Genomic DNA, 144,179 nt, shown 5'->3' with positions numbered 1-144,179 from the left:
GTCAAATTGTGATCTCCAACATTGAAGGAGGGGCTTGGTGGGAGGTTATCAAGCCATAGGGATGGACTTCCTCCTTGCTGTTTGTCTGATAGTGAGTGAAATCTCATGAGATCTGGTTGTTTAAAAGTGTGTAACCCCTCCCTTTTTCTGTCTCTTTCTCTTTTTCCAGCCATGTAAGATGTGCCTGCCTCCCCCTCGCCTTCTGGCATGGCTGTGAGTTTTCTGAAGCCTCCCAGCCATGTGTCCTGTAAAGCCTGTGGAACTGTGAGTTAATTAATTTTCTTTATAAATTACTGAGTCTCAGGTAGTTATTTATAGCAATGTGAGAATGGGCTAATACAGAAAATTGGTACTGGGAGTGGGGCATTACTAAAAAGATACCTGAAAATATGGAAGTGACTTCAGAACTGGTTAATGGGCAGAGGTTGGAATAGTGTAGAGGGCTCAGAAAAAGACAGAAAGATGAGGGAAAGTTTGGAATTTCCTAGAGAGTTGTTAAACTGTTGTGATGAAAATGCTGATAGTGATATGGACAATGGATTCCAGGCTTAGGATGTTTCAGATGGAGATGACAAACTTATTGAGAACTGGAGCTAAGGTCACTTTTGTTATGCATGAGCAAAGAGATGATCTGAAAGCGGAACTTATATACAATAGGGAAGCAGAGCATAAAAGTTTGGAAAATTTGCAGCCCAGCCGTGTGGTAGAAAAGAAAAACCCATTTTCTGGGGAGCAAAGTAGTTTAGGTAGTTTTCTATGGCAATGCGAGAATGGACTAATACAGAGATTAAGTGAATCATCCCAAGTCACAGAGCTGATAAATGGCAGAATGTGGCCATACACGTAAATGTCATCAAAGCAGTTTTTTTTTTCTGTTTTCTTTAAGACCTTCCATTTCTACTTTTATTTAGATATTATACTTATCAGTATAAATATGTCACATTATAGACTAGATAGAATCAACAGATAAGTGAAACTCACATCTTATTACAGTAAATCATTTTATTCCATTGAATTCCAAGATGAAATTGAAAGTACCTTACCATGGCAAAACCAATCGGCATTATCCTGAGTTTCCAACTCTTGCTAAAGATGCCTAGCTGTAATTTATAAGACACAGAACTCCTACTAAGGCTGTACATGCAGGAAGGGCTTTTGAAAGTTTTTAGGATTTTAAAAAACGTTGCTCATTCTCCTTTTCTCAAATGGCTTTGTGCCATTGTATATTTCCACCAAGACAGCAGAGGCAGACAAAACAAGAAAATAGGTAAGAGTCTTCCAGAATCAGGTTCCACAGATGGAAATCCAGCCTTTCCACTTCCTTAGATGTGACTTTTAGCAAGTTATTTATTGCTAAGTGCCTCCTATTTTCTTCTGCAAATGATAATATTAATATTATTTACCTCACAGCTTGCTGTGAAGATTAATTAGTGGAAACTCATTTATATAGGTTAAAAGCTGTGTGTAAAATGCACATTTCGAGCATTACAACAACTCTGAGATGTAGGTGTCTCTATCTTTGTTTTGGAGATGAGGGAGGTGATTGAGTCGTAGAATGTTAACTAACTTGTCCAGTATCAAACTGATGTGTGTGGCAGTGCAGGAAATAAAACACAAGCATGATTATGAAGCCTCTATTTTAACCACTTTGATAATATATTAACCTAGAACTAGGTGGTGTGTGAAATGTCATATTCCCTAAAGTGGTACATTTTTAATGAGTTCAGTAAATGTAAAATTATGTGACTTTGCTTTTCATAAAACTAGACACTCCACTGATTTCTTAAAAAATATTTCTAAAGGATACCTTAGAATTCAAGGCCAGGTCGTTTACCAAAGATAACACTTTACTGACAAAAGTTGCCCTCACCAAATAATATTAGTTAGCATTTATTGAGCAACTACTATATTTTAGCCTCTTTCATACATTATATTCAGATCTCATAAAAACAATGTAACATAGAGACCTATATGTGCAGATGAGCACACTGAGACTTTTAAAATTTGGGGACATTCACTTAAAGATATCTAAGTATAAAGCTGTAGACCTGTGAAATGAAACCAAGTTGGCTTAGCTCCCAGGTCTATAACTTTTCTACTCTGCAAAAGTGGCACTTACTATAATCTCCTCTGATGGCAAAACATTATATTTACTATGTAAGCACCTACCTAAAGATAATATCTTTATTCATATGAGATAATGTACCTGACATGCTTCCACATTCTTTTTGCTTTATTGTGAACTCAAGAATATTTATGTTAATTCCTCGATTTAAGTTGTCATCCATCCAGCTGCCCATTCAACCATGCATCCCTCCATATATGCAACCCTATTCACTCTTTATTTCATATACGCATTGAACTAATAGGTAGTGAATATTTCCTCTGTGCTAGAACTCTGCTTGGTGTTGAGAAAGAAGTGCTATTTTATTTGTGTGTGTGTGTGTGTGTATATAAAACAAGTCTAATTTATAAGGGGAAAATAACACTTTCTTGAGAAGTCATGATTAGCTAGAAGCCTAAAATGAGTTAGCTACTCAAAGGTGAGAGGTGGTTGAATTTAAAGTCTTATTCTTCCAAGTTTTCTTGGACCATCCAATCTTCTCTGAAGAGCACATCAGTGTGCTCTATTTTTTTCTCTCTGGTACTCCACTAGTCACTTATTTCCATTAAGGATGGGCAATGATAAAGGGGTTTGGGGAATGTTTAAGTCATTTGAGAAAGCCATATTGACTTCTTGTCCTATTGCTTGTGGTAATAAACGTGCAAATCATGGCCTAAAGGCAAAAGCAAACAAACAAACAACAAGCAAAAAATACTTTGTACTCTGTCATAAATAAAAATCCTCAGAATTACACTAGTCTTCAAAATTAATGGAATCTTGGGCATTTTCCATACACTACTCATTCCATAATTATTTTATCTATTAACTCAGTTGACATCTGAAGAAATGAAACAAGCTTTGTATATATGATAACCATGTGAGAGAGTTGCAGTCATTACAAAATAGACGGATTAACCCTAAACTCAGTAAATTAGCAATTTTGTATATATGTGTATATATACACATTTAAATACCTGTTGTGTGTTTTGCATGTGGTGTTTTAAAAAAATCCGATTAGCTAGTTTTTCTCAAATCTGGACTCTCTTGAACATATTTTGAGGGAGTAATTCTGTTCTCTTCTGAGTTCTTTTGTTTCTGAGTCTTTTACACATGAAATGTTGCAAACATACATTCTGCCATATAATTTATTCACTTTTTATTATTTAAAGAGCTATCCATCGAGCTCCTATCATCATCTGTTAGAAATTCATTAGACTCTTAGATACATAAGGAAACAAATTAGCATCCCATGCCTCATCAAATTTATATTACGAGTAGCAAAGACAAACAATAAACCAGCAACTACATGTTCAGTGTGTCAGGTGGGGCTAAGGAGATAATTAAGGTTAGGCAAAGAATGTGTACCTCGTGTAAATTATATGGTTAGAAAAAACTTTTCTAATTGAACTGGTACTTGAAAACAGACATACAGATATCTGGCAAAAGCCTTTAAGGCAGATGAAGAGCAAGTGCAAAGGCTCTGAGACAGGAACTTGCTTAGTATATTCAGGATTGTGTTCATTTTGACTGGAACAAGAAGGGAGATAAAGTGGTAGATACTGAGGCTAGAAGAAAGGTAGAGATACTGAGGATACATGCCTAATCGTTCAGGGCATTGCAAGCTGTTTGAAGAACTTTGAGGTTTTTTATTTTTATAGATTTAGGGGATACAAGTGCAGTTTTGTTCCATGGGTATATTGCATAGTAATAAAGTCTGGGCTTTTCTTACACTGATCACCAGAATATCATACTTTGTACCCAACAGGTAATTTTTTAGCCCTAAACTCCCTCCCACCCTCTGACCTGTGGAGTCTCCAGTGTCTGTTATTCCACTTTGTATGTCATCATGTACCCATTGTTTAGCTCCCACTTATGAATGAGAACATGAGGTATTTGACATTGATTGCTTTACTTGGATAATGGCCTCCAGTTCCATTCATATTGCTGCAAAATACATGATTTTCTTTTTTTTATGGATTACTAGTATTCCTTTATATATTTGTAAAATATGACTGGATAAAGAAAATGTGGTATATAAGTAATATACACACACACCATATTTTCTTTATCCAGTCTTCTGTTAATGGACACAGGTTGATTCCATGACTTTGCTATTGTGAATAGTGCTACAATAAACATACAAGTGCAGATTTATTTTTAACACAATGATTTCTTTCCCCTGGGTGGATACCCATTAGTGGCATTGCTGGATTGAATGCTAGTTTTATTTTTATCTCTTTGAGAAATATCCATACAGTTTCCCATGGAGTTTATAACTGATTTCCATTCCCACCAACAGTGTGTAAGCACCCCTTTCTCCACAATCTAACCAACATCTGTTGATTTTTTACTTTCTGAAAATAGGCATTCAGACTGGTGTAAGATGACACATCATTGTGGTTGCAATTTACATGTCTCTGATTAAGATTAGAGAAATGTTAGTGGTGTTGAGCATTTTTTCATATGTTTGTTGACTGCTTTTATGCCTTCTTTTGAAAAATGTGTGTTCATGTACTTTGCTCATTTTTAAATTTTTTTTCTTCTTGAGTTGTTTGAGTTCTTTGAAGATTCCGAATACGAGGCATTTGTCAGCTGCATAGTTTTCAAATATTTTCTTCCATTCTGTAGGTTGTCTGTTTACTCTGTTGATTATATATTTTGCTGTATGAAAGATTTTCAGTTCAATTAAGTCTCATTTGTTTATTTTTCATTTTGTTGCATTTGCTTTTGAGATCCAGTCATAAGTATTTTGCCCAAGCCAGTGTACAAAAGAGTTTTTCACTAGGTTTCCTCCTACAACTTTTTTTTTTTAATAGTGTGAGGTCTTACATTTAAGTCTTCTTAAATTAATCGAGTTAATTTTGGTAGATAATGAGGGATATGGGTCCAGTTTTATTCTTCTGCATATGGCTATCCAATTTTCCCAGCTCCATTTATTAAATGGTGTCCTGTTGACTTTGTCAAAGACCAATTCGTTGTAGATATGTGAATTTATTTCTCTGCTCTTTATTGTCTACCATTGATCTATGTTTCTATTTCTGTATCAGTATCATGTTGTTTTGATTACTATAGCCTTGCAGTATAATTTGAATTAAGGTAATGTGATGCCTTTCGCATTACTCCTTTTGCTTAGGATCGCTTTGGCTATTCTGGCTCTTTTTTGATTCTACATAAATGTTTAGTTTTTTTCCTAATTCTACATTAAATGATGTTGATAAAATATGATAAGAATTGCATTGAATCTGTAAATGCTTTGGGCATTACGGACATTTTAACTATACTGATTTTTCCAGTTCGTAAGCATGGGATGTTTTTTCATTTGTTGTGTCATCTGTGATTTCTTTCATTAGTGTTTTGTAGTTCCCCTTGTAAAGTGTTCCCTCTCCTTGGTTAAATGTATTCCTAGGTATTTTTATTTTTAGCTACTGTAAATGGAATTTAGTTCTTGATTTTGTTTTTAGCTTGATCATTATTGGTATATAGAAATGCTATTGATTGTTAATTAAAACAAACTGAGAAGGTACTAGAGTGATTTTGCCAAGGGAAATGAGCTGATTAGACTTGCATTTAAAAAATATCACTTTACTGTTTGTTTTGAGAATTAACTGCCTAGCAGAGAGTATTGTTAGTTGAGAGATTACAGTGCCTTGGTCTAGGGTACTTGTAACATACAGGGAAAAACACAGAACAAGTAGGACAAACATGCTTTCTATGTGAATTAGAGGTGACATATGTGATAAAGAGAGGAGACCATAGTAGTTGCAGGATTGAACTAAGTGAGTGGAAGGATGCAGCTGCTATTTACTAAGATGAGAAAGACAAAGGAGGTTTTAATGGGTAAAATCAGGAAAACTGCAAGCCAACATCACTAATATATGCCAACACTTTTTATGCATTACTCCATTAGCCTTTACATAAAAACTTACAAATGAGTTATTATCATCTCCTTTGTATAACAGAAGAAATAAAGAATAAGTGACAGTAAAAAATTATATAAATCTCTACAGATAAGACAGGACATCAGAATTTCAACTCATGTCTGTATTATAATGTCGTCATTGTCTGCACGATACCTGTCTTTTGCATTCTACTTGGCATTACATAAATGTTTACAAGGCTCTTTTCTGACTCCTTGATCCATCTGTAATCACCTAAGTGTATACATACCGTATGTTTTTCTGAAATTCCCATGAGTGTTTTATTTAGAGCAGACATACGGTGAGAGAGTATGGGACAGAATTGCCTCAGTATTGTTACCATACCTGACGAAACAAAAACAAACAAACAAAAACTCTTATGACTGCAAGGAAGATAGCCAATATTGCCTTTATGTGACATAACGTGATATTTAAATGTTTCATTTCATCACCTAGGTCAGTTGTTAGTGAATAATGGAAAATTGAAGCTGTAAAATTACAAGCCAGCTGTCGTGTACACACACACACATACACACACACACACACATAGCACTTAGAATTGTTGAAGAATATTAGTGCTGGAAAGGAACACAGAAGTACCATGTTACTATAGAAATAACAAAATAGGACCCAGTGTGATTACTTGTCAACATCACAAAACTAAAAAATCTGGCTTCAGAGTTTCTTCACTTGTTTGCAGATATACACCTTTCCTTTGTGTTGTGCTATATTCATAATATTTAATAATATCAATAAAAGTGAGGCTAAGGTTTAAAATGATACAATTTAGAAGCATTCATGGTCCATAGGAATCATTAGTACTGGTTAATATCATAAAAAAAAAAGTAGGTTAGAAGTTTCAGAAAGTTTTTTTTACAAGGTTTTCATGTCTTAGAGTTGTAAATTTGAGGAAGTTTGCTGCAAAGATTGTCTAAATAGTGTTACTATTTGAATAGGGCGTGTCTACTTTGCTTAGGGAGTTGTTATTAGTTTCAGTATTGACTGGAAGTGAAAATATCAGGTGCTGTTCTGTGAAGGTCTGTCTTGGGAATGAGTAGTCCACTAGAATCTATCAGTTGTTAAAAAATTGTTTGCTGATCCTGTGCCACTTGGAAGCTTTATAAAATCTTTCAGTTCCCTTGAGACCAAATAAGCAATAACTATTTCAATGAATGAAGTGATACCACTAGGTCTTGAAAAACGATACAAAATAATGCCTCTAAGGAAGACCTAATATGAGGAGAGGTTTTTGGTTTTCTTTTAATTGAAAAATTTTAAAAACGTATATATTTATGGTGTACACTATCTTGTTTCAAAATATGTATACATTGTGGTATGGCTAAATCAAGCTATGCCTTATCTTACATACTTCTCTTTTGAGAAAAACAAAATCTACTCTCTTCATCTCAACTCAACACACTCTCTATTTCACTGTACATGTTTCCAGACATAAAACATATAAACAAACCTCTAATTTCAGTATCATATTGTTTTTGCACAAAGGAAAAATAATATATTTAATAAGTGAGAATCACCCATTTTACTGGCATTCTATATACAAAATTCCCTCATTTCTTAAAGTATTGTTGAGGCGATTGTGTGTATGTTTGTGTGTTGAGTAAGACTCAAGGTTAAGTGGTTATGAATTACTTATTAAAGGAAAACTCATACAGCATTAATAGCTTTAATTAAAACTGAAGCATTCTTTAAAATAATGGAAACTTTGGATTGTTTCACCACTTTTTGGCAAGAATTCATGTCTAGAATGGAGGAGGAGAAATGTCTGAGAATATAGTGATGTAACGTCCTTGCTTGCAAAACACATTAGGTAAATTAAGAAAGAAGCCGTAGGCTTCACATAATAATTCTTGTATGTCTAGACTCGAGTTGTCTAGAATAGATGCTGAATATATTTGAACCTTTTTATTTTGTCCTTCCATTTTTCAAGTTACCATATTTAGGTACAGAATGCCTTCATTATTACAAGCTATATGGCAAATGTTGACCCTTAAAATCGCAGTTACATAAATGAAGTCAGTCCGAATTAACAAATGCATGTCTTTTCTGTAGAGCAAATAAGCCATTTATGTTAAATTATTCACAAAGGACATTTAGAAAATCATAAAAAATTAATCATCATGGTTATACTTGTGTATGTATGTGTGTGTTTGTCTACTTGTGTATATGTGTATGATTAAGCCTTCATTTCTTAAACAGACGAATGTTCTGAAGGTTGAAAGTTAAAATACCATTTGTGTTTTTATATTAATGTGAAAGCAGATTATTAGGGATACTGAACTATATGAAGCACAAACACTGCTGATTTTATTCTATATGTGTTTCACTTATTGGACTGCTTGGGTTTGAATCTTGATGCCAGTACTTGCTAAGTAGGTAATTTTCTTACTCATAAATTGCTTCATCCTCCTGAAATGTTAAATGAAGGCAACAATAGTAACATGTCATAGGTTTGTTGCCATTATCGACATAATTATTAGGTTGTTGCAAAAATAATTGCTGTTTCAGACTGTGAATTTTGAATCATTATAACTAGGTTCAAACACATCTTTATTAATCAAAATAGGAACCATTACAATCAACACATTTTTGCCAACAAGAAATAAGTTTGTTTATTCCTGTAGCATAAAAAATCTGTGCTTTGGCATTCAAAAAACTCTTGGGAAGCATTTTCTGCATCCTGCTGATTGTGGGAGCGTTTTCTCTGCAAAAAGTTGTCGAGATGTTTGAAGAAGTGATAGTCGGTTGGCAAGAGGTCAGGTGGATGAGAATATGGCAGATGAGACAAATCTTTGTAGCCCAATTGGTTCAGCTTTTGAAGCGTTGGTTGTGCGACATGTGGTCAGGCATTGTTGTGGAGACTTGGGCCATTTCTGTCGACCAATGCTGACTGCAGGCCTTGCACTTTTCAATGCATCTCATCACTTTGCTGATGCAATGTTTTTCACTGGGATTCAGAAAGCTATAGTGGATCAGACCAGCAGCAAACCACCAAACAGTGAATATGACCATTTTTTGGTGCAAGTTTGGCTTTTGGAAGTGCTTTGGAGCTTCTTCTTGGTCCAACCACTGAGTTGGTTATTGCTAGCTCTTGTATAAAATCCAATTTTTATTGCACATCACAATCCAATCAAGAAATGGTTTGTTGTTGCTGTGTAGAATAAGAGAAGATGATACTTCAAAATGATTTTTTAAATTTTCACTCAGCTCATGAGGCACCCACTTATTGAGCTTTTTCATCTTTCCAGTTGGCTTCAAATGCAAAACAATCATAGAATGGTCAACGTTGAGTTCTTTGGTAACTTCTCATGTAGTTATCAGAGGATCCACTTTGATGATTGCTCTCAGTTGGTCCTTGTCAGCTTCCGATGGCCGGCCACTATGCTCCTCATCTTCAAGGCTCTCTTCTCCTTTGCAAAACTTCTTGATCCACCACTGCACACTGTACATTCATTAGCAGTTTCTGGGCCAAATGTGTTGTGGATGCTACAAGTTGTCTCTGATGCTTTACGATCCATTTTGAACTTGAATAAGAAAATCGGCTGAATTTGCTTTTTGTCTAACATCATTTCCTTAGTCTAAAATAAACATAAAATAAATAGCAAATAATGTCATTAGCCCAAAAAAAAAACAAACAAAAAACAAAACGTAAAATGAGAAATGCCCATTAAAATGATGTATAACATAATCATATTTAAGAATGTATTTCAATATCAAATGGCAAATTCCAACAATGCAAAACCATAATTACGTTTGCAGTCACCTATAATACACGTAGATATCTTAGAACATTTCTATGTATAATACATGTACAGATAATGCTAATAACTATCAATAATATTTTTCATTTTTACTGATATTTGACATTATTTTCCTGAACTTTACTAAAATTTACCTAATTTGACATGCTGGATGACCTTTTATATTTTTGGTAACTCTTTTATTTAATGTCTAAAATGTTTTTTGTATTTATAAAATCATATTTATTGTGAAAGTTTTGGATATAAATTTTTCAGTGAGCAATTTAAAAGCAAAATTTCATTAACTAAAGATTATCACTATTCATGTTTGAAGATTTGGTGAGTTTCTTTTCAGTCATAGCTTTTATGAATATTTTATGTAGTCTAATTCATTGTGTATGAAATTTTATATTATTTAATTAGCACTTTAAAACATTTTTCTGTATGATTACAATATTTTAAAAAAACATTTTAATGGGTGCATAATATTCCATCTGGTGAATTAACCATGATTTAATTACAAAGCCATATATAGCTGATAATCTTAGTGCTTGCTCAGCATGAAACCACCACTTTTCTGATTTCAAATGAATTCTGCCCTCAAGAATGATCATAACAGCTAAGAATCTTATTAATCACAAATAAATAAAATGTTTGAGTAAGTCTATTTGCTCACGAGGAGAGGGAAATAAAAAAGAAGAGAAAAGGAAATAAAAAATAGCATTTTTTGTGTGACAGGTATTATAAGTGCTGATTTCATTTTGTCATAAGTTTAGAATTTAGAGAATGTATCTTCTAAGATTTTAGATCTAATAAATATGAGATACAAGCCTAAAATGCATGCAATCTGATTGCGGGACCCTACACTCCGACTTGGGAGGATACATTGACTTGTTTGTATTTATCATTGATAAATATACTATTTTCACTAGCCTTTCAAAAAAAAGCTTAAAAAACTCACATTACAAATTATCTTATAGGAGAATCATTGCTAGAAACTAGTAAATAAAAGAACTGACACTCAAATCCTCATTTCTCACTAAAATAATGGTTGTCTTAAGATAATATCTATATTCTTTATAAAAGTTTTTTTGCTTTTGTTTTTATTTTAGTTTTTTATGTGAATAATCCTACTGTTTGGCAAGTACATAAGTGAACAAGATCTATGTCATAAAATCTTCTTCCTACTACAGTACTTAGAGAGAAATAAGATAATAAGAAATCAAACCTCTGCAATTTATAAAATTGGAGATCTATACTGTTTAAAACATAAGTAGTTTAAGAAATCGGTAATATTGCAGCTCTTTTTTTTTCTTTTTGGCCTTTAATGTTTTGCCCAAGAGGTCTTCTATTCCCACAGAAAAGCAATAGATATAAGTAAAATCATTTCAATTATAACAAGACAAAGAATTAATTAGATGTCTGTTTTTAACTGTGATTTTATTACCTTTAGATGCAATATTAGTGTTTGCTTTATGGCAATTTTTAAAACTATTTTTGTAGAAAGCTAACGGGCTTTGATGCTAAAATGTGCTCAGTATTATCTTATTGGTGACTGTGAACCATTTTGTTCAATTAAACTTTAGCTCCAGGGTTTATGTAATATTCATTTATTTTATAAATCATTAAATAATCATATACTGGATTATGTCTTAGATACTGTATTTAAACAATGGGGGTACAGTGACAGGTAAGAAATTAAAAATGAAATCTGTTATTTGTAGTCCTTATTGTTTAGTAGAGTAGGCAGAAACCTACACAAACTATTAGCAGATTATGTGATGAATTCTATAGTAGAATTTGATACAGGGTATTAATGAAACATTCAAATGAGGGAAGCTGATGTTGCTTGGTGTTTGAAATGAGTTGAATAGCAACCCCCTCCAAATTCCTGTCTATCTGGAACCTCAGAATATGACATTTTTTCAGAAACACAGTGTTTGTGAATGTAATTAGTTAAGATGAGGTAATACTGGATTAGGGTAAGCTCTAAATCCAGCTTACTGGATTGACATGTTAGATGACCTTTTATGTTGTATGTTAACTCTTCTATTTAATGTCAAAAATGTTTTCTGTATTTATAAAATTATATTTACCGTGAAAGTTTTGGAAATAAATTTTTCAATAAGCAATTTAAAAACATCAAATTTCATTAACCAAAGATTATAACTATCTGTGGTGGCTGATTTGGTGGGTTTCTTTTCAGTTATAGCTTTCATGAATATTTTACATAGTCTAATTCATTGTGTGTATGAACTTTTGTAATTGCCTAATTAGCACTTTAAAATGTGTTTCTGTGTGTCTTTATTTATGAAAGAAAAAATTGGATGCAGAGATACAGAAAAACGCATGGAGAAATGTTCTTGTGAAGATAGAGACTGGAGAAATAAGTTATTCTGTTCTAAGCCAGGGAATGCTTGGGGTCACCAGAAACTAGAAGAGGCAAGAAAGGGTTCTTCCCTAGAGACTTTAATGGGAGCATGGCCTTGCTGGCAACTTGATTCCAGATGTCTAGCCTGTGTAACTATGAGAGAATTAATTTCTATTGTTTTAAGTCACCTGGTTTATTGTAATTTTTATGGTGGACCTTGGAATCTAGTAGAGATTTTAATACCAAAAGAGAGATATTTCTGCAGCAAATACTTAAAGAAGTGGAAGTGGATTCGAAATTGGGTAAAGATTTGAGAGCTAAAACAATTTTGAGGTGCATTGTCAGAAAAGCTCACATTACCTTTAGGAGACTGTTGATGGGAATATGGATGTTAAAGGCGATTCTAGTGAGGGATCAGAAGGAAGTAAGGAATATGTTAGATAGCTCTTATTTTGTTTTAGATAATTGCTTACATCATCAACAGAATGTTGGTGTAAATATCAATGTTAAAGGTGCTTCTGGTATAGTCTCAGAAAAATAAAAGGAACATGTTACTGGACACTGGCTGAAAGATAACCCTTGCTATAAAGTGGTAGAAAACTTGGCTGAATTGAGTTGTAGTACTGAGTTGGAAAGTAGAATTTGTAAGCTCTGAACTTGAATATTTAGCTGAGGAGATTTCTAGGCAAGTTGTAAATTATGTGGCTTGGTTTCTCCTTGAGCCAATAACAACAACAAAAAAAGATAAAAGACATAAATAGACACTGGAACTTTTAAGTAAAAGTGAACCAGCACTGGATAATTTGGAAAATTCTCAACATATCCAGATATTATGTTATAGGAATACATCCAAGGGTATGGCTGAGAACAAACTTTTGCTGAAGAGATGGTGTGTAACATGTGAATCCAATCTCCCATCTCAGCAGAAACCAGGAATAGAAATGGGTTATCCAAGAAGAATCTGTAGAGAACCTTCTTGTGCAATGTCATAGGTCTCCTTCATATATGTGGGAGACTAACAAAGTCTTTAAGAATATTATATTAGCAGAAACACTGCCAACATGGACTGAAGGGTAGATACATAGGATGAAATGAAGGACAGCCGTTTAATTTCCGGGATACAAGCAGGAAATGGACTGATAGTACTACTCAAGTACTTACGTTTGCATATCCATCAACAAAAAGGAAAAATTAGGAGAGAGAAAAGAGGCAGACGGAAAATGCCAGCCAGACAGTTACATGGCAGGGACTCATGGGGCTTCTGCAGGCCCAGAATATGAGCTAATGGGGCCTCCTTGAGCCCAGGGGTTGACTGAGCCACAGGGAAATATTCTCAGGCCTTGCATCCTAGTGGAATTTACCCTAGTAGATTCCAAATTTGCTTTAGACCAGTGACCCTTTACCCTTTACCCTTCCCATTTTCTCCCTTTCAGAATGAAAATATTTATCCTATATCTGTCATATGTACATTAGAATCAGATAATTTGTTTTCTACTTTCACAGGCCCACAGACAGAGGGAAATTTTGCCCCATAATGGATAATACCCAGAGTCTTATTCATAATTATATGATGATTTAGATAATGAAATTTGAAATGTTTATAGTTGACTTTATATGAGATTTTAAATTTAGGGGTTATGCTCAAATGAATTAAAACTTTTTGGATGTTGAAATGTGGTAAATGTAGTTTTCATTGGGATAGACATAAATTTTGGTGGCAAGAGGGTGGGCTGTATGAGGCTGAATAGTATCTGCTCCCCGACAGCCCCAACAACAACAACAACAAAATTCATGTCCATCCAGAACCTGAGAATGTGACCTTATTTGGAAATAGAGTCCTTAAATATTTAATTAGTTAAATTAATATTAGGTCATACTGGTGCTTTTGTAAAAAGAGGAAAATTTGAACACAGAGACACAGGAAGAAGATATCTTGTGAAGGTAGAGGCAGAGGCTATAGTTATGCTTCCTCAAGCTAAGGCATGGCTGAGACCATTAGAAGCTGTAAGAGGCAAGGGGAAAGTCTTCTTTAGAGCCTTTAGAGTGGGCATGACCCTCCCAACACTTTGCCCTCAGACTTCTAGTTTCCAGGCAATGAGAGAATAAATTTCTATTGTATTAAGGTACCAATTTTGTAGTAATTTGTAATGACAACCATAGAAAATGGGTACTGTGAAGAATAGATAAGGCAGAGCTTCACAAAGGAAAAAATATTTGAGTTGGCTTTTAAAGAATAAATATGTTTTATAGGCCTAAGAGAGTAAGATATATAAAAAAAAGTCCAAGTTCTAAAAAATAGAGAAGTTCGATTTCTGAAATAAAAGATGACTTCACACAAAAATATTCTGTCATAAGAGTAACACATAATAACTGTCTGATACTTGACACTGAATACCATTGGGCCAAATTTGTCATGCAACCCCTCTCCATATGGCTTTTGCCCATATGTCCAAAGTTTTCTATGGTCATGACTATTATTATTGAACCTAATTTTTTAAATGTTCACAGTTTTCTGGAATTATAATTGAAATAATATATGAAAGGATTTGAAGTATAGAATGTGATGATTTTTTAAAAAATGTAGATATCTGTAAAACCATCACCACAATCAAGATAATACACATTTCTATCGTGCTTAAATGCTTCCTCATGCCTCTGCAATATTTTCTTTACTCACTCCCATGTCCCAATCCCAGGTTATCATAGATTTGCTTTCTACTACTGTAGATTAGTTTGCATTGTCTATTTTTTTTCAGAAAAACATACAGTGAGTACTCTTTTTGACTTGATTTATTTCATGTAGCATAATCATTTGCAATGTATCTATGTTTTTCTGCATTAGAAATATTTCTGGCCGGGTGCGGTGGCTCATGCCTGTAATCCCAGCACTTTGGGAGGCTGAGGCGGGCAGATCACGAGGTCAGGAGATCAAGACCATCCTGGCTAACATGGTGAAACCCCATCTCTACTAAAAATACAAAAAGTTAGCTGGGCGTGGTAGCAGGCTCCTGTAGTCTCAGCTACTCAGGAAGCTGAGGCAGGAGAATGGTGTGAACCCAGGAGGCGGAGCTGGCAGTGAGTCAAGATAGCACCACTGCACTCAAGCCGGGGTGACAGAGCGAGATTCCGTCTCAAAAAAAAAAAAAAAAAAATACTTCTTAGTTAACATTTTTAATTTTATTTCCATCACTTCAAGGACTTATCCTTTCTTTGCACTGCAAACAATCCAATTGTACTCTTTTAGTTACTTTGCAATGTACAATTACTCTCAAATACTAGATTTTATTCATTTTATCTAACTATATTTTTGTGCCTATTAACCATGCCCCTTTCCCCCAAGCCCCATTACCTTTCCCAGTCTCTGGTAATCATCATTCTATTCTCTTATCTCCATTAGTTCAATCGTTTTAATTTTTAGCTTCCACAAATAAGTGAGAACATGCAAAGTTGTTCTTTCTGTGCCTGGCTTATTTCACTTATGTCCTTTGGTTTCATCCATGTTGTTGCAAATGACAAGATATCATTGATTTTATTGCTGCATAGTAGTGCATTATAAGGATATGACACAATTTGTTTATATATTTTCCGTTTGTTGGGCATTTGAGTTGTTCCACTTTGTGGGTATTACAAATGAAATTGCTACATACATTTGTGGACAGATGTTTGCGTGACTGTTATGGGCTGAAATGAGTATCAACAAAGTTCATATATAAAGTCCTAATCTCCAGCATCTCAGAATGAAACTGTATTTGGTGACAGAGTCTTTAAAGAGGCAATTAAAATAACATCATTTAGGTGGGCCCTATGCCAATATGACTGGTATTCTTAAAAAAAGAGGAAATTTGGACACTTGCTAAGGGACGACCATGTGAAGACACAGGAGGAAGATGGCCATCTGCAAGCAAAGAAAAGAGGATTTAGAAGAAACCAGTCCTGCTGACACCATAATCTCAGACTTCTGGCTTCCAGAATTGTGAGACAATAGAATTCTGTGGTTTAGAACACCCAGTCTGTGGTATCTTGCTATAGCAGCCTAGCAAGCTAATAGAGTAGGCATATGCCTCGATTTTCTTTTTATGTGTTATCTGGGACTATAAATGTTTGGTTTGTATTCTAGGTTTACTTTTTTAAAAAAAATAAACTAACAAACTGTTTCCAAAGTCATACTATTATTTTAAATTCCTACCCACAGCAAATGAGGGTTCTAATTTCTCTGTGCCCTGGCCAATTCATGTTATGATCAATCTTCTAAATTTTAGCTATGCTAGTGGAGGGATGGGGGTGGAATAATATCTAATTGTGGCATTAATTTTATTTTCTTAATGACTAATATGTTGAATGTCTTTTTGTATGTGATATTTGAAAACACAATAAAATGAATTAAGTTCAAAAATAATACTTCTACCTCATTATAAGTAAGGGGAGAAAATAAATCTTCATATTTATCAAGCCCAGCTGTTTATCTTTTACAAACTAATGGACATTTTTCATTGAATACCTCCGCCTTTGATCTAAACTTCCTTAGAGTTCAAGAAAATAAGTGAAGAGTGGATACTTTAATATTAAAAATTGCTCTAATGGAAAACTACTAGAGGATTCTATACTTAAATTTTCAGTTCGGAGTCCTTTCTGTTATATTATATTTTGAATTATATCTAGGTTATATGCTAGATTTTGGATTATCTTTAAAAAATTGGAAATTATTCTGAAGTATTTTGGTGTAAATCTTTCCGGATTAAGCAATGCTACAGTCCCTCTGCCATTTTGTACTAATAATATTGTGGTTTTCCAGTATGCATTTGAATGAAACTGCTTGGTAATAATTATCTTGGCTTTTAAAAATCCCATCTAGTCAATCCTATGTAACTTTGACTTACTAATGTACAAGGGACCTACGTGCCATTGTTTTTGGTAAAGTAGGGAAATGCTTTTCATGATTTTCTAGTTTCAAATATTATCCTGCCACTTACTGAGTGTGTGATTTTGGCCAAACTGCAAAACCCCTCTATGTCTCAGTGACTTCATTTATAAAATGTAGATTAAAATGGTATCTTTTTCCTGGATAATTAAACATCTTAAATGAATAATATGTGGCCAGGTGCGGTGGCTCACGCTTGTAATCCCAGCACTTTGGGAGGCCGAGGCGGGCGGATCACGAGGTCAGGAGATCAAGACCACGATGAAACCCCGTCTCTACTAAAAATACAAAAAATTAGCCGGGCGTGGTGGCGGGCGCCTGTAGTCCCAGCTACTCGGAGAGGCTGAGGGAGGAGAATGGCGTGAACCCCAGAGGCGGAGCTTGCAGTGAGCCGAGATTGCGCCACTGCACTCCAGCCTGGGTGACAGAGCAAGACTCCGTCTCAAAAAAAAAAAAAAAAAATGAATAATATGTGTAAGTCACTTAGAATTTTTTATACTCTATGTAGTAAGCACATGATAGTAAGAGGCTCTGTTATATAAAATATAGTTCATAATTTCAACTTCTGGATACTTTTATAGGATTTGATAAAATAATATATGTAAAGGTGCCTGATATATAGGGTTTCCAGTTCCAAGGGGGTCTGAAATTATGTTTTTGTGGCTGCTATTGACAATCTTATTGATATAAAGAAATATCTATGTAAAAGAATTTATCTATTGTTTTCTATTATAAAAGTAATTCAAATTAGAATAAGGAAAACTTTGATGGATTCTTATTTTCTTAACATGATTTTAGTTCAGCCGTGAGGGGCTAAATGCCAACTCCAAGGTATTTCCTGATATGTTAGATCAATCAAAATGCTTGATCAATCAAAATGCCTTTCCATCTAACTTTTTACTTCAATATATATAGATACTACAGACAAAATAAATGAAAGAAAAATATCAATCAAATGTTTGATTACTGAAGGAGTAGTAGCTTTACATTTCTTGATTTATGTACAATTTTAAAAGTCAACCATGGCACTGTGTATGAAAGAATGAGTACAAACACTAAAATGAATGGTGATTAATTAAAAGTAAATTGGATGGGAAATTAGAATTTTCACTTAATTTTGCTGTTTGGAAAGTTCTCATCTCTTAACAAGTGGTTCAGACAAATGCTTATTGATGCTAGTTAATGAAGGTATTAAAAGAGGAGTGAACTTTATTTGGGGAAACATTTCAGATGGAAATATCTTATATTGTTTTCCCACAGATAGTTTTTACTTTCCAAGAGCTTAGTAGAAGTGTATTTTGCCAATTTTAATTATCTGACCATTAAGAGGAATGGAGAATTTTCTTGCAAGCAGCTAAGAGAATTTTCAGTGCTTTAATGTGTTTAGAGAACCCAAAGTGAGTTATTATTCTATTTTTAATTCAAACTTGGCTTAGATTTGGTCCTCTAGGAGATAAACTGGAAGACATTGGTTTTGAAAGAATAATAACAATAACAATATTAAGAGTTTATGTTATTTACTAATTGTTTTTTATTCATTCCCAAATGGCTGAAAATGCCTCTTGGTAAATTTTCCAAGTGTTTGCAGGTGCCGAGTATGTCAAAATTGCACCTGCGGATTTCTATGAATGTGATTTCAGTAAGCTTCGTGCTGCACAGTATATGGTAAATGCAATAAAAACAGATGGACCTAGGGACAGCTGGAGTCTGAGAAGAAACAATGAAAATAACAACAAGAGCAACAGAAACAATAATCTGGCAGTTGTTATCAATGTAGTTCTCATCTTTCATTGGATTAGGGAGCATAGCAGGGCTTTTCAGCATCAAATAACTGGCAGTTGAATTACAAATAGGAGATAAATTGCACAGACTTCTCAAATTAGTAACCCAACTAAAATAACAAGGAGTAATAATATATAATCCCAGGTATCTCTGTAATAAACAAGACCCAAGTCTTCCAGGGCCAGCTGCCAAATTTCCTCAATAGTCTTACCTTCTCTGAATTCACTTTCTGTTGTAGTCTTCCATTAAATTCTATAGATCCTTTCTGGAACTTGATTCTCTAATTACAGAATTTTCCCATTTCCATGGCTAAAAATTAGCTTACTCATTATTTCAAACAAGAGTTATTACAAAGATGCCCTGTTACTAGTAAGATGAGATGGCATAGTGGAGATTATGCATGCAATTTTAACTGATTTTTAACTTCATCACTTGCCAGTTTCACCCTTCCAAAACTTAACTACCTGATATAAAAATACTGGGTATCACAATTCAACATGATTCGGGTGGGGACAAATACACAAACTATATCTACAGTTCTGATTTGGCTCATGTAGTGTTTATTAGGTTTCTCCACTGTAATGTTACTCATTTTTCTTCTCTTTTAATGCTGTACTCTTTAGAAGGAAGTCACTGTGAGTACCCCTCACTTAAGGAGATGAGAATTGTCCCTGACCTCATTGACAAAAAATTAATTGCACAAATTTTTGGTATTTTTCTGCACAGAACATGTGTTTCATAACAAACCCCATTTTGTTACTTATGCATTTAATCATTTATTTCTGTCAGTATAAATAATATGGTTTGGCTCTGTATCCCCACCCACATCTCATCTCATAGCTCCCATAATTCCCACATGTTGTGGGAGGAACCAGGTGGAAGATAACTGAATTATGGGGACAGGTCTTTCCTATGCTGTTCTCATGATAGTGAATAAGTTTCATGAGATCTGATGGTTTTAAAAATGGGAGTTTCCCTGCTCAAGCTATTTTTGCCTCCTACCATCCAAGTAAGACATGACTTGCTCCTCTTTGCCTTCTGCCATGATTTTGAGGCCTCCCCAGCCATGTGGAACTGTAAGTCCATTAAACCTCTTTTTCTTCCCAGTCTCAGTTATGTCTTCATCAGCAGCAGGAAAATGGACTAATACAGTAAATTGGTACCAAGAGTGGGGTGCTGCAGTCGATAACTGAAAATGTGGAAGCAACTTTCGAACTGGGTAACAGGCAGGGGTTGGAACAGTTTGGAGGATTCAGAAGAAGACAGGAAAATGTGGGAATATTGGAAACTTTCTAGAGAATTGTTGAATGGCTTTGCTCAAAATGCTGATAGCCACATGGACAATAAAGTCCAGGCTGAGGTGGTCTCAGATGGAGATGAGGAACTTGTTGGGAACTGGAGCATAAGTGACTCTTGTTATACTTTAACAAAGAGACTGGCAGCATTTTGCCCATGCCCTAGAGATTTGTGGAACTTTGAACTTGAGGGAGATGATTTAGGGTATCTGGCAGAAGAAATTTCTAAGCAGGAAAGCATTCAAGAGGTGACTTGGGTGGTGTTAAAGGCATTCAGTTTTATAAGGGAAGTAGAACACAAAAGTTCAGAAAATTTGCAGCCTGACAGTGCAATAGAAAAGAAAATCCCATTTTCTGAGGAGAAATCCAAGCAGTTTGCAGAAATTTGCATAAGTAATAAGAAGCTGAATGTTAATCCCCAAGACAATGGGGAAAATGTCTCCAGCGCATGTCAGAAGTCTTCAGAGCAGCCCCTCCCATCACAGGCCCTGAGGTCTGGGGGACAAGATGGTTTTGTGGGCCAGGTCTAAGGTCCCCATGCTGTGTGAAGCCTAGGGATTTGGTACCCTGTGTCCCAGCTGCTCCAGCCATGGCTGAAAGGGACCAATGTAGAGCGTGGGTCATGACTTCAGAGGGTGCAATCCACAAGTCTTGGCAGCTTCCATGTGGTGTTGAGTCTGTGGGTAGACAGTAGTCAAGAATTGAGGTTTGGGAACCTCTGCCTATATTTCAGAGGCTATAGGGAAATGCCTGGATGCCCAGACCAATGTTTGCTGCAGGGGCAGGGTTCTAATGGAGAATCTCTGCTTGGGCAGTGCAGAAGGGAAATGTGGGGTCAGAGCCCCCAGACAGAGTCCCTACTGGGGCATTGCATAGTGGAGCTGTGAGAAGAGCTCCAGACCCAGAATGGTAGATCCACCGACATCTTGCACCATGCTCCTGGAAAAGCTGCAGACACTCAATGCCAGCCTGTGAAAGCAGCCATAAGGGAGGCTATATCCCACAAAGCCACAGTGATGGAGCAGCCCAAGACCATGGGAACCCACCTTTTGCATCAGTGTGACCCAGATGTGAGACAGGAGTCAAAGAAGATAATTTTGGATCTTTAAGATTTCACTGCCCTGTTGTATTTCAGACTTGCATTGGGTCTGTAGCTCCTCTTTTTCGCCAATTTCTCCAATTCGGAATGGCTATATTTACCTAATTCCTGTACCTCCATTGTATCTGGGAAGTAACTAACTTGCTTTTGGCTTTACAAGCTCATAGATGGAAGGGACTTGCCTTGTCTCAGATGAGACTGGACTGTGGACTTTAGAGTTAATGCTGAAATGAGTTAAGACTTTAGGGAACTGTTGGGAAGGCATGATTGGTTTTTTTGAAATGTGAAGGAAGACATGAGATTTGGAAGCAGCCAGGGGTGGAATGATATGGCTTGGCTATGTGTTCCTACCCAAAATCGCATCTTGTTGCTCCTATAATTCCCACTTGGTGTGGGAGGGACCCAGTGGGAGATAAATGAATCATGGGAGTGGGTCTTTTGCATGCTTTTCTCGTGATAGTGAATAAGTCTCTTGAGATCTGTTGGTTTTAAAAATGGGAGTTTCCCTGCACAAGCTCTCTCTTTTTGCCTGCTACCATCCATTTAAGACATGACTTGCTTCTCCTTGCCTTCCGCCTTGACCGTGAGGCCATCCCAGCCATGTGGAACTGTAAGTCCATTAAACCTCTTTTTCTTCCCAGTTGCAGGTATGTCTCTATCAGCAGTGTGAAAACGGACTAATACAATGGACTTGTGGATATTAATTTTAAACTTGTTATTTATTTTGTTGTTCAAATTGTCTCAGGTTTGGCGATTAGGAGTTCCTTCATTTAGCTCCTGTGACCTTTTGACATACCCATAGTTAGGTATCTTTGTTTGCTCGTTTCTGTTTTTTAAGTATTTTCTTACTTTCTGGCACTAAAAGATGCCCAGGCTTGTTTTATGTATTCTCTATTCCAGCCCTACAATCAGCTATTTCTCCAAGGAACCATGTTTTCTTTTACTGGAAACCAAGGTTTGGCACTTATTGTCATCATTACTACTGGGATGCTGTTGCTTCTGTGCCCTTTCAGCTGAAAAAGCAAGAAATATCTGTATCTTATGCCTTTTAATTACCAGAAATTTGAAATTTTAATATTTAAAATTCAGAAACTTAAATACATTTTAAATAAATAAATACTTTGGAAAGAATTTTTTTCTTTTAAATTCAGAAATTTGAAATTTAATACATTTTTAATTTTTTAAACCCAAGGATATTTACACTATTATTATTTTTTTAAAAACCATATTTTTAAATTTTCTACACTTATTTGTATTGTGATCTACCTACTTGATATTATTTGTATAGTTCATGATTTATGGGTAAAACTTGATTTTTTCACTGGTGATATCTAATTGACCTAAAGCAATTTTCTAAAAAGATTATCATTTTTTTCATAAATAACTAGCATTGGGCTTGTATCCAGAATGTAAAAAGAAAATATTGCAAAACAGTTGAAAAATGACAATAATTAAAAAAAAAAAGTGATGGAGCAAGTAGAATGGTAGTTCACAAATAAGAATACTAAGTTATTAAGTAAATACATGAAAAATTGTTCTGTTTCATTATCCGTCAAATGAAAATTTAAGTTGCAATAAGATACGATTGTATAACTATGAGAACGTTTAATGTTTAAAGGACTAAAAATGTTATGTGTTGATTACGACATGGAGCAACAGAAATTTTCATTCGCTGCTGTGAATAGGCTTATTGGTACAACTCCTTTTGAAAAACCATTAGCATTATTGACTAAATTTGAACATACTCAGGTATATTCTAGAAGAAATGAATACACCTGTGAACAAAAGACATGCATAGCCATGGCCATAGCCCCTGTTGAACGCAATTTAAAGATATATGTAAGTGTAGCATGATGAAATTGATCACATATTCATACGAGGTAATACTAAACAACAATAAAAATAATAATCAAAATATTTGGGTTTCTTTAAAAAGAACATACCTTATAATTTAATTTACATAAGCAAAGCTAGTATATTGTGATAGAAATCAGGAGTGTGTTTTATTTGGGGTAAAAACACAGTAGTGTTTAGGATTTTTTGTCTTCTGTGGTGTTGGCAGTGGTTTATTTCTTGGCTTACGTGGCATTTACAAGAGTGTCTTCAGGTCTGTGGTAATTTATATCTATGGACTTAAATTTGTGAACTTTTCTGTGTGCATGTAATGCTTCGATTTTAAAAAATTAAAAATGCAATACATTAAAACAGCAAAAAACAGATGAAAACATGTATAAGCACAGTGTTGTGCCTTGCTGTCATTTGATATCATGGGATCTGACTCCTTTGCAAATCCAAAGAAGTCACCCTTGGAATAAAGATGAAATTTAAGGCTTTGTGAGACGAAGAACAGAAGCACAATCTTTTAGAGGTAACTTAGTTTGCAGAGAAAAGTGGCATGAATTAAAATAAACAACTTGTCCTCTGATATAGTGTGCCTGTTTTACGATCTGGAAACAGTGTTACATTCCGCTTTGAAAAATCACACCTAAATGAACAGAACAGCAATAAAGGCAATCATTGCAAAATTTTTTTTCTTTGTAAATATTTCATGTATATTAATAATAATTTAATTCAGAAGGATTAATGACATTTTGATGAACACCAAAGCAACTAATGATTAATCTAGTTATTATAGAGTGCTTCTGCTTGAGATAACATTTTGCAATCCTGGCATTAGCACAATCCATCTGGCTCTTAAATATATGCATATTTAGATGAAATCATAAAATGTTGCAGTCTGAACACTAATAATATATTTAACCAATTCATAATTGCCAAATAAAATATTTTTATTCACTTGTTAAAAATATAGCTCTTAGTATATATGTTCTTTTTTTAGTGTTTCCTGAACTTAGATGAGTTTGAGTTCGTTTTCACTATTTAGAAATTGTAGTAGCCTTATTTCTCTGGTAATATGACATGAATTTTCTTTTATAATTTTTTGCCCTTGTGCTCTAAGCATGAAGACCATGTAGTTAAACTGTCAACTGAAAATTATTCAAATTAAAATAATAATTCCTCACCTTAAAAATTCCAAAGTGTGTATGGTTGATGGTACCACAGTGCAGCCACTAATTTTGTCTTATTTACCTTTTAAAAAAATTTAATATGAATAGCACCTACAAACATCCTGGTTCTTCTAATCACTTACCATCAATAGCTTCTGTAAAATGGATAGAGAACTATGAAATAAGAATCATTAGCAGTGTGGAAGTTTCCTCAAAAAACCAAAAATAGAATTACACTATAATCCAGCAATCCCACCTCTGAGTATCAAAAATAATTAAAACAAGATCTCAAAATTATTGTTTTACCCTCATGTTTATTGCAGCATTATTCACAGTAGCCTAGATGAGAAAACAATTTAGATGTCCATCAATAGATGAATATGTAAGGGATATGAGATATAGGCATACAATGGAATATTATTCAATCACAAAAAAGGAAGTCCCACCATATGCAATACATGGATGAACCTTAAAAACATTATGCTAATGATTCTTCTTTCTGTGGGGTATCTAAAATTGGCAAACTCATATAAGCAGAAAGTAGAATGGAGGTTATCAGGGGCTGAGGGCAGGGGAAATGAGAAGTAACTGTTCAATAGAAAAAAAGTTTCAGTCGTGCCAAATGAGTAAGTTTGGAGATCCGCTCTACAAGCTGTGCTGTGCTTATAGTTAACAATATTGTACTATACACTTGACAATTTGTGAAAAGGGTAGATACCATGTTATGTGTTCTTACCACAATAAAAATGATATATCAGAAACAAAATATAAAAATTCCTAACTCCAATATCAAAGGACTAATGAGAACATATGTGAAGTGCAATGTTGATTACATTTGTAGAAAATGTTTTTAGCATTCTTTCAATTGTTGTCTCTAAATACAGCACTGTCCCCTCTGATGGAACAATATACCTAATTATTGGGACAGCCATATTAAGAGACTTCCTTTTTATATCAACATTTTTGTTTGGGTTACAGATGGTTGATGTTGCAGAAATGGATCTTGTAATTAATGTACTCACATTTTCTAAAACTAGGTCTAAGTAAATTAGACACTAAAAATTAAGATTTCATAACTTTTATCTAATTGCTCAATTATTTGGATTGAAATGATTTGCTGTTTCTGTGACATACTGATTTAACTTCAAAATCTACAAAATAGAGTAGGTTTTAACTCTGTAATGAACCTTATGTTTCATGATTTTACATAAATTATCACGTTAGATTCTGTATTTGTTTTATTTAATGGGGTTTATATTTATATTTTCCAGGTGATAAAAGACTGTCTCAAAGTTTTAACAACTTGCCTAAAATCTCATAACTAATAAATAGAGAAATAGTTAATCATCCCAGGACCGTCTTACTGAAGACAATGTCCTTTCTACTATTTCATTCTATTCAAAAGTTTATTTCACCTGTCCCTTGTATCATTGGATTCTTCGTCAAAGAAAAGGAGCTCTGTAATCAAATATATTTAGGAAATGATGCATACAGTCTCATTCTCTTGGAAATGTACACTGCACCACTGCACATGAGCATGATTAAGATCCTGAGGCCGGTCACGGTGGCTCACACCTGTAATCCCAGCACTTTGGGAGGCCGAGGCCGAGGCGGGCGGATCACGAGGTCAGGAGTACGAGACCAGCCTGACCAACATGGTGAAACCCCGTCTCTACTAAAAATACAAAAATTAGCTAGGCATGATGGCGCACGCCTGTGGTCCCAGCTACTCAGGAGGCTGAGGCAGGAGAATCGCTTGAACCTGGGAGGCAGAGGTTGCAGTGAGCCGAGATCGTGCCACTGCTCTCCAGCCTGGGTGACAGAGCGAGATTCAGTGTCAAAAAAAAAAAAATCCTGAGAAGTTCTCCAGTGACAACCAGAGCATTGTTTTAACCATGGGATTTCCTAACTTTGGGTGAAAAGACCCCAAACCCTTCTCACTAAGATCCATGTAGAAGAAGCTTTCTGAGGAAAACAATTTAAAAATTGATTTTTCCACCATAGTTGCTTGATCCTTCTTCACATAGGTTTTATTATAAACTTAAAATGAACTTAAACATATTCTGTTAAGATAGACACAAAAAGCCACATATATTATTATTCTATTTATATGAAATGTTCAGAATACGCAAATCCATAGAGAAAAAAAAAGAAACCAGATTAATGGCTATCAGATGCTGGAAAGAAAGAAAAAATGAGAAGTGGCTGCTAATTAGTATGGAGTTCTTTTTGGGGTTATGAAAATGTTTTACAATTAGATAATGGGTAGGGTTGTATAACTGAGACTATACTAAAAATCATGAAAAGGGTGAATTTATTGGAAATAAATTATATATTAATAATGCTATTATTAAAAATTAAATAGATTCAAGAGGAATGTCACGAAATAAATGCAAATTCAAGTTGATTGTCAAGAATTAGTGAATTTAAAAGCTGAATACATTCACTTTTCACCTAGCTAGATTGGCCTTAGGAGCCAGAGAGATAAATGTATGAATTTAACTTTTATATTTACCAACTATAGGATGCTGGACAAGCAATTTTGTGTTGTTGCTGATGATTGGTTTGCTGTAAAATGAGAATAATTACATTCACCCCATTGAGTTGCTGTGAGTGCTAGAGGAGAAAACATATTTAAACATCTGATATTGGGTGCGCCACAGAGTTTTTAGTTGCCAGCAATAGTGTCTAAAACTTTTTACTTGCCTTGGCCATGGCTGGCCTATAAGCCAAGGGACAAGGAGTGGGGGAAAAGGAAGGTGGAGAGATGTTGGGGCTCACCACAAATATTGAAGAGTCATTTTCTGTATTATAGTTATTCATGGAGTGTGAAACTAGAGGTGTGGGGTGGATAGGAAACACTTTGTATTGTGTAATCCTATGTACCACTTTTGTACTATGTACATATTTCTATCTTGCCATATTTTTGTGTAATTTTCATAATAAAAAAGATAATCTGCCATTTTACTTAGATTATCACCATTAAAAAACGAATACTCTCAAAATTGAAAAGGGATCAAGGAGAAGCCACTCCTAAGATATAATTTCATTAACTTATCTGGAAAATGATTTGAGGACCTCAATGTATTTAAATCAATTGTTCCAGTAACTCTTCCAGAAATCTCTGATAATAGAAAAATTTAAAAATACAAACAAATTTTGATAAGCACTAATGCCATTTCTAGGGTTACTCATATGACAATAAAATTGGAAACAGAATAAATGATAATTTAGTAAATTGCATTTTTCTGATAATAGCTTGATGATGAGAAATAATAAAATGTATCAATAGTGGTAAAAAATTAGGATGGTAAAACCTTCAAATCTTTAATTTTTCAATCTTAGTTGTTGAAGACTGCAGAAAGAGGCATATGTACTGGTGACAACTCTGTCAAATAGAAAAATTAATTAGGGTGAAGTGTGATCTGATGATTATATAATAAAATAATAGTATAGTTATCTATTGATAAAAGCAAATACAAAAAATACAGTTTAAATTACTTGATTAATTCAGGCAAGTTATTTTTTCACAGTTTGAGGGTTTGTTTCTCAATTTGCCGTTTTTACTTATATTACTGTAGAACACACTGTATTTTCTTGGAAATATGCTTTTAAGTAGAGGGAGCCTTTGTGAGATTTGTGAGAAAATTAAATAAAATTTAGTTCTTCCTTTCTCTGAGTCTTTGCAAACTTTTTTTTTTTTCCAAAGAAAAACACTTTTTCGAAAGGGTGAAAGAAAGCAGTCTGAAAGCTACATAATGCAGCTGTTCTGTTATGGATTTCTGAAGACTTCCTATGGCTTCCAAGTGAGAAGAACTACTGGAGATGAAATAGAAAGAATTTATTTCCTATACTGAAGGAGGATGCAGTTCTCTAGTCAGTTTCACTGGACCAAATCTTTTTGCTTTATTTGTAGAGCAAATGAAATGGCAGAATGCACAGAAAACTTTTTATTTTTTTACCATAATAACAAAACAAAAAATAACTAGTGTTTCCAAGTTAGCATTGATTCAGTGTCCTGGAAAACATTTTGACTAGGAAGTTTTTCTTCTATTACTAGCCAACACTTTTTTTTTAAAAAGTAGGTATGTGGAAGCAATTACTGTAGTAATTTTGTTGATATAATTGCATGTTAGATCCTTGTATTTGAGCATTAACTTATAATTACCTTCTTGGCACATTTGAACACACTTTCATTAAAGATTATAAGTGGTAACTCTCAGCTCCCTCATGGTGTGTCTCAAGAAAAAAATTAGGCTTTTAGTCTAGACCACTTTTTAAAGAAGAGAACACTAGCATGTTTTTAAAAGTTGTCACTTTTTAATTTATGTTACAATATAGATTGTATAGAAATCTCTTCCAACTGTTTAAAATTACATACAGGCTGCTGGAATAACTAGTTCAAATTTTTTAAATATATTTTATTCTGGCAATTAGAGAAAAAACAAGTGGCCCTCAGAGGAAAAATATGTACATATTTTTAGTTATATATACACATTTACAACTGATATACCCTACAGAGCCAAATAGAGAAAATATCTTTAGAAATCTATTCAAATTTCTAGTGAACATCCCTAATTTGAGGGGTAAGATCCTTAGATAAAACAAAAATTCATAGGAACAAGTAAAAATTTTTCATACTATAAATGTTAGTATTGAGTATAGCTGTGATTTGTTGTCATTGTAAATATATTGTGGTCTTGAAAAGTAGCACAGTAGTTTGAAGAGAATCAAACTAAAAATGCCCTAAGAATGAGAGAAGAAGGGGATGCTTTTGCAATTTAGAAGGTAAAACATGCTTTTTGTTGTTTAGGTTGTTAGGTTTAGACTCTCTCTTTGAATAACAGCCTTATATACGTGCCCCAAGCCTCTTTATGAAACTCGATGCCAAATCGAAGCAGAGTTTTCAATTACTAACAAGCGTTTCTGTTTAGCTGTTATTTTACGTACTCTTTTAAAATTATATTTTTAAAAGTGCTGGGTGCCTTTGTTTTTTAATTGACTGCAAAGTTCCAACCCCCCAGGTTTTCGTTTTTGATGAGCTATGAAGAAGGTTTTTTAATGAGTTGGTAAGTGACATTGATTACCATTAAATCACATCAAGGGGAGGAAACAATGCTATTAGCTTATAGTTTTCTGGATTCCACAATAGGTTATGGAAGAGCAGTCTTCATGTTCAGCAGCCCCCAGGCCACAGAGGACCTGATAACTTACTCTAAGAGTGTAGAATAGAAAAAAAAAGTCATGGCTATAATTTACTGATATTCTCAAACTTGATTATAATCTAGTCAACCTTTAGACAGAATTACACTGTTGGTATTGTAATAATAAAAATTATATTATCTTGCACTTCATTAGTATAGGTAATTTTACCAAATTTAGCACGTATTAGATTTTCTACACCCCAGATAATGTTGGATCTAATTTGCTGTAACTTTTATAGACAATTCATTCCATTTTATTTTCTCTCCAATTTTTTGTATTTAAGCTAGTAATAGTTGCTTTCATGACAACATTCTAACGAGTTGCCCTAATTTTGACCTCCCCATACTTTTTAATCCATGAGGCATACTTTGCAGCATGGATTAAAATTTTCCTAAAGCACAGTTTGGGTAGAGTGATTTCTCTGTTTTATCATCTTTTTCATTGTTTAATGAAAATAATTTAATTTTCTTAGTGGGATATTTAAGAATATTTACAGTCTGATCCTTTGTATTGCCATCTAAACTTCCACACTCAACTTATTTATGCTTTAGGTTAACTTCAGTCACTCAGCTTCTTACTGATTTTAGATGAACTGGCCTTCTCTGAAGTATTACGTCTAGCATACTCTTTCTTCATCAGTAAACAACAAAATTTTCACAGATATATTGTCAAATTTTGACCCATTTAAAAAATCTATTTTTATGTAACTATAAATACTTGGTATTATAATGAGGCCTATCAGACAAACTGTTTCATGAAGAAGGTCATTCAGTGAGCAGGATGTGATTTGCTACAAGGCAGAGATAGAAATTTAATACGAAACTGCCACCAAACATAATACCTTGCTTAGTGAGATCAGTAATAACTGCCTGGTGAGTATATAAGGAAGCTAGGTCAGGGCAGTACATGATTCAATCTAAACAACAATATGATCCTGAAGGAGCACCAATTCAACACAGGGATGATCACGGATGCCTTTATAGACAACGTGGAACATTGTTTTAGTGTGATGGTGATTGTGTTATTATTGCCTCATACAATGTTTTTGTTTTAAAAGATGCTGCAAATGTGGTATGTTGGAACATTGCTTAACCAATCCATGTTTCCTTGAAGGTCGTACCTCTACTCTGCCCCCAGACTCCTAACCTGACCCTTAACATCTCATCCTTCAAAGTGTTCTATGCCAAAATCACTTTATTAATTACTCATTATCTAAATTCCTGTAATAATGTGGCAGAACCTCTAATGTGGGCATTTCCATTATTTTTTTCTAGCTTTATATTACAATTCTAATTTTTTCTTTGCTTCCTCACTCCCTTTATATGGTTGACGATTCTTACGGGCATGGTTCCTACCGTAATTATTTATATTTCTGTAGTCTCAGTATTTTTACAGTGATTTTGGGAGGCCGAGGCCGGTGGATCCCCTGAGGTCAGGAGTTTGAGACCAGCCTGGCCAGCAGGGTGAAACCCCATCTCTAATGAAATACAAAAATGAGCTGGGTGTGGTGGCACATGCCTGTAAACAAAGCTACTCAGGAGGCTGGGCCAGGAGAATTGCTTGAACCCAGGAGGCAGAGGTTGCAGTGAGCCAAGATTGCACCACTGCACTCCAGAATGGGTGACAGAACGAGACTCCCTCTCAAAAAAAAAAAAAAAAAAGTAATAATAATTGAGGATATTTAAGCTGAATTTTGAACAACAGTAAGAATACAGACATAAACTTATATTAAATGGCTCTCCAGGCATAGGAAAGTTAAATGTATAAGCTGTAAGGTATGAATAAATTTCATGTTTCCTGAGAGTTAAAATGATAATCAAGAAATCTTGTGTGAATGTAACATAATAAACAAGTATGGAATTATAGGTTTATATAGACTAAGGGCTTTGAGTTTCACATTGAGCATAATTACAAGTATTTAAGATATTTTAATGAAAAGCAATTGTGGACTGACTAACATAAAGAATTGAGAAATGAAAGGGCAGAATTTAGGTGTTGGAAAGAATCAAGAAAACCTTAATGAGCTGAAAATAAGGAAAGTACAGTGATCTACAATATAACAATGGCTTATCATTAGTTTTCATACCTAACTCTAGTAGGGAATAGGCTTGGTTAGTCTCCAAACTTTAGTTTTTTATCTAATGATATGATAAGTGTTTTCTTTGCACATCCAGCCCAAATGTAAGAGTACATTTTCATTTTCATAGTATTAGGACCATGTCTTTAGACTGATTTAATTATACAGGATATCTCAGGATACAGTAAGGAGTGGGCCAAGGCTCAGTAGCTATCCTGATGCTATGTTTCTAAGCATGTTAAACATCAATTTTGTCTTAGTTCCACATGGGCTGCAATAAGAAAATACCATAAGCTGAGTTGTTTATATGCAAAAGAAATTAATTTCTCATAGTTCCGGAGGCTGAAAAGTCAGCCGCCAAGGCACCAGCAGATTTGATGTCTAGTAAGGGTGCTCTTTCTTGTAGGTGATTCCTTCTCACGGTGTCCTCACATATAAGGGTCAAGGCAGCTCTCTGGGGCTTCTTTTATAAGGGCCCTAATATCATTCAAGACAGCTTGACCCTCATGACCTAATCACCTCCCAAACCCTACATCTTAATCCTATCACATTAAGAATTAGTTTCCGGCCTGGCACAGTGGCTCACGCCTGTAATCCCAACACTTTGGGAAGCCAAGGCGGCGGATCATGAGGTCAGGAGATTGAGACATTCCTGGCTAACACGGTGAAACCTCATCTCTACTAAAAATACAAAAAATTATCCGGGCATGATGGCAGGCCTGATGCAACCTGTAGTCCCAGCTACTCGGGAGGCTGAGGCAGGAGAATGGTGTGAACCCGAGAGGTGGAGTTTGCAGTGAGCCGAGATCGTGCCATCTCACTCCAGCCTGAGTGACAAAGCGAGACTCCATCTCAAAAAAAAAAAAAAAAAAAAAAAAAAGAGTTTCCAACATATGAACTTGGGGGAACACACAATTAGCAAATATATAAGTTATGATCTATTGAATTTATTTTATGAGGTTCAGCAATAAAGGAAGTGACTTATTGTCATTAAGAAACTTGTAAAATATGTCAGGATATATGATGCATAGAAAACAATGGAAAGAGTAAAAATAAAAAAATCTGATACCAATCTTTGCTATGCCTATGATGAGCCAACTGATCTGTAAATCATTTACTGTCTGATCCCATTTTAAAGTTATATAATAGCTGCTTCCTTAATGTATACCCTCAAGGTTTGTATAAGTATGCATACATTCATCTTAGGATATGTTACTTAATCTAGCAAGAAAAAAAATATCTTGGTATCAAATATTTCTACCTTGAAGGGCCTTAAAAGATAATGTTATATGACTACCTGATTTTAAATATTGGATACTGAGTGTTCAGTGAATACTAAATATACTATTATCAGAGATACTACTGAGGCTAGGTCTTTTAATATTTCAGACAAGATTTTGTGTCTAAGGTCTTAAGAAATAAAGTAGGAAGATATACAATGCTACAGAAGCAAAAAAAAAGAATTTCTTCTTGCATAACACATGATTAAGTTGATGAGGTGCAAGTCTACAAAGAAGTGCAAGATTCAACATGGAGACCCTACCTAAATGGATAATCGCTAACAAGACAGATATCTGGAACAAATATCCTCCTGAGTTCATCTGTCTTGTGATTTTTATTGTTACATTTTATTATTTTATGCTTATAAAATATTTTTACCTCCAATAGTGATAACTTTTGACCATTAGTCACAAATTTTGCTATGATAAAGAGTTCAGATTTGATACATCCCTGCCTGTGATATGTAAGGAGGAAAATTGGGAAATATTTCTTCATATTCTATTTGGCAGGTTCAAATCTTTTGAAACAATGTAGCAAGTAGGCATTTAGAAAAGATATGTAGAGTTAGAGATATAATGAGGAAGCCCCCAAAGAATAACTGTCAACCCTTGATGACCCCAATTTCAGAAGCTTCAATAATATTGCAACTACAAGCAAAGAAAGCTCATTTTTTTACTAGCTTCCCTGAAGACAGTATCTCCAGTCAAAATTGATTACTTTTTCATGCTATGTATCATGCAGAATTGCTAACAGGAAATCTACTCTTCACTCATTTCCTTGGCCTACTTCTTGGCAACTCCATTACACTGTACTTAATTTTTGAGTAAATAACATATTAATAATTAATCAAAGGAAAGAGTAATTTGGAATTTAGAGGTGAAATAAAAGTAAAATGATACAGCCTAAGTTATCAGAGACTCTGCCTTCGTAGAGACTTAAATTTTAGGCCCTGGAGGGAGGGAAGAATAAAAAAAGTTCTTCTTCAGGCATTTAAAAATTCAAAATAAATGGCCCATCAGTTGAAATTCTGGGGTTCAAAGCAGTATTTCCTTAGCGGACTGAAGAGAATCTTTTCCAACAGTTCTGCCCCTAACATTCATAGAATGGTATGGAACAAATGTATAGATAGATAGATAGATATATGTATAGATAGATAGATAGATAGATAGATAGATAGATATAGATATATAGATATATACACACACACATATATATACCTAATATATATTATATAAGTAAAATATGTCCTTGTATCAACTTTACAGATACATATTCAAAATAACTCAACATCTAAGTTTATAAATAAAATTCTCAAAGCCTTCTGTAAGTCACACAAAGATAGCTTGGACTTAGCCCCCGGCTTTACTGCTGCTTCTCTTTTTCTTCACGTGCTGCAGTCAGCACTGCAACAGGCTGCAGATGGGTTTGTATGGGTACCACAGCCCATTAATCAAAGTTTTCATGCTCCACAAATAGCTGCCTCCTGTTTGGCATAGTGATGTGTTTGGTAACTTTCTTTGGGGAAGTGGGCTGTGGATTCCTTGGGCAGGGAATAGGGGTCCTGTAAAAATCTAGAAGCAGAGGTTATGAGAAAGTATCCATGGTCCTTTGACCATATGAACTCATTACCTCATGGGACAGCTACAATCACAGGAAGTCCAGGGAGGAATTCTCTATATTAGGACTCAGAGAGGAACAAAGGTGGAGGCATCACATTGCCTGAATTCAAGCTATGCTATAAGGCTATAGTAACCAAAACAGCATGATAGTGGTATAAAAACAGACACACAGAACAATGAAACAGAATAGAAAACTCAGACACAAAACCACAAACCTAAAACCGTCTGATCTTTGACAAGGCTGATGAGAGCAAGCAATGAGGAAAAGACACCTTATTCAATAAATGGTACTGGCTAGCCATATGCAGAAGAATGAAGGTGGACCTTTACCTTTCACCATATACAAAAATTAACTCGAGATGGATTAAAGATTTAAATATAAGACCTCAAACTATAAAAATCCTAGAAGAAAACCTAGGATATATTTTTCTTCACATTAGCCTTGGCAAAGAATTTTTGTCCCCAAAAAGTCCCAAAAAGCAATAACAACAAAACCAAAAATTGACAAGTGGCTCATAATTAAAGAGCTTCTGTGCATCAAAAAAAAAAAAAAAAAAAAAAACCCTCAACAGAGCAAATAGACAACATAAAGGATGGAAGAAAATATTCTCTAAGTATGCATTTGACGATGATCTAATATCCAGAATCTAGAAGGAACTGAAACAAATCAACAAGCGAAAAACAAATAACCCCATTAAAAAATGGGCAAAGGACATGGACAGACATTTTGCAAAATAAGACATAAAAGTGTCCAACAAACATGAATAAATGCTTAACATCACTAACCATCAGAGAAATGCAAATCATAACCACAATTATATAACATCTTATCCCAGTCAGTATAGCTATTATTAAAAAGTCAAAAAACAACAGATGCTGGTGAGGCTTCTAAGAAAAGGGACTGCTTATATACCGTGGGAATGTAAATTAATTCAGCCACTGTGAAAAACAGTTCGGAGATTTCTCTGGGAACTTAAAGCAAAGCTGCCATTCAACCTAGCAGTTCCATTACTGGTTGTATACCCAAAGGAAAATAGACTATTATACAAAAAGACAAATCCACTCATATGTTCATAGTGGTGCTATTGGCAATAGCAAAGACATTTGTAATGGTTAATATTGAGTGTCAACTTGATTGGATGGAAGGGTGCAAAGTATTGTTCCTGGGTGTGTCTGTGAGGATACTGCCAAAGGAGATTAAATTTGAGTCAGTGGACTGGGAGAGGCAGACCCACTCTTAGTCTAGGTGGGCACCATCTAATCAGCTGCCAGTGTGACTAGGATAAAAGCAGGCAGGGGAACGTGAAAGGACTAGACTGGCTAAGTCTTCTGGAGTCCATATATATGTCTGTCATGCTGGATGCCTCCTGCCTTTGAACATCGGGCTCCAAGTTCTTTGGCTTTTGGACTCTTGGGACTTACACCAGTGATTTGCCAGGGGATCTTGAGCTTCAGCCACAGACTGAAGGTTGTGTTATCGGCTTCCCTACTTTGAGGTTTTGGAACTCAGACTGGCTTCCTGGTTCCTCAGCTTGCAGACGGCCTATTGTGGGACTTCACCTTGTGACTGTGTGAGTGAATTCTCCTAAAAATCTCGCCTTCATATAGGTATCTATTCTATTAGTTCTGTCCCTCTAAGAGAACACTGACTAATACAACACTCTTTCTTAAAAAAGAGAGAAATGTTTGTCAGTGACATGTTCTCTGAACAACAGTCTTTCCCAGGTGAAAATTATGAGCCAACTCTATGGCATAGAATACTGTCGAAGGTAGTATGATTTCACCCCAAACTCTTCATAACCATTGTCTCCCAGATGGCTGTTCTCTGCTGGGGCCTGGATGCACATGTAATGATTTGAGAGCCCTCACAAAGAAACCTCTACCTCAAATATATTGGAGGTAACTCTAGTTACTGACTTTTCTCCACAATCCTATTTTAAAACGCACAGCTTCTTGAGGAGGAATTCGTCTTACCACGAAAGCCTTTCCAACATTGAGTTTATCAACCTGTATTTTCCCATTGTCATCTGCTCTTTCCCATGGCACTTCATAATTTCTTTACGGGGAGCATTGCATAACACTGGAAGGAGCACTACATTTGGAGTCCAGCAAATGTATTTGAAATGTTGGCTTAGTCATTTTCAAATCTTTCTATCCTGGAAAAAATTAAATAACTTCTCTAAGCTTCAGTTCCTTATATATAAAGCATTCACAAACAATCACATGGACTTGATGCGTGAATTTAAAGTGATAATGCTTGAAATATCCATGTGCAATGTCTGTCACAGAGAAACTGCTCAGTAAATTGCCATTCTCATGCATATCTCAGAGATTGCATTTAATACAGTTTCTAAACCACAAGAATCTAAGCTTCTTAAAGTCAAAAGACATCTTTTAATATTTTCTGTATCCTCAGTAGCCAGCACAACGTCTAAAATATAATATAGCATTAAAATCAGGGTATAGGCAGCAAAGGAGCACAGGACAAACTCTTCTCTCTTCTTGTAGCTGGGCCTTATCTCTAGTCTGATAATTGCTTCTCTACTTGGTATAACCTGCAAGTAAAGAGGATCTGGCATGCATTCATTAGCCTGATTGTTTATCTTCAGTCAGTCAATTCAATTAAGCCAAATTTATTGGGGGCTTACCCTGTGTCAGGCACAGGGAAAACAAAGATAAATAAGACATTTTGTGCTCATAGTCTGGTGGGGAAGAGAAATAATGAAACCAAGGATTGAAGTTCAATTTAAGAGTTATTCCTTAAGATTTATGCTACTCTTCCAGCTTACCTGAGTTTACCTTTCTCCTTTGGTACCCTCTATTCATTCATTATCAATGTTTTTGATGAATACTCTGTATTTCATTTACCTCTGGCTAGGTATATTGTATTCCCAAACTCTCAATGCCAATCCCAGTATAATTATGTTTTTGTACTGTTAAAAATCTCAAAACACACTTTCAGAATCTTTATCTCATTTGAATAACTCCAAAATGTGAAAAAGCATAACTATATTTTTATGTTAAAGGTGATGAAACTGGAGACTTGTAGAGTTTATGTGAACTGCTCAAAGTCACAAAACTGAAGAGATAATAGATTTGACTCTCAAGCTTAAATCTTTGTAAATAGAAGATTTTCTTGTTATTATAATTTTTTTGAATTCTGCCATTAATTTTTTGTTGCATTGCATTTTTACTTTTCACATTCTAACAGAATGATATTTAACAAAAGATACAAGGAGAGACTTTGAGAGGGCCAAATAAATACCCACTTGTGTGCTCAAGTTCTGAGCCAACTGAAAACTAACAGTGATATTGAAAAATGTGACTTGGACCTAGATCCAATTTGACTTACTTGCATTGAAGAAAATAATTAATAAGGCAATGACTTATTCACTACTAAAATACTCTTACAATGAGTAGCTTTCTAATAAACCTCTCAGCTGGTAGCAGCAGAGGTCTTGATTCCTACAGGCAGGTCTGTTCCCAAAATAAGAAGGGGAGAAAATGGTATAGACTGATATGCAAAGTATCTATTTCCAAACATAACAGTCAGCTAAGTTACTTACCTTCTCAGATATTATGGTTAGAAGATTGGTTTAAAAAGTGCAGCCATGTTACATAAGTAAAAGTCCCTTCACATAGAAGAAGCAACAGGAATTGGGAGGAAATATTCTTCAATAATATTATTAAGGTTTTGTTCTTTTAATCCAGCATTGGTAGACTTAAGCCAACTGCCAACCAGATGAATGGTTATCCCCTTTGTCGGAGGAGATAAGCTGCCTATTTTGATAGCACTGCTGAGTTTAACTTCTTAATATTAACTATTTAAATTATTTTCATTGAGGTTCTGTTGGTAGATACAGATTCTTGCACTGAAAACCTCCAAAATATGTCATAAGAGTATACTTATAAAATGAATTTAAAGGTTGTTCTATATCCAGAGCTGACAAGTTTACTCTGATATTTATTGTTGGTTTATTTTGACACATTGTAATTGTATATATCTATACAATTTGATGTTTTGATACATACCTATGTTAGATAATAATCCAACCAGGGTAGTTAGTATAACAACCACCTCAGGCATTTGTCACTTATTTACGGTGAAAACATTTTAAATCCTCTCTTCTAACAATTTTGAAAAATACAATATTTTATTGTTAACTATATTCAGTCTGTTGTGCAATAGAACATCAGAATATTTTCTATTATTAAATTGTAACTTGAACCCATTGAACAACCTCTCTCAATCCTCCTCTTCTCACTTCAGTCCTCAGTTTCTGCTTTGATAATATCAACTTAAAAAAATTAGATTCCACATATGGGTGTGATCATGTGGTATTTATCTTATTGTGTCTGCCTTAATTCGTTTAACATAATGCCCTTCAGTTTAATCCATGCTGGCACAAATGACAATAATTCATTCTTTTTATGGCTGAATGGTATTCCATTGTGTGTATATATCTGAGTCATTGTTTGATACTTAGGTTAATTCCATATCTTGGCTATTGTATATAGTTCTGCAATAAACATGGAGGTTGATATATGTTTTTGACAAATTATTTTATTTTCTGTGGATGTATACCCAGGAATGGGATTGCTGGTTCATATGGTAGTTCTATATTTAATTTTTTGAGGAGATTTTATACCATTTTCCATAATGGCTATACTTGTTTAGACTCCTACCAACAGCTCACCAACACTTGTTTTCTTTTGTCTTTTTGATAATAGCCATTTTAACTAGAATAAAGTGATATATCATTGTGGTTTTGATTTGCATTTCCCTGATGATTAGTGATGCTGAGCATTTTTTATATACCTGGTGGCCATTTGTGTATCTTCTTTTCAGAAATATCTATTGAAGTTTTTGTTTATTTTTAAATCTGCTTTTTGTTTGTTGTTGTTTTGCTATTAAGTCTTCTGATTTTCTATATATTTTAGATATTAACCCCTTGTCAGATGTATGGTTGCAAATATTTTCTCCCATTTTTAGGTTGTCTCTTCATTCTGTTAATAGTTTAGTTTGCTGTGCAAAAGCTTTTTAATCTGATGTAATCCCATTTGTTGATTTTTACTTTTGTTTCCTGTGCTTTTACGTTCTTAAAAAAATGCTTGTCTAGGGCCAGGTGCAGTGGCTCACTCCTGTAATCCCAGCACTTTGGGAGGCCGAGGCGGGCAGACCACGAGGTCAGGAGATCGAGACCATCCTGGCTAACACGGCGAAACCCTGTCTCTACTAAAAATACAAAAAAATTAGCTGGGCATGGTGGCAGGTGCCTGTAGCTGAGATCGCATCACTGCACGCCAGCCTGGCCGACAAAGCGAGACTCCATCTCAAAAAAAAAAAGATACTTGTCCAGTCAAATGTCCTGAAGCATTTCCCCTATGTTTTCTTCTAATAATTTCATAGTTTCAAGTTTTACATGTACATCTTTAATCCATTTTGTATTGATTTTTGTGTATGGTAAAAGACAGTGGTCCTGTGTCCGTAATTGGTGGGTTCTTGGTCTCGCTGACTTCAAGAATGAAGGCGCAGACCCTCACGGTGAGTGTCAGTTCTTAATGGTGGTGTGTCCCGAGTTTGTTCCTGCAGATGTTCAGATGTGTCCAGAGTTTATTCCTTCTTGGTGGGTTTGTGGTCTCGCTGGCTTCAGGAGTGAAGCTGCAGACCTTCGTGGTGAGTGTTACAGCTCATAAAGGCCTCACGGACCCAAAGAGTAAGCGGCAGCAAGATTTATTGTGAAGAGCAAAGAACAAAGCTTCCACAGCGTGAAAGGGGACCCGAGCAGGCTGCTTATCTTTTCAACAAACAAACTCTTCATTACATTGATCTTTTGAATTGCATTATTTTAGTGTGTATTTTGTTTATTTCAGCTCTGAGCTTTATTATTTTCTTTCTTCTACAAATTTTGGGTTTAGTTAATTTTAGTCAATTTTTGTTCTTCTAGTTTCTTGAGTTACATCATTAGGTTGTTTATTAGAAATCTTTCTTCTTTTTTGATGTAGGCATTTATTGCTATAAACGTCTCTCTTAGACTGCTTTTGCTTTGTCCCATACGTTTTGGTATGATATAGCTTCATTCTCATTTGTCTCAAGGAAATTTATAATTTCCTTTACGTTTCTTCATTGACCCATTAGTTGTTTAGAATCATGCTGTTTAATTTCCATTTATTTGTAAAATTTCTGAAGTTTTTCTTGTCATTGATATTGTTTTATACCATTGTGGTCAGAAAATGCACTTAATATAATGCCTGACTTACAATTTTCAGACTTCTTTTGTGGACTACCATGTATTCTATCCTGCAGAATGATCCATATGCAGTTGAATAAGATGTGTATTCTGCAACTGTCGGATGAAATGTTCTGCAAGTGTCTGTTAGGTTTATCTGATCTTTACTGAAGTTTAAGTGTAGTGTTAGTTTGCTGATATTTTGTCTGCATGATCTGTCCACTCTTTAAAGTGGGCTGTTGGCTGAGTGTGATTGCTCACACCCATAATCTTAGCACTTTGGGAGGCCAAGGCAGGTGGATCTCTTGAGCTCAGGCATTTGGGACTAGCATGAGCAACATGGTGAAACCCTGTCTCTCCAAAAAATATAAAACAAACAAACAAAAAAGCCAGGAATGGTGTTGTGTGCCTATAGTCCCAGCTACTTGTGGACTGAGGCAGGCGGATTGCTTGAACCCGGGAGGTGGAGGCTGCAGTGAGCCAAGACTGCACCACTGCACTCCAGCCTGAGTGACAAAGTGAAACCCTGTCCCAATAAGAATAAACAAATAAATAAAATAAAATAAAAACTTAATTTAAGAAAAAGTTAAAAAAATAAAGTGGGCTGCTGATTTTCCCTACTGTTATTGTATTACAGTTTATCTCCCATTATGTCTAATAATATTTGCTTTATATATCTAAGTGCTCTAAATTTGCCTACAGATGTATTAACAATTTTATACTCCCTTTTTAAATTTATCTTTATATGATGAACTTCTTAGTCTCTTTTTACAGTTTTTGACTTAAAATCTATTTTATTTGATGTAAGTTGGCTGTTTACAACTGCTTTTGATTTTCTTTCCATGAAATATTTTTTCCCATCCTTTTACTTTCAGTGTATGCTTGTCTTTAACACTGAGGTAAACTCTTGTGAGTAGCATATAGTCTGGTCTTAATTTTTATCCATTCAGCTGTTCTATATATTTTAATTGGAGAATGTACTCCATTATGAAGGCCAAAACGTTTCATGATAAGCTGTCTAGAAGTTAGAGACACTGGGATGCTGGTAGGATGGCTCCATCCAAGTCTTAAACCCTCAAGAACCAGGGAAGCTAATGATATAACTCTCAGTTTAAGGATAACACCTTGAGGATTGAGAGATCTGCTGGTGTATTTCCTGGACTCCAGAGGCCAGAAAACCTGTCATTCTGATATCCAAATGCAAAAAAAAAAGTTTCCCAGCTCCAGGAGAGAATGCGAGAGAGAGAGAGGAGGAGAACGAGAGAGAGGCAGAGAGAGAGAGATTTTCCATTACTCTACTTTTTTTCCATTTATGTACCCAGCATGTTGGATGATGCCCACCCACACTGAGAGTGGATCTTCCTCACTCAGTCCACTGACTCACATGACAGTCTCCTCTGGAAACGCCCTCACAGACACACCCAGAAATAATAATTTGCCTGTTCTTTAGGTAGTCTTTAATCCAGTGCAGTTCACGTTTAAAATTAAACATTATAAGGATAGGGTGGTGTAAATGTATGTTGCTTGTAACTCTTTTCTTTTACTACGTAATTTAAAACACAGCTACATGCAGCAACAAATATAAAAATGTGTTAATCAAAAGATGCAATTTGTTTTGACAATAATAACACAAAAATGAGGGGCAAGGCTACAATGCAAGAAAATTGTGTATACTATTAAAATTAAATTTGTGTTAAACTGAACTAAATTGAATTATTTAAAAGCTAACTGAGACTTCAGGAAACCAAAAAGAAAATACTTTTTAAAATATAGTGAAATAAACAAGAAGATAATCAAAATGATATATCCCCAAAAAGTATATCTTTAATAGGAAAATAATCAAGAATTCTGAAACAGAAACAAAAAGGACATAAGACATATAGGAAACAAATCTAAAATATGGCAGGTGTAAATTATAGCTTATTAGTTATATGACATGAAAATAGTTTAAACACATTCTAATGGAAAGACAGAGGCTGACAGAATAGATTTAAAATGACTCAACTATATGCTCTCTACAAGTGACACACTTTATATTAAAAGACATAGATAGGTTGAAAATAACAAGAAAAGATTTACAGCGCAGACAGTAAGCCAAAGACAGAGAGTCACTACATTAACAAAAGCCAAGATAGAATTTAAGGCAAAAAGTGTTATTAGAAACAAAGAAGGAACTTTTACAATAATAAATAATTGATCCAGCACAAAGACATAGCAATTATAATTATTTATGTGTATAACAAGAGAGCTCCAAAATATATAGCATAAGCGAACAGAACTGAAAAGAGAAATAAGCAATTTAAAAATATAGTTGGACACATCATTACCCTATGTTTAATAAATAAAACAACTAAGAATATCAACAAGAATATAAAATACAACAGTATAAACCACCTAGACCTAACAAACTTCTATAGAAGGTACCACTCAATGAAAGCAAAATGTACTTCCTTCTCAAATGTTCATGGACATTTTCTTTTTTTTTAATTTTTATTTTCCGTAAGTTATTGGAGTACAGATGGTCTTTGTTTACATGAGTAAGTTCTTTAGTGGTGATTTGTGAGATTTTGGTGCACCCATCACACGAGCAGTATACACTGCACCATATTTATAGGATTTTATCCCTTGTCTCCCCTTCCACTCTTCCTCCCAAGTCCCCAAAGTCCATTGTATCATTCTTATGCCTTTGTGTCCTCATAGCTTAGCTCCCACATATCAGTGAGCACATATGATGGTTGGTTTTCCATTCCTGAGTTACTTCACTTAAAGTAATAGTCTCCAGTCTCGTCCAGGTCACTTCAAATGCTGTTAATTCATTCCTTTTTATGGCTGCATACTATTCCATTGTGTGTATGTATGTATATATATATATATATATACCACAGTTTCTGTATCCACTTGTTGATTGATGGGGATTTGGGTTGGTTACACGATTTGGCAATTGTGAATTGTGCTGCTATAAACATGCGTTTGCAAGTGTCTTTTTTGAATAGTGACTTCTTTTCCTCTGGGTAGATACCCAGTAGTGGGATTGCTGGATCAAATGGCAGTTTTACTTTTAGTTCTTTAAGGAATCTCTACACTGTTTTCCATAGTGCCTATACTAGTTTGCATTTCCACCAGCAAGGTAGAAGTGTTCCTTGTTCACCACATCCACGCCAACATCTACTGTTTTTTGACTTTTTGATTATGGCCATTCTTGCAGGCATAAGGTAGTATCATATTGTGGTTTTGATTTGCATTTCCCTGATTATTAGTGATGTTGAGCACTTTTTTCACGTTTGTTGGCCATTTGTGTATCTTCTTTAGAGAATTGTCTATTCATGTCCTTAGCCCACTTTTTGATGGGATTGTCTGTTTTTTTCTTACTGATTTGAGTTCATTGTAGATTCTGGATATTAGTCCTTTGACAGATGTATAGATTTTGAACACTTTCTCCCACTCTGTGGGTTGTCTGTTTACTTTGCCAACTTCTCCTTTTGCCGTGCAAGAGCTCCTTAGTTTAATTAGATCCCAGCTATTTATTTATTTTTATTTTTATTTTATTTATTTATTTTTTTAGACGGAGCCTCGCTCTGTCACCCAGGCTGGAGTGCAGTGGCGCGATCTCAGCTCACTGCAAGCTCCACCTCCTGGGTTAATGCCTTTCTCCTGCCTCAGCCTCCTGAGTAGCTGGGACTACAGGCACCCGCCACCACGCCTGGCTATTTGTTTTTGTTTGTTTGTTTGTTTTTTTAGTAGAGACGGAATTTCACCCTGTTAGCCAGGATGGTCTTGATCTCCTGACCTTGTGATCTGCCCGCCTTAGCCTCACAAAGTGCTGGGATTACAGGCGTGAGCCACTGCACCTGGCCTTATCTTTGTTTTTATTGCATTTGCTTTTGTGTTCTTGGTCATGAAATCCTTGCACAAGCCAGTGTCTAGAAGGGTTTTTCCAATGTTATCTTCTAGAATTTTCATAGTTTCAGGTTTTAGATTTAAGCACTTAATCCATCTTGAGTTGATTTTTATATAAGGTGAAAGATAAGGATCCAGTTTCATTCTCCTACATGTGGCTAGCCAATTATCCCAGCATCATTTGTTGAAAAGGGTGTCCTTTCTTCACTTTATGTTTTTGTTTGCTTTGTCGAAGATCAGTTGGCTGTAAGTATTTGGGTTTATTTCTGGGTTCTCTATTCTGTTCCATTGGTTTATGTGCCTATTTTTACACCAGTACCATACTGTTTTGGTGACCATGGCCTTATAGTGTAGTTTGAAATCAGATAGTGTGACACCTCCAGATTTGTTCTTTTTGCTTAGTCTTGCATTGGCTATGCAGGCAATTTTTTTTTTTTGGGTCCATATGAATTTAAAAATTTTTTTTCTCGTACTGTGAAGAATGATGGTGGTATTTCGATGGGGATTGCATTGAATTTGTACATTGATTTTGGCAGTATAGTCATTTTCACAATATTGATGCTATGCATCCATGAGCATGGAATGTGTTTCCATTTGTATGTGTTGTCTACGATTTCTTTCATTAGTGTTTTGTAGTTTTCCTTGTAGAGGTCTTTCACCTCCTTGGTTAGGTATAGTCCTAAGTATTTTAATTTTTTTTGCAGCTATTGTAAAAGGGGATGAGTCCTTGATTTGATTCTCTGCTTGGTCGCTGTTGGTGTATAGAAGAGCTACTGATTTGTGTAATTAATATTGTATCTGGAAATTTTGCTGACTTCTTTTATCAGTTCTACAAGCTTTCTGGAGTCCTTAGGGTTTTCAAGTTAAATGATCATATCATCAGCAGACAGTGACAGTTTGGCTTTCTCTTTACTGATTTAGATGCCCTTTATTTCTTTCTCTTGTCTGATTGCTCTGGCTAGGACTTCCAGTACTGTGTTGAAGAGGAGTGGTGAGAGTGGGCATCCATGCATCCATGTCTTATTCCAGTTCTCAGAGGTAATGCTTCCAACTTTTCCCCATTCAGTATTATGTTGGCTGTGGTTTTGTCTTGGACATTTTCAAGATGGACTATATGTTAGACCATAAAGTAAGCCTCCGTACATTTAATAACTATTGAAGTACTTGTGATGGTTAATACTGAGTGTCAACTTGATTGGATTGAAGGATGCAAGGTATTGTTTCTGGGTTTGTCTGTGAGGGTGTTGCCAAAGGAGATTAACATTTGAGTCAGTGGACTCAAATGACTGGGAAGGGCAGAGGCATCCTTAATCTGGGTGGGCACAATCTAATCAGCTGCCATCATGGCCAGAATAAAAAGCAGGCAGAAGAACATGAAGAGACTAGACTGGCTTAGCCTCCCAGCCTACATCTTTCTCCTGTGCTGGATGTTTCCTACCCTCAAACATCAGACTGCAAGTTCTTCAGCTTTGGGACTCAAACTGGCTTCCTTGCTCCTCAGCTTGCACATGACCTATTGTGGGACCTTGTGGATCATGTGAGTTAATGCTCCTTAATAAACTCCCTTTTATATATACATCTATCCTATAAATTCTGTCCCTCTAGAGAACCCTAATACAATATTTAAAGATTTTAATAATGTGTTCCGTGACCATAGTGGAATTAAATTTAGAAATGTATAGAAATAGGAGAGTGATATCTAGGAAATTCACAAGTATGTAAAAATAAATAACACTTAATATTTAATAATGCTTTAGTTGTTGCAACTTTTTAACAACTAATTCATCAAGAAGAAAATCACAAAGAAAATTAAAAGTTACTTTGAGATGAATCCAAATTATAATATAATATACAAAACATAATATGCAGCTAAAATTGTGTCAAGAAATAAATATACTGCGAGAAATATCTATATTAGAAGAGTAGGGACATTTCAAATCAATAACCTAAACTTCTGTATTAAGAAACTGAAGATAAAAGAGAATACTAACCATAGAACAAGTAAAACTAAGAAAAAAAGAAAGAGTAAAAGTAAATAAAAAGGATAAGAGAAAAAAATAAAATAATCAATGAAACCAAATATTGGTTATTCAAAAATATTAACAAAATCAGCAAACCTTATGCTACATGTACCAAGAAAAGAGAGATAACTAAAATTACTAAAACCGAGAATGGAAAGGGGCATATCAGTATAGGCCATAGAGAAGAAAAAATTATTTAAAAAGACTTTTATACCAAAAAATTAGATAATGTAGATGAAACAGAAAAGTTCTTAGAAAGAAACAAGCACCATAAACTGACTGAACGAGAAATATAAATCTAAATAAACTTAGGAAAGTATAAAAGTTAAATAAGTAAGCTAAATACTTCCCACAAATCAAATTCTGTGTCTTCACTTTTTAATTTTACCTAATGTTTTAAAAAGAACTATAACAGTCTCTCAAAAACTCTTGCAAATACTAGAACATTTTAAAATTCATTGTATAAGGCCAGTATTAACTTGATATTAAAACCAGACAAAGACATCACAAGAAAAATAAACTTTAGACTAAAATCTCTTATGAACATGGACAAAAATTTCCTCAGTGCTAACTAAACAAATTCACAATATGTAAAAATGATTATATGTCAACCAGGAAAGTTATCCTTTGTTCCTGACAATGTAACATGATTTGTCCCTGAAATCCAAAATTGATTTAAATTATAAAAACCAATCAATGTAAGAAATCATCATGTTAATGGAAAAAGGACAAAAACTAGACGATCATCTCAATAGTTGCAGAAAAAGCATTTGACAAAATCAAACACCCTTTCATAATTAAAAACAAAAACTCAACCAGCTATGATAAGTCCACATCTAATATCTCATTTCATGGTCAAAGACTAAATGCTTTTTTCTCGTTTCAGCTTGTATTGTAAATCTCTTTAGTTCTACTGTTCTTGCACCATTATTGAGTTGTGTGGGGGCTTTACTAAATCTGTGTATCCATATTTTCAAGAGAAGAGAGGTGAGAAGGTGTGTTCCATCCTTATGTCCCTGGGAGTGTTTCTATTGCTTCCTGCTATGAAATTCTTTAGGCCTAAGAAACTTGCATCATAAAGATGATTTTTTCCTCATATCAGTTAAAAAATGTAGAGCTGTCTTAACCCCAAAATGAAATTAAACTATAGAAAACTCCATGTGTAACCCTAATGCAGAATTAAATTTGGGTTATCTGAGCTAGTTCTACCTCTCTTGGACAACCATTAAAGTTTAAACCTGTAGTTCTGCAAAAACTCTGTATCTTTTGTAGAGCACTCTGGACTCAGCTGCCTTGCTTGTTAACGGTGGGAAGACTTACTTTAGTATTTATGTCTTAAAGTCCTCTTTCCATAAAGATAATTTTCATGATGCTCAAAATTATTTTCTTTCAGTCATATCTGCTTATAAAAACCTTAACATCTGCTGTTCAAAGCCTAGCAGATTCAACTTGGAATTGTATTAAAAACAAAAACAAAAGGATACCTTTGTTCTAACTTGCAGTATACGGTTAAGCCTGGCAGATCCCTTGCAGCTAGCGTATTTTGAGGCCTCACATCATAGGTGAATTTACTGAACCCTGCAGTTTATACCTTTTCTGGCCCTCACTTTTGATGAGGGCCTCAGCCTCTGAATTTGCTGTCATCCACATGCCTTTGTTAAAGTTCTGCAGTTTTGCTGAGAACTGTATACCACTTGTGTAAGGCTTAGTGCTTTTACAACTACGCTTTATAGAAATGGTCACTTGACATTTGACAAAGCTGTTGTATGCTACAATGACTGACAAAGACAAAAATCCTTCTGGCTTACACCTAAATCCTGAAGCTGTCCACCCAGGTTTCAACAGTTACAAGCCAGGTGTGGCTAATTGTATTTTCTGAACATGGTTTTAAGAATATCTTTCACCTCACATACTCTTCTACATTCTGATTTTGCCTTTTTTTTTTTCATGTAGAAGTAGAGACTAATTCCCTCCACTTTGAATCTGGGCAGTCTCAGTGACTTGCTTAACACTTAAAATATGGCAGTGGTAGGATCTTGGATTTCTGAAGCTGTATTATGAGAAGTCTTGCAGCATCCACCTGGATCTCTTAAAATAATCTTTTTGGAAGCCAGCCATCAACTAAAAAGTATAGCTAATTTGAGACCATCGTATTGTGTTATGTTCAAGCCACACGGAGAAGACCTGGAATATCAGACACTATGTCTGAGAGAGAAAGGCAAAGAAGCATGGAGGTACCAGGAATGTGTGTGAGGATACCATCTTGGAGGTTAAAATTCCAGACCCCACTGCTCCAGGTGATGCCACAAAGACACACTGTCTAAAATTTTTGGATAGTTTCTGTTTGTAGTAATAGATAACCAGAGTATGGGTGTACAGATATAAAAACTGCCATCAATCTTCAAGTATTATTGATCTCTCCGACTGGGGTTTACCTGTTGAGGTTTCTACATACGTTGCTCAATACACCAGATGTTGTTGTTCTGAGTTCAACTTTTGCCCTTCCTGCTATACTAGGCTTCCTCCCCAAAGGAAAATGCCTGGTACGCTGAAACTTACAGCATGGTGGAGGGCACACATTCTCTGCCATACAGTATTTAATCAAAAGAAGTATAGGCATTGATTACAAATAAATGTTAGTTTCTTGTTCCAGATTTATCATTCAGACAAGTTACTCTTCTTATTTTATTCACTTAGAGACAGGATCTTTCTCTGTCCCCCAGCCTGGAGTGCCATGACATGATCCTAGCTCACTGAGTCCTTGAACTCCTGGGCTCAAGCGATCCTCCTGCTTCAGCCTCCCAAGTAGTTAGGATAACGGGCATGAGTCATGGTGTACCATTTAGACAAGTCACTCTTTATCATGGACAAAAATGAGTAAAGGTGGAGGAAGGAGGTATATGAAAAATTTCTGAACCTTCAGCTCAATTTTACTGTGAGTCTAAAACTGCTCTGAAAAATAAAGTCTGTTTTTTTTAAAAGCCTACCAACAAATAAAAATACAGAGAGGGAGAGATCAAGAGTGTTAAATACTACAGAAATAGACGGTCCACAAAAAATAAGAAAGGGATGCAGCCATTTACCCACCTCCACCTCTCCCCAACAATCAGAATGAATAAGTCAAATAACTTTCTGGCCAATGTAGTCTGAGAAAGGAAAAGATAATGACACCTAAATAACATATAAAGTTCCGTCTTCATTCCGTTACAATCAGTATGTTAATTAACACTAATTTGGCTGCAATTTATTGAGAGCCACTTAAGCTAGCTCAAGAATTGGTTATGAGGATCAAAGCAGGAATACAGCTGGGCCTCAGGACATAGCTTATGGTCTTATCTCTGTCCCTCCATGTATGTTATCTTATTTCTCATTTTTCAAGCAGATCTACTTTTTCTCTTTCACAAACTTTATGGCAGAGAAAAAATTCCTTTTTTTTTTCCAGTTCCAAATTCCTGGTGATTGAGGCAGCTGTGGAAACACAGAGCCCAGTGCTTCTTTCTGGACTGGAGTATGGGGTGGGAATATGGCCACATGAATGAGTACTAGGAAATGACTACCTTAAAATCGAGCAACATTTCCAAGATAGTACCTTAGAAATCTTAATAAGTAATCAAGCATGCATGTATTACAATCATCAAAGGTTTTGTGACAGCATGCTCTGTATTGAAAGCTCGCTTAGGAATCCAGGACGACTCATGTGTCAAATAGAAGAGACCACAGTGAAAACTGTAGAAAATTAGTAGAGGCATTTGGAGAAAAATATGGATTTACAAGAGTATTTTGCCTACTTCCAAGATGCTATCTGAGGACAAGAAATAGGGAACACATTTTCTGGAAGATGTGGCCAGCATAACCTGCCAGATGTTAAAATGTATATACAATTTGTGTACTCTGTCTTCCTTGGGCAGCAGGGAAATAGTTTGAATTACCAAGCCAAATCACCTTGAAATCTTGATTAGGTGTCTATGGAAACATTCAAACAATATGATTGATATAACTGCAATAGGTGTCTTCAGCTAACTGAATTGGAAATTGTACAGCCTGTTCAATATATCAGATAGTGCTCAGATTGCAGTATGCCTTATGAAATATGTCAGGAAACCAACTAACTAGGAAAATTGACCAAAAAATAATTACTTAGTGTGTTTCAAATGTTTCATGTATGACTCTAATGATATCTCTGAAGAAAATGTCCCATGGCATATATGTACTTCTTCATAGTAGATAAAGTAAGTCGGAGTCCTTAATATGGGTAGAATAAATACTCCCATTGATTGAAACCTAAGAAATGATCAACAGCTATAAACACTCTTGGCAGAATTTAAAGCCCTACATTCCTTAGAATGATAGGAAACATATGCATTGTTAAGATACTTAACATATAGAATCAACAGAATCTGGAAATATTAACACAGTATTAGACGTTGTTTTAGTTTCTTAGGGTTGCCATAACAAAGTATCATAAACTGAGTGGCTAAAACGATAGAGGTTCATTCTCTCACAGTTCTAGAGGGTAGAAGCTCAGTATCAAGATGTTCGCAGGGCCTTGCTCCCTTTGAAGTCTCTAGGGAAGAATCTTTCCTTGTTTCTTCTACCTCCAAATATTTTTTGGCATGTGGCAGTATAACTTTAATCTCTGCTTCCATTTTCACACATCCATCTTTCCTGTATGTCTCTGTGTCTCCATGTCTCATCTTCATATGGCACTTACCTCACCGTGTCTTTGTTTTCTCTTCTTATAAAAACAGCAGTTCTTATACTGGATTAGAGCCCAGTCTAGTCTAATATGAACTCATCTTAATGTGATTACATCTACAAAGTACATGTTTTCAAATAAGGTCACACTCATAGATAATGGCCATTACAACTCCATGTGTCTAAAAAGGGGACACAATTCAGTGCACAATAGATGTTTCCTTTATTGGTTAAATTGCCAACTGATACACTGCTAAATTCTTAAATTGATAATATTCAGGAAATCCAGCATTTGATCTTGCTTGCTGCTTTTGAACAGGGGATCAGGTATAGACACAGATTTCACGTTCTTTTCAAAGGAACTAGACCAAAAGTCCTTTTTGCTTTAGTGAAAAACAGATATACTTAATTTAATGTTTTTAAATCCAAGAATTAACACTATTTATGTAGGTAACTATAAAAGATAAAAGCAATTGAATAATAACCCCTCACTATAATGAAAGCCAGAGCAAGTATCACTATTTTGGTATACTCAAAACATACTGATTCAAAAGAATACTGCATTAAGAAAGATTTAATGGGCCATGAGAACATAAAAGTAATGTATTGTTTTATAATCCATTTGAGCATTCTTAGAGGAAAAGCTCTTCGTGCTTGGTGAGTAGTTTATGCGTCTTAGAGGCCCCTGTAAATGTTTGTGTTGATTTCTGTACTTTTGGAGGTAGCTACTTTCATTAGAAAAGGATCTTGGTTTTTGGGAGACAGATACTGTGACATAAAATCAGTTTTTCTTCCCATTTAAAAATGTACTTCATATTGCAGCCAAACTTTTAAAAGAAATATTGCCATATAAAAACACTGCATTGCTACATGCGTTTATTCATTCAATAAGTATTTATAGACTCCCTAAATGTGCCAAAACTTTTGCTAAAAATTAAGTGTGGTAATATATTTTAAAGTGCTGCAGTAAAATGAATATTTAACTATGTCTTAAAAACCTTGCTTCAAACACAGTGTTACGCTTGGGAACTTGAGATTTGGAGGAACAGGGACCTAGATATGAGTTCTTGCTCTACAATTTGCTGGTTATCTGAAATTATGTAACTTCTGTAAATTTCGGTTTGATCAATTGAAAAATGAAAATAACTTCATCCTTATTTAATAGAGTTGTCTTTAAATAACATTCACATGTAACAGCATTTTGCAAAATAACCAGGTGCATTGCATATTTGTTAACTACTGTTATTTACTTTTATTATATTAATAATTATAAAAAAGTAATGTTCAAAGAATGTACAGATGGTTAAGCCTAATATATACATATGTGTGTATGTATGTATATATATATCTATAATTTCCTAGGAATACCTAATAATGATGAGAAATGACAAACTTGAAAGACTTAAAATAACAGAAAATATATTCTCACAATTCCAAGGAATAGAAGTTTCTGCCATTGCTAAGGTGTGCAGAATGTCTTGAATAGGCAGAATACCAAATGTTCTCAGGCTCAGCAAACATCTGACCTGGTACACTGAAAAGAAAATAAAAGATTCAATAAAAGATGTGGAATTAAAGACAGATCAAATCTTTCCCTCACTTGGCAAAACTCAACTTATTATATCTGTAATTACAATATTAAAAGATGTAGATTAAGGCTGTGATAGTATTCTGTTTAAAATGCAAAAAGTAGAATATAATGATTTTGAGTAGTGGTTTCCAATGTCTGTATTTGAGAGGAAAATATTTTAAAGCTTACAGGAAATTTATACTCATTTAATTATTGATTTGTGATTTCATGGTTTCTATTAGTACAGTAGGACATATATATATAAAAGTTTTATGTAATAGATACGTATATGGTATGGGAGCTAATTTTTTGACAAAATTGTGTAAATATGTTGTATACGACAGGTGGTTTTGAAATATAAATACTTAGATCTAAAATTTTATTGATAGAAGTATGTAGTGTGTTAATTATATGGAAACTACTGGCTTAGAACATAGCTTTACATTTCTATTTTTATATGCTTATATAATTATATAATTATATATGCATCTATCAACTATTTACTGAATGGATCTATTTGACAGACCGTATCAAAATATAGTAGAACTTTTTTTAGTTGTCGAAATACAGTATGAACTTTTTCCTTTTTAAAGGCTTTAAGTACATCAGCTTGTGTCATTTTTGATTGCTTTTCTAATTCTGAAAAACTAATATGTGATTTTTATTTCATTTTTTCTAAAAGCTAATTGATGTGTGTTTAATGCTGATATGGATATTGACAACTGCTTATGAGACAAGCAACCATCAGTCAAAATAATAAACCAATAACCCAGAAATGAAAATGTCAATAGAAGCACCAAAAAAAAAAAAAAAAGAAATATAGTATGAACAGAACAATGTACCTGCTTTCATGGAGTTTACATGCTAATGAGGGAGAAAGCCAAGAGACAAATTTCTGTCTGGCATAACAAGGTATAATACATCATGAGAATAAAAATAAATCAAAGAATACAAGAAATGATTTATTAAATGATAAAAATTTATAATTTACACTTTATTAAAATTTAAAAGTTCTAGTCTATTAAGGACACTGTTAAAATAATTAAAAGACAAGAAAAACACTGGAAGAAAATATTTGCAAAACACATATGAGAAAACACTTGCAAATTATATCTAATAAGGGGTTAATATAGAAAGAACTATTACAACTTAACAACAAAAAAGCACATAACCCGATGAAAAAGTCGGCAAATAATTTGAATAGACATTTATTTAAAGATAATATACAAATGACCAACAAGGATATGAAAATATACTAAATATAGTTAATCATTAGGAAAATGAAAATCAAAACCACACTGAGGTACTATCTCATATCTATTAGAATGGCTACTGCTTTTTGGAAAAAATACCAAGTGTTGGCTAGCATGTGGAGAAATTGGAATCCTATCTACTCTTGATGGGAATTTAGAATGTTGTAGCTGTTATAAAAAATGTATGGTAGTTTCTCAAAAAATTAAAAATATAAGATTCAGAAATTTCACTCTTGAGTTTACATACAAAAGAACTGAAAGCAGGATTTTGAAGAGATCTTTAGACAACCATGTTCATCACTGCACAATTCTCCATACCCAAGAGATGATAGCAACCCGTGTCTGTCAATAGAAGAATCGATTAACAAAATGTGGGTTCATAATTCTAAGAATATGAAATATTACTTAGCCCTAAGAAGGAAAGAAATTATGACAAATGGTACAATATGGATGGACTTTAAGGGCATTATGCTAAGTCCAATAAGCCAGTCATAAGTTTATATTCACCGTAGTCAAAATAATAGAAATGGAAATTTGAATGCTGGTTGCCAGTGACTGAGAGGAGGAGGATATGAGGAGCTGTTGTTTAATGAGTACAAAGTTTCAGTGTTTGTGTGTGTGTGAGAAACTTGTTGTTTTGTTTGTTTTGTGAGTCTTGCTGTGTCACCCAGGCTGGAGTGCAGTGGCAAGACCTCCGCTGACTGCAACCTCCGCCTCCCAGTTTCAAACGATGTTCCTGCCTCAGCCTCCCAAGTAGCTGGGACTATGGACACATGCCACCACGCCCGACTGATTTTTGTATTTTTAGTAGAGACAGGGTTCTGCCATGTGGCCCAGGCTTGCCTCAAACTTCTGATCTTAAATGATTCGCCTGCCTCGGCCTCCCAAAGTGCTGGGATTACAGGTGTGAGCCACCGCGTCTGGCGCAATGTTTCAGTTTTGCAAGATAAAAAAGTTCTGGGGATTGGTTGCATGATGTGGTTATACATAACACTAGTAAACTGTACACTTAAAAAATGATTAAGATGGTAAATTTTGTTATAGATTTTTATTGCCACAATAGATTTGTTTAATTTAATTTTGTTGCCAGATAGATTTTAAAAAGCCCTGAGAATGCTAATTGGTGTTGAAGATGTGGAGAACAAGAATTCTCATTCATTTCTGTTAGGAATGATACGTGGTACAGCCACTTTGGAGGACAGTTTGGTAGTTTCTTACAGAGCTAAACGTAGTATTACCGTAGAATCCAGCAATTATGCTCTTAGGTACTCATCCACCTGATTTGAAAACTTGTTCACATAAATACTTGTATGCAAGTATGTATATCAGCTTTATTTATAATTGTCAAAAACTGGAAGCAACCAATATTCCCTTTAATATATTAATAGATAAACAGACTGTGGTGTATCTGTGCAATGAAATCTTATTCAGTTCAAAATAAATATTATTCAGCCATAAAAATGATGACATTCTGTCATTTGCAGCAACATGGGTGGGATTAGAGTTCATTTTGTTAGATGAAATAAGCCAGGCACAGAAAGACAAATATCACATATATCCATTCATGTTGGAAGCGCAAACAGTGAATCTCACAGAGGTAGAGAGTAGGATGGTGATTATCAGAGGCTTGGAAGGGTAGTGGGGATGAGAGATGAAGAGCAGTTGGTTAATGGATACAAAAATACAGTTAAATAGAAGAAATACGTTTAAATAACAGGTAAAAGAGAAGAATTAGAATGTTTCCAACACAAAGAAAAGATAAATGTTTGAAGTTATAGATATTGCAATCACCCTGATTTGATAATTGCGCATGGTATACATGCATCAAAATATTACATATACCCCCAAAATATGTACAACTATTATATATCAATAAAAATAATTCACCAATTCAGAAAAGTTACATGAATTTTATATGTATTTTAATGTGTACTACACATTATTGAGTAAAAGAAGATGGTCTGACAAGCTTTATACTATATGATTGCATTTGTGTGACATTTAGAAAAAATTAAACCTGTAGAGACAGCAAAAAAGATGAGTAGTTGCCAGAGTTTTAGAACAGGAGTGCAGGGCTTTGAATAGATGAAACACAAGATTTTTAGAGTTCTGAAACCGTTTTGTATAACATCTTAATTGTGGGTACATGAAACTATGCATTTGTCAAAATTCATTGAAATTTTCAGCACAAAGTATGAAACTTATTGTATACATTTTTAATGATTTTATTTCATTTTATTTTGTTCTGGGATACATGAGCAGGGCATGCAGGCTTGTTAATTAGGTAAACGTGTGCCATGGTGGTTTGCTGCACCTATCAACCTATCACCTAGGTATTAGTCCCAGCATGCAATAGCCATTTATCCTGATGCTCTCCCTCCCCTAACCCCTCAACATGCTCCAATGTGTGTTGTTCCCCTCCCTGTGTCCATGTATTCTCATTGTTCAGCTTCCACTTATAAATGAGAACATGCGGTATTTGATTTTTGGTTCCTATGGTAGTTTGCTGAGGATAATGGCTTCCAGCTCCATCCATGTCTCTGCAAAGGATAGGATCTCATTACTTTTTATGGCTGCATAGTATTCCATGGTGTATATGTACCACATTTTTATCCAGTCTATCATTGATGACTATTTGGGTTGATTCCATGTCTTTGCTATTGTGAATAGTGCTGCAGTGAACATACATGTGCATGTGCCTTTATAATAAAATGATTTATATTCCTTTGGGTGTATACCCAGTAATTGATTGCTGGGTCAAATGGCATTTCTGGTTCTAGGTCTTTGAGGAATCACCACACTATCTTCAACAATGGTTGAACTAGTTTACATTTCCACCAAGTGTAAAGGCATTCCTATTTCTCCACAGCCTTGCCATCATCTGTAGTGTCTTGACTTTTTAATAATCGCCACTCTGACTGGTGGGAGATGGTATCTCATTGTGCTTTTGATTTGCATTTCTGTAATGATCAGTAACGTTGAGCCTTTTTTAATATATTAATTGACCACATAAATGTCTTCTTTTGAGAAGTGTCTGTTCATGTCCTTTGCCCACTTTTTAATGGAGCTGTTTGTTTTCTTCTTGTAAATTTGTTTAAGTTACTTGTAGATTCTGGATATTAGACCTTTGTCAGATAGATAGATTGCAAAACTTTTCTCTCATTCTATAGGTTGTCTGTTCACTCTGATGATAGTCAACCTAGTTAATATTCATTCATTCATTATAATAAATGTATCATACTAATGTAAGTTGTCAATAATAGGAGTAATTGGGTTCAGTATATATGGGAATTTTCTGTGCTATCTTCATATTTTTTCTGTAATTATAAAACTATTCTCAAGAATAAAGTTTGTTGAAAACAAACACATGAAAGCATAAATGAGTAAATCAGGATCAGTGATCAGAGAGCCTGGGAGAGCTAGAAGTCATGGTTATGGTTACGTGTAGCTTCCCTGACATGGTGACTTTTGGGGAAAGAACTATGTAAAGTGAGGATGTGCTCTATGTAGATATATTAGGAAAAGCAATCCAGTTGGAGAGAGCAATAAGAATAAATGTATTGAGTTAAGAATTAGAAACTTACCTTGGATTTAGTAACATAGTGATAGTTTATAACCTTCTTAGTAACTCTTTAGTAGAGAGGAAGAGATAAAAGTCTGATTACAGTTTACTTAAGATTGGCCAGAAGCAGAAAAGTAGACAAAGCATTTGTAGACAGCTCTAAAATTTTGCATCATAGACAGGAACAAGCTTATGGGGTAGTAACTGGAGGGGATGTGAGGTGAAATGAAGTTTGTTGTTTTTTGTCCTTTGTTTGGGTTTTGATAAGACTGATAATCTTATTGTGGATAATGATTTGATGATAGAGGTGTTCCAGTATGACGGGAAGAAATAAGTTAATATAGGAGAAAGAGAAGAATAAAATATTTCAGAAACAAACTATTTTCATAAAGGAATAGCAGAGGAGCAGCAGCATCCACAGAAACAGGAGGCAGCGCAGAGAGTGCAGATTCAGATGGAGGGAGGTGAAAGAGTCATGGCAGGCTGGGTGCAGTGACTCATGCCTGTACTCCCAGCACTATGGGAGGCTGAGGCAGGCAGATCACCTGAGGTCGGGAGTTCAAGACCAGACTGGCCAACATGGTGAAACCCCGTCTCTACTAAAAATAAAAAAAAAATAGCAGGGATGGTGGCAGGCGCTTGTAATCCCAGCTACTTGGGAGGCTGAGGGAGAAGAAACACTTGAACCCAGGAGACAGAGGTTACAGTGATCCTTGATGGGGCCACTGCATTCCAGCCTGGGTGACAGATTGAGACTGTGTCTCAAAAAAAGAGTCATGGCAGCATATGGAACATCTCTTCTCATTGCCCACATTTTCTCTAAAAAATGAGATCTAAGGCAAACAACAAAGAACAGGGAATGTGGGGTTTGGAGGTGGCTTTGGAAGTTTGAGAAGTACATAGAACGTTTTAACTAATTATCCTTGCTGTGTAAGAGAATGAATTAATTAAAGAAACAAAGCAAGATTGTCAGGAATCACTGCGGGGTAATTTAAAATTTAAAGTAATACATTTAAATGGAGATGGGTAAACATAGTGGTTTTGCACGTGTGCAGTAGCAATGACTCAGGTTTGAAAGCTAGTTAAAATTTTGTCAGGTTCAGTATGGTTGAGGGAGAAAGTTATAAGTGATGTTCTTTGAAACCAATGAGAACAAAGACACAATATACCAGAATCTCTGGGACACATTCAAAGCAGTGTGTAGAGGGAAATTTATAGCACTAAATGCCCACAAAAGAAAGCAGGAAAGATCCAAAATTGACACCTTACATCACAATTAAAAGAACTAGAAAAACAAGAGCAAACACATTCAAAAGCTAGCAGAAGGCAAGAAATAACTAAAATCAGAGCAGAACTGAAGGAAATAGAGACACAAAAAACCCTTCAAAAAATTAATGAATCCAGGAGCTGGTTTTTTGAAAAGATCAACAAAATTGATAGACCGCTAGCAAGACTAATAAAGAAGAAAAGAGGGAAGAATCAAATAGACGCAATAAAAAATGATAAAGGCGATATCACCACCGATCCCACAGAAATACAATCTGCCATCAGAGAATGCTACAAACACCTCTACGCAAATAAACTAGAAAATCTAGGAGAAATGGATAAATTCCTCGACAAATACACCCTCCCAAGACTAAACCAGGAAGAAGTTGAATCTCTGAATAGACCAATAACAGGCTCTGAAATTGTGGCAATAATCAACAGCTTACCAACCAAAAAGAGTCCAGGACCTGATGGAATCACAGCCGAATTCTACCAGAGGTACAAGGAGGAACTGGTACCATTCCTTCTGAAACTATTCCAATCAATAGAAAAAGAGGGAATCCTCCCTAACACATTTTATGAGGCCAGTATCGTCTTGATATCAAAGCCTGGCAAAGACACAACCAAAAAAGAGAATTTCAGACCAATATCCTTGATAAACATTGATGCAAAAATCCTCAATAAAATACTGGCAAACTGCATCCAGCAGCACATCAAAAAGCTTATCCACCATGATCAAGTGGGCTTCATCCCTGGGATGCAAGGCTGGTTCAACATACGCAAATCAATAAATGTAATCCAGCATATAAACAGAACCAAAGACAAAAACCACATGATTATCTCAATAGATGCAGAAAAGGCCTTTGACAAAATTCAACAGCGCTTCATGCTAAAAACTCTCAATAAATTAGGTAGTGATGGGACGTATCTCAAAATAATAAGAGCTATCTGTGACAAACCCACAGCCAATATCATACTGAATGGGCAAAAACTGGAAGCATTCCCTTTGAAAACTGGCACAAGACAGGGATGCCCTCTCTCACCACTCCTATTCAACATACTACTGGAAGTTCTGGCCAGGGCAATCAGGCAGGAGAAGGAAATAAAGGGTATTCAATTAGGAAAAGAGGGAGTCAAACTGTCCCTGTTTGCAGATGACATGATTGTATATCTAGAAAACCCCATTGTCTCAGCCCAAAATCTCCTCAAGCTGATAAGCAACTTCAGCAAAGTCTCAGGATACAAAATCAGTGTTCAAAAATCACAAGCATTCTTGTATACCAATAACAGACAAACAGAGAGCCAAATCATTAGTGAACTCCCATTCACAATTGCTTCAAAGAGAATAAAATACCTAGGAATCCAACTTACAAGGGACATGAAGGATCTCTTCAAGGAGAACTACAAACCACTGCTCAATGAAACAAAAGAGGATACAAACAATTGGAAGAACATTCCATGCTCGTGGGTTGGAAGAATCAATATCATGAAAATGGCCATACTGCCCAAGGTAATTTATAGTTTCAATGCCATCCCCATCAAGCTACCAATGACTTTCTTCATAGAATTGGAAAAAACTGCTTTAAAGTTCATATGGAACCAAAAAAGAGCCTGCATCGCCAAGTCAATCATAAGCCAAAAGAACAAAGCTGGAGGCATCACACTACCTGACTTCAAACTATACTACAAGGCTACAGTAACCAAAACAGCATGGTACTGGTACCAAAACAGAGACATAGATCAATGGAACAGAACAGAGCCCTCAGAAATAATGCCACATATCTACAACTATCTGATCTTTGACAAATCTGACAAAAACAAGCATTGGGGAAAGGATTCTCTATTTAATAAATGGTCCTGAGAAAACTGGCTAGCCATATGTAGAAAGCTGAAACTAGATCCCTTCCTTACACCTTATACAAAAATTAATTCAAGATGGATTAAAGACTTACATGTTAGACCTAAAACCATAAAATCCCTAGAAGAAAACCTAGGCAATACCATTCAGGACATAGGCATGGGCAAGGACTTCATGTCTAAAACATCAAAAGCAATGGCAACAAAAGCCAAAATTGACAAATGGGATCTAATTAAACTAAAGAGCTTCTGCACAGTAAAAGAAACTACCATGAGAGTGAACAGGCAACCTACAAAATGGGAGAAAATTTTCCCAACCTACTCATCTGACAAAGGGCTAATATCCAGAATCTACAATGAACTCAAATTTACAAGAAAAAAACAACCCCATCAAAAAGTGGGCGAAGGACATGAACGGACACTTCTCAAAAGAAAACATTTATGCAGCCAAAAAACATGAAAAAATGCTCATCATCACTGGCCATCAGAGAAATGCAAATCAAAACCACAATGAGATACCATCTCACACCAGTTGGAATGGCGATCATTAAAAAGTCAGGAAACAACAGGTGCTGGAGATGATGTGGAGAAATAGGAACACTTTTACACTGTTGGTGGGACTGTAAACTAGTTCAACCATTGTGGAAGTCAGTGTGGAGATTCCTCAGGGATCTAGAACTAGAAATACCATTTGACCCAGCCATCCCATTACTGGGTGTATACCCAAAGGACTATAAATCATGCTGCTATAAAGACACATGCACACGTATGTTTATTGCGGCACTATTCACAATAGCAAAGACTTGGAACCAACCCAAATGTCCAACAACGATAGACTGGATTAAGAAAATGTGGCACATATACACCATGGAATACTATGCAGCCATAAAAAAGGATGAGTTCATGTCCTTTGTAGGGACATGGATGAAACTGGAAAACATCATTCTCAGTAAACTATCGCAAGGACAAAAAACCAAACACTGCATGTTCTCACTCATAGGTGGGAATCGAACAATGAGTACACATGGACACAGGAAGGGGAACGTCACACTCCAGGGACTGTTGTGGGGTGGGGGGAGGGGGGAGGGACAGCATTAGGAGATACACCTAATGCTAAATGTCGAGTTAATGGGTGCAGCACACCAGCATGGCACATGGATACATATGTAACAAACCTGCACATTGTGCACATGTACCCTAAAACTTAAAGTATAATAATAATAATAAAAAAAGAAAGTTGTAAGTGAACTTTATGTGTAGGTAGAAGAGGGGCAAGACTGCGAAGCAGTTAATGGACAGAAAATGATTGTAGAATTTGTTTAAAAGTGTAAAATTTAAGTATTGTGATTTCAAAGAATTTATAGTAATAGAGTAAAAAAGCAGGAAATGAGAAGGCATGTGAAATACTAACAGGTAGTAATCAGAAAGTGAGATGCTTGAAATTTTGCCACACAGAAGGCACAATGAGCAATTATTAAGTTGCGGTTATTAAAGATATATGATCATAGATACCATTAGTTAAGGTAACATGAAGGACCAGATGATTAGAAATGAGGAACTCAAGAGTACAAAGGAATCCTCTTCCTGGATACGAGTTTGGTGGTCGGTTCTTTCTATGCCGTCTTAAAGGCCTTAATCTCTCTAATCCTATCAGGTATAAAATGAGGATAATAATAACACTCCTCTCAGAGATATTTTGAGAGTTAAATAATAATAATCATAATAATTATGAAAATTATAACTGAAATGTATTTATTAGACATTAACTTTGTTGTAAGCAATTTATGTGTCATAAATTAATTTTATAAAACCCCATATCACTAACACAGAGTGTTCTCTCACCATATATATGTTACAATTACTACTTGCAAAATATAATCATGTTTACAGTCTTAACTAAACAACAACAAAACTTGTTAAACTTTAGGCGACTAGGAAGCCGCTTCCTCCCTATTGCTTTTCAGTCCTCTCCCAGTCTTGCTTCTGATAGAATTTCCATGCCTATTTCTAGTTTATTGTCTCTGTGACAGTGGCTAAAAATGCAGAGTTTTATTTTATTCAGACTTATTTGTGTTAAGTATTATAGCATCCTCCAGCCTACAGAATGATCTACCCCAGTTTGTAGTCTCCTGGCATTATTGGATCATTTAATGTTCCCTGGATTGCAAAGCCACCTATCTAATTTGTGGAATCTAGAGCAAACTAAAAATGTTTGAAATACAGAAATATACTCCTATTAAAGACACAAAATATAAAGCTTTTTTCATTTCTTTGTGAACTGTCTTTAATTGCCATGGTATGTCCTATTTGTTATTTAACATCATGGTAAGGAAAAAAATAAAATTTTACACTTTAGCAGGAATTTTACTGTTTATATTGTGCAATGCCAATTTTAAATGCAAATATAAGAGAATTCAACTCATGGTGAATTACTGATATTGTGCAACTTACACAAAGTAGCTTCTTTCAAATATGTATTGTGCTAATACCAGAATCAGGGAAATGCACAAAAGTAACTCGTGTTCTTATTTCACTTCTTGATTCACGCATATTCCACCAATACACTCTATATTTGCCCTATTGATGAGAAAGTAAGAACTGAACACAAAAGTAACTTTGTGTTGCCCTATTATTTCCTTTTCTTCTACATAATCATTTTCAAGGTAAGAAAGAGTATGACAGAGTTCCTTTGTTGTTTCTGTTTCTCAGAGTGTCATTGCCTTCTTACTGCATTTAAAACAAGTTCTTTTGATAGCAGAACACATGGCCTCTTGGGACTATTAGTTTACTTAGTGATAGATGCAACACACCTTGTGTTCATTTTGAGTCTCAGTGAACTCCTACATATTGTGAGTCCATCAGAATTCTGTGCATATGGGCCACTGTGAATGTCATGTGAGAATGGGGTGGTGAGGAGTAAGAGCAGACATACATTACACAGATCTCTTCTGTGCACTTGCATACTCAATTGCTCCATCTGACTTCACTTACAAAACACAAACTGAATGATAAAATTATTAAGGTGTACACAATAGAGAGGCAGAGCCTTAAACCAAGTGGGGGCTCTTTTGAAGGCAAGGCCATATGGAACTGCACAGGATACATTTCCATGAAGGTGGCTCTGCATGAATACTTCATTTGCTAAATTCATGTCATACACTTAGAAAATGATACTAGTGTATATAATAAGTAAGTGAGAGGTGTGTTTGAGTAAAGGAAAAGAAACTCCCACTTCATGACATTTCTTTTTTTTTTTTTTTCTGTTCTCGTTCTGCTTGTCTTTCTGTACACTCTATATGAGGCTTTTCTTCTCATGTAATTCCCGACTTAGCAAAAGTCTGAGCTCAATGAATCTTAAAGTTGAACACCTACCTTAGAGATGTCCAACATGTGTTTCACTTGATATGGCCTCAGTTGCTACAATTTCTCCAAGACACACTGCTATTCTCCATCCTAAGTATGAAAGTTTTCTGAGACCCTGATGAATAAAGGTGTTTATTTATCACTCAAGAGGACCACTCATACGTGTCTGAGGAAGGAAGAGTTTAGTGGTTAAAATCATAGCCTCTGAAGGCAAACTTCCTGGTTTTAAATCTCAACATTGTCACTTAGTACCAGTGTGTTATTACTTACATTACTTACGTTCATTTTGCTTCAGTTTCCTAAATCGATAAAGTAGTAATAACTGTGTATCTAAATCATGGGGGTGCTATAAGGATTAAATGAGATAGTATGAGTAAAGGACACAGTAAGTGCTTAACACAGCATCAATATTCAATCAGTGGAAGTCATGATTTTCTTAAGTGTTTGGTAGACATATAGTCTCCTTAATGTTATCTTTAAATTATTTGCAGGTTTTATTACATATACTTTACCTTTTCTGTTTCCCAACACTGCTACTGTAATTTTTCTATTTTATTTAGTTATTCCTTACAATTTAATGGTATCTAGGGATCGAGGGTTGATAAAATTAATGCTCAACTCACCATCTTGAAAACAAAATTGCTTGCTACTATGTAGTTTATAAAAAAAAAACACATTTCTAAAACAATTACTATTTATCACAAATATTTCAAAGAAGAAAGAGGCCCAGAAATACTGTAATGCACCTTATATAAGATAACAGGAAATGGTAATATTTGAAAGCACATCTTTCCTACTTTAAAATCTCTACATGTTATACTCTGCTGCCTCATTAGGTAGTATGAAGTTTGTTAGGAAAATAATCATAAGCGTAAAATTCAAAGAGTAACACCTCAACATTTATTGCAAGATTAATTTTAGAGAAACAGTAAATGTTCAGATATAAGTGGGATGAACAGCATTTGCTTGACATTTCAAAATGGGAAAAATGAAACAATTTATTGACCATTGACTGCAAATTTACAAAGGTGATGAAGGTTGCTCAATCATCCAATAAGTTCAGAGGGAAGACACGTATCTGATTACAGAGAGAATGCTATCCTCATTGAAAGCTCAGAGTCTGGAGTCAGAGGCCTCACCGCAGTTTCTAGTACTATCACTTGTTAACTCTTATGGTTTTTGAGTAAGTACCTTAACCTCTCCAAGCATCATTTATCTCATCTGTAAAACGAGAAAATAATAGCAAAATGGTTGAAATATTTACAACAATCTTTGCCAATTCTTTAAAACATTTTAAACAATTCTAATGCCAAGAATTATTTGTTGTTAATGTTTCATCTCCTTACCTAAGAGTCTCCCTTATCTTAATTTGTTTGAAATGTACAAGAACATTAAAATAGTCACTAAAACTCACACTTCTATTAAGTCACAAGCTGAAGAATACAAGGACAACAGTCTAAATGACAATACAGTCATCTCTCCATATCCACAGGGGATTGATTCCAGGACCCCATGGCTAGCAAAAACTGTAGATGCTCAAGTCGTTTTTGTAGAATGGGTGGCATTTGCCTATAACCCAAGCACAGCCTCCTTTATATTTTAAATCATTTCTAGATTGCTTATACCTGGTATCATGTAAGTATTATGTTGTATTATTTTTAATGTTTACATTATTATTTTTATTGTTTTTGCAAATGTTTTTGATTCATAGTTGGTTGAATTTGTGGATGCAGCACCCGCAGATATGGAGGTTCAACTATATTCCCTTTCAACATAACTGTGTTACATTACCATGAAATAAAATCAAGTACATGAAATGGATTGAGATTCTTTAATAATTTTTCCATATGTATAACTGCAGTAAGCAGAATAACATACCCCCAACACAAAAGATGTCCACTTCCCAATCTCTAGAATCTGTGAATATGTTAACTTACATTGACGAGGGGACTCTGCATGTGTGATTAATTAAAAAATATCAAGATGAGGATATTAGCCTCGATTTTCCAGGTGGGCCTAATGTTATTATATGGGTCCTAATAAAGGAAAGAAAGAGAGAGGCAGGGGAGTCAGACTCAGAGAAAGAGATATGATTACAGAGAGAGGGCCAAAGGGAGATTGCTGGCTTTGAAGATGGAGCAGGAGGCCATGAGCCAAGGAATGTGGGCAGCCTCTAGAAGTTGTAAAAAGCAAAGGAATAGATTATCTTTCTCATTCTCAGATCGAATGCAACTTGCCAACACATTATTAGTCTGGTAAAACCCTATTCATATTTCTGACCTCCAGGACTGTAAGATAATAAATTTATGTTTTTTTAAGCAACTGAGTTTGTGGTAATAGGCTACAACAACACTGGGAAATTAATATATTAACTATAGTAGATAAGTTAATAGAATTAGTTTCTAAAGATATTGTTAAATGTCCTTCTTCCAAATGAGGATTTTCTGTAATGCTAAAAATGGCACTATTTACACATCATGTGAATAGAGGTTTACTTTTATAAACTTTTTTTTGTAGTCATATATTCTTTAAATTTTGCTAGTGAGATTGTCTGCAAATAAAGTGGCAGAAAATTCTCTGAAGTAAAGGACATTGTACTTCCAGCTAAAAATATGAATTTCACAGTGTGGAGGGTGAAAACCACTTCTCAGTGTTTTAATTTTAACATAATCATCTGCCAATTTTTCTAGTTATAATTTAGTCATAAAGACTATATTTTTTCTGTTCAATTATATTTTATCTTTTAAGTTAACATATACAGAATTTATAAAACTACTGCACTGGGAATGCAATTAAATTTGCTTTTAAATTGTGAAATACCCATTTAAATCATTTTTCTTGCCTGACAAGCAGATGTTCAAGAAAACAGCAGCTCCAAACTAAAATATAACATGTAGAAAAAAGATGCATCCCATTGTATATGAAATCTTAACAATCTTGCTTTAGTTTATAAAATAGTACTATTATTTTCTTTCCATTTCTCTTTTATTAAAAGCCAAGTTTCTTGTCTGAAAATGTGTCTTTCAGATAGCGGTATTTATTTCTAATACAGCACTTCATCTCCTTGAAGATATAATTAAATGACTTTCAACCAAACACCTTTATTCTGCTGGATTCTCATTTTAAAGAATAAAGTAAAAATTTACTGTATTCTTGTTCTGAGGCCCTTGCTTTGTGCCATGCCAAAAATAAAAATGGCCTATAATAATTTCATCTGGTGTTTTAGAAAACACACTGCATGCCTCTTAGTGGTTTCAAAGAGTGGCACATTTAACTTCTGTAAAATTTTGCTCAAAGGAAAGTCTTTGTGGTACATTTTCAAACAATCCTTTCTTAGATATAAGAATACCTGTATTTCTAGCTTGATGATCTCTCTTGGACCAAAAATGATGAGTATAATAGGTCCATCAACAAATAAAATGGAACTCAACATTTTTAGGTTTCATTTAATAAAGAAAGCCTGGTCTTGAAGCAGAAACAGTTGCTAAACTTGTGTTCTGATTAATCAACACTCACAAATATGTTGAAGAAGCAACTTGAAAGATGGGGATGACAGTAGTAAAATTTAGTATAAAACTACTCATAAAACAGGTTGTATCACTTTTCCATTTAAAACTTTAGATGGTCAAGAAAATTACTTTGTATTCTAAGAATATATTTCTAAGTAATATTCTATTTAGTTGTTTTCTTTATAAATCTTCATTTTTCTTCTTTAATGAGACATCATACATTTCACTTTCTTTATCAGCTACATTTCACTTTCTTTAAGAAAAGAATATAATAAAAAATGGAAATCAAAAGATGCTAATTGTACTTAGCATTAGTCTTCCTTTGATTTAGAACCACATATGATAAATACAAATGAATAAATGAGTTTTTTAAATTATATTTTTAAGAGGATAAACCTTTAGAAAGGAACATGAGGGCGGCACTAGAAACTATAAGATAAAACATTTGAAAAAGAGATTAAGAGTCTAAAAAGAAATGGTAGAGAAAATGTTCTGAAAATTGGTTCTATCAAGAGTGAAAAATGGATATAAATTCATTGATTTAGAACCTCTTGGAAGTGCATCTTTATTGGAGTGAAACATACATGCCTCAATTATTTTAGCTTCTGTTTTTTTGTTTTGTTTTGTTTTGTTTTTGGAGATGGAGTCTCATTCTGTCACCCAGGCTGGAGTGCAGTGGCGCGATCTTGGCTCACTGCAAGCTCCGCCTCCCGGGTTCACGCCATTCTCCTGCCTCAGCCTCCCGAGTAGCTGGGACTACAGGCACCCGCCACCACGCCCGGCTAATTATTTTTTGTATTTTTACTAGAGATGGGCTTTCACTGTGTTCTCGATCTCCTGTCTTCGTGATCCGCCCGCCTCGGCCTCCCAAAGTGCTGGGATTACAGGCATGAGCCACTGCGCCCGGCCTAGCTTCTTTAGTAAAAGTGAACATATAAATAAATATAAGAACCTAGAAAGATCTGGAGATGTAAAACAAGATTATAATGTATTTTTATTTTAGAAAGAAATGAAGAGAACTTGGAACTAAGGTTTGTTTTTTTGCATCACATAACTGTTTAGACTTCATTAATAAGGTTACCTACTGAAAAAATAATTTAATTGGTCATTTGCTTATTAAATGTAATTTAATATAAACTTTGAAAGTAATAGCAGCAATAAAAACAATATTATACAGTCATGAAAATAGTCAACAACAGTAAAAGTCTTCATAAATATTAATAGCAGATAAAAGTGAGTTTTACAAGTCTCTAATCTGTAATTATTCGTAAGTTATCTAAACAGAAACTAAAGTTTTCAAATAGCAGCATCAACAGTTCACATGAGAGTATCTTTACCTCTTAATTTTAGGGAATTTATTACTTTCCTCATTTACCTGTGATAGTACAAATATACTGTATCCACAGTGGTTCTATATATTTTCTTTGATAAAAATGGCGATGCTTTCTTTATTCAGGATATTTTCATTAAAATCATCAAAGGTTTATAAAATAATAGATTTATCTGAAGTTGCAGCATTCTTCCTAAATGTTCCTCACAGAACATTCTGTGTTTCACTGTATCCTATCGATTATGAAAAGAGTAATAAACTGTTTCATCCTTTTTAAAGTTACTATTTTTATTATTATATTTTAAAAATCATGTGATTAGGCAGTATACAGTTTAATTTTAATTAATTAATATATTTATTTTGAGACAGAGTCTCCCTCTGTTGCCCAGTCTGGAGTGCAGTGGCATGATCTTGGCTCACTGCAACCTCTACCTCCTGGGTTCAAGCGATTTTCCTGCCTAAGTCTCCTGAGTACCTGGGATTACAGGCACACACCACCACACTTGGCTAATTTTTGCATTTTTAGTAGAGACGGGGTTTCACCATGTTAGCCAGGCTCATCTCGAACTCCTGACCTCAGGTAATACACCCACCTCAGCCTCCCAAAGTGCTGGGATTACAGGCATAAGCCACCACACCCGGCCCATTTTAATTTTTAAATATCCCAGTGCCAGCATGAGTGCATGGCACATAAGTACCCAAGATAAGTGTTTTCAAAATTAAATGAGTTAATCATTAAAAGGATGCATTTATATTAACTAATGACTAATTTAATGAATTGATTTAAATTGTTTAATACTGCTATTACTGCCAACGAGTACATTTTTTACCTGTTTTCTTACTTTAAAATCATTGTAATCCTGTAATTTTCTTAACATCTGTTAGTCAACCTGAAGGGCAAGACAAAAATATTCATATAAAAGTTAAGGATCTACCTAAAAAGAAATTTTATTCTTCTTGGCGTATAGTGTACAGACAGCAGCAAGATCATATACATGGATAACAAGTTAATCGTAAAGTCAATAAGTTTAAAGGAGTTAGAGAAAGAGAAGTCAAGTTCGTAAAGAGGTTGGAAATACATATGACAGTGATGGGGCGTGTACTAACATTTTGAGAACTTATTGGTTATTGAAGAAGGAAGGACACTTCAAATTTGAAGACAGCTTACAAAATACAAAATCTGAAGAGGAAGAGATAAATCTGGAAAGTTACCTAAAAGACAATTTAATAAGACTGACAACAAAGAAAAAGAATGTGAAGGTAAATACTGAGTCAATGGATCATGATTTGGGAGAAAATAATATACTCATTAACAGGAATGAAAAAATAGAGAATAACTTTATGAGAAGAAACAGACACATTCGATACAGTAAAATGAATACATGTTTGACAGTATACCAAACGCAATTAGAAATCAGTACATTAATCAAAGTCAGAAATGTAAGCGTAATAGCCTCTCATAAGGAGTGATATTTGAAGCAAAAAAAAATAATTTTTATTACAGAAAGAAGAGTAAATGATTATAATGGGGCCTGAGAAATTATCCATTCTAATAGAGGGAATACAAAAAGACAAAGAAATTTCAGAAATGATTATCAGGCAGAAAGAAAAAGAAATAGAAACAGGCTGGGAACAGTGGCTCACGCCTGTAATCCCAGCACTTTGGGAGGCTGAGGCGGGCAGATCACTTGAGGTCAGGAGTTCAAGACCAGCCTGGCCAACATGGTGAAATCCTGTCTGTACTAAAAGTACAAAAATTAGCTGGGCATGGTTGCGGGCGCCTGTAATCCCAGCTACTTGGGAGGCTGAGACAGGAGAATTGCTTGAACCTGAGAGGCAGAGGTTGCAGTGAGCTGAGATGGCGCCACTGTACTCCAGTTGGTGACAGAGCGAGACTCCCATCTCTAAATAAATAAACAAACAAACAAATAAATAAATAAATTAAAATAGAGACAATAAAAATAGTATCTTTAGCTCGGGCTCCATTAACAAAATCTGAGAAAACTCTGATCTCCATCTTCTTTCTGATCTCAATGTTTCAATTTAAAGTTATGATTCTGCCTGGAAGTGGCCACCGGTCTTCCTCTTCATGGTGGTGTTTCTTCTTCTCGAAACCCAATGCACTGACTTCTGAGAGCAGATGCTGATACCGTCCTGCCTCTGGGACCATGTGAAGCTGAGTATACCCTAGGTTCCCATGTTCTTTTGGCACTTTTCAGTGGCATATTCTTTGTCACTTTTTAGTATGAGATAAATATTATCCACCACTTTTAAGTATAAGCTATCCCAAATTACCATGCTGAATTCAGGGATAAGTCTCTCCTGTATCTGTATTCTACTCTTGAAAGATACCCTTTTAAATCTATATCTACTCTCTTGTATCTTCATCCTACTCTTTCTTGGTGTAGCAACTTTCTGTACCCTACGCTTTTCTTTTGTCTCTTGTTTAATTAATTCAATAGTATTATACAGAGAAAATTCAGCCCTTTAGTTTGACTCTTAATTTTTTACACTTGTTTCTTGGAATCTATCTTTCAATTACCCATGGAGTAGGAGGCCGCTTGAATAGCATCTAGCAGGTTAAACTCAATACATTACTTCTTTCTATTGCTAGACCTAACCTGCATATATTGTTTTGTGATTTGTTTCCCAGCTTTGGAGATAAAAAATATTAATTGTTCTCCAGTGGGGTCATGCTTTAACCTGCAGTCATTATTTTTATAATAGGATTAAGAAGCGGTGTGTCTATGGGTTTTCAGAGTTGATGTTTACGACATTCTTGCCAATAATCCATTTGGTGGAAAGCGAAGCCAGAGGTGAAGGGTAGGGGTGAAAATTTTAGTAAAAAAAAATAGAGCTAGAAGTGTAGACCACTGGAATAATGAACTGAAAAGATAGAGGCATCAACAAAGTTCATTTGGTTGTTGTACAGTTTATATGCTTGTAGTTGCAAATAACAAAAAAAAATTAGCATTACTCTAGCAAATAATACAAATTAAATACTATGATTATACAGTGGTATTTCATGTATCCTAAAGAGAGGAATGCAGGTAGGTGATGGAAAAACACTAATAGGAAAGTTTAGGAAATTACTTAACTACTTTACCCAATTCTTTCTCACCTTTTCCTTCTCTTTTACTCTCTCTGGAGAATTTTTTTTTTAAATAAAGAATTATTTTCATATAATAAAAATGCTCACATCAATGTGAGAGGAATGTGGTGTTGAAGCACTATAATGTCTAAATTCATTTAATATTCAGAATAAATCTGTAAAGGTGGTATTGTTCACATCAACACAGATGACGAGAAACTGAGGTGTAGGAGACTCAAGGAATTTGTCCAAGTGCGCCAACTGGTAAGTGGTGGAATAGTAGATACAATACCAAGCAACCTAACTCCAGGGCTTACATTATTAACTGTTTCAAAAGTTGAGAGAGCTTTAAGAGTATTAAAAAAAGGAAACATACATATGAAGAACATTATCTTTGGCCGGGCATTGTGGCTTACGCCTGTAATCCCAACACTTTGGGATGCCTAGGTAGGCGGATCACCGGAGGTCAGGAGTTTGAGACCAGCCTGGCCAACATGGTGAAACCCCGTCTCCACTAAAAATACAAAAAATTAGCAGGGCATGGTGGCAGGCGCCTGTAATCCCAGCTTCTTGGGAGGCTGAGGCAGGGAGAATCACTTGAATCTGGGAGGCGGAGATTGCAGTGAGACAAGATCGCACCATTGCATTCCAGCCTGGGTGACAGAGCGAGACTCAGTCTCAAAGAAACAAACAAACAGAACATTATCTTCAGGAGATTTGGATTGGAAGTGTACAGGACACTGAAGATTTGATTGAGCAAATCTTCAGATGCTAGTAAAAGTAAAAACAAATAAACCTTAATAGAATCATTAAATAAAATTGAGGGTCACTAAAGGAGCATTAGAACATTAATTCATTTATACATTCAACATTTCTTTTTTAACCTCCATCATATATCAAACCTTGTCCGTGACACTGGAAGTACAGCAATGAACAGGACAGAAAGCTTTATTGTCTCATAGAGTTTATATTTATTTCTAGAAGACAAATATAAACAAATACAAACTTAATAAAAGTGCTAATTATGAAAAATAAGTGGTAGAACAATGACATAGCAGGGTGCTATGGTCTTGATAATTGAAAAGGAAGAACACTGATTTACTTAAATAATGATAGAGTGCATCACTTTCTGGAAGATATTTCAATTTTGACCTGATAAATGAAAAGGAGCTGGCTTTGGGATGATCCAGTGTGTAACTACTTTTAATAAAGTAAGAGATTCAGTCATTAATTAAGAATCTGATGGCAGAAAAAATACAGAATTTAAAGGAAGCTGAAGCAGTTACAATGGTGACACTGGTTATATCCCAAAATTGACAAAAGAATCACCTAGCAAAAGTGAGGGACGACCAAAAGCTAAGTTGATCTGTCAATTTTTCATGGTTATGGTTAACAATATCTGACTTGTAAACCTCACAAGATAAAGGTCGCATATGAACATCAGTAAAATATGGAATACGTTGGAATTTTACATAAAAAGTAATGGATTAATTAAACGTCATAGACTGAAAATCTGACTGCATCAATAACAAGTGAATAACACTTTGGAGATATTATTGTGGAGGTTTTGATGGATGGAAAAAAAAACAGAATAGTCTTACTAATATGTTTTGGAAGATATTTTTGTTTGTGTGCTTTTATACATTATAATGCTTTTGGGGATTCAGACTTTTGAAAGCACTAAAAACTTATTTATACTCACCAATAGAAATAACAAAATGTTAGATAACTTCATATGAAATTTGGAGTACTTAAGTGCTCAATTCACTGCAGAATATTACTCATCCCCAATGACAGTAAACAGCATTTCATTCTAGTGTGGGATTATGCTACGATCAATGCTAAAATTAATCAACCTTACTTGATTAATCAAAATTACGTATCATTCTCCTGATTGCAATCACCTATCAAAGAATCATCTTCCACAGTAATTTATATAGAACATAATCAGTGCCAGTGAACCAAAAACTGGAGGTCTATGAACCTAAAAAAACTAGTTGAGTATTTCCCATTACCCTCACCCTAAAAACAAACAAATGGTAGGATGGACAGGAATAACCTAGTTCAGAAGTTCTAGTTGTTCTTCACCCCACCATGAAACCTATCAAACACAATCAAACCAAAATTAGATGGTAATTATATTAGAGATCGTATGCCTAGTCACATCATCATCAGATGATATTATCACTTTTAAAAAATCACTTTTAAAAAAAAATTTGCCGAAACAAAGCTGTTTTTATTACAATAGTTTGAAGGGCTTTAATTTTACATTGTTCTCACTTTACTAAGAAACAAGTTTAACAATGTAAATAATGTTATGTACTTGAAATGATTGAAATGAAGAGGTCCCTCTCAGCCTGAAGAATTCATTAAAGTATGGTTCAAGACAGCCAAAATTATTCTGATCTTTATCACATAGGGTTTATTTGTCTAAGGATACTACATACCTCCATTTTGTTTAATTCACATCACCTATCCACCTGAGTTAAATTACCCCTTCTAAAAATTTATATTCCTCCAATGAAAACAATGTGGTCCAGTGGAAACTGTTGTTAACCAGCTAGAAAGAAGTAAAATCAAGTTCTGTGATTAACAAGTTCTATTACCATTGTCAAACAATGTTATTCCTTTGGGCCTCAGTTTATAGACAAAAGGAAATAATAAATTCCGTATTTCTTAAATTATGACACAATATGAAAAGGCAAAATAATGATTTGTCCTTATACCAAACCTGTTGAAAATTAAATATATGAACTTCCTTAAGATTCTTCCACCACACATTACCTCTGTTAACATTTCGGCTTGTTGCTTACAAGACTGACTATCATGGGCTGTTGTCTCCCTACAATGAACATATCCCTGCAAAAATTAGAGAAGTGAAACAGAATTATATATTCCAGAACTAACAGATTGAACAGATTGAAGTCTATCTTGAAACTGGTGTGTGTTGAGTGGGTGAGGGTTGGTTGGTGGTACCTGCCACGTGGAGCAGATGGAAACTGGAGGGAACAGAGACATAATGGATTGAAGGAAAACTGTTATCCTCTGCTCTTGACTTTGGCCCCTGGTGCTTTGGAACAATTACTGCACGCTTCTTCACCAGGGAAATCACTAGCAATAGCCCAGTTGCTTTCCTGGCAGTGACAAAATATTATAAGGGCAACACAAAAGGCTATCTGAGGGAAGAGTTGATGAAGATTGTTAGGGGTTAACTGGTCTCCCCGAGACAGACACTTCATCATCTTACCTTCCAAGACCTTTGGATTGATAAAGTTTAACCAGAGGAGATTACCTTCTCCAAATGTTACTTTGTGTGTGTGTGTGTGTGTGTGTGTGTGTGTGTGTGTATGTGTGTGTACAGTAAGCCATGTAAAAAGATTTACCTGCTTTGTTTTTTTCTCCCTACGTAAAATGAGAGCTGTATATTATATATTGGTGCTTGAACAATATGGTTGTTAGCGGTGCCAATTCCTGCACAGTAGAAAATCCATATATAACAACTTCTGACTCCCTCAAATCTTAACTATCAATATAACCCACTGTTCATCAAAAGCAGTATCAATAAGACAAACAGTTGATAAACACTTATTTTAGATGTTATATGCATCATATACTGCATTCTTACAATAAACTATAGAAAATGAATTGTTATTAAAATCAAAGAGAAAATATATTTACTATTAAGTGGAATGAATAATAATAAATGTCTTCATCCCCATTATCTTCAAGTGGAATAGGCTGAGGAGGAGGAGAAAGAGAAGGGGTTGGTTTTGCTCTCTGGGGGCAGGGGGCAGAAGCAAAAGAAAATTTGTGTATAAGTGGGCTTGTACAGTTCAAACCCTGTTCTTCAAGGGTTGACTGTACTTGCTTTTTAAGAACTGTAAGAAATAGTACATTTTCTTGCTTCTGGGATGCTGACATATGCAGACACAAAAGCTACAGCTACTATTTTAAGGAACGTTGATTTATTTCATATTCATTAGGCATCGAATATAGACTAGTTTCGATACATGCAATATAAAAGAAAATAAAGAGTTTCCAACCTAGAGGCATTCACAGTAGTCAAGCAGTATAACTGCAATATCATGTGTTGTGCTATGTGGAGATATGTACAATTACTATGGAGTCCATAAAGTAAAGCAAGTTTATTTAAAGAAGGCAGGAGAGACTCACCAAAAAGATGACATATTGTTTTATTTGAAATAACTAGAAATTTTGTGAGTGACTAAAGCCCAATTGAAAAGAATTGCTTCAGGTAAAGGGAGCAATATAATCAATGTTATGAAGACAGAAAAAGGACGTGTATGCTTCACCTGAGACACTGATGCTAAGTTACCTATTACCTGTACATGAAAGCAGCAGTAGGACAATGCCAGAAAATAAGGCTGCAGAGGTTTAGAGAAAAATGTAGGATTGTAAAGGCCCTCAGATGTGGTACTGGTGAGTGTGACCGTGATCTTATAAAAACGTGTACATCAAATATTTAAGTGATATTTCTAAGTCTGATATTTATCCTTCAGAAAAATGGACATGGAGGGAAGAGTAAAATGGAAGAATGTTAGAGAATAAAAAAGGAAATTAAAATGATCTAGGAAAAAGATGATGAGGAATTAGACAAAAACAGAAATAATAGAGATGAATGAAAGTGGCTGATTGGATGTAAAAGCATGCATTAAATATGGACCTCTGTTATCTACTACAATATTTATCATGGAATAGACTATCAATATGTGCTGTAGGAAGAATGAATTTGGACTTCCAAATGGAAGGCACAAATTGTCTAGTAACTCTTCCACATCATCCCACCTCCTAACACTCTTAAGATTTATGCCTACTCTTTTTTATCCTTAATTTCTTACTAATCTACCATTTTTTTCTCTTTTTTCTTTTCCACACTCCAGAGTTTGGCTCCTGACTTGATGTAGTATATATGGTCATAGGCACAAGCAAGTCTCTGTAGAGAAAGACTTCAGAAACATTCCTTGGCAATTACAGAATGTGTTTAAAGTAGACTTTCCACATGGAAGGGATGAGGACAAAAATCTGAATCCATTTTCTCTGCCTCATAGAGGAAAGATGTTCCCAAACTTTAATACATGAAGTTCCCCACAATTTATCTTACGCTGTTGGAAATTTATTCTGAGAGTTGATGTATTAGCCATAAAATATGCAATAGATTTTTATAGCTGTGGATAGCTAGCATGTTGGAAGTGTTGGTTTCAAAGCAGCCTGACAAATTTGTATAGTTAGAAAAGAAAGAAGGACATTGAGGTAATGTGTTTATTAGGCAAAGAGAATTATTAGTGGTAACCACAGTATTAAGAAAATTTAATAAAATTAGTGTCAATAAAAAAATCACAATCATGTGACAGCTGAACTAAAGCAAAAATTCATATATAGAATTTTAAAACAGCTATTTAGATTTTATTTAGTTCAATCAAATTATGCATGCTTCAGGATTACATTTTAAATGTTGTATTGATGCATAATATATGTGCATATTTGTGGGGTATATGTAATATTTTGATACATGCATATAGTGTGTAATGATTAAATCAGGGTTGTGTTGGGAACATTTAAAATCTTTAGCTATTTAAAAAGTATACAATACATTTTTGTTAACTATAGTTACTTTACTGTGCTCTCGAACACTAGAACATATCCCTTATATCTAATTTTGTGTTTGCACCCATTAATCAACCTGTCTTTGTCTTCCCTCACCCTTCCTAGCCTCTGTTAACTATCTATCTACCCTCTAGCTTCACGAGATCTACTTTTTTAGCCCCCACATGTGACTGAGAACATGTGATGTTTATTTTTCTGTGGCTTATTTCACTTAACATAATGGCATCCATATCCGTACAAATTGCTGCAAAAGACAGGATTTCCTTCATTTTTATAGCTGAATATACTACTCCATTGTGAATATATGCTACATTTTCTTTATTTGTTCATCCATTGATGGGAACTTAGGTTGATTTTGTATTTTAGCTGTTGTGTATAGTCCTGCAATAAACATGTGAGTGCAGGTACCTGTATACATTTTTGGGAGGGTGGACAGGGTTTTACTCTGCCACCCAGGCTAGAATGCAGTGGCATGATTGTAGCTCACTGCAACTTTAAATTCCTGAGCTCAAGTGAGTTTTCTGCCTCAGCCTCCCAAGTAACAGAATACAGGTGTGTGCCACCATGCCTGGCTAATTTTTAATTTTTTTTTTTGTCAAGACAGGGTCTTGCTATATTGCCCAGGCTGGTCTTGAACTCCTGTCTTCAAGCAATCCTCCTCCCTCAGCCTTCCAAAGTGCTGGGATTAAAGATGTGTGCCACTGCACTCAGCCTACTTACATTTTAGATACAGTCATTACTTATTTCCAGATACAGTCATTCTGCCAAGGCAGAAAATAAGCCAGAGAAGTTTTACAGTTTTTTATAATGTACTATTTCTAAGTTCTGCTATACAACTTTTGTGTCTTCCCAATTAACCATTTAGCAAAAACAGTTATTATATCTATCTTATTCTTTAATCTGGTAAAAAATGCTGGATTTTATTCCTGTGCATGTTTTCTGATAAATTACTAAATAAATATTTTCAAAATAACATTTACTTGATTTTTCAGACATTTTTGAAACCTCCTTGGACTTCTTCATATTATCACTTTTCAAGTTGTGAAATAAAGACATGAAAACAACAGCAATAAGCCAAAATGTGAAACTTGAAATGTAATTTGATCTGTCACAGTTCTCTGATTGACTGAACATCTTCAGATTGACTAAATTTATTTAGAATATCTTTAGATGGAATGGTCTATGACCAAAAGCAGGACAGCTTGACAAAAAATATAAGAATGCAAAAAGTAACAAAGTTAGTCTACATATTTTTCAAGTAAAACTTCTGTCATTCCCTGCCACCTACCTTGTGTCTTAAATTTTGAAGGAGGAAAGGAGGGTGAGAAAATTATACAACATATTCTATGTCCTCTTAGAGATTATGATAGAATAAAACAACAAAAAAATCTGTATGTGGAGTCCTGCTTTTTAATTCACATTGATACTCCAATATCCTCTCCTATGAAAGGAAAATGATAGCTATATTATTTACATGTCATATGTATGAAATGAAAAAATAAAGTGAACATTCTTTCAAACTACAAAGTGGCATACAAATAAAAAGTATTATAGAATAATTTAATGTAAATAATGTAATAATAATGTAAAATTTCTTCTTACATGGCCTAGATAACATTTGGTAGATCTGTCTAGTATCCTTTCTTACATTCTTACCCTAAAGGTTTCATTCTGAGGACTCATTCGTAGAGTTTATATGATGACATCAAACAGCTCTAACAATCCCCTTAAAAGCGCTTGCTGCTCAAGTAGATTATTTTTCAGCTCTTTCAGCTCCAACTGATATTTTTCTTCACTTTTCTTCACCTTACTGAGTCCTACAGAAATTGTGGAATATTTATTTGGTACTGGTCAGGTATTTTATTTGTTTTTATAATTTTCAAGAGTATGTTTTGAAGTCCAACAAAATCCCTGTAGCTCCACACATTCTCAGAGATGGATGAGAGGTCACTTGCATATTTCAAGTCCCCTGATTTCCTGGGTCATCTCAAAATATTTTTTATGTTGTCAGTGAGGAAAATCCCTTCTGACTCTTTCTCCCCAATCCTTTGAACACATTGCTAGGAAACTGAATACTTCATATGTCTTCGCTCTCATGCAAAGAACATGTTTTCCCCTAAGAATTAGTAAGCAAATGCACTGTTTTCCCATTTACTTCAATCCATTCAAAAAGAAAATCAAAACAACCTTCTTGTGTTTTGTTACAGTCTTCTAGCCTCCCACCCAATATATCCATTAATAGTAAGTAACTTCTGCTCAACTCATAGATTAACTAAGACCACAGTTACTGGAAATTTTTGTCTTTAGGCAATCATTTTTATAATTACAGAAGCTAACTGAAGAGGATAAGGCAATGGAAAATCGAAACCTACCAAATATTTAAGCAGCCAGTGTCAATAGAAGCTGCCAACCCCTGAATTTTCAATTCTCTAGAGCTGTGCTGCTCAAAATGTACAGGAAAGGACCTTTTTTTTTAAAAAAAAAAAAGATCATTTCTTTTTTAAACCAGAATTGGTCCTCTGCCTCATGACTAAAACACAACTCATGCCACATATCCCTCACCAGGTGACAACAAGGAATTATTCTGTAGTCTGTTCTTCAAGAAGAATCCTTTAATAACACACATGGAAGTTGCAGCAATGAGAGCTTATTATAAATTTTCTATATATATTTTCTCAATTTATTTACTTGTCTTACATGGTCCAGTGATACATAGTTCACAGAGAAATGCCATGCTAAGGACCATCTTTTCAGTAGCAGTGTGAAAGGGGAGCTATTCCAAATGTTCCTTGAGGTAACTTAAAAGGAGTCTCATTTCTATTGGGATAACAGTTGGCCAAAAAGTCGCTTTGATATTGTGATAGATATAAAGAGCCACATGCTCCTGCAATTTTCCACATTTCCATCCTTGCTCTACATAAACAGAACAGTTAAGATTTTCAGATCACTGAAACACAGATAAACTGCCATAAGAACCCACTTTACAGAGCTGAGTAGGATTTCAGCAAAAAGTTCATAGCGAAGAGCCCTGGAGGAAAAATCAACAGAAGGTTAAGGACTCTACTGTGTTGGTCAATAATTGTGTAGTCTTTTCCCAGTCAATTTACCTCAGTGAATTACGCTTCCTTATTTATAAAATAAGATGATAAATCAGATTATCTGCCTACTAAGTCCTTTTCAGTACGATAATTATAAATTCATTGTTCCACTTAAAATCCACAGTCTCCCTAGCTACATTTATGATAACAAAGCTTTCACATCAAAATAAATAAATAACATTTTCTACATCCATTACTGGTGTTTCCCTAGAATAACATTCCATTTACAGAAGCAGTACTGAAGAGAATAATATCAAGTAGAAAATTCTGTCTATTATGTAATCATAGGAATTTACTAAAATGTCAGTTTCCTGATTAGGATTGTGAGTCATGTTTGAGTCTCTTAATTTCAAAGAGATGGGATAAAACACTCTTCAAAAATTAGAATTTATCTTCTTGTATGTTTAAATCTAGATCTGATTTGATGTTTCCTTAGTTAATTACAGTACAATAAGTGGGGCTATGGAAACAAGTAAACTTCTTTTACTCTATTGTCTTTCAAGTAAAGGGCTCAGCTCCACAACTTGCCTTTATAAAGAAAGACTAAATAAGACAGGAAAAATAATCCAGTTGAAAATAACTCTGAGAAAAAATTGAAGGATCAAGGTACTAAAATAAATTGCTGTCAAGACTGGGAGAGAAAAGAAAGACTTCCTGTGAACACTAAAGCCAGTAGGGACTCCAAGGCATATTGTGTTGAGCTGAGAGCAAATGAAGGAGAAAATGTATCGGAAGAACTATTGGAAATTTTCCAAAAGGAATTAAAAGAGAATTTTGTGACTGTCCACAAAAAATAAGGGGGTTGAAACCAGAGATGGAAAAATTTAATGGATTTGAGGAAAGATTATTTTCTACACAATTTGTTGGCATAAAAAATAGGTATCCAACAGAGCCATAATGATCTATAGAATATACTTCAAGCCAAGTTTCAACCCAAGTGTATTAGGCCCATGCGGTTCTAGAAATAGATGTTCTAAATATTCTAAGAGTAAGATAGGTAACATGCCTTATGTTTTCTGAATAGTATGATCATCTGCAATCTCATCCACTCCCATGGTGTATTTGTTTGTTGTTCTGCTCAACAGTTTAAGCTAGGAGACAATTCCAATAGCTCATCCCTTTAATGAGTGAATGAGGATTTATAGTGCTGACAATTTGGGCCAACAATCTTTCTCAGAGAAATCAGTGGAAATAATACTTTTGTAAAACTGTTACATATATTATGGATTATGTACATCATTTAGTTAATCATTAGAATTTCTCAAATAAAAGAATACCATCAAAGACTTTCCCAAAGAAGCTGTTTTGATGTCATAATTGAATTTTCAACACAACACCTTATTATATATCACAAAATGATACATACCTGTGAAAATGAACCATATAAACACAGTTCTTACTTATTCAGATAAAAGCTTTATGTAAGTTGTTCTTTCAATCAATTTTAACTTCTATGATGTACATTATTCACTCATTTAAGCACTAGAATAAAACCTCAAGATTTCCACTTTTTTGTCTTGACAAAGCACACGAATCAAATCTACCAGCCTTCCCCTTCTCTAGTAATTAATCCATGGTTAACTCCATCTGATTTAGAATTCCTTAGCTTTTGCACTGTGTTTTTGTATATAAATAGCTATGAAACAAGTTAAATTTAAGTCTCTCTCAGGTATCGCTGAATATGCTCCAATTGGTTGAACTTAAATAAATTAATAAAAAATCTGGCATCCAGAGAGGAAAGACAAGGCAAAGCTCAGAAGGAAGTGAAGACTATGTGGTTCTTATTTAACGACAGAAATTCAGTAACATTTCACCTGTAGTCCCACAAAAAGTAAAGAATATGCCTAATGAGTGGGATGATGCAGCTGAGCGATTTCTAAGGAAAGTATTGGAGGTGTCATCTTGTTTCTTCTAGCCAGTACAGTAAAATTCAAGAGGAGAGAGAGAAATGAAAAACACTGTTAAGCAAAAGGGAGCCAAGATTTGATGTTGTCATAAATTCTCAGCCCTTCCAGATGACCAGAAATACTAAAATTAATAAATAACTTTCAAGAAAACATAAAATCCAGTGCACTTCTTGGAAAACTTAGTCAAAAGGTGAAGCCAAGGGTGTGACTATAAAACGTTTTATTAAAACCTCAGTTTTAATATATTCAGTCATACAGAAGGCCCTTTAAGACATTAGAGCTGTGCTTCCAAGATCTCCTTAAACAACTGAACATCAGAAATCTTAAAGACATTGTCCCTGGGCTCTTTCAACAGAACCCCCAAAACAGAGGACTGTCTTCTTTACAAGAGATTTGTAGGTACTGCTTTTGTCAAATGGAGCTAACACCAACGATTACAGAAGACACACAAACTTCTTTAAAAAATTAAATGTGGAGAAATATCATTGTTTGGAATAAGTGTCATAGAGATCATAAAGAATGAGGAGAGGCCTTTGGACCCCAGAATACAGATTCCTCACAGCAGCTACAACCCCTAACCAAAATGAAAGTCCGAAGCCAATCCCCTTTCCCTGATCTCTCAAGTCTGTTTTGGAGGCATCTTTGAAAGCTTACTTTATTCTCCTCAGAACCCCTCAACTGCATAAGTAATAAACCTTTTTCCCTCATACGATGTGTGTGGTGTCATCGGCTTTGACAGCAAAATCACATTTTGAGTGAGTAAATGGAAGGAGATTCAAATTAGCACTTTAGTTTTTTGAATATGCTTAGGTTTAAAAAAAAAAACCTTTCAGTTTCATACTTATAAAATATTAGACGCCCTCAGTGTCTATTGTTGCTATCTTTATGTTCATGAGTACCCGATATTTAGCTTCCACTTATAAGTGAGAACACATAGTATTTGGTTTTCTGTTCCTGCATTAATTTGCTTAGGACAATAACCTCCAGCTACTACCACATTTCTGCAAAGAACATGATTTCATCCTTTTTTATGACTGTGTGGTATTCACAGGTGTATATGGATCACATTTTCTTTATCCAATCCACCATTAATGGACACCTGAGATGATTCTGTGTCTTTGCTATTATCAATACTGCTGCAATGAAAATATGAGTGTATGTTTGTTTGTTTGTTTTTGGTAGAACAATTTATTTTTGTTTGGGTAGATACCCAGTAATGTGGTTGCTGGGTTGAAAGGTAGTTCTATGTTAACTTTTTTGAGAAATCTTCAAAGTGTGGCTGAACTAGTTTATATTACCACTAACAGTATATAAGAGTTTTCAAGGGCCAACTTAAGGCCTATCTGCATTGCTTTAAAAACCGTTAACATGGGGAACTCTCATTAGTGAATAACATCACAGCATAAATTAGATTTATTCATTTAACAGATACACATTGTTAAATTGCGATCCTGAATTCTGCAACAAATCCAGTAAAAGATATTGTCTTTGTCTTGGAAGTATGCATAAGCATGTTGAGGAGGAGAACAGTTTTATAAATCAGTAGTTATAATAAAAGTTCTATGATATGCATTTGTACAAAGTGCCACAGAGTATAAACTCTGCAAAGGAGAGCCAAGGGGGAATTCTATTAGACTTTCCCTCCCCACGAGCACAACATATTACAGAATTTACTATAGGCAAAACATTTTTCCCTCTAGGATGGCATGGGTCCTACCTAGATTGAAAGGACTAAGAACAGCACAGAGCTCAGTGCTCAGTCTTCTAAAAAACTAATAAAATATTAAGTCTCACAATGATAAGCATGGTCTATTTATTTTTTCCCGAGTGGAACAGGAGGCAACAGGAAAATAAGTTTTTATGGTGTGTTCAGCAAGATGTTACTCCTCTTTTTGTATAAGATTGGTCCTATTGCTGACATTTTCTATATGTCACACAGCTTATTATGTCACACAGTTCCTCAGCGTAACCTTACTTGCCCATGCTCCATATTGAATCATGGACAATTTAACTCTGACAGTAATCTCACTTCCAGCTGGGAACTGTCCTCTACGCGCCCTTCTAGCTGAACCAAGAAAAACATTGAGAATGATTGCGTGCACGTATTCATGAGGTCAATTTAATGACGAACCATTCTGTGACCTTAAATGTGATAGATTCTGGAAGACACAATATTATAATTATTATGTATAATTATTTCATGCTTAAGCCAGGGATGTTCAAACATATTTTAAGGAACAACAACTTGCAGTGGCCATCTTATTTTGATTAACAAAAGATTACCTGAAATGTTCTTTCATCACATTTGCCTGGCAGGCTTCTTTGACATTTAGCTTTCAATTTATACATTGCTTTATCAGCCAGGCCTTTCCTAACCATCGAAAGCAGTATCTCTTTATTACATTGCTTCATTTTTTTTTCTATAACATTTATTTTCTGGACTTTTGAGAAAGCTGTACAGAATATCAGCTAAATATTGAGAATCTGAAATAAAACATGTATTTTTAGGAAATTAATATTTTTGTTCAATTAATATTGAACTGAGTTTGCCATAATCCAGCAGAATTATCTCAATTCAACCATAGTGGTGCTACCTTTATGTATTGTAGATATGGAGAGTATGTGTCAGATTTTCATCTCAAGAGTAAATAATGCTGCTAAAATAAGTTGGAAAAACAATGCTTTGGCTCATAGCATCAGAAATTCTGTGCTATCATAATATTAGCTGAATTAGATTTTGTTATAATGATTTTTACAATTATCATTGTTTGTGTGCTGACCCACCTTAAAGTCCTTAAATAAATTTCACATTTTAGCTCTTAGTTCCACAGGACAGAAGTGTCACTGCACTTGACTGGGTTCATTGCTTAATTTCTTACAGACCCATATCTACATGTTGTTCAGGCTGAATTCTCATTGGAGAAAATCTGCCACCATGTTCTTTCTTGTTGTTAGGAGAATTCGTGGGTTTTTTTATTTGGTTAATTTTTTTTTTTTCAATTCAAGGACTGAAGTCGCCATTTAATTAATAGTTCCTGGTCAGGTGTGACTCCCAGCTCCTAGAAGCCACTCGCATTCCTTCCTACGTGGCTCCTCTCTCTCTGAAACAACAATGGCATGTAGAATCTTTTTCATCCTTTGAATCTGACTTCCTCTTCTGCTTCTAACTTCTAGAGAAAACTCTTTGCTTTTAAAAGACTTGTAATTAGGTTAGACCCACGTGGATAATCTCCTTTTCTTTACATCAACTGTTTCATATAATATAATCTTATGATGAAAGTAAAACCACCATATTTACTATCCAAAGGACTTGAAACTCATATGTACCAGGGGACAGGGAATCTTAGAAGCCATGTAAGACATCTGCTTACCATACAAGCAACTATAGGTTATGTATTCAACAAAGCGGGGGTATTAAAATAAAAATATTTTAGAAATAAATTGAAATTTTAAAACTGTTCTAAGTTACCTTTGTAGGAAATATCAGGATTTTATTGAAGTGTGTTATAGTTGCGTGTGTGTTCACTTTGCCTTTGTTTTATCTTATTTTTCTTTTGCTTTGGTTGTTTGCTTACTTGTTAAATTATATGTGAGGGACACAAATGATATTCTAACTTCTGACACAGTTGCAGGGCCAGTTGGTGCACTATTTAATCAGAACATCAGAAAATATGCATAATTCCCTTCTTCTTTTGAATTATGAACAAATAAATATAGTTGTTGATATGCTTTTCCCTAGAAGATACACATTACAAGGTCAGAATACTGAATGTACTATAAAATTGATAATGTATTGTGTTTACAGATAATGAAAAGCATTCTAAATACTTCCACATCCCTATGGAAGAACGATGTCAATTTATTTGAATGTTCTATGCTGCAAGGAAAGTTTAGGGTAGACATTTAATTACTTTTTATTATAAACTAAAAGTAGACACTAATAGAAATTTGTTTACGTTAAAATACCTAGAAATACCCCTTACAGGTTAAGTAACTTGATTCAATTTTACTTACATCTCTAATAATAACCTGACACCAGTAACCAATGGCTTGGATGAAAATACCCATAAATTATCATTTGTGTATAGAACAGGATAGAATGAGACTAAACATGATATTCTAAAATTTACGTTTATTCATAAACACAGTCACAAAATAGATGCAGGAGGTTTCATCTGTTTAAGGCACATACTTTCCCAGATTGCAATTAACTCAGTCTCATCATCTCCTCTAGATGAGATTTCTACAGTGGGATGGAGTTAATTAAATGAATTCGATGAAAACAATTAGTGTTTGTGGAATATGGAAACAGAACTGCTCTAGTAGGTGTATATGAAGATATTATATGGAGTTTATTGCATAGTTTTTCAGATTTTGGACATTACTAAGAAGAATAAAACATTCATGGTCATGCATGCAAAAATCTCCCTATGTAGGCATGATATTATCATATTACCCAAGTTGATTAATGCTTCAGTTGCAAACAAAAGGCAAAATATTCATATAACTTTCTGTTTCTACAAGTAAAATGAAAATAAAATAGCTTTTTCCAAAGTTACACGAAATGTCAAGTAAAAGTGGTTTGCAAATTAAATTAACTAGAAAATTGCCTCAGTTTTCCAGTGATACAATCTCATTTTCTTCCCTGAATTGTTATGAGATAAAAATGGTCTTATTATTAACTCTTACTTTGACTACAACCAAAAGGAAACTGAATTACTTTTTAAAAAATGAAATGGTTGTAATTGTCCAAAGAGAAATTTCCAAATGGAACCAAATGCAAAATTTCTGGTAAATATACAAAACTCCCTTGAAGCTAACAATTAAAGACCTACTTCACATGTACTTTAATAGTTTTAGTCAATCTTGTTATAATTTACACAGAACTTGATTACTAATTCCAGCAAATCATAGAAAATCAAATTCAAAGAAATCATAGAAAGACTTTAAAGGTACCTATCTTAACATAGAATTCATTCATTAGCTTTCACTGTTCTTTCTGCTGGACAGCTGCATTTGTGGTACCAGGAATGTTTGCAAATTTAACTCGGTAGAGAATAAGCCAAGTCTATCACATACATGATAGAGTTACAAACACTTGAAGTTGGCTAACATATATTTGTGCATAATCAAAACATATCACATTATGTATTTCTTATGTAACACATTTGCTAGATTTTCCACCTTAGTTGCTCATCTCTGACCAAGTGCTCACTTACTATTGTTGCTTTCAGATATGGAACCAGCATTATTAAAACTCAGGCTCCTGAGCAGTGTAACCTGGAATCTCAATGGACACTACCTTTTGATCCTAGTAAACTACATAAAATTTTAAGGTTATATTGAAGGTATTTTTATTTGGACAGTGTAAGACATAAATGGTATTTTGTTTCAGCTTGACTTTCCGGCCCTTTAAGAATCAACCTAATCTTACTAGGAATTCTGTATCAGAGTATTAACTCTCTAGTTTCCTAACTTTATAATTAACATGCAACAAGGCAACTAATCAAAGCATCTCTTTCTCATTAGTACAGTTCTGACAGTTTCATCATCAAGTGGCAAGTGTTCCAGCAAATTGTGTTGCTATCCTATCAGATATGTGAAGAACTTGATCTTCCTTTCCATTAAGTCAGATTAGGGATAAGAACCAATTTCCATTATAAAAATGTGACTGAAAACAAGTAATGCTTTTCCAACAAAATTTTCTAAGAGAAAATTGATTTAAGCTCACATTATCCTTCCTATATATTCTACATGAGCCAAGTATTTTTAAATATTAATTGAATAATTCAATATCGATGAACTGTGAAATTTTTTAAAAAATTTGAAATCAATTAGCTATTTGGTTAGAGTAAATTTTGAGGTATCACAAAAATAAAGACAAATTAGCTATTGGAGCTTATTCATGACTGAGTGGCATAATTATTGTAACAGTTATGGTTATTTTGGGATAAATTGTATTTACTCTTCCATGTACTACCTCATATATTACATAATTCTGTATTTATTTATCTCATAAGCTATTCATAAAGCTATTAGGAATATCTGATTCTGATAATTAACTAACAAAATTGCTCTTTTAATTATTTTTATAATATATGTAAATATATAATATAAATTATATTTATATTGAAATATTGTTATATGAGATTAAATAATAATTTTTTTTTTTGTTCACTGTCATTTTAGATTCTGCGTCTTCATTGCTGATTGATTTGCAATACCCTTTCTGGACTTCAATTTTGTTTCTTAAATTTGCTTTATATGGAAACTCACCTAAGTACACAGGGATATGACTAATTTCAGAGAGTTTATAAATAATCACTTTGCAAGGGAAAATATTTGTGTTTATATCTGTATAAACTATTTTGTAATAATAACACACCTGAGAAGAATGCAATTAAAAATAAATTGACCCAGAAGAAGCTGATGAAAATATGAATAAGATCCCAAATTGAGAGAGACTTGAAAGTTACAGTATTCATAAAAATTTCATAAAGCTATGCCCTCTTATCATTTTATCTATGATGAAAAATAAAAATGGAAATAAAATCGTTACTAATTTAAAGGTCTAGGAAGCTCCTGACCTTTAGAAAGGCCAATGGCAATCACATGTGTTAGCTTACTATTGGGCAGTGTGCAAGAAGGTGTCCTGGAAAGTTCAGGTGTGCTTTAGTAGTGTCCAATTTCAGAACTGATTGTTAGGTTTTAATAATTGCTACTGCAAACACTTTGCCTGTAAATTTTGTATATGCTGTATGTGTTACTTAGTATTATAGGATAGTTCCCTTTTTCAACTCTCTAGTTTTAACTCTTAAGGAGTGTCTTCATACATTTTTAAGGTTTTATTATAATTTTTAAAAATATGGAAAAGTAAAATGATAGTAGAATAATAAATCCAGTTTATTTCTGTAATTTATTTCATTGCATGTATATATGTGTGCACCTGTGTATGGGAGAACTGTGTTTTGCTGAACCACTTCAAAGTAAGTTGTGGATATTGTACTCCATTCCTAAATATTTCAACATATGTCTTTGAAACATAAGGATATTATGTGACATAAAATGTCATTATAAGCTCCAGTAGCTAATTTGTTTTTATTTTTGTGATATCTCAAAATTTACTGTAACCAAATACTAATTGATTTCAAACTTTTTTTTAGTTTTCACATTAGTTCATGTGATGAACAATATTAACAATATGAAAATGAAAAATATTAACAGTAATTCCCTAATGTCCTCTATTATCAAATTGAAATTTAAATATACCCAATATGTCATAAGTTTCTTTTCTGAAGCTCTTCTTTTCGTTTCTACCGTTATCTAATCAAGATACTCACAAATATGTTTTGTCTCTTACTCTAGAACAGTTTCTACTTTTCAAAGTGACATTGATCTCTTGTACAGTTTATACTAATTTGTCTTACAGAATGTCCCATAGTTTGGAATTGTCTGACTGTTTTTTGAAGGTGTTTGATTTGTTCTTTCCTCTGTATTTACTTTAAACTTAAGGCTAGGTATAAGATTATATTGTAATTTTAACATGGCAAAAGCTCAGTATCTGCATCAATCAGCCAATGTGCTTGAAAAATTAATAAATAAAGAACATAAAGTGTACTTTTAGGCCAAACAAAATAATATATGGGTTACTAAGGTTTTTAAATACCCAATTACATTTAACAAAAGCAAATCAAATTTAAATGTTCCTCTATTCAGTATTAATAATTGACATTTAAATATGGCATTGCTTTCTGTATCAGTTAAATAGAACTATAATATCCCACTGACTATTTATGTATCTTTATCAATAATAACATGTGGTTAATAATAATAACATTTATCATGAATTAATGAAGGTAATAGAATTAGTTGTGAAATGTTAGTGAATTGACTTTAGATAATAATATTACAGATTAATATTTTAAAATTTTATTTAAATACATTACTAGATGTATATCACTGTTTTCTATATCTGATAAATTATGTAAAAGTCAAAAGAAGCCAAATTAACAGAGTAATTACCTCATTATGAGTGTGTAGACATATGAACTCAAAACTCTAGTGAAAAAGACACATGAATACTTGTACCAGATGAAAAACAAAGGAGCCCTTTTTCCAAGCAGCAGCGGGATTATGAACAAAAGCATCATGAACAAGATGAGTTTCAATTTGTTCTTGTTTCGTTGTTTCAGCTCATTCCTTAAAGAATTTTGTAGAAAATTAAGAACTCTAAAGCAAGCATAGAGCTCTTCATTGTTTCTCAGAATAGTAACCACCCAGTAAATATGGGACACCAAAGGAAATTTAAAGAGTTCCATCAAAGACACAACTTTTCTATATTAAAAGGAGGAAAACATGACATATGGATGATGAGTCATATGCCATTCTCCCAACTTGAGAAAAATATGTTTTACTTAGCTGATTGAATAAACAAACTGAAACTGATTGAATAAATCTACTGAAATACAGACTCAGTTTATATTTTTATTTATTTTGAAGATAATATTCATTTGCATTTTTTATTATTTTAAAATGGAACTTATACAATCTTTCTATAATCAATAGGATTTACTGGAGAAAATAGAAGTTGATAGACCACTATATGGTCTGCTGCTCTACATACACCTTACTCTTTATGTATTCAAATTTATTTTTTATTTTGTATTGTTTTTGAGACAGAGTCTCACTGTCACCCAGCCTGGAATGCAGTGGCACACTCTCTCTCACTGCAACCTCCACCTCTCAGGCTCAGGCGATCCTCCTGCCTCAGCCTCCCGAGTAGCTGGGATTACAGAAGTGCACCACCACGCCTGGCTAATCTTTTGTATTTTTGGTAGAGACAGGGTGTCACCATGTTGCTGAGGCTAGTCTTGAACTCCTGAGTTCAAGTCATCTGCCCACCTTCGCCTCCCAAAGTCCTAGGATTACAGGCTTGAGCCACTACTCCCACCCTCAAATAATTTTTCAGTAGAATAATACCTTTCTACCATTTCATTTTCCTGCTCCAAGAAAACACATTCTTTCTTATGAAAGTCATGCTTAGTCTCTGCCACTTTACATTGGACTTTTTAAGACAAAATATGACTTTTGTAACTCCTGGGAAATAAAGTTGAGATAAATCAGGATTGGTTAATTTAACTGCCCAAATATCTTAAACTGTATAGGTGATGTTCATGTATACTTTGTAAATGGTGATCCAATAATTTATCAAAGAGCAATTGATCCCATGTTATAATGCTCAACTAAAATAGAAATATCAATGTCAATTTTACTGCCCAGAGAGAAAATTTCTTGTACCCCAAATCATAAAATATTAGACGTCCTCACAAAAAGATCAGAGGGCATATTAGTTATGGTAACTCAGACATCCAAATATCTCTGTGGATTTAATACAATAGGAGTTTATCTCTCCTTTACCCAAATGCCAGATGTTGATACCTTCCAGATGCTGTCTCAGATGATTCCAGGACCAGGCACTGCTCAAATGTGGCTCTGTAATTTTCAACAATTCTAGGCAGCAACAGGATGGGAAAAAGTGGATGAGGAAAAGAAAACTTGCTTCTTAATCATGTCAGTCCAGAAACAACAAGAGCAACAACATTACGTTAGCTCACAATGTTTGGGAAATAATCATAAGGCCATACTCTAATGTACCCTAAATATAGCACCAGCCTGGGTAGCTGCTTCTTAGAAACATGTCTACAAAAGAGAAAGGGAACATGAATCTTTAATGGACAGTCAATAGTCTCTGCCAAAGTTGGAAATTTGAAGAGGTTCATAAAGTAGTGAACTTACACTCTAGTAAGTTTATTTTCTGGTTCACTTATTGTACTATATGTAACTTCAAGCATGAGAAGGTATTGTAGAGCCTTCTACATGATTATATAACATGTAATCATATATAATCATGTAATATATAACAAGCAAATCATGTAATATATGATAAGTAAAAAAAAAATCTCTGGGTTATGTAATTTATTTTCAGCTTTTTGTGGCTAAATTTTCAAAATTAAGTTTTGTTTTATTTTGTTTTCAAAGAAAACTGAGGTTGGCACATTGGGAAAAGAAAAGAGTGTTATACCAAAGTGGGATGTGAGATGATGGATATGGTAATTTGCTTCACTATAGTAACCATTTTACTGTCTATACGTATCTCATGACATCATGTTGTTTACCTTAAATATTTAGAATAAAATTTATTTAAAAAAAAAGAAAAGAAAGAAAAGAGTGTTATAAACTGAAGAGTGGTGATAAATGATCCTAGTTCTGGCTTGACTCAAAACTTGTTTGAAACTCCAGCACTTTGGGAGGCCAAGGTGAGCAGATCACAAGGTCAAGAGATCCAGACCATCCTGGCCAACATGGTAAAACCCCATCTCTACTAAAAAATACAAAAATTAGCTTGGTGTGGTGGCACACCCCTGTAATCCCAGCTACTCGGGAGGCTGATGCAGGAGAATCGCTTGAACCTAGGAGGCAGAGGTTGCGGTGAACTGAGATTGTGCCATTGTGCTCCAACCTGGTCAACAAGAGTGAAATTTCATCTTAAAAAAAAAAAAATTCATGATATTCACCAATAATCAGGCCAGTCACACTGGTGTTCTTTCTTTGCCTAGTACATTCTCAAATGTTGACACTTCAGAGAATTATTTTCTAGTCATTTCGTCTAAGGTAAGCTTCCAACGCACACAGAGTGTGTCAGCAAGTATAGCATTCCTTTGAGCAATTTTGTCTGTTCTTTTGTAACATTAAGCAATGCTAGTGTTATAAGAACTCAGTGGAAGTAGTGGGAACACCTGAGAACTAGAATTTTTGCACTGTAATCACTCATAGTGCAACCCTAAGAGAGGCATCCTGCAATCCTGTTTGTCATTGTGTGCCAGACCTTCAAAGGAGCCAAGTCTTGTCATTCAAATGCTCTCAGTTGAAATGAATTGTGACAGTTTACATAATCTATTGTGTGTTAGGGAGCATCTGTTTTAACCATGTTCTACGTAATTAGGCTCTCTGCCACTTTTCAGAGGTTTTAGGTTTATTAACAACATTCAAATCTAGTAAACTGATGTCCCATGCTTTGTATGATGATTTTCTCCAATACTTAGCAGAAATAAAATTGGAATTTCAAGGCAGCAAGAGTATCCCAGGATCTATTATTGCCCTTTGCTGAGAAAATCAAAATGTTTTTCCTAGGTTTTTGTTTTGCATAACTGTATAAACTAAGATTTTTGAGTATTTATGAATTATAGTTTCTCCTGTAGTATCTATATTTTTATTGAAAGATCAAATTAAGCTTTAGTTTTTCTTAAAAATATATATTGAACTCCATTCATTAAAGAAGATCTTCATGTTCTTTCATGCACTAGATATTATCCTAAATTTCTAGATAAAGTGTTACATGACACATGCAATCTTCTATTGAAGAAAATCTTGACAATGGAGAGGAAAGAAACTATTTTCAGATAGTGGCATAGGCTACGTATAAAATGAAACATGATGATGTGATATAGAAATGGACTATGTGTATGTTTAGAGGTTACTTCAGATGAAGTAACTAGAAAATATTTCTTTGAAATGTCAACATTTAAAGAAGAACCAGGCAAAGGAAGATCTGGGAACAAAGCATTGACATTAGGGATAACAGGAAGGACACAAATGGGAATAAGCGGTACATGTTCAAGAAACAGAAAAGACAAGAGTGTGACTGGCTTGATTGTTGTGAGGGCAAAGAAGTACAGGATGTGGTGAAATGGGTGGGCAAGGACAATGACTTATAAGTCTTTTGTTGACTTTGGAAAGGATTTTTTTTTTTTTTTTTTGAGACAGAATCTCACTCTTTTGCCCAGGCAGGAATGCAGTGGCACTATCTCGGCTCATTGCAAGCTCCGCCTCCCGGGTTCACGCCATTTTCCTGCCTCAGCCTCCCGAGTAGCTGGGACTACAGACGCCCGCCACCGCGCCTGGCTAATTTTTTGTATTTTTAGTAGAGACGGGGTTTCACCGTGTTAGCCAGGATGGTCTCGATCTCCTGACCTCGTGATCCGCCCACCTCGGCCTCCCAAAGTGCTGGGATTACAGGCATGAGCCACTGCGCCCGGCCTGGAAAGGAGTTTTTAATTAGATCTTAAGTGCAATAAGAACTCACTAGATGGTCGTAGGTTGAAGTATATTTATTTATAAAGATAGCTTCGGCTGGGTGCGGTGGCTCACGCCTGTAATCCCAGCACTCTGGCAGGCCGAGGCGGGCAGATCACGAGGTCAGGAGATCAAGACCATCCTGGATTAACCCGTCTCTACTAAAAAAAATACAAAAAATTAGCCGGGCGTGGTGGTGGGTGCCTGTAGTCCCAGCTACTTGGGAGGCTGAGGCAGGAGAATGGCGTGAACCTGGGAGGCGGAGCTTGCGGTGAGCCGAGATTGCGCCGTTGCACTCCAGCCTAGGCAACAGAGGAGACTCCATCTCAAAAAAAAAAAAAAAAAAAAAAAAATGGATAGCTTCTACATGGGGACAGTAGAGGCTGAGAGAGAGCAGTCGAGCATCTATTATCATAGTCAGGTTGTGAAATAATGGCAGCCTGAGTTAATGTCATTGCAGTGAACACAAAAAGGAACTATGAAATGCAGTGTGTATCAGAAGGTAAAGCCAACAGCTTACTAATGGATTGAATGTGGTGTGTGTTAGAAAGCAAAAAAAATTGTAGCTGACCCCTGGGTTTTTGCTTTGAGCAAACAGAATAGTAAATCTACTCTGATGGAGAAGTCAAAGGAAATAGGTTTAAGAGTAAATATATAGATAAATAGAGAGGTTGCCTTAGCAAAATCAGTGCAATATACAGTCCTCCAAACATCCATCTGAGGGTAAATAAATTTAAGCTGTATCAATTGACACGTGTCTGTAAACTTAATAATTATTTTAGTCTACAAATAAAAAGAAAAGTAGTACATTTGGCACAGTTTCACAATAAAAATTATCTTAAAAAAAAAAAAACCTTTCTTAAGTGACATATCACCCCGTTAGTAGCTATAGATTTTTCTCTCTCCCAATGTTAACAGAGATATAGGAGCTGCCATTATTTCTGAAATTAAATATTTAAAATCTCTTATTTCAAAGAGCACGGTTTCCTCCTTAAGGATAATAAGAAATATTCTCAATTATTTCAGTATAGTTAGAAGCAAAATCATTATCACCAATGGATCAAAATGAACTTTTCTTTCATCTTGCATGTGGAGAGATGCCTTTTCAATATCTTAAAAACTTGTGGAGATTTCACCTTCCCCAAATTTACCTACACCTTGTCTTAAAATCATAGACTTATATTTATGTAGAATAATGGTACGTTGTAAGCATTGTAATAGTAATAGAAGTATCAGCGACTAGTGATTACCACATTATCCTTTTTTGAGAAAATAGAAGAATGCAGGCCAGGGTGATGATTAAAGAAATAGGCAGGACAGAAGATCCATCAGCTTTACTGAATGATTTAATATACATTATATTTAAAACTATCTTTAAATCATGGGTGACTTTATTTTTTTAAAGTTTGCAATATGTTATGAAATTTATTTGTGTCATAAACATACAGAAAACACAGCTTCACATATTTCTGCTTTTGAGCTTATGAAAAAAGAGAACGTATTTAATATGGCCAGTCTTCCAACTAATCAGTGCTGGCTTCAGCAGCAGGCATAATTTTGAGAATCATTTCTCACATGTAGTGGGAGTGACCCAGTGGGATATAATTGAATCATGGGGGTAGTTTCCCCCACACTCTTCTTGTGGTAGTGAATAAATTTCATGAGATCTGATGGTTTTATAAGGGGAAACCCCTATTGCTTGGCTCTCATTTTCTCTTGTCTGACACCAGGTAAGATGTGTCTTTCACTGTCCACCATGATTGTGAGACCTCCCCAGCCACATGGAACTGTGAGTCTATTAAACCTCTTTTTCTTTATAAATTACCCAGTCTCAGGTAGGTCTTTATCAGCAGTGTGAAAACAGACTAATACAGTAAATTGGTACCAGGTAGTGGGGTACTGTTGTAAAGATACCCGAAAATGTGAAAGCAACTTTGGAACTGGGTAACAAACAGAAGTTAAAACAGTTTGGAGGGCTCAGAAGAGGACAGGAAAATGTGGGAAAGTTTGGAACTTCCTAGAGACTTGTTGAATGGCTTCGACCAAAATATTGATAATGATATGGACAATGAAATCCAGGCTGAGGTGGTCTCAGATGGAGATGAGGAACTTATTGGGAACTGGAGTAAAGGTGACACTTGCTATGTTTTAGCAAAGAGATTGGCGGCATTTTGCCCCTGCCTTAGATATGTGTGGAACTTTGAACTTGAGGGAGATGATTTAGGGTATCTGGCAGAAGAAATTTATAAGCAGCAAAGCATTCAAGAGATGACTTGGGTGCTGTTAAAAGCATTCAGTTTTACAAGGGAAACAGAGCATAAAAGTTCAGAAAATTTGTAGCCTGAAGATGTGATAAAAAAAGAAAAACCCATTTTCTGAGGAGAAATTCAAGCCAGCTGCAAAAATTTGCATAAGTAATGAGGAGCCAAATGTTAATCATCCAGAAAATGGGGAAAATGTCTCCAGGGTATGTCAGAGACCTTTCTGTCAGCCCTTGCCATCACAGGCCTGGAGGCCTGGGAGGAAAAACTTGTTTCATGGGCCAGGCCCAGGAACCCCCTGCTGTGTGCAGCCTGGGAACTTGGTACCCTGCATCCCAGCCACTCTAGCCATGGCTAAAAGGGACCAAGGTGCAGCTTGGGCCACGGTTTCAGAGGGTGCAAGCCCCAAGCCTTGGGAGCTTCCATGTGGTGTTGAGCCTGTGGGTGGACGGAAGTCAAGAATTGAAGTTTGGGAACCTCCGCCTAGATTTCAGAGGATGTATGAAAACACTTGGATGCTCAGGCAAAAGTTTGCTGCAGGGGCAGAGTTCTCATGGAAAACCTCTGCTAGGGCAGTGCAGAAGGGACATTTTTGGGTCAGAGCCTCCACATAGAGTCCCTACTGAGGCACTGACTAGTGGAGCTGTGAGAAGAGAGCCTCCAGACCCCAGAGTCACCACCTACTGGAGCTGTGAGAACTGTATTCCAGACCCCAGAATGGTATATCCACCTACAGCTTGCACCATGTGCCTGGAAAAGCCAGACATTCAATGCCAGCCCATGAAAGCAGCAGACAGGGAGGCTGTACCCTGCAAAACCACAGGAGTGGAGCTGCCCAAGGCCTTGGGAACCTACCTCTTTCATCAGTGTGACCTGGATATGAGACATGGAGTCAAAGGAGATTATTTTGGAGCTTCAAGATTTGACTGCCTCACTGGATTTCAAACTTGCATGGGGTCTGTAACCCCTTTGTTTTGGCCAATTTCTCCCATTTGGAATGGCTTTATTTACCCAATGTCTGTACCCTCATTGTATCTAGGAAGTAACTAACTTGATTTTAATTTTATAGGCTCATAGGCAGAAGGGACTTGCCTTGTCTCAGATGAGACTTTGGACTATGGACTTTTGAGTTAATGTTGAAATGAGTTAAGACTTTGGGGGACTCATGGGAAGGCAAAATTGGTTTTGAAATGTGAGGACATGAGATTTGGGAGGGGCCAGGGTGTAATGCTATAGTTTGGCTCTGTCCCCACCCAAATCTCATCTTGAATTGTAGCTCCCATAATTCCATTGTGTTGTGGGAGGGACCTGGTGGAAGATAATTGAATCATGGAGGCGATTTCTCCCACACTGTTTTCATGGTTGTGAACAAATCTCACAAGATCTGATGGTTTTATAAAGGGAAATCCCTTTTGCTTGTCTCTCATTTTCTCTTGCCTGCCGCCATGTAAAATGTGCCTTTTCACTGTCTGCCATGATTGTGAGGCCTCCCCAGCCATGTGGAACTGTAAGTCCATTAAAATTCCTTTTCTTTATAAATTGCCTTTGTAAATTTTCTTAACAAATTGTCTTTATCAGTAGTATGAAAATGGACTAATACTGTAAGATTATTATCTAAGGAGTTATCTTGTAAATTACGTATTAAAAGGCAATTTCTATTGAGTCATTTGCAATGGTATAAAGGTGTGTATAAATATGCCAGTAAAAAAGAAAAAAGGAAAGTTTTTTCAAAATGTTGAATCATAATATGGTCTGTAGAAGGGTAGGAATCATCTAGAATACTTCAGTCAATGGGATCTAAAATGGCAAAGTCAGAGAACTGAGACATAGATGTGATCGCAGAGATCTAAAACTTTGTAAAAATATAACTGAATATTAAAGAGAATAAGAGAAGAGTTACCAAGAGAAAATTTAGTGAAATGGACAGGGGCAGTTCATAGACATATTTTAAAACCTTAATAATAACATATAGCATTTTTATGTAACTGATATTATAAAATCTTTAATAAGTATTCTAAGTCCATTGGGGTGGAATCTTTACAACTGCTTAGTCCACACAGCTTTTGGGTCCAGTGTGTGTGTATATGAAAGTAAGGTTTTTACTTATATTGCTGCAATTTGTATCTTTGCTGGTTTTTATTTTTTGCTGTTGTTGTTTCATTGTTTTAATAGTTGTACAGGTAAATGCAAACATTCATTATGGATATAATTCATCAATTTTAAACATAACATTGTTTAATTTTCTCAAATAATGATATCATTAGATTCATATAAATTTTTAAGTTATATATTTCTGGTGAATTTAAACTCATCACTATAAAATGAAACTTTTTGTTTATTGTAGTGTTTTATTCTATAAATATTATTTAATCTGACATTAATAGCTAATTCTGACATTATATTGTTTAGCATATCCTGCATTTTTAAACTTTATTTCATTTTAAAACATACATATGTAAATTTATACATTTATGTGTAAAATTTTACATATGTTTTATTTTCACCTTTTTTTTTTTTTTTTCTTGAGATGGAGTCTCACTCTGTCGCCCAGGCTGGAGTGCAGTGGCACGATCTCGGCTCACTGCAAGCTCCGCCTCCCAGGTTCACGCCATTCTCCTGCCTCAGCCTCCCGAGTAGCTGGGACTACAGGCGCCCACCACCACGCCCAGCTAATTTTTTGTTTGTATGTTTAGTAGAGACAGGGTTTCACCATGTTAGTCAGGATGGTCTCGATCTCCTGACCTCATGATCCACCCGCCTCGGCCTCCCAAAGTGCTGGGATTACAGGCGTGAGCCACCGTGCCCGGCCTACTTTCATCTTTTAAAAAGATCATATAGTTGGTTTTTCTTTGGAATAATCCTTGTAGTTTAACCAGAGAATTTATTCTATTCATAATTAATATAATTTCTATGTAAGTTTGATAACTAGTATCATACTTTTTGCTTTTTATATGTCTTGCATATTCTATATTTCTTTTTCTCTTCTTTTTTCCTTTATTTGGGTTTACTGAACATTTTCAAATTCATTCTCTCCCCATCCACAATATGGAATGTATTTACTCTATTATTATCACTTTAGTTATCTGATAAATTACAATACACAAATCCCCTTACCAAAATGTAAAATTAATCAATCATGTCCTTCTCCTCCTAAACTAGAGAAGACTCTCAGAATACTGCTATATAACTCACTTTCCTGGCTTACATGTAACTGTTGTCATATAATTTAATTCTTATTTTAGTTTGGGCTACACAACAATTTAAATACTATTTATTTTATACAGTTAATATTTACTTAAGTTTTCCCATATAGTTTCTACATTTTTTAAATTTTTCTGTAATCTCAGGTCTACCATTTGAGATTTCTTTCATTATTCCTGAGATACATTGTTTTATGTTTCTTTTAGTGTGATCTGCTGGTGGAAAACTTTCTGATTTTTTCATTTTTTAATATGAAAATAGTTGTATTTTGCTTTATTTCTTGAAACATATATTTAATGGGTTTAGATTCTGCATTTAGAGTTAGTTTTTTGAAGGTGTCACTCCACTGGCATAGCCTTTCTATTTTTGCTGTTGTAAAATCATTCAAATTATATTATTTGCCAGTAATCTGTAAAATCTCCATCCCTCCCTCTGTCATCCCTAACTTTAATTTTTTTTTGGTTTTGAGTTTATGTTTATGCAATGTTACTATAATACAGCTGGATGGGGATTATGAATTTTTTATTTAGTTACTTAAATTACAGTGGACTTGATGGCTTCATGGAATAATATCTTTTATGAGTTATATAAAATTATAAGCCACTGTCTTTTCAAATAATAATTTTTGGTCTGATTTTCTCTCTCTCTCTCTTTCTTCTTCCAGAATTCCACATGGATATATATATTAAGCTATCTCAAACTGTCCCAGATGTATCCTAACTTCTAATTTTCCATCTTTCATCTACTTATGTCAGGATTCTAAAATTTTTCTTGCAGTGAATGAGAGACAACACACAACATAAATGATCTATCCTAGTGGAAGCCATTCTAGGCAAGTTGTCTAGATGACTTGTTAGCTGACTGCAGTCTCATGAGAAAGCCCAGCCGAGACTCAAAGAACCAACCTAGTCCAGCTCCAACTGCTAATCCGCAGAATTTATGAGCTAAATAGATGATTGCTAAGACATTATGTTTAGAGTGATTTACTGTACAGCAGTAAGTAATTGCTACAAACTTCCCCAATCTCAATGACTTGAAACAATGTACAATTATTATTTCTCACATTATTTTGGGTCTGCTTGAATGATATACTGGTGTGGCTCAGACTCAATTGATCATAGCTTTTTAGTCAGCTAGCAGGTTGGCAGAGAACTGACTGGCCTAAGATGGCTTCATGCACATATATGGTAACAATCTTGTTCTTAGAGCCGTCAGTGACTAGGCCATGTGTATCTTGTCATCCAACAAGCTACTCTGGGAAAGATCACCAAGAAGGATTCCAATAGAGACATGTGTGCAAAGTCTCCTGAATCTTAGAACTGGAACACTGTCACTTCTGCTGCATTCTATAACCCAGAGCAAATCACGAGGATAGCCTATATTCAAAGAATGAGGATACAGACTCCACTGTTGTTACTAGAACTATGAATACACAGTGGACACAGAAGCTCAGAGTGTTAAATAACTGGGGCCATTTTGTAATCTAATGTGGTTTGCAATATTGCCAAAGTGAGATATACAACTCAGCCTTTCTAGAAATTATTTTAAACATCTTTCCATTATAAAGTACTGCTTAATTCTGGTATTAATCTTTACATTCATACTTGAGGAGTAAAAGTTTGTTTATTGAAACTCTGTGCTCTTCCATATTCCCATCAATTTCTGAATTGCTATTGAATGGTGTTGACTGACTATTCAGTATGCTGGTGTATGTAGAACACTGCGACAAAATTAGAGAGAAACTGAACGTGTGCTGAGTTAATTAGTTCATGATTTGAAGAGTCAACCCATTAATAATTTTAGTCTTTATTACACATACAACTTCAAAAGTTGCAAACATAACTTTAAAAAGATATAAAAGATGGTTTCTTGAAGGCAGTAAAGAGCTAATATTTTATGATGTTTTGGAAGAAAATTATATCACATATGTGGCAATTAGAGAAAATCTCACAGTGAGCCCTAGCAGTTTTGAAAATGAAAACAGGAAGAGAACTGCAGGCTGCATGGGTACTTAATCTTTTTCAAAAGCTAATCAGTCCTAGTATTTCTACTGCCCTTGGCCAAACATTGCATTAATTAGAATAATCATTGTAATCCATTACATTTGCAGAGCTCTTCCACATACTTCCTCTTGCTTTATCCTGAGAACCATCTTTTGAGGAAGACACCATAGCATATTATAGATGATGAAACAGCCATTTTGAAACAAGTCTATAGCCAAATGAATAATTAAACTCAGGACTTCTCTATTCTCCTTCACTGCCTTTTTACTACGTCAAGCTGCCTAAAAACTATGTCATTAAGATATTCAGGTAAGAAGAAAACATTGGGGTGGTAAGGCTTATTGTTTTGGAGTTGTCTAGAAAAATATCAGTGGTTTAGATTAAGAATCTCTTGTTCTGTATAACTTACATATGCTCAGCCAAGAACTGAGAGTTTTAAGACCCCAATGAGATATTTGGTGAAATGGAAAAGATATATCTAAAGCACTAAAAGGTATTTAACTTCCATCTTTATAAGTAAATCTATCCTGAATTCTTAGTATAACACAATTCAAGGAAAACATAAACACTTTAATGTTTCTTAGCTAGTGAAATATTGACAAGTTGCCTAGATTTGCTGTTGTCTGAACATTTTACATGTACTTATATGTATGAATGGATTCATTTTATATATATAATTTTTGTGTTTGTGTTTATATATGACTTGCATGCTAACAAGGATTTGTTTAGTGGTGGTGTGTGATATGTTTGTTTTTCAACTGCAGGTTATTTTAACTGTAAAAAGAACAGTGGGCCAGACGCAGTGGCTCACACCTGTAATTCCAGCACTTTGGGAGGGTAAGGGAGACAGATCACTTGGGGACAGGAGTTCCAGACCAGCCTGGTCAGCATGCCGAAACCCTGTCTCTACTAAAAATACAAACAAAAAAAAAATCAGCAGGATATGGTGGCACATGCCTGTATTCCCAGCTACTCTGGAAGCTGAAGCATGAGAATGTCCTGAACCTGGGAGGTAGAGGATGCAGTAAGCCGAGATCATGCCACTGCACTCCAGCTTGGGTGACAGAGCGAGACTCTGTCTTGAAAACAAAAACAAACAAACAAAAAAAGAACAGTGATCAGTCAACTCTTAGGATGCATTATTTCAACTTCTTACACCATAGCATTTTGTGCAGCTGAACACAGTCAACTAAAAAAGAAGAAAAATAAAATAGCAAGAATTTTATATCATAGCAATCTAAACAATACTTTAGACTCTTGATAATGTCTTTATTTATGTCATTTGAACATTTTCTGCCCCAAATAAATCTATAGATCATAGAAATTGATTTACTAACACCCAATTTAACATAAGAGGATTTAAAACACACAAAGACTTGACGTATCTTTTTAAAATTCCCAGAAGTGTTAAAGGTAAAAATGTATGTGTGTCATGTAGTAACCTCGATATTTTATTTAGTAACATATTATAGGTTTGCGTTTTGCAACAACTTTTTTTTCTACTGTGTTCTACGACGGTATAAGCATTACAAGTTAAGTATTCAAAGGTAATTTTAATTTTTAATGGACAAGTTAACTTATAGTTATATCTGCTTAAACACTTTCCCATGATAAAATGTGGATAATCGTCACTTACATGAAACTTTATTCATCCATTTTTTTGTGTGTGTATAACAAGCCTTATCTGAAGTAGAAAATAGAAGGGAGTATGATCCTTGATTCATCTCTTACTAGTTGTGAATTACCTTGGGCAAGTTCCTTTACCTAATTCCGTCTATTTGTTTTCCATCTCTGAATTTAGTATAATAGGATTTTTTGAGGATTAAATGAGGTATTATATGTAAATCATTTAATACATCACTTAGAAATACAATTCACAATTGTGTTATTATTGTTATATTTATGATCATCCTCAGCCCTTCAATAAAATTTAGCCTTTGTACAGTTCTTCACTAGCATTTCAAATCTTAGGGTATGATGTCAGTCATAATCTGAAATTGAGGTTTTTATTACAGTTATGGCTCTATCTTTAGATGGAAACACTAGTAGTTGATCTTACAATAATCTTCAAGAAAAAGAACATTTGAACAATAATTTCCACAGCGTCGAGTTTAGTTCAGTAAATCATATTATGTATAGTTGCCCAAAGGAGGAAGGCTCCTAATTTACCATTTTAGATCAAGTTTTATTGAATTTTCAAAAGAATACCCAATCCAAAAAAATTAAAAATGGCTATTCTAGGTAATAAAGGTATGCTGTCCAAAACTTTCTGCAATAATGAAAAGGTTCTATATCTGTGATCAACACAATTGTCATTAGCACTTTAAGTTTGCCTAGTGAGACTGAGAAACATAATTTTTAATTTTCCTTAGCTTTAATTATTTTAAATCTTAATTTAAATAGCCACACATGTGGCTGGAGGCTACTGTATCAGATGGCATAGGTTGACAGTCTATTCCTGAATCAAGCCAAAGCATCAATGCACCAACTCTCAGGACTATATTCTATTCTATGGTGCCAACTATTGGCACCATATTCTATTACCAATTAAATAATTACATTGAATGATTTATGCTTTTTACATGATTTTAAAATTTATTGATACAGCTAAGTAAAAAGGGTTCCCTGGATAATCTCCAACCAGCCTGAGCACTGGGAGGATGGAGTGGGGCCTGAGGAAGCTCCACCATTTGCAGAGGGTAGGAGCCTGGCCTCTCCTGTTCCTGGGTGGGGAACTGAGATTCAATCTGTGAGATGGGGGCCTGTTAACAGGAACCCTCTTGCTTGGCTAGGAGTCGTTTTCCTTTTAGCCCAATAAATTCCATAACCCCTCACCCTTCAAAGTGTCTGCATGCCTAATCTTTCCTGGTCTTGTAACAAGAACTTGTTTTTTTTTTTCTACAAAACTATCTTGAGAAATAACAGGAAAACCAGCCTTCACTGCAGATTCTACTTATTAGGATGCTCAATTTTTTATGCATTCTCCTCTACTCTCAGTAACAGACCACAGATGACATTTATCTCTTACCACACTCTCAGGAATAAATGTGCTTTTCCTGAGCAACTAGTTTATTTTAACTTATGAACTCTATGATGAATTAAACTTTGTTTCTCTCTTTCCAATGCCTGATGCCTGTCCCAAATATAAGACACTCTTATTGACAAAAATCAGAAAATGAAAATAATTTTCACACGAATTGACCCCAAATAGTATTGATACTTTCAGGTATTGTTATTTTTAAAAATTAAAAATATTTAACATTAACATTTGATCATAAAATTGAAGCATTATAAGCATAGGAGGCATTATTTGATGGAAACCAATGAAACCCCAGGAAATCTATAATTAGGCTTTTTACCTCTCATGCCTTACCAAATTAACATGCTATAAAAGAAGTAACATTACATCTGTAGAAAATGACTATTTCAATTTAAGACTACAGAAGAATCTCCATTGCCTCTTTACTAGATAATTACTGGGTCATACCTTAACTGTATGTTTAACCTCTAAAGAAATGTCCGTGGCCAGGCACGGTGGCTCATGTCTGTAATCCCAGCACTTTGGGAGGCTGAGGCAGGCGGATCATGAGGTCAGGAGTTCGAGACCAGTCTGGCCAACATAGTGAAACCCTGTCTCTACTAAAAATACAAATAATTAGCTGGGTGTGGTGGTATGCACCTGTAATCCCAGCTACTCAGGAGGCTGAGGCAGGAGAATTGCGTGAACCCGGGAGGCAGAAGTTGCAGTGAGCCGAGAGGGTGGGCACCATTGCACTCCAGTCTGTGCAACAGTGTGAGACACTGTCTCAAAAAAGAAAAAAAAAAAAATTCCACACCATTTTCCATGGGAGTTGCATTATTTATCATTTCCACCAAAAGCATATATGGAATCCAATTTTTTATATCCTCACTAAAACGTGTTTTTATCTGTTTTTGATCAAAGCTATCCCAGTGAGTGTTAAGTGGTATCTCATTGTGGTCTTCATTTGCATTTTCATGATTGCTAATAATATTGAGCATATTTTCATGTGCTTAGTAATCATTTGTATATCTTATCTGAGGACTCGCCTTCTCAGATCTTTTGCCCGTTATGAATATTTTTCTGAAGGAAGAAAACAAGGATTAGAAACATTAAGTCACCTGCCCAAGTTTATGCAGGTAATGAATCAAGTATAATATAACTTATCTGAAACTCAATATGCTCTGAGGATCTGAGGTCTGAAGGACTACATTTATTCTGTTAATCAACTACTTCCCAATTATTAACATACCTGAACAGAAGACATTCATATTTCTGGAAATGTTTTCTACATTAAACAACCATTTTGGTGTTTAATAGCAGCAAGTACTACACTATTTTTCATTATGAAAAGAAGTCTACCAACTCAAAGTCTCCAAATGATAAACTAAAAATTAATACAAATACTTTTTTCAGATTTCTCAGAAGAAGGAAGGGGTGATGATCTGTTTGTGTTAGGGCGAATGCAAAGGGCAAGTAAGTGTGTGCAGTTAGAAAGGAGGTTTCACTTGATTCCCTTCGAATTCCTATTTCCTCTAGGCAATGAGGACTTAGAGAAAACATAGTTAGGTAAACATGAATACTAAAAATGGGACACCTTTCTATTCAGTACAAACTCCTATCAAAATCTTTTCCCATCTTTGGGAATTGTAATGATCTTTAATCTTTCTGAAAATGGCTTGTTGAGCTGAAAGCTTTTAGGACAAGAACAAATGCCCTCCCAAGAAATATTAGCATAGCCTGAGTGTCAGAAAGAGAGCAGGGTGCAAAGCAGACTGTGTGAAGGTGATTAGATAATAGAGACAGGTCCTGGAAGCCACACTCATGAAGGACAAAAAAAATTTTCTATTCCAAAACTGGGTTGTTAATGTTTTGCCACAGAACACAGAGCATTGCATTTCTCATTCTACTCACTGGCAGCAAATTTTGCTGTATGTCATTCTGGATTGTTAAAAAAAAAAATGTGATGCCTTCCATGATAAATCTAAGCATGTCAATCATATTTGATTAAACTTAGCAGCAGCAATAGCTTCTAGCGTGCTATCAGTCCATCTCTATTTAATATTATTATTATTTTTTCTTTACCATGGGTTTTGGGTTATCAGAAAGCATTAGAGCTCTATATTTGTGTGACACTTCTGGAACCTCATATTTCCAAAATGTATTATGCTATATGATGTGAAGCAAAGTTAAATAGGGAATGAATTTATTCATGAGGGAAAAGATGTTAGGGCAACTTGCATAGATCATGCAATCTAGAGTAAAATAAAGATAGAAAGGATGCAAATCCATGGTAAATGCTTATTAATGTTTTTGTGATCAGGTTATAAAGAATATTAGCTTTGCCTGTCAGCATGAAAGATATGTGTGTATAATTTTGTGTATAATTTATCTACAATATTTTCTATTGTACACTAATCTTTCCTTCCTTAGCCTTTTTCAATTATAGCTAACTATAACCATAATGTAAAAATAGTAATTTTAATAAATATTGCCTAATTTGGGAGGCCGAGGGGGGCGGATCACCTGAGGTCAGAAGTTCAAGACCAGCCTAGCCAACATGGTGAAACCCCATTTCTACTAAAAAATACAAAAAGTAGCTGGGCATGGTGGCGGGTGCATGTAAACCCAGCTACTCGGGAGGCTGACGCAGGAGAATCCCTTGAACCAGGGAGGCAAAGGTTGCAAGATCGCGCCCTACTGCACGCCAGCCTGGGCGACAGAGCGAGACTCCGTTTCAATAAAATAAAAATAAATAAAATGTGTCAGGCAATTTGCTGATCTGCTGCAATGTAGTGCTTTACTTAATATTCCCTGCAGCTCAATGATGTAGATAATGCTGTTACTCAGTTAATGAGATAACCCAAGGTTAGAGCAGATAGCAACTTACCTACATGGTAAATAAGACCACTACTAGATTGGCTTTAACGAGTAATCGTTCCTAATCAAATTCTGGCCATGTGTGTAAAGATTCTTCTAGAAGTTGTCACCTTGCAGTGGAAAGGATCTGATATTAATTATGCTGCTGTTATCAACAGCCACTACAAATAGCACTCTATTATAATTGTCTAATTGTTTGACTCTCTTCCCTCAAAAGATATCACATTTGGGTGGGCAAGAATGGCATGTTGTTCACAATTGTATCTTGAAATTGAACACAGTAATGATAAGCATTAAACATTCATTGACAAAACGATTTTAAAAGAAGCACTGATGAAGGGCATGAGCAACATCATGTCAACTCTATCATACCCTGTCCTCCCCCCAACATGTTGTTCCTATTTGACAAGACTTCTGTGTGTCATAAGATCAGTTTCAACCTTTTAATTCTTGATTTTCTGCTGAGATCTGTATTTCTCCCAATACCCTGGAAACTAGGGTAAAACAGTAAAATTCTATGAAATGCATTTTAGATCATAGCCCCTTTAGTTAAAACCATTGTTTAAGATCCTACCCAAAGAAAATTACTTGGAATTACAACAGCACCTTTCAAAGTTGGAAGTATTACTGCTATTTTGAATCCTCTGTAGTCATTTCTCTTCTACCAGTTTGAACCAAGACAAAGTTCACTTGCCACCATATTATGGTGGCCAATTATATTTCCAGTTCAATTTCTCAGCTTTGATCTTATTCAGTCTCATTTCCACTTCCATCAAAGTTTACAAATGTGACCTTAGTACTCATACCGAGGATCTGAGTGACATAAGTTTTCAAGTTATTTTTTTGACATAAATTTCAAAAAAAATTTTAATATTTTTGCTGAAAATGGGTCAGTATACATTGATAAGATCTGTTCTTTTTTTTGAGAGGGAGTCTCCCTCTGTCGCCCAGGCTGGAGTGCAGTGGCCAGATCTCCGCTCACTTCAAGCTCTGCCTCCCGGGTTCACGCCATTCTCCTGCCTCAGCCTCCCAAGTAGCTGGGACTACAGGCACCTGCCACCACGCCCGGCTAATTTTTTGTATTTTTAGTAGAGATGGGGTTTCACCGTGTTAGCCAGGATGGTCTCGATCTCCTGACCTCGTGATCCGCCCACCTTGGCCTCCCAAAGTACTGGGATTACAGGCGTGAGCCACTGCACCTGGTCTGAAAGGATCTATTCTAACTAGAGTCAAACTTCAGAAACAAAGTGGATTTTGCACTTTCCTTTAAAAATACTTTAATTGAATTTAAGAGGAGTGAGTTTAAAAATAGGAATTAATTTTAAAAAGCATTTAATGAGTAAATAAATTCCATTACTAAATTTAAAATGTTAACATAATGATTTGCTACTCAGTTCACCATTTTTTTGACTCAATCTTTTGGTTTAATTAGCTTCTTTTTTTTTAAATTCCTAAATTGAATTTTATATTATACTTGTACAAGTCCACCCTGCAGATATAATGAATGCAATAATGGATCTATTTGTAGATAAGAATTACTCTGTGTATGCTTTTAAGATTTATTCAAGACAGTTAGAAATAATTGCTGAGAAAGAAAAAGGAAAAATTACAGAAACTATTAGAAAAGTGAACTTATATAGTGGGTACATGTGTGTCCATGTGCATGTGTTCATATGTGTGGATGTGTGTTATTGTATATGGAGAGGTTCTTGTTGTGATTTAATTATGGAATTTAAAGGTAATATAGCATTTTAGATATATTTGGCTGCTTGTTTTTTTCAACTAGTAGTTTGGGAAATTTTTCAATTTATTCAGATTTAAAAATTGGGCTTAAAGTGACTTAGAATCTATTATAATTTGTTATTCATTTGATAATTTATTGTTTAAGGTGGTGACACTCTGTTTTATTATATTAATTATCATAGGAACTAATTTTACTACCACAATATAGAAACCAGCCAAAAAATTACTGATTTAAGGATAAGTAAAATATTTAGTTTCATTACTGAGGCCCTAAGCCTTTTACTGCTGAGCTCAAATCTTAGCTATTAAGACATAGAAAATAGATGATATAGAATTTTCCCTTCTTACATTATATAGACTAGAATGTGGCCTCCACAAAATTGATGTCATCAACTTAATTGATTTTACATTAGTCAACCAACATATTTTAATTAATTTTTAAATTTTACTCTGTAAATACTTAGTTTTATAGCATTAATATCAATTTTTATTTATTTTTTAAATTTTACACTAAATATTTTTACAGCATTCATGTAGAAATTCTACAATGTGTGCTATTCTAATTGATACAGTTGTTAACTCACACAACTTCTATTTATTAAAAAATTGAAATAGATTAATGTAAAATGAAAAATAAACCTATAAAAAAGATTAAAATTAAGAATCATGTAATAAATGAAATATTTATGGGAGAAGATAATTATTATATTCTAAGATATAGGCTGAAACAAATAACCAAAATTGAGTACATAACAAAATTTGAGTTTTCCAGTAACCAAGTAAAAGTGGAGAATCCTAGTTACTTAGTTGTCGTAGTCCTATTTATGTGGCTCACGGTAACTCATTAGAAAGACATTGTACCATTTTTGTAATCTGAGACTATTGATCTTTTGGCCCATTGTATAAGTGGCTATTTCTGCATAGCAAATATTCCTATACTCAGTGACTTATTATTTTAAATAATTTACATTTATTTAACTCATGAATCTGGAAGTTTCCTAGGGATAGTTTGATCTAAGCTAGGTGCAGTGGAGTAGCTCTGCTGATCTCAGCTTGGTTTGGCTGACTAGCTTCGTGAATGTTCTTTTCTGGTGGCAGAGGTGCAACCTGAACTTTCAAGTGCTTTTTAAAGCCGTATTTGTACTATGTCTGCTACGAGCACATTAGCCATGGCAAGGTACACGATTTAGCCCTAGTTAAGGAATGGGAAACCCCCTCACACCACCCCACAGAAGATCACTACAAAAAATACATGGAGAAAGGTATGCGTGTCTAATCATGTTACTGGAAGAGGGTGGAGAATTACAATAGCAATGTCACAATCATACCCTATTATCCACTTAACAAACAATTATTGAGAAATTAATATGTTGCAAAAGCTATACATGTGCAGAGGATACAACTAGGAATAAAATGCAAAATTCTTTGGCCTCACAGAGCTAAACTTTTATGGGAGGGAAAGAGAAAATAAAATATACAAGTAAAACACTTTCTTATTAGGTAATGACCAATACTGCAGAAAACACTATAAAGCAGGAATGAGGAATAGGGAGTATTGAGAGGTAATATTTTAAATAGAATTGTGAGCAAAAGACACACTGAGGAGGGAATATTTCACTAAAGACCCAAAGGAGGTGAGGGCACTACTAATATAGATAACTGAGATTTCAGGAAATAATCTAAATTGAGAGAGAATTAAATGCAAAGTACCCCCAAACTGATGCCAGTCCACTTATGCAAAGAGGGGGAGTTAGTAGGAGATGTGACCAGAATAGTAAAAGTGAAAGGCAAAATAACATATGTATATAGAGTGGTTTTATAAACCACCATAAAGACTTTGATGTTTACTCTGAATGAAAGCAAAGGCAATAAAGGTTATTGCGGCATGATCAGATATAAGTTTTAACAGGCTCATTCTGCCGGTTCTATCGAGCATAGAGCATGGGCAGGCAAAGGAGTGGCAGGGTATCAAAATTATTGCAATAATTTAGATGAGATACGATGATGGCTTGGAGCCTTGGACCAGGGCCATAATGTGATGGTGGTGAAAAATTGTCCAAGTTTGAATTTCTTTTAAGGAAGAATTGATAGGAGTGACTAATGGATTGATCGTAACTCAGAGAAATAAAAAGCCTGCCTTCAGATTTTTGGTCTGAGCAACTATGATGTATAAGTGACCATTACTAGAAATAGAAAAAGCGTGGAAAGTATTGGGTATTAGATGATGACCAGGAGATTGGCTGTGGACATTTATTAAAGTGGAGATGCCAAGTAAGCAGTCCTATATACCAGCCTAAATGTTCCTGAGGAGGTGTGATGTAACAATGCAAATAGTTGAGTTATCACCATGACATTTAAGGATGTTTAAAACAATGAGTATGCAGGGCATGGTTCTCAAATACAATTTTACCAGCACAACATATTAATCCATTACATTTAAATAAACAAATATGTACTCTTCACCCACTCTATTTAAGACTGCTAGGCTCAAAGTACCTATAATATCTAGCATACTACCTTACAGTTCTGAGGTGTCTTGTAAGGGATCCATAATTTTGTTTAAGCCTCAACTAAGTGGCTTGAGGTTAAGAAAGGATTTCTGTTGCAACACTGGAAATATAAATTAAGAAGGATAAAGCTATAGAAACCAAGCTGAATGAGCTAAGAAAAGATAATGATCTGATGAAAGGATCTCACTAAGCATGCAGATGCCCAAGGCCCACGCCAACTGAAATGATTCCCGACTTAGCCCCTTGGGAGCCTGAGGTGTGCAGATCGCTTAAACTCAGGAGTTTGAGACCAGCTTGGGCGACATGGCAAAATCCCACCTCTACAAAAAATTCAAAAACTAGCAGGGCATGGTGGTGCACACCAGTAGTCCCAGCTATCTGGGAGAATCACCTGAGCCTGGGAAGTAGAGGCTGCAGGGAGCCAAGATCACACCATGGCACTCCAGTCTGGGTGACAGAGACACTGTCAAAAAAAAAAAAAAAAAAAAAAAAAAAAAAAAAAAAAAAAAGGAAGGAAGGAAGGAAAAGAAAAAGAAAGAAAGAAAATGGTCACAGGTTTATGTTCCATGGCCAAGAGTCTATAACTGTAAGTGGTCTGGGAGTTGTCAAACTTGATCCTAGAGTTTGTATATGACAGTATTTTGGCAGTGCTGGACTGAGAATACTCAAATCTGACAGCAAGGTCAAGCAAGGCACAGGGATGAACAAGGATTATTAATAGGCATAGGATTCCAGAAGGCACCATTCAAGTCACTTGAGAGACATCTTAAAAGCTGTCTCAAGAAAGCTAGCCCATTCTAGTCTCTTACTTAAAGTTCAGTCTCTGAAACACTTGGGATTTCCCTCTGATTGGCCTTTCTGCAATAACAGAGTGCTATGATATTTCACTTCTATTTAAAAAGCTGTAACACTTTCTTGCTCCCACTTCAACACACAAGTCAGGACGGCAGGGGTGATTCATTTGGTGTATGTTTTACAGATAAGTAAGGATTTTGAACTAATCTGTACATAGGGATATTTGGTGAGGCCTGAAGATTTAATTGAACTTGGCATTCATACAATTAGTTTGGTTTACTTTCTTATATCATTAGCAAACTTATTAAAAAGGAGATACAAATAAACTTTGTGCCAATTACATAAGAAAATAATTAGATTTTATTAACCCAGGAACTCGGGCAATCAATTAAGGCAGGGGTATTCTGGTCTCAGTCACCTCATTATTCTTTATATGCTAATTTAATCACAAATACTAATGGATTGTATAGAAATGAGACACTTTATTCCATTAAACAACATATAAAAGCTCTTAAAGTGGCAATGCCTGTTTCCTTGAAAAAAAAAAAAACTGTTTTTGCTAAATGAGGTGTTTGCTTTAAAGTAGAAAACCTCTTTCTGAGCTATGGTAATGGGTTCTTTATAAATTCTTGCTAAAATAACTAACTTTAACAAATGACCCTTTCAAGTTTCAAACTTGACAATTTTAATTGGATTATAAACTAAAACGATAAAAATAGATCAAATATAGGTTCAAAGTCCATCTATTAAACTTACTACCTAAATGGTAATAGGCAAGATTGCCTTTGCCACTTCTCTGTGCCTCAGCTTCTTCACTGTAAACTGGGGGTGCTCATATTAGCATTGACCATGAAAAATTCTGGTGAGGGGAAAATACAACAATGTATATAAAATTACTGGTACATATTAGGTGCTCCATAAATGTTGCTTTTTTTCCTTTCTCCCTGTCTCTTTTTCTCAAGTTTAGGATGCACGCCCTCCACGTTGTAGTTGGCAAGAGACGCTTTCGAGATTTTCATTCTTAAAACAGTAGTGCTGGGGTTCTTCAGTACGATCAAGCCAATTAATCATGAGCCAACTGTACAAATATAAAGATTATCTAGAAACTGTGGCTATTTTACTTTATTCTTCTATCAAATATTTCTTCGTTACCTACCAAGTACCAGTGTTGCATGGAAAACCTGATTCTGAGGGTGGATAAATAGTGGCATATTTATGCCCTATTTGAGCTTATACTTGAGTTAATAAGTTAGATGATTTTTAAAAAACTTATAATAAATGTTTTGGTATAGGAAAGTGTGTCAGGGTCTTTCTGAAATCCTGTCTCCTGTGCTGGTACCTGGAAACTCATTCTAGGCAGTAAGCTGGAACAATTGCAAGGCTGATTTTAAATGTTATCCTTATCCCCAGAATCACAGAAATTTACTGCCTCTCATCTAATGTCTGAAACCTCTTGTTCTATATGTTTTACTTTATTTGCTACATGATTACAGTGTGAGGAAAATTGCTATAGAAATCACTGCTTTATGGGTGAAAATGGACATAATTTATTTAATATTCAATTACACACTAGAGAGGGGCTTCAAGATATTTGACTAGAAGCATTTCACCTTGCATCCTCCACTTAACCAAAATCTGGATGGACAATCACACTTCAAATACATTATCCAAGAGAAGACACTGGAATTCAATAGCAAAGTGACAGGAAACCCCAAAAGCAAGGAAGGAGAAGGAAGAAAAGCAGACCACTTGGCTGGGATCAGCTCAGAGCTAAAAATGAGTTCTCAACATGAGGAAAAGGTAAGTTAAAGATCTCCAGTGGCCCATATCCCCAGGGGGGATTTGTGTGATCCTGGCCATGGGAGAACCCCTGGACCCTCCTAAGTCCTGAAAGCAACATATGGAGCAGGCAGGAGCCTGTTGGACAGAACTACTCCAGGGAGGCAGCTCACGCTGGGTCCCACATCCTTTCTGAGACCTAAGTGGCTAGAGTGAGGTACCATTTTGCATTCTAGCTTTTAAGAGAACACACACTGTGCTGGGGCCCAGTGGTGCCAGGACTGAGGCACTAGGGAAACTCATGCTGTTACGGCTGGGATGAGGGCACAAGCAGGGAATGAGCTCTCAAAGCTGGGGCTGAGAAGTGAGCAAGCACCCTGGGGACTTAGACTGGGTTGCCAAGGGCCACAGGTTGTTTCTGGATCTTAGTTGTGAGCTGGCCAGGGACTCCTGCCGGTGGGATTGAGGTGCAAACTAGGTGTGGGCTACTGCCTGCCACCAAGGATGGGTCATGAGAGGGACAGGCATTCCCTACCCTCCAGCCCAGGCTATGGCCACTGAGGCAGGCCCTGCCCTTTTCAGTAGTAGTTGACTCACGCATTCCTCCTGGGGCCTGAGGATGGCCCTGCCTTGGTCACCATGGCTGGTACCTGCTGTCACCACTGGGGGGCCTGAACATAAGTCTGCCTACCCTGGTTTTGGTTTTAACCATCCCCTACCCTGCTTCAAGATAGAGCACATAGCTGGGGTCCTGGGATTGTCCAAACCAATCCACCATTTGGGTCACCTGGGCACTTTTCTCCAGGCCTGAGATTGGGCCTAAACTTCTCACTGCTACCATCTCAGCTGCACCAACCTGCAAGAACCACTTGTGAGCCTGAAGACTGGCCCACCCAGCCCGTGGCAGCCACCGCCAACTCAATACACAAGGCTCGAGACTCACAGAATCATCCAGCCACTGCTACTGCCATCTCTCAGGCCACAGCAGCTTCCCAGGGTCCCAAAACCTGCCCACCCACCGGATTCACTTTTACCACTACTGACACCTGAGCAGCCCAGTAATCACCAACACCAGTGACAGCGTACACTGCCCTAGGGCACAAGGACAAGTATGCTCAGCCCCCTGCTGACACCATGAAAGCCTGAAGACTGGCCTACATGACAACCCAGTGCACTGCATAACTTCACCACAGCCTCCTCTAATAACTGCACCCTAACCCACCAGAGAAATCACAGATACCACTAATTCTGTTTATAACGAAAGAAATAATTCAAAGATTACACTACTGCACACAACCTGAATAAAAGCCAAAGTGCCTTACTTAACCAACACCAAAGATATGTCTTCAGGAAAGTCCTCCTCTATGATAGGAAATTTAAACATATGAAGAAGTGACTTTATACCACATGTCCAGATACCAACAGAAGGACACATGAAAAAGCAAGGAAATACGACATCTTCAAAGCAACACCATAATTATCCAGCAATAGGCAAATATTGCTATACTTAAGGAAGTTCTTCAGGTAGAAATGAAAGGACACTGATTGCTAACATGGGAACATATGAAACTATGAAACTCACTGGTAAAGATAAATATATAGTCAAATTCAGATACCCCACTATTGTAATAAGTGTAAATTATTTATACCTCTAGTAAGCATGTTAAAAGTCAAAATAGTAAAATCAACTATAGCTACAATTAGTTTGTTGATAAATATACAAGATAAAAGGATGTAAATTGTGACATTGAAAATGCAAATTTTGTGGGGAGGTAAAAGTCCAAAGTTTTAGTATGGGATTAAAATTAAATTAATCAGCTTAAAATGGTACAGTACAAATATAAGATGTTTTTATGTAAGTTTCATGGTAGCCACAAGGCCAAAAAAAATATATGGCATATACACAAATGATAAAGGGAATGGATTCAAATATTAGCCCTACAGAAAATCAATACCAATTCTGAATAGTTAGAAATTTAACACACTGTTTACATATGAAACTTACTCCAAAGTAACAATAAATTGTAGTTTCTTGAGGTATAATGATAGGCTATTTATTTGGGATCTATTTTTCTCTTTTAATGTGGGCATTTATTGCTATACACTTTGCTTTTTTAACTGCATTGGCTGCATCCCATAGATTTTGGTATTCTGTGTTCCCATTGGCATTTGTCTCAAGTTATTTTTTAATTTCCCTTTTGATTTTTTCTTTGACTCATTGATTTTTCAGGAGCATGTTATTTAATTTCTACATATTTATGAATTTTTCAATATTTCTCCTCTTGATTTCTACTTTCATAATATTGTACCTGAAAATCATAGTGACATCATTTTAGTATTCTTAAATTTGTTAAGAATTGTTTGATGCCCTACTGTGGTCTATCCTAGAGAATGCTTCATGTGCACTAGATAAGAATATACATTCTGCTGCTATTGGATGAAAAGTTCTGTATATGTCTGTGGGATAGATTTTGTCTAAAATGTAGTTCAAGTCTAGTATTTCTTTGTTAATTTTGCATCCAGTTGATCTGTTCATGATTGAAAGTGGAGTATCCAAATTACCTATTATTACTGTATTGTTACCCATTTCTCCTTTCTTGTCCATTAATATTTGCCTTATGTATTTAGGTGCTCTTATTTTGGATGCATATATATTTACGATTGCTATAACTTCTTGATGATTTGACCCCTCTCATTAACTAGTAAATGTTTATTTCTCTTGTGATAGTTTTTGCCTTAAAATCTATTTTATCTGATATAAATATTGCCACCTCTGCTATCTTTTGGTAGTTGTTTGCATGGAATGCCTTCTTCTATTTACATTCAGCCTATGTGTGTTCTAAAAGTTAAAGTGGGCCTCTTATAGGCAGCATATAGTTAGAATTTTTTTTTTATTCATTCAGTCACTCCATATCCTTTGATTGGAGAATGTAAGCCATTTACATTAAAAGCTGTTATTGATATATAAGGAATTACTGCTGCCATTCTGTAACTTGTTTTCTAGTTGTTTTGTAGAACCTTTGTTTCCTTCTTCTGTGGTCTGCCTTTGTGATTTGCTGATTTTCCGTACTGCTAAACTTTTAATTCTATTCTCTTTATCATTTATGTATACCCTATGTTATTTTGTTTTGTGGCTACCATGAAGCTTTTGTAAAACATCTTATAAGCTGATAAAAATTTAACTTTGGTCACATACAAAATGTCTGGGCTTTTACTGTCCTCCCAAAATTTGTATTTTTGATGTTATAATATATATTCCATTCTCTCCTGTCTTGCAAGATTTTTTTTTTTTTTTTTTTTTTTTTTTTTGCTGAGGAGTCTACTGATAGTCTAATAAAAATTCCTTTGTATATGGCATGTTGTCTTCTTTTGATGCTTTTATAATTATCTGATTGTAATATGCCTCAGTGATTACCTCTTTGAGTTGAACTTGTTTGCTGACTTTAAGGCTTTATAGATCTGGATGTTCGTATCTCTCCCAAGACTTGGGAATTTTTCAGCAATTATTTCATTAAATAAACTTTCTGTACTTTTTTTGTCTCTGTCCTCTGGAACTTCCATAATGCAAAAATGTATGTTTTCACTTAATGGGGTCCCAGAAGTCCAATAGGCTTCCTTTATGCTTTCTCATTATTTTTCAAGTTTTTCTCTCTAGGTAATTTTAAAAGATGGGTCTTAAAGTTTACTGACTGTTCTTTCTACTTAATCTAGTCTGCTGTTGAAGCTCTTGGTTGTCCTCTTTATTTATTTCTATTGAACTATTCAAGGTAGGGCCCAGTGGCTCACACCTGTAATTTCACCCCTTTGGGAGTCCGAAGCAGGAAGATCACTTGAGCCCAGGAGTTTGAGACAAGCCTGGGCAATACAGTGAGACTTCATCTCTACAGAAATATAATTTTAAAAAAAGAATTCTTCAAGTCCAAGGTTTCTGTTAGGTTCTTTTTGATTATGTAAGTTTCTTTCTTGAATTTCACATTCAGATTATGAATTGTTTTCCTGATTTCCTTGAATTGTCTATGTGGAGTCTCTTGTATCTTGCTGAGTTCCTTCAATATCATTATTTTGAATTTCTTTTCTGACAGTTTGTAAATTCCTTTGTCTTTGAAACCATTATTGAAGAATTATTTTATTCCTTTGGTGGAAAGCAGAGTGCTACAGGTTTCAGTTCAGTTGGCAAAGCGGCCTAGTTCAACCAAGGCTCTATTTCTCTGCATGTGGGTTGCGGAATCAGCTCAGCCCTGGGAGGAAACCTGTTCATTTAGCACAAGGCTTCTACTCTCTAGGGGGCAGAGCGCCATGTCACTCAGGCACCAGAGTGTGACTGCTCTTCTTGCCAAAGGCACCTGTTTCCTGGGGGGCAGAGTACTACCTCAACTCAAGCACTAGGGGCTGTGAGTTCTCTAGATGGACAAAGCACCCATTCAAGAAGGGAGGTGCCACTTTCACTCAAGTGTTAGAAGGTTTCACTACTCTTCTTGGCCAATGTATATATTCCCTGGGAGGTGGGGCATCACATCAGATCAGGCAGTGAAGGGCAGGGACCAGCAAAAAAATGGAATGGAGAAGATTGAGTGACTTTATGGCAGCTTGGCCTCAGGGGGCAGGGTGTAGCAGCAGCTCAACTTAAGGATGGTGGGCCACTGGGTGGGTGTGGTGCAGAGTTGATAAAGTCTTTGGAATGGAAGAGTAAAGTGGCTACTGTCTTCCAAGGCAGGACACACTCACTGTGGTTCTGCTTCTAAGATGGCACAGCACAATAGCAGCTTGGGCTGTGGTGGAAGAGGCACAGATTGGCTCATTTTTTGTTGGGAGCATAGCCATATGGACTTTGGGGAGCATCTCAGTTGGGCTCAGTGTATGTGAGGAATGCAGGAGTCCTTAAAAAGACTGTTGGTATCTGCAATGGTGATGAAATCTGCTGAGTTCCTGTTCAGCTTTTCCCCTCAGGGAGAAGTCCCTCCTGGTTCCAAGCTGATCCTGACTTGGGGTTTCGGTGAAAGAGGTAAAATGTTTTATTCCCTTCCCTATGCAGCCATCCAGTTTTTCTTTGCTCCTCAAAATTTCTGCTACTTCTTTGCTCTACACTGGCACTGTACTTTAGTTACTTTCACCAAAAGTAGTTGTTTATTCGTAGTTTTTTTGTTTTTATTGGGGAAGATGAGTGGTAGGAACTTCTAGTTGGACATCTTATGGAACTTATTCCACATTTTCTTTATCCCTTCATCCCTTGATGGGCACTTAATTTGTTTCCATATCTTTACTATTGCAAATAATAGTGCAATGGATATTGGAGTGCAGATATCTCTTTGGGATCATGATATTTTCTTTTAATATATACCTACAATTGAGATTGCTTGATCTTATTGTATTTCTGTTTTTCAATTCTTGAGGATCACACATAATGTTTTCCATGGTGAATTTACCAGTTTACATGCCCCCCAACAATTCCTTCTCTCCACATGCTCATCCACACTTGATGTCTTTTCGCTTTTTTAATAATAGCCATTGTAAGAGGTGTAAGGTAATATCTCATTGTGGTTTTCATTTGCATTTACCCAATGAATAGTAACATTTAACACCTTTTGATATAACTGTTGGCCATTTTTAATGCCTTTTTTGGTAAAAACAAAACAAATCTATTTTAGTTCTTATTCATGTTATAAACAGGTTTTTTTATTCATTTAAGTTGTGTAAGTTTCATATATATTTTATATCTTAATGACTTATATATTTCCTCCAAGTTAATAGGCTGCCTTTCATTTTCATCTTCTATTTTGTCGATTTTTCCTTTATTATGCAGAAACTTTTTAGTTTGATGTAGCCCCACTTATGTTTTTGCTTTTGTGGCCTGTGCTTTCGTTGTCATATTCAAAAACAATATCAACGATTTAAAGAAGCTTTTCTACTATTTTTTTCTAGGAGACTTATGGTTTCAAGTTTTACTTCAGTCTTTAATTCAGCTTGATTTAATTTTTGTAAGTGTTATAACAGAGGTGTCCAATTCTTTCTTTTGACTGTGGATATCCAGTTTTTCCACATTATTTACTAAAGAGACTACTCTTTTCCCATTGACTATGCATAGTGCCTTGTTGAAGATTCATTGACTGTACAAGCAAGGGTTTATTCTTGAGCTGTGCATTTCATTCCTTTGGTCTATATGTCTACTTTTATGCCAGCACAATACTATTTTGATTACTATAGCTTTGTAATATAATCAGAAAATTTGTAATTATGAAGTATGTTGCCTCTGACTTTGTTCTTGGTCAATATTGCTTCAGCTATTCAAAGTCTATTGTGATTCCATACAAGGTTTAAGATTTTTTTGTTCTATTTCTGTGAAAAATGCCTTTGGAATTTTTATATGGATTGCATTTAATATGTATATTCCTTTGGGTAATATGAAGAGGTTAATATTAATTCTTTCAACCCACGAACACAGGAGAATTTTTCGTTTATCTATGCTTCATTTATTGTGTTTTATTTACCAATTTATTTTATCACTGTCTTATAGATTTCCCTGTATAGATATTTCCCCTCCTTAAAGTTATTCTTAAGTATTTTACTATTTTTGATACTATTATAAATGTGATTTTGTTAATTTTTTCAGATAGTTCATTGCTAGTGCACAGAATTACAGCTGACATTTTATGCTGAGTTCATATCTTGTAAGTTTACTGAATTTGTTCATTATTTCTAATAGTTTTTAAGCCACTTTTTTTAAAACACTGTTTCATAAACTAGTTTTATTTTCTGAACTGTTTTTCTAAATTTTTTTCTAAATAGTTGCTCTTTTGTTACAAATAAATTGCACTTTTATTCCCCCTCACCTTTTACGGTTTTTTTTGTTTTTTTTTTTTGAGGCGGAGTCTTGCTCTGTCTCCCAGGCTGTAGTGCAGTGGCACAATCTCTGCTCGCTGCAAGCTCCGCCCCCCGGGTTCACGCCATTCCCATGCCTCACCCTCCCCAGAAGCTGGGACTAAAGGCGCCCGCCACCACGCCTGGCTGATTTTTTGTATTTTTAGTAGAGACAGGGTTTCACCATGTTAGCCAGGATGGTCTCGATCCCCTGACCTCGTGATCCGCTCTCCTCTGCCTCCCAAAGTGCTGGGGCTACAGGCGTGAGCCACCGTGCCCAGCCACCTTTTACATTTTTAATGTCATAATTCACACTTTTTTTTTTTTTTTTTTTTTTGAGACAGTCTCGCTCTGTTGCTGAGGCTGGAGTGCAGTGGCGTGATCTGGGCTCACTGCAAACTCCACCTCCTGGTTCGAGCCATTCTTCTGCCTCAAACTCCCAAATAGCTGGGATTACAGGTGCATGTTGTGTATTCATTAACAAGTTGTGGTAGCAATAGTTATTTTTAATATTTTTTCCTTTTAATTTTTATATTAGAGTTAAACGTGATTTGTACTATACCATTACTGTATTTAATCATTCTAAATTTGAGAATGCAGTTACTTTTATCAGTGAGTTCTATACATTTATATGTTTTAGTGTTAGTAATTCATGTTCTTTTTTCAGTTTAAAGTACTTCTCTAGCATTTTTTGTAAGACAGGTTGAGTGGTGTTGAACTCTTTCATCACCAGCTTTTATTTCTGTGGAAAAGTATTAATCTCTTTTATTCCTGAAGGGCTGCTTCAGTATTCTTGGTTTGAAGGTTGTTTTGTTTTGTTTTTCAGCACTTTAAAAATATTATCTCATTTTCTCCTTGCCTGCAAGTTTTGTGCTAAGAATACATTGATAGTCTCATGGTGGTTTTCTTGTATGTAAAGTATTCTCTTTTTGCATTTAAAATTCTTTGTCTTGGATTGTTGAGAGTTTGATTGTAATAGTTTGACTGTAGTGTGTCTCAGTGAATTTCTCTTTAGGTTAAAACTGTTTAGGAATCTTTAAGCTTCTTGTCCCTGTCTATACCTCTCCTCAGTTATGGGGAACTTTGCAGTCATTGTTTCTTAAATAAGAATTTGTCCTCTTTCTCTCTCTCTCTCCTCCTGAGAGTTCCATTACCTGTAAATTAGTTCTCTTGATGATGTTTTATACATCTCTTAGGGTTTTTTTAATTCTCTTTTGTTCTCTCTTCTTTTTCCTCTTTGACTGATAATTTAAAATGGCCTGTCTTCAAGTTTATAGGTTCTTTATTCTGCTTGATTAAGTCTGTTGATTATGCTGTTGCATTTTTTTATTTTATTTATTGTATTCAACAGCTCTGGAATTTGTTTTATTTTAAAATGATTTATACTTGCTGAATTTCTAATTCTGTCTCTGTATTACTTTTCTGAATCATTTAGTTGTTTATCTGTTTTCTCATGTAACTCACTGAGCTTCCTCAAAACAGTTATGTTTTTTGTCAGGCAATCTGTAGAAGTTCATTTGAGGAAGGGGATAGATTTCGGGAAAACTGTTGTGTTCCTTTGCTGGTGTCATGTTCCCTTGATTTTTTTATGTTACTTGAATTATTGTGGATGTCTTTGCATTTGAAAAAGCAGTCATCTCCTCCAGTCTTCGCTGACTGACCACAGAAGAGACTGCTTTCATCATAAGCCTGGCTAGGGATTCTGAGGCTCTCTAGGAACTCTCCTATGGATATGCCTGCTCCACACCTCATGTTTCCTCTTGGAGGAGAATTTATAAGTTCGTATGCTTTCTCTCAGTCCTGTAAAGGCAAGCTGGGTCCTCAGAGCTTCCGTTTGTTTTCCTTAGGGTGGGTGCCCCAATGTGCTTGAGTTTGTGTTTCTTCTCCCAGTCTCACATCTTCAACCTAGTGGTCACCACATGTACACAGGCCATCTACAAGACACTCATGCTTGCTATCCATGATGGTGTGCATGGGGAGCTGGCCACAGGTATGAAGGAGGCACACAGAGCATTGGCAGGGGTGGAGGGGGGCCATTCCATGAGTGAGGCATGTCAAGCAGCTTATAGGCAGGCTTCCTGAAAACGTCTCTGTAGCAGTAAGTAGGATCCATGGCCCTGTGTTTGGTCCTGCGCCCTGATTTCTGTTAGTTCCCACCTCTCTTCCCTGCTCCCAGACTCTCCCAACCACTCAGCCCTGCTAATCACCTCAGTGTTCTGGGTGAGGCATGGAAAGAATGGGCCTCTTGGGCAGCATCCAGCATGGCTGGGCATACTGGTGCCCCTCACTGTGCTTGTACTGATTGCCATGGGATAAATTGTGGGCAAAAAGGGGTCTCTTTTGGTATGGAGCTGTACCACCTTAGTGGGAGGTATGAGGTAGGTGAGGACTAAGCTCTGATTTTTTTTGATCTTGCTCAAATTCCGATCTAAGGGGCCTGGGGAGTCACGCCCTACAAACCAGAAATTCTCATCTAATGGGGTTTATTTTAACCCTGTATATTGTGACTTTGCAATCTGACTCTGGCATAACAAGGAAGAAAATCGAAATATTTTACCCCAAAACATCTTTCTCTGCTATATCTTGAAATGGCCCTGCAAAGCCGTCGCTTGTGGGAAAAAAATCCACATTCTACAGAGAATCCCCTTTACTCTTTGTTTTCTTTTCCTTCTTTCCAGATCCAAGAGATAATCAATTAAGAGCCAGGCACCCTTTTAGGTCCAATAGGAAACATTTTACAACCTGCTCTCTCTGAAGTCTGCTGAGAGATTTCTCTGCGCAATAAAACTTGGTCTCTGCAATCCTATGTCTTAACCTAAACATTTCCCTTCTGTTATTCCCAGGTCTTCAGATAAACTCAACCAATTGTCAACCAGAAAAATGTTTAAATTTACCTATAGCCTGGAAGCCCCTGCTTTGCGTTGTCCCGCCTTTCTGAACCAAACCAATGTAATTCTTAAATGTATTTTATTGATATCTCTTATCTCCCTAAAATGCATAAAACGAAGCTGTAACATGACCACCTTGGGCACATGTTCTCAGAACCTCCTGAGGGCTGTGTCTTGGGCCATGGTCACTCATATTTGACTCAGAATAAATCTCTTAAAATATTTTACAGAGTTTGACTCTTTTCATCGATACAGGTAAAGTGAAACTCTTCTTCTTAACCTCTTCAGTGCATCTATTCTCGAGAATTTGGTTCCAATGGTGTACTGGAACTTCTCTGCTGGACCCCCCAGGCTCCCATAAAGGCTTTCTGTTTCATTGATGTTTGTCAAAATTGATGCTTCTATTGGGAGTTATGGTAGAAAACTTCTTTTCCACCATTTTCCTGGTGTAATTTCTTAGACATGTTTTAATATATTTACCCATATGTACACTATTTACACATAATGACAAATAATATTGTTTAACATGGTTAATATCTACATGTATGGTATTATAATTTTGCTCTTTGTATCATATTTATAAATGTTGTTAAATATAGATTTTTGCAGTCCCTGTTCTGCCTTTCCATAACAATAGTTTCAGAACATTCCTTTCCTCTCTGTTTCTTTAAATAGATTAAATAGCTTCAGAATTATTGTTCATTTAAAAATTTGTGAGCATTCACTTATAAAATCTTTCTGTTGTCTTTTATTTTGGCAAAGGAGGTAATTGAAAGTTGAAATGGTGAATAAAGACAAAGGGAAATTTTAAAAATATATTTCTTAACTGTTTCTACAGTAATTGCTTGTATGGATTTTTCTGTTATTGTTGGTCAATGTTAGTATTTTATATATTTTGATATATCCATAAAGTCTATTAATGTAAATTGAGAAAAATATTATATTAATTCCTGTGTTTTACATGTTGTTGATGTTTTCTGATGCATTTTTAAAATTTCATTCATTGCGTTCATCAGCTCTGGAATTTGTTTCAGCAGTATCTTTTTAATGTAAAATTTTGCTTTCTTCTTTTATTTTGAAATTAAATATCTGTGTTTTTATTCAGTGAAAAATAGCAAAAGATTGTGAAGAGCTTCAATAGTCGCAAATGACAATGCAAATAAACTGCGTACTTCTGTACATTGGAATAGGCACCCACTCCCACACCACCACCAAACAAAAGAATGCTATAGGTTAGTGAAAGAAAAATTGTGAAATAATGAATGTAACATTCTATCATAGGCATAAAAAGGAGAGTTAATGCATTGTATATGTGAATAGAAAATATATAAGTAAATATATGTGTATTATATATGTATATATAAAATGTATGTATGTACGTCCACACACATATACATATGTACACCTCCATTGAAACTTACAAGTTAATGATGGCATTAGTTGCCTTCTAAGAGAAGAGCTGAAAACTAGCCAGGTGATAATAGTGTAAAGGATAATTTTCACTATTCATCTTTATATATTTTGAATTTTGAATTATGTTTATTATGTGTATGTATTACTTACCCCAAAAGAAGAAAACAAAATGTTCTTCCTAACTTTAGTTTTCTAATACTTGCTAGCAATTTAAACTTCTATCAGCAATTCATGAGACTACCTGTTTCACTGCACACTTGTTAGTACTCGACGTTATTAATCTTGATACTTGTTGTCATTTTATAGGGTGAAAAGGATTATATTATTGCTGTAATTTTCATTATCTGATCTACTAGTGAGTTTGGACGTCTTTTCATATGCTTTATTAGCCATTTGCATTTCCTCCTTTATAAATTGCCTTTTATATGTTTGAATTGTTCTTATTTTTAGCAATTTGCAGAGTTCTTTGTGTATTAAAGTTATTAGCATTTTACCTTCCCCATTTCATGCAGTGAGTATATATAGTTTTTATAATAAGATAAATGTAATTTAAAATTCTATTGCCTAATCATTTAACAAATGTCACAGATAGTGCTTACTGGCAATAAAATATGAAATAAATTCTTACATTTTCAGCATTTTATAGTTAATAGAGCTTTATCATGACATTCCATTTGGAAAAAAATGCTTACTTAATTTTTGAAGGTGACTCATTCATAATTTGAAATTTAAAGGATACAAAAGTATATGTGAAATCATTTTCCTTGACCTCAAATGGCTGGTCCCCTTTGCTAGTCAGTATTATTAGAAATTTATGGTATTCTTTCAGAGTATTTATGCATATAAAATTAAATGTGTACAATTTTCCTCTTTGGGAAACACACTAGAGACAATATGCTTCTCCTTGCATTTTTATTTAATTGTGTGTCTTAGAAAACATTCCAGATTAGTATGTATAGACACAGAATGGTACTCTATTTTATGGATGCATTACAATTTATTTAGCCAGTATCCATTTAACAAATACTTAGACTCTCTATGACTGTTTGTATCTTCCCGGAATTCATATGTTGAAACCTAATTTCAATGCAATAGAATTAAGACTTAGGGCCTTTAGGAAGTGAAAGGTCATGAAGGCAGAGCCTTCGTGAATGGGCTCTTATAAAAGAGATCCAAGAGAGTTAAGGAGCTCTTTCCATCATGTGAGGACACAGCCAGAAGGCTATGCTATGAGAAATGGGCTCTCATTAGACACTGAATCTGCCAGTGACTTGATCTCCTGTACCTTCCAGCCTCCAGACTGTGAGAAATAAATTGGTGTTTTTATAAACTACCCAATTTATGATTATTTTGTTATAGCAGCCCAAATGGACTGAAAGCCATACAGAACTTAAATATTACAAACAGTTGTGTAGAGAAAAATATTTTACATTTATCTTTGCACATTGTGAAACTATAAGATCTAAGAAAGAAAAGCACTGGGTCAAAACTTACATATGTTGTGCATTTTAATAGATATCACTATATTGACCTTTCTTTAATAATGGCTATTTTCACATGCTTGCCGGTTCAATGAAATATCAGACTTTTTATTTTTCATAAATCTGATAGGGGAAAGATAACATATTTGCATTTATCCTATTATCATGTTTAACTAGATATATTACAATATTATAGTATATTATACTATACTGATATAATGTATTATATTATATACATAGAAAACTACTTATGTGATATATAATACCATTTGTAATTCCTTTTCTTTGAAATGCCTATTTATATCTTCCAGGCTCTAGGTCACTTTCTATTTTGTTAGAAAACAAAGAAAACACACAATTTTAATTTTGTTCTATTTAAAACATATTCTACTTTATTGCTATATTTATGACTATTCACTTCTTTCAGAATCATTTATGGAATAATCCAACTTTTCTTATTGAAAGGGAGACTAAATTTTACACTACATTTTCTATGTTATGAGCTCCTTCTCTAAGATTTGTATTGTTTTATTGATCTATATGTTGATTCAGACTTATTACATATGTTTTAATCATTGTAGTTTTATCATATTTGCATATTGAAAGAGGCCAGGCAAGGATCAGACTACACCGGTCGCGGTCAAGAGATCTTTATTGGAGGTATCGAGCGGAGAAGGAAGAGAAAAGAGAGAGCTGCTGGTGTGCTGGGTTTTAGATCCCTTGGGCCTATGTGGGGCGGGCCCAAGGGAAGGCGGGAGATGCTTCTTTCTGATTGGCCCTCCTTTGGCGGGTTCAGACAGTGCCCGGTCAAGGAGGGGAGAAGAACCCGGAACCGGCGCCATTAAGGTACCCCTGTTGCCTAACATTCCTCCCTTTCTTGTTTTTTAAGAAGTGGGGAAATGGGCGTTGTAGTTCATCTGGCTACTTCCTGCTGAACAGGGGCATTGTCGGGGAGGGGTATGGGAGGACTGTGAGGGTTGTGAACAGGGCACAGTAGGAGTATAAGGCCAAGTAGTAGGGCGCTATATATGAACACCTCCTCAGGTGTGAAGTCTATGAATGTTCCTTGTAGGTTTTCAAAATTGACTGCCTTCTGAGCTGCTTTACGCAGTCCAGCTCTTAGGCAAGTGGCGAAATGGTCTCGGGCTGCTGTGCCGTTTTGTGTGTTATAGTCCCAGTTGGGCTCCTGTTCTGGCACCGCCTGCGCCCCCAGTGGCAGGGCTGGGGCTGTTTGGTGGACCTCATCTGCACGAGCGCGAGCCTGTTCCCAAACTCACCTACGCTCTTCAGGAAGAAGGGTGTTAGAAAGAACTGTGTAGATGTCATGGAAGGTGAGGCTATAAGCTTGGCAAAGGTACTGAAATTCTTTGATGTATGAAGAAGAGTTAGAGGTGTAAGAACCTAAACGTTTTCCGATTGGAGATGGGTCAGCTATGGAGAAAGGGACGTGGACGCGAACGATGCCCTCTGCCCTGGCCACTTCTCTGAGGGGGGCGAGAACAGGGTGGGAAGATTTTGAGCGAGTAGTGGGAGGGCTAAACGACGAGGAGAGGGCGGGTGGTGAGGAGGGTGAGGAGGAAATGGGGGGAGGGGAAGCTGTTGGGTGTTGGGGTTGGGCGGCGGCCAGAAGGCGGGGTGGGGGGTGGTGGTATGGTGGAGGTTCGTCGGCGGGATCAAAGTCAGGGGCAGAGGGAGGGGTTGGCAGTTTAAGGGCGGTGAGAAGTTGTTGGGGCTTGCAAGAGAGGCAAAGGTCGGGTCTGTCCTGTAAGAGGAAGAGGCCATGAAGGTATGGGATCTCTATTCATTTTCCTGTTCGCACGCAATAGTTGTAGAGATCCCGAAGAAGATCAGGATCGAGAGAGCCATAAGGAGGCCATTTGTTTTGGTTGTCTAGGGGATAGGTGGGCCAATTTTGAGTGCAAAATTTAATTAGGTGTTTTGGTTTAATGTCTGAGGCGAGGCCAAGGGCCGACAAATTATTTAAAAGACATTGTAGGGGGGAGACGGCCGGCAGGGATGCAGAGCCTCCCATAATGAGAGGAAGGAATAGACGGCGACGAGCTAGGCAGGGCGTCCCCTGCTGGCCGCTTGCGGCAGAGTGAATCAGAGCCTCCGGATGGATCATCACCGAAACGGAAGGACTGAGGAGCCTGAGAGGTGGGCGGCCGTGGGTCACCTGGTACCAGGATTTTAACGAGAGAAGGAGAGGGGCCCAGGCTGGAGATGCGAGGAGGAGAGGGAGAAAACGCCGTTCCCTGCAGGCCAAGTCTAGAGTAAGATTTACGGCAGCCGAGAGCGGGCGGCTGAGACGGGAGTTGTTTGGCTGGTGTTGGACACCAGGAGGGGAGACTTACCAAGATGAGGCCGGTGTTGGGTGGAGAGGTCGGCGAACAGGAAAATGGGTGAAGACCGGCCGGGGTCTGGACTGAGCCCGAAGAGGGATCAGGATCCCATGGAAGGGTGGGGTGTTCCTGATCCGAGTCACGGCACCAATGAAAGAGGCCGGGGAAGGGTCAGACTACACCGGTTGCAGTCAAGAGATCTTTATTGGAGGTATGGAGCTGAGAAGGAAGGGAAGGGAAGAGAAGAGAGAGAGAGAGAGAGCTGCTGGTGTGCTGGGTTTTATATCCCTTGGGCCTACGTGTGGCGGGCCCAAGGGAAGGCGGGAGATGCTTCTTTCTGATTGGCCCCCCGTTGGCGGGTTCAGACAGTGCCCGGTCAAGGAGGGGAGAAGAACCCGGAACCGGCGCCATTAAGGTACCCCTGTTGCCTAACACATACATCCTTATAGTGTAAGTCTCTCCTTGTTGTTTTATATTTCTACGAAAAATATTGCCGATTTATGTTTATGTATGCATTTTGACATTAGTTCTCTAAATACTGCTCTCCACTCATAACAAATTTTGATATTTATGAGCAGAAAAATGGATAAATATATTACTGTAGTCACACAATGGAATACTAGACAACAATAAACACAGTGAAACGCTGCTAACGTAGCAAAGCTAATTGTTAATGACACAGGTTAGAATAATAGTTTCTTTGTGAAAGGTGGGTGATACTAAATTAGACATGTTACAAGGGAATCCATTAGGGTGATGGGACAGTTATATATCTTGACCAAGTGACAGTTACTTCATTGTATACCCAAATACCTCATCTGTTGATCATATACAAGTGAAATGACAAAGTGGTTGTCTACACATGTAATCTTGCTTAGTAAAGTATTTAGCATTGTTTGCACATTTAAAAAATTGTTTGAATTAAATTATAAAGGATTTCCTACAACCATCCATACTTTAGCTCTATGACAACATAGGAAGTTTGGCAACTTGGGCCCACATTCCAACAAGGCAATAATCTGTTGAAGCTATGCATAGTTTTCTGCAATAACTATTGTCCATTTCACCCATTCCCTTTCTTGAATTTCAGCTTTTTAATATCATTTATTTTGCTGAATTTTGTGTGCTTGTTCATCCTTGAATTAGCATTTGCATTTTTATTACTGCTCATTTGTTATGAAGTAAACCTCATTTGTAATGCCCATTAAATTCTGTGTTTTTTAAAAATTTCAGAGTATAACCTTGTCCTTGAATACTTCTTTAATCAACCCAACTCTCTAAAATCTATTTGAATACCATTATAAGTATATTTAATCTGATTATCAATTAGTATGTAAAATACCTATTGCTTATTGATTTTAATTCAAATACATGTTCTATATACTGATTGGATTATAGCACTATTAAAAATGAATTGAGTTTTAGATCATTCTTTTTCCTTAGCGCTTACAGAAAGTTACGTCTAGTTAGTAATATTCTAATTATTTGAGCTTTAGACACTTTAGAATGAGTATTTGAAAACCTAAATATTTATCAGAAAGTTGGCAATGGAAAAATTGCTACTACAATCTATTATTGAATACCCTCTTCAAGGTAGAAAAAATATAATGTGTAGACAGATATGTTTTGTTATAATGATTTATAAGAACTATGGCTTAGATCTAAATGTAGTAAAATTCAGATATTAACGGTTTTAAAACCAGGATATGGATTTAGAGAAGAATAAAGAAAGTGCTTTGGTTCTGAAAGTCTGCCAAATAGAGGAAGATGATGCAAAACTAATTTTTATAAAATGGAAATCAATGCATTTTGTAGATTAAAAAATAAAATAGCTGGATGTAGTGGCTCATGCCTATAATCCCAACATCCTGGCGGGCTGAGGCCGGAGGATCACTTGAGCCTGGGAAGCAGAGTCTGCAGTCAGCCATGATCACACCATCGCACTCCACCCTGGGCGTCAGAGTGAGGCCCTGTGTCAAAAGCAAATTGATTTCCCCCTTGCTTTCCAGTACAGAATCATAGAGGAAAAGACTGTGTAACATTCACAGTGGTTTGTTCCATATCAAATCACTTCCCACAGAGGATTAGTCCTCATTTGGAATTTTTTTTTTTTTACTTTATTGTATATTTCTGTAAGATCTGTCATTACTAGCACCTTTCAATATTTTATATTTCCTTTTATTGGTATGATGCTAAAAGTAGTCATTTGTATTTTCCAATTCAGATGGCACCGCAAAATTGTAAGTCCTTGCTCTCAACTCCTTAATGAAGTGATTGCACAACTACAGCTTGTTGTGGCACTGATTCTGCGCACAATCTTTTCTGTCTGAGGCATTCATGACAGACACAGTCACAGACAGCATGTACCCCATGGGACTAAGAAATTAAAAGATAATGTGAGTGATATTGTACCAGAAAAACCATTACAGTGATAAACAGGAAAAGACAATTTAGCCTAAGTCTTTGAGAAATCTCAAATAATGCTGAGTACACTGAAAGGTTTAACTTGCCTATGGGAAAGTCACTGAAGTCATCCCTAGATAAAAATCAGCCCTCGGATAGAAAAGAGGCAGGTAGTGAGGTTGTTTGAGTGTGACAGTGACCTTTGGTGTCCAACTACATAGGTTAAACTAACTTCCTTAAAGCTTCATTTATGCCCAGACATCATCAACGCCATCTCCCATCTGTATCTGGAGATTAGAAATAGGTTATTGCATTGTAGTTTATTCTCTTCTCTTAAATGTGTATTCATCCTTTTTTGTTTTTCAAATGCAGAGTTTTGACAGTATCTGATTTTTGAAAATATTTTGAAGTGGCTAAGGGAATACACTATCAATCTCAGCAGAAAACAGTTAATTTTCTGTATGAAAATGCAATTCAGATTTAAATATGACTTTTTGATCTCAAAGACCTATGTTTATTAGCTTCATGTGACATTTGATAATCCACCTTGTTAGGAATAAATCATTAATTTTGAGGCATTTTTGTTTTATGAATTTATATACAAGGTAAGACACATAATTACAATAGAATACACAAGTGTTGCCTTGGTTTTCATACATTTTCTAAATTATAGATGTAAAATATATATTTAAAAAATGTGGCCAATTGGAGACATTACTCTGAAAAAGTAATGAAAAACAATTTTAATTAACTGACACATTGTACTATTTTAGTGGTTAAATATTCCTTTATTAACTTTTAAAAAATCTATTTACTTAATAAACTGTTCTGATACATAGCTATTAGCTAAATAGAGCTGTGATTAATTTCAGTATAACTAGGACTGTTATTTTAGGTTCAAATTGAAGGGGACTGTCAGATACCCAGAGATTTGGTCAATACCAGGAGAAAGGAGTGGGTGGAGAAGGAAGAAAGTGGTAATATCCAAAAGGTATGACTAAGTCCCCTAAGGCAACACGTTGAAGACATTTCAACTCTCATTCCAACTATGATGCACAAGTTGCTTATTATCTTTCTACAGTGTCTTTTCCACCTTCAATTTGTATTCATTGTTGATTTAAAATTAATGTCACATGGAATCAAATATATTCAGCTGAGTCACATTATCCCCTGTGATTTTCCCAAATCTTGTATCCGCTTCTAAAAAACCAATACTGGGAAGACTTTTAAGTATATACCATTAGAGATTTTATATATTATCAAAGAATGGCATTCAAATATATCAAATTTCTCTACCAATGCCTATTTTTGACATTTTTGAAAGAGATTTTTACAAAACACATAAATGTTTTGTCGTTTCTATCAAATACAGGCAGAAACTAAATACAGTAAACTTCTAGAGAATGGTGATTATTTTTATTTTGTCTTTCTAGCTCCCCACAGTACCTTGTCCAGCCAAATGCACTTAACAATTATTTGTTGACCTAATTAAAATTGATACAATTATTTGTTTTTTGATAAGCTATTACTGTAATGAGCTTTAATGATCATCAAAATATCAACTAATGTATCTACCTAAATATTTCCAATGGTGCTTATCATCATTTGAATCTGCTCTATAACATGAGCTCTAATAAGGCAATGATACAAACATAGTGGGAAAACATAGTTAATTTGGATCTGTGTTCATCTGAACTTCTGAAAGTTCTTGGATTATGGATCATGTAGAGAAACCTTAAGCATGCTTACTGTTTAATAGTTTGTCTAGACTCCTAACTTCACAGTATTTAAACTACAAAATGTGATGACATTTATAAACATTGTGGACCGAGACCTGGCAACAGTTCTTTGGTATCAAAACCTGTAGTAAACTAACAAAGTATAAATATGATCGATGATTTAGCTGAGGTATTTATGAGCCACTTAATGAGAGAGGGATAGATCTTTCAATAGAGCCATATCTTCTGGTGTCCGGTCTCTCGGACTTCGGTCCCTGAGGCGTGTCACCAGCTTGACTTGATGACTTGTTCATATGCATGTGTACATCAATCATCAACTGTCCTATAGCCAGGGCTGTCCTCATGAGCATGCAACCTCTGCAGTCCCACAGGGCCCCAAGCTCAAAAGGGCCCAGTGCTTGGTTTAATACTCTATTGTCACAGTCTTAAAATTTTTAATATATTTAAATTTGTATTTTCAAGTGAATTCCAATGACACAATAGACCATGGTGGGGGTGGGAGGCAGAGGAAACTCGGGGTCAGTTTACCTACAGTTTTGGCTCCCAAACACCTCAGGCCTGGCCACTACCTCTGCTTCCCTCCATCTAGGAAAGCAACTGATCCTGTCAGGCACTGGGGGTCAGGGGACTGGGGATAGGGAACTGGGGAGTCTGTTCTGCCAATTGGGGCATTCTGCCATTGCCCTCTGCCCTCAGTGGGGACCTGAGTGTAATCCAGAAGACCTGGGTCAGAGTTGGGTGCATGTACTCCAGGGTGTCTCAGGGTATGTTTGGGGGTGGTACCTCTCCCCTCTGCCAAGGGCTGCCCAATGCCCTGGTACATCCAGTAGGCAGCTAGAGGCCATGTCTTAAAGTTGGATGGAGTAAGCCCTTCTACCATAGTTTGGAGCAGCAAACTACTGAAAGCTGGGAATGCCTGGCTCAAATTCCCCACAGCCTGCTGCCAGCCCAGTGTTGTGCATTAGTCTGGCAACTCATGGAAGGGGGAAACTGGATATACTTAGGTCCCAGCAAGTGCCTGCTAGATGTCTCCAATCCTGAGTTGGGCATCCAAGGGGCAATCCCCAGTATTCCCATACCCAAGGCAGCACCCCTTCGAGGTGGCTGTATGCCTGGCCTCGACTCTCTTTTCCTCCCTCCAACCCCACTTAGTATGAGTTGCATTTTATGTCTCTGACTCGCTAGAAGGATCCTCAAGAAATGAGATATGAAATATAAACTGCTATTGTAGTTTTTCCAGATGAGTTAAACGCCCTTATATTTGCATTTTAAACCAACATTGCAGACTATAAATCTGAATGAAAAAAAAATCCATGCTAACATTTTTATTTCTTTACTTAGAATGATGTTAAATAACAAAAACACCATGATAAATTAAAAGAGAGACCACTGAAGAAAGGAAAAAGCTTTATTTCAGGATCTTGGCCTGAATCTTTCTGTCTATCAGATTTGGCTGATAGATTGTACAGATGTATGCGGTTGGCTGATATGTGTAACACTGGGTAGGAGTGGAGATCTGGCAAGAGTTTCAATAAGAAGTCAACTGAAAAATATAGACTGGATTACTTTGGGTTGTTATAACTTTTCTTTATACTGTTATAAACAGTAGTGAGGACAAAAATATTGTGGGGGGAGTATGGATTACAGACTTCATATTGTCCTTTTCATCTCTAAATTTTATCATTTTAGAACAGAAAGGCTGTTGTCGGCATAAGAAAAATTATCTCTAATGTGTTCTTCACTATTATGAACTATTGCTGAAACTTGCCTTCAAAATCTAGGCAGATTATAATAGGTCATTCATTTTAGTTGAAGAAACTTGATAGAGCTCCTTACACTTTTTTTTCTGACACAATTTGCTGGTAGCTTAGAGAGAATAGAGTGTTATACAACATGAATAGATGAAAGAAGTAAAGAAAAAAATTAAAAAGAATTCCCTGATTTGATCCAATCACTCATCATACCAGTATTTTTAGTGTTAGTACTTAGTATCCATATTGAGAGTAGCTTGTGAGCTTTGGTAATTCATTTAATAACTCTGAACTTGTTTCGTTACCTTTAATATGGTGATAATAATGCTTCAATTTGTGATTAAATGCAATTGCATATAGAAAATCCCCAGAACTGCATACCAAATAAAATTTAATTCCCTTTCTGTTTAAAATACCTTAGTTTAATAACAACTTCATAATGCACAACCCACATGACAAAAGCAATGAACCTCTTGTAAAAATAAATTATTATAAAACCAATTTCAGGAGAGTAATATATATGAAAAAGTAAGGAACTAATTAATTGATTAATTAATGTAATTCTGCTTTGCATTTTCCTTGAGGTCTTGAATCAGCCTAATGGGTATAAGGACTAAGTTTTGAATTATCCACCAAGAAGGGCTTAGGCAAATGATTCTAATTATTTAGCTCAATATTTATTCAAATGTATTATAGATAGGACCTGAATGACATTACTTGATGATATACTGTTCACACATATATTGCCACAATCATCTAGGTGCGTTCCCTTTACCTTCTCTAATTGTTCTTGCTCTAAGTAAAACAAAACAAGACAGATAAAAAACACTTACCTTACTTTTTTTTTTTTTTTTTTTTTTTTCAGTTAGGGCTCATGTCAATGACTTGATGATTCAGAAAACTATATTCAGGCTGAAATTGGTTAAGGCTATTGGGTATGTTCATAAGTTATAAAACCATATGGTTTAATTCAATGCAGTTGGTTCTTCCCCTTTCCAATATGACTGCTTGAATAAATGCTTGTTGATTCAATTTATTGATGTGTTTCTTTACTTTTAAATTCTTTCTACCCTCACAACCACTTACTTTGTTCAGTAACCTACCCTATGGTCTCACTATCTCTAATTTATTTGTGATTCCAACTACGTTTTTTTCTACTCTTTTGCTAGAGTCAACTACCTAAAATAAGGAATTGAAATCACTGGAATTTTTTTTTTTTTTTTTTTTTTTTTTTGGCGACAGAGTCTCCCTCTGTCACCCAGGCTGGAGTGTGGTGGTGCGATCTCGGCTCACTGCAAGCTCGCCTCCCAGCTTCACACCATTCTCCTGCCTCAGCCTCCTGAGTAGCTGGGACTACAGGCACCTGCCACCATGCCCAACTAATTTTTTTTGTATTTTTAGTAGAGACAGGGTTTCACCATGTTAGCCAGGATGGTCTCGATCTCCTGACCTCGTGATCCGCCAACCTCAGCCTCCCAAAGTGCTGGGATTACAGGCGTGAGCCACTGCACCCGGCCAATCACTGGACATTTGAAGGGAAATAGAAAGCATTTTTCCAGAGTTTGGAATCAACCAAAATTTAAGACAGTAGAGAGCCTAGGGAAAGTACAAAAGGCAACTTTAATACTCATACAATTTATTCTAATAATATAGTGTTAGATATGCAGCCAAATGTGTTTATTAACACCAACTACCCAAGTCTATCCCCTAGATTAGTCCACTTAAATAATAGTTTGGATTTACAGCTGCTGACTTTTAAGGAAAATTGAGGATTTAAGGGGTTGGTGAAAAGAGAATATCTCCAGAGTTAATAGACTAGCTGTATTAATACACTCATGTCAAACTTAGGAAATCAAATCTTTTTTCCCTTGCAGCAATATGTCAGCTTTCTCTACACCATTAAAAAGTCCTAGTAAAAAGATATCTCTGTGAAGCAGTTTATATCACTTCTATCTAGAATTTTCCCATGATTGCTTAAACCATCATTTCAAACTCTTTACAGCCCTCAAATTCTTTCCACAGCATAGCATTTCATGAAGTGGTTCAACTTCACCTACTTCTCTTGACCTTAGTTGTTATACTTCGATTAAAACCACATTCTTCCACATAAAACTCCTTTAACAGATTGATATGTCTCCATATCTATTCCCCTACCATGGTCTGAATCTGCAAAGTCATTTCCTGGGAATATTTTGCTTATCAAATTGTATTCTTCTCAATTTAGATGAGATATTGACTCGTTTGATTTTTTACAATCAAAATTCTGAGTTATCTACCAATTAGGTGATAAAAAAATGAGGCTTCACATATCACAATTAAAAATCAACTATGAAGCTCCATCATATAGATTTTTGATTTCAGTAAAGGAGCTAACTCAATTAGAAAAATCCGAAGGTAGTATTTTGTTTTTGGAGAATATTGTTTTTTTTTTTTTCCTGGAAAAAACGCTGATATTCTGAGAACCAATAATAAGTGTTAGGGTATTCTAGACATTATGGTTCTTGTAAAATTATGAGAAGTGCCACAATTTTCCTGATATATAATTTTTCTTTAAAAAGGCAAAAAAAAAAGATCTGACAAAACAGACTTCAAGGAAGAGAAAACCACAGGCGAGAAAAAAATAAAAATGATCAATATTTTGAAGTCTCGAAGTAATATTTACTGATTTTAAAACTGAACTTGATACTGCAAAGTTGAATGAAATAGCTTATGATACATGATGGGCAAGGGCAGCTGGGCAATAGAATGGGTTCGTTCCTCTCTGGTCACCACTGTCTTGATGGATGTATCATGATTTAGAGTCTAATCCTAAGGTCTGAAAATCTCTAAAGAAGATGAGGTCCACACACTCAGTTTTCCATTTTTTTACACCAACCAAGGACACTAAGGCTGATGAAGAATATACAGAAATAAAAAGCATAGTCTTGCATGCTTTTTTGAATTTTTCTAGGGGAAAGGAGGCTTACCTACTAAAAATTACACCAAACACAATATAACGGAGTGTATTAGGAATTTGCAAATGCTTCAATCAAATTTAAGCTGTCTCTTGTTTTGGTGATGAAATATTCTGTCATTGTGCTTGAATTTACTTGTTTCATTTTTCAGAATACTTCTCCCATCTCTATATGATGCACTGATATGGGCAAGATTGTGTTTGTGTGTGTGTGTGTATGTATAATTTAACTTTTTGCTAGAATTCTGATTGTAGCACTAGGCACTACCAAGGAAAGACTGTGTATGTGTATGTATTCTCCTAATATATACCTACTGTGCCAATAAATTATAACTAGAATTTTTTTAAATGGTAGTTAGGGTTTATGCTCAAACATGAACATTTAGAGATAAAATACTATTAAAAAATTTTGTATTTAAATCTGAAAAAGCTCAGACTGAAAAATTTTTTATAGTATAATTTCTACAGAAAATCAATTCCTCAGAACCTAATTTGTAAGAACATTATTTTTCTAGAATATGACATAACTGACATGCTATAATTATTTAGAAAATTATTCATACATTTGAATATAGAAATGTTAAATACACATGGAAAAAAAGCAAATACCATTGGTCTTGATATCCACTATCTCTGTGTTTCTTTTGTTTTGGTTTGGTTTTTGAAATAGCATCTCACTTTGTTGCCTAAGCTAGAGTTCAGTGGCATGATCACAGTTTACGGCAGCCTCAACTTCCTAGACTCAAGTGATCCTCCCACCCCAGCCTCCTGAGTAGCTGGGACTACAGGTGTGCACCATCATGCCCAGCTCATTTTTAATTTTTTTTTTTTTGTAGAGACAGGTTGCCCAGGTTAGTCTTGAATTCCTAGGCTCAATTGATTCTCCTGCTTTAGGCTTCTAAAATGCTGGGATTACATGCATGAGCCACCACGTCTGGACTCTGTGTTTGAATTATATTAGTTGAAGGAACTGGATATTAAGCAGATTTTATCTCTTTATAAGAAAAAAAGAACACTTTTATAATAGTTTTTCACTATAGGAATAAACAAAAATTTTCCTTTATGCAGGGATTTTTCTAATATATGGGACTATCTTGTCTATTTTTTCCTGTTCTACAATATTTAAAAATGTATAGGATAGTTATTATAGGTATTTCCATGTGACTTTAACTAGAAGTTCTTAAATATCATTTAAAGAATACAGTATATTAATTTTTTGTTTTTAATCTAATTGTGAAAAATTATAATTATTCATCAATGATATTTTCTTCTTTTTTAAACTTATGTAAGAAGGTCTAGAGATGGGGGACAATTACAATAATATACATAGTTATAGGTTCTCTTTTGATTAACTCCATTAACATTTAACTCCATTCACATTTCTATGAAATATATTTCTCCATTGAAATATACTCATGAATTAACTCCATTCACATTTCTATGAAATATATTTCTCTGCTCCTTGAAAAGTCATAATAGTACCTATGACTTGAACTTGGGAGAAAATTTGTTGACCATGGGCTCCACTCTTTTAGAACGTTTCAAAGTTAGCCACTTTGTTTTAAAGTTGTTTTCTAAGACCTTCTCATTACACATATATTATAAAATTTAAGCTTATTGACAATATAGATTTTTAGAATTTAAAAACTTTATTACTTTTCTGCAATAAGAAATTAAAAGAAACAACAAAACCTTAGAATGTAAGACTGGTTAAGAAAATTTTTTCAACTTGGCATTAATGGACTAATCTGCAGCTACTTCAAATAATGACATTAATGTACATGTATTACCATGGAAAATTACCTACCGTATATTGCTATGTGAAAATAACGTTATAAAATACTGTATGTGGAATGTTATAGAATACCATATGCGGGATATATGGAATACCATTTGTGTGTGTGTGTGTGTGTGTGTATGTGTGTGTGTGTGTGAATATATAGTTTATAAAAATACATACCCAGGGCCAGGCACATTGGCTCACACCTGTAATCCCAGCACTCTGGGAGGCCGAGGTGGGTGAATCACGAGGTCAGGAGTTTGAGACTAGCCTGGCCAACATGGTGAAACCCCGTCTCTACTAAAAATACAAAAATTAGCCAGGTGTGGTGTTGGGTGTCTGTAATCCCAGCTGCTCAGGAGGCTGAGACAGGAGAATTGCTTGAGCCCAGGAGACAGAGGCTGCAGTGTGCCGAGATCAAGCCCTCTGCACTCCAGCCTGGGTGACAGAGTGAGACTCTGTCTAAAAAAAAAAACAAACCAACAAAAAAAAATACACACCCAGATGTCAATTGTGCATAACGCTGTGTAGTGGAATGTGGGAACAGGCTAGGAAATCAGAGGGCTTATACTTTTTACTATGTTACATATGCTGTTTTTAAAAATCAGACTATGAATCATTTCTATAATTAGAATTTTAATTTGAAACTTATTAACTCTTGTATGCCATATGGATTTGTGACTACCATTCATTAAATTCAAGTTCTCTCAGGGATTTACAGTTTAGTGGTAGAAAACCATAAACTGAGGTCAACTGTCCATCAAGTGATAGCTGAATCTGAGGCCTTCAAATTTACCTTCTGAAATATGCTGGGATTTCTGCAGCATTTCCACGATAGTATAAAATGTCAGCTCCTGAACTTTCTAGTGATGGATGAAAATTGTTTGATGGTAGCAACTTGGCATTAAATATCCAGCTTATATTCAGAATGGCCACCATCTATATTTTTACACTTCTAATGAACTATTTTCCCTCTACTGTATTGTAAGAATATTCTTTTGCACCTGCTAGAGGCTGTTTCTTGCAAAATTAGGCACTTGCTCATGAAAATGTGTAATTGAGCATGGAATTAGTTACTTATTTTCTATGTAGATAGGTGACTACACAATTAAATCTTGGCACTTTTCTGATAAAAAAAGTTATGCTTAAAGAAAAAGTTATCAGTGTAGATTCTGAAGGGGTATTCATTTGAAAAGTAACATTCCTACCTTTTGGAATTACTTTTTTTCTCAATATTTTTTCTGTAGTGTTACAACCAGAATCATGTGCCAGTCTGAATACTTTCACCATGAATACTTCTTAATCATTAATGTGCCATTGTTAAAACAGCTTCCACCTCTCTGGCTTTTCTTCCACTCCACTTTCTATTACAGTTTTACCATCACTTTTTCTGATTACTCCATGATACTTGGAACAGTGTTTTTGGCTATAATAAAGCAGGAGGTTAGTGCTATAAAATTGTTGAGATGAAACCTTTAGCTAGTTCCAGTGGACCCCCTTCCATAGGTGGGTTTGGCATCATGCTTGAGCAGAAGAGGCTCTAATGCACTCCACCTGACTTGTTTCAGACAAGCCTTGGTTTGTGTCATTTGGGGCACATGACCTTGTGTGTAGAGGGTATCCTCTATCTCCAGGTTTGCTCCCCTTTCAAGTCATGAACAGCAGATCTTGCCAACCACACTTACAAGTCTACATTTATTGCAAATTCTTCAAATGGATGACATGCTTCTTGACAGCAGGAATACATTCTGTGCTATTTATATTAAACGTGCTATTTGTAGTATTAAATGTATAAAATTAAACATATAATATTAAATGAAGATGAACAATATTATAGGATAGTTATTAAGAACACAATGAATAGGAACACAGTTTTTTCTGTTTTCCTCGGCTCAGCCATTTATTATCTTCTAAATTTTAGCCAAAGCTGAATGCATCTCGAAATGAAATAATAACGTGTGCCCATATCAAAAATAATGTTGTGATATTTGAAAACACACATAAAGCCCTGAGAAAAATGCTGGGAAGAAAAAAACCTATAAGCACTGAATATATTTAGTTATTACTAGGCATTATGACTTGTGGTAAACACAATAAAACTTTTGAACTAAATTTACTCAAAATACATTTTATTCATTTGACTACTAATATCCAGTATTATACAAACATAGTCACTATAATGTTCACGGAGTACATGTTAGCAATTTTGAGTTTATACTTTTGTTTTCAAAAGTGAAGCAATTTGGGATAGTTTCTTAAACATTTCTTGATTCAAATGCCCACAACTAGCCCTAACTTTGTCAATGACTTGAGAAAATTATTTTCTGTATATACTCAAGTCAATTATTTGAAGGAAGTGTACCAGCCTACATAGAAGGAACCGATGAAAATTATTCCTAATTATTGGGTTTTTAAGTAAAATGCTTAGCTGTATTAGGGCCAGACTTTTAAATAGCCAAGTACCTAAGCATTCTAAATCTAATTATTTTTACTGTCCTTAAAACCTAATTACACCAAATGATTTAAGGCTATTTACCTTAAATATTGATCTGTAATGGCTAATTTCATTTTATAACAATATTCTCCAAATACCTTCTAAGTGTTAGAAAAATCTATATCTTAAAACACAAAACTGTAACATCATTTTTATTATTGCCTGATTTTAAAATTCTAGATTACAACCATTTTAATTTAACCATACAACTATTATTGACTTTCTTGCTAAGAGATATCTAATGCCAAATGTAAATTGGGCTTTGGAAATGTGTGTCTAATTAAGCAAGCACAAATGTGCCTTTCAAAGAAAATAGAAAAAGTGCATGCAGCTGCTGCCTAGTGTTTTCAAAAAGTATGAAAAAAATTATAAGGACAAAATTTAAAACTCTAATTTTATACCACTGTTGTTGAAATATTGATTTGTAAACATTATGATTCTACTGTTGCCATGTCTTCATTCTATGGTTAGTGAGATTTTTAAAGACGAAATACACTATGTAAAAAAAAGTAAATAAGTTTAATGTATAGTTATATGTTCTTTGTTTATAAAACTCTTACTTTATCAACTTTATGTCCATGTTTTAAGTGAAAAATATCCTTTGAATTCTTCTTCTGAAACAGAAGACTTCATTTGCCTAAAATTTAAAACAAAACTCCAAGTAGTAAAAATAGGAAAAAAACGTCTATTTGCCTTCTAACATATGAATGTGTGTGTGCATATCACTGTCGTTCTGGAAAAGGAATTACTTTCTGATATTTGGTTTGTTTATACATGAGTCTGTTGTTTTAAGATTTAAAATGATGTAAAGTTTATTCTTTGAATAATCCTTGTTTAAATGTGTACTGTCATGCATGCTGAAATAAAGATAAAATTTATGTAAACATAAAATAAGATTGGTTTGTTCAATTATTATATAAATATAAAATATCTTTGATTTGTTAGAACAATTGGGGTTTTGAAATAATCTAACGGTATCATTATATTTTCCTACATGAAAAAATGAAATTACTAAATCATACAGTAGAAATTCAAACTATTAGAGAGAT

Source organism: Nomascus leucogenys, chromosome 15 (genome assembly GCF_006542625.1).
Source record: "Nomascus leucogenys isolate Asia chromosome 15, Asia_NLE_v1, whole genome shotgun sequence".
NCBI lineage: Eukaryota > Metazoa > Chordata > Mammalia > Primates > Hylobatidae > Nomascus > Nomascus leucogenys.
This window is presented reverse-complemented; position numbering follows the sequence as displayed.